The sequence below is a fragment of the Pristiophorus japonicus genome, unplaced genomic scaffold (genome assembly GCF_044704955.1).
Source record: "Pristiophorus japonicus isolate sPriJap1 unplaced genomic scaffold, sPriJap1.hap1 HAP1_SCAFFOLD_452, whole genome shotgun sequence".
Classification (NCBI taxonomy): domain Eukaryota; kingdom Metazoa; phylum Chordata; class Chondrichthyes; family Pristiophoridae; genus Pristiophorus; species Pristiophorus japonicus.
Window position 1 is genome coordinate 369,876 of NW_027254355.1, and position 141,424 is coordinate 511,299.

Consider the following 141,424-nt stretch of genomic DNA (forward strand, 5'->3'; position numbering starts at 1 on the left):
GAGAGTGTAGAGGGGGCTTCACTCTGTACATAACCCGTGCTGTACCTGCCAATGGAGTGTTGGGTGTGACTGTGTAGTTGGAGATTTACTCTGTACCTAACCCTGCGTTGTACCTGCCTCGGGAGTTTTTGATGGGACAGTGTAGAGGAGCTTTTCTTTGTATCTAACCCATGCTCTACCTGTCCTGGGAGTGTTTGATGGGACAATGTGGAGTGAGATTATCTCTGTATCTAACCCATGCTCTACCTGCTTTGGGAGTCTTGATGGGACAATGGATAGGGAGCATTATTCTGTATCTAACCCCGTGCTGTACCTGCCCTGGGAGTATTAGATGTGACAGTATAGAGGTAGCTTTACTCTTTATCTAACCCGGTGCTTTTTCTGCCCTGGGAGTATTGGTGGGATCGTGTAGAGGGAGCTTTACTCTGTATCTCACCAGTGCTGTACCTGCCCTGGAAATGTTTGATGTGACAGTATAGAGGGAGCTTTATTCTGCATCTAACCCCGTGCTGTACATGCCCTGGGACTGTTTGATGGACAGTGTAGAGCGAGGTTTACTCTGTATCTAACCCCGTGCTTTTCCTGACCTGGGAGTGTTTAGTGGAACCGTGTAGAATGAGCTTTATTCTGTATCTAACCCCGTGCTGTACCTGCCCTGGGAGTATTTGATGGACAGTGTAGAGGGAGTTTTACTCTGTATCTAACTTCGTGCTTTTCCTGCCCTGTGAGTGTTTGGTGGCATCGTGTAAAGGGAGCTTTATTCTCTATCAATCCCGGGCTGTACCTGCCCTGGAAGTGTTGAATGCGACCGTGTAGAGGCAGCTTTACTCTCTATCTAACCCATGCTGTACCTGCCCTTGGAGTGTTTGATAGAATACTGAAGAGGAAGATTTACTCTGTATCTAACCCGTGCTGTACCAGCCCTGGTAGTGTTTGATGGGACAGAATAGAGGGAGCTTTACTCTGTATCTAACCCATGCTGTACCTGCCTTGGGAGTTTTGATGGGACAATGTAGAGGGAGCGTTATTCTGTATCTAACCCGTGTTGTACCTGCCCTGGGAGTGTTTGATGGACAGTGTAGAGGGAGCTTTACTCTGTATCTCACTGCCTGTACCTGCCCTGGGCGTATTGGATGGACAGTGTAGAGGGAGCTTTACTCTGTATCTAACCCTGTGCTTTTCCTGCCCAGTGAGTGTTTGGTGGAATCGTGTAGAGGGAGCTTTACTCTCTATCAATCCCGTGCTGTACCTGACCTGGAAGTGTTGGATGGGACCGTGTCGAGAATGCTTTACTCTCTATCTAACCCCGTGCTGTACCTGCCGTGGGAGTGTTTGATTGAACACTGAAGAGGAAGATTTACTCTGTATCTAACCCGTGCTGTACAAGCCCTGGGATTGTTTGATGGGACAGTGTAGAGAGACCTTTACTCTGTACCTAAACCTATGCTGTTCCTGCCTTGTGTGTGTTTGATGGGACAGTGTAGAGTGAGCTTTACTCTGTATCTAACCCCGTGTTATACCTGCCCTGGGAGTGTTTGATGGAACACTATGGAGTACATTATCTCTGTATCTAACTCGTGCTTTACTTGCCTTGGCAGTGTTTGATGGGACATTGTAGAGGAGCTTTACTCTGTATATAACCCGTGCTGTAGCTGCCCTGGGAGTGTTTGATAGGACAGTGAAGAGAGAGATTTAATCTCTATCTAACCGTTGCTGTACCTGACCTGGGAGTGTTTGCTGGAACTGTGAAGGGTGAGTTTTACTCTGTATCTAACATTGTGCTTTACCTGCCCCGGGAGTGATTGATGGGACAGTATAGAGGGAGCTTTTCTCTGTATCTAACCCGTGCTCTACCTGCCCTGCGAGTGCTTGATGGGACTGTGTAGTGGGAGCTTTATTCTTTATCAACCCTGTGCTATGCCTGCTGTGTGAGTATTTGATGGGACAGTGTAGGGGGAGTTTTACTTTGTATCTAACCCTGTGCTGTACCTGCCCTGGGAGTTTTTGATGGGGCTTTCAAAAGGCGTTTGACAAGGCCGCACACAAGAGATTGGTGTGCAAAATTAAAGCACATGGTATTGGGGGAATGTATTGACGTGGGTAGAGAACTAGTTGGCAGACAGGAAGCAGAAAGTCTGAATAAGCAGGTATTTTTCGGAATGGCAGGCAGTGACCAATGGGTTCCGCAGGGTTCAGTGCTGGCACCCCAGCTATTTCCAATATACACCAATGATTTAGATGAAGGGATTGAAGGTAATACCTCCAAGTTTGGAGATGACACTAAGCTGGATGGCGGTGTGAGCTGTGAGGAGGATGCTAAGAGACTGCAGGGTGACTTCGACAGGTTAGGTGAGCGGGCAAATCCATGGCAGATGCAGTATAATGTAGATAAATGTGAGGTTATCCACTTTGGTTGCAAAAACAGGAACTCAGAATATTATCTGCACGGTGGCGGATTAGGAAAAGGGGTGGTGCAACGAGACCTGGGTGTCATGGTACATCAGTCATAGAAAGTTGGCATGCAGGTACAGCAGACACTGAAGAATGGAAATGGCATGTTGGCCTTCATAGCTAGAGGATTTGAGTATAGGAGCAGGGAGGTCTTACTGCAGTTGTACAGAGCCTTGGTGAGGCCACACCTGGAATATTGTGTTCAGTTTTGGTTCCCTAATCTGAGGAAGGGCGTTCTTGCTATTGAGGGAGTACAGCGGAAAGTTCACCAGATTGATTCCTGGGATGGCAAGACTGACATACGAGGAGAGACTGGATCAACTAGGCTTGTATTCACTGGAGAATGGATCGAAGAATGAGAGGGGATTTCATAGAAACATTTACAATTCCGCCTGGATTGGACAGGTTAGAAGCAGGAAGAATGTTCCCGTTGCTGGGGAGTTCCAGAACCAGGGTCACAGTCTAAGAATAAGGGGTAAGCCGATTAGGACAGAGATGAGGAGAAACTTCTTCACTCAGAGAGAGGTTAACCTGTGGAATTCTTTAACGCAGAAAATTGTTGAGGCCAGTTGGTAGATATATTCAAAAGGGATTTAGATATGTTCCTTACGGCCAAAGGGATCAAGGAGTATGGAGAGAAAGCAGGAAAGGGGTACTGGTGTTGAATGATCAACCATGATCTTATTGAATGGAGGTGCAAGCTCGAAGGTCTGATGGCCTGCTCCTGCGCCTAATTTCTATGTTTCTATGTTTCTATGGGAGTGTTTGACGGGAGAGTGTAGAGGAAGCTTTATATGTAGAAGTCAGAATACGGGAAATGGTGCAGGATATAATTAAAATTATATATATATATATGTTTAATGGTGTAACAAAGTATTACAGAGAAAATATCAGTGTGTTCTGTTACAGGGGTGTGTTGGATGTTATGAAATGGGACGAAAGGCCCACTTTCACATTATGAGTTTTATATTGTATTGTAAGTTGGATGGGGGTGGGGGGGTGGTTGTGGTGAATATTCGACTGGAAGAGGTTCCTTCCGCCCAACAAAGGTTGAGAACCGCTGCAACCACCCCGCATGGTCCTGTAGGGGGAGCTGTACACTGTCTCCACCGCCTCAGTCAATGACAGCCAGCCCTCTGTCTGATGGGCAGCCGACTCAGCCAATGGTCAGCGCCCCCACGTGGGCTTGGAATCCGTCCACTTGCGGGAGAGTGCTGGACAGCTCGGCCAACCAATCACAGATCCTGTCTCCGAGCACACGCTTCCGGACGCTGCGCCCCCTCCCGCTCACGCACTGATGGACAATCGGGCCGACCAATCAGCACAGGCCCCGCCACCTTCATTCCCAGAACCTGCATCATTGCGTCATTCCGCTCTCGACCTGCAGCGTCCGCGCCAGCTGGAATCGCCCTTAAGGTGGATCCGCGCTCCCCCTGCAAATTATGGTTCTGCACCAATAATTCACCCCAGGTTGTCGGGCAGGAGGAGGTTACGGTGATAGGGAGGGTTGTAGGGGCTGGAGGAAGTTACAGAGATAGGGAGGATTGTAGTGGCTGGAGGAGGTTACAGAGATAGGGTGGGTTGTAGGGCTGGAGGAGGTTACAGAAATAGGAAGGGGTGTAGTGGCTGGAGGAGGTTACAGAGATAGGGTGGGTTGTAGGGCTGAAGGAGGTTACAGCGATAGGGAGGGGTGTAGTGGCTGGAGGAGGTTATAGAGATAGAGAGGGTTTCAGGGCTGGAGGAGGTTTCAGAGATAGGGAGGAGTGTAGGGTTGGAGGAGGTTACAGCGATAGGGAGGGTTGTAGGGGCTGGAAGATGTTACAGAGATAGGGAGGGTTGTAGGCCTGGAAGGGGTTACAGAGATAACGAGTTTGCAGAGATTAGGAGGTTACAGAGATGAGGAGGAGTGTAGGGCTGGAGGTGGTTACAGAGATAGGGAGGGTTGTAGGGCTGGAGGAGGTTACAGAGTTATGGAGGGTTGTAGGCCTGGAGGAGGTTACAGAGCTAGGGAGGGTTGTTGGACTGGAGGGGGCTACAGAAATAGGGAATGGTGTAGGGGCTGGAGAATGTTACAGACATAGGGAGGGTGTAGGGGCTGTAGCAGGTTACAGAGATCGGGAGGCTGTAGGGATGGAGAAGGTTACAGAGATAGAGAGGGGAGACACCACGGAGAGATTTGAAAACCAGGATGGTGAATTTTAAAATGGACGGGTTGCCAGACCAGGAGCCAGTGTAGGTCAGCGAGCACAGAGGGTGATGGGTGCGTGGGACTTGGTGCGAGTTAGAATACGGGCAGCAGAATTTTGGATGAGCTCAGGTTTGTGGATGGTGGGAGACGGGAAGCCGGGATTTACAGATTTGGAGTAGGCAAGTCTGGAGCCAGTATGAAAGAATCTGTTAATTTTGAACTGTCGCGAGTTCTGATGAAGGGTCATCGACCTGAAACGTTAACGTTGTTTCTTTCCCCATAAGCTGCCTGACCCGCTGAGATTTCCAGCAATTTCTGTCTTTATTTGAGAAGCTGGAGTTATTCTGCTTAGAGCAGAGAAGGTTAAGAAGGGATTTGATCGAGGTGTTCATAATCTTGAATGGATTTGACAGTGTGAATAAGGAGCAAGTGTTTCCAGTGACAGAAGTGCTAGTAACCAGAGGACACAGATTTAATGTGATTGGGAAAATCACCAGAGACTACACGCGGAAGCTCCTATTTTACACTGCGAGTTTTTGTGATCTGGCATATGGTCATCATCATAGGCGATTCCTCGAAACGAGGATGACATGCTTCTCGGCCAAAAAAAAGGAAGAGTTCATAGGTGTTTCGAAAGAAGAACTCGAACTACATCCTGAGGGGTGGAAGATGCCTGTGCATGGATCTTTTTAACGTGTGGTGCCCGTTGCACGAGCCACCACACGGGCTTGACAGAGCTCGGCCTTGCTCCAGTGGCAAGGATTACCGACGACAACTGTAGATCTGCTCTGCTGTACGGCTCCAGTGCGCACACATATCGCAGTGTGGGCTGGCCCGTGCTATCCCTGGGCCCCTGGCCTCGAATTCACACCTCCCCTGGGCCCCGATCACATCCAATCCAGAGTCATTCACAGCTCTTGGACAGCGTGGAGGCAGGCCACCACCTGGTACAGCGCAAGCCGGTGCAGGAGGGAAACGGCAGCGAAGAGTGACATCATCAAGGTGCAGGTCGGTGATTGGAGCGTGGGCAGATACAGCAGGAGCGGCGAGTAATGTGGTCGGAGGATGCTGGAATCAGATTCAATAGTAACATTCAAAGAGGACTTGAAGTTAAATCAATAAATTACAGGGGATAGAGCTGGTACAGAGAAGATGGGCCGAATGGGTTTCTTCAGTGCTGGTTCATTCTATGAGACTGTAATCACTGATACCATAGAAAATGAAAAAATTAATGGTGCAGAAGAGCAAAGGGATCTAGGTATGCAAGTGAACACAAAATGTGATGCCACAGCTCAGCAAAGCATTTAAAATGCTAACACTGAAATGGGGTTTAATTCTAAAGCTATGGAATTCAAAGGTAGTGAAGTTAGCAAATGTTGTGATGTGGTGTTCCACAGGGATCGGTCCTGGGACCTTTTGTGTTCACCATTTACATAAATAATTTGAAACCGGGAATCAGAAGTGCAATTTCAATATTTATGGCTCCACCACAATTTAATTTATAGATAATTCAGGGGAGGACTGCGAAAAAATATGTGCAAATGTTAATAAACTCGTAGAATGGGCGAACAATTGGCAACTAAACTCAATAGAGAGAAGTGTGAGAGAAGCGTTTATAATAGGAAGATTAAAGCGGTCTCATGCTCCTTGGAAAATACGTGCAGAAATGATGTTGAGGGACAGAGTGATGTGGAGGTACAGATACACCAATCACTAGCAGCAGCAACGATACGGCTATTAAAACCAAAGAAAGCACTCAGTTCATTCCAAGAGGGTTGAAGTGTAACGCAGAGAAGTTTTGTAAAACTTGTATAGAAACTTGGTTAGACCACACATGGTATATTGCGAACATCTGTGGTTTCCTCTCATAAAAAGCGTAGAGAGACACTGGAGACTGTGCACAAAGAATTTACTGGAATGATACCAGTGCTGAGAGGTTACAGTTATGGGCAAAAATTGAACAGCCTGCAACACTTTCCTTTAGAAAAGTGAAGACTGAGGGGGTGACCTGACAGTGGTTTTTAAGATGACGAACGTACCTGATAAGGAAGACGTAGAAAAGATGTTTCAGCTTGCGGGAGGGACTGACTGAGTGGCCACAGATTTAAGATAGTCATCAATAAATCCAATAAGGAATGGAGGAGAAAGGTCTTTATCATTGAGTGGTTAAAATGTGGATCACGCTAGCCCACATAGTAATTCAGGCGAATGGAATAGATGCATTTTAAATGACGGGAGATAAGCACATGAGGGAGAAATGAATAGGAGGATATTTTGACCGAGTTAGATGAAGGAGTGTGGGATGAGTCTCCTGTGCAGCATGAACACGGACATGGAGACAGTGAGCTGAGTGAGCTGTCTCCATGCTGTAACTACTTTGTAAATTATGTGGAACTTATATAGGACTCCGGTCAGCTCACACTGAGAGAACTGAGCATAGCTATGGTCTCCACACTATACAAAGCACATGGAAGCACCTGAGAAATGGCAAAACCATTCACAACAACAATTTGCATTTATATAGCGCCTTTATCATAGCAACATGTCCCAAGGTGCTTCACAGGAGCGCACAAATGACACCGGGCACCACACAAAGAGATATTAGGAAAGATGACCAAAAGCTTCGCCAAATAGGTAAGTTTTATTCAGCATCTGGCAGGAGGAAAGTGTTTGAGACAAACAGAGAGGTTTCAGGAGGTGATTCCAGGGCCGAGGCAGATTAGAGCAAAGCCGCCAATGGTGGAGTGGTTGAAGTCGGCGATGTGCAAAATTCCTAGATTTGTAGGAGCTCAGAAATCTTGGGGGGTTCATAGAGCTTGAGGAGATTACAGAGATAGGGAGGGGCGAGACAATGGAGGGATTTAAAAACAAAGATTAGAAGTTTAAAATCGAAGCGTTGCCAGAACGGGAACCAATATAGGTCAGCGAGCACAGGGTGAAGGGTTAATGGGATTTGGTGCGAGTTAGGACACGGGGCAGCAGAGTTTTGGATGAGCTCAAGTTTATGGAGGCTGGGAGATGGGAAGCCAGACAGTACAGAGTTGGAGTAGACAAGTCTAGAGCCAGCAAAAGTCTGGATGAAGGTTTGAGCAGCAGATGAGCTGAGTCTGGGTGTAGACGGGAGATATGAGGGAGGTGGAAATAGGCCGTCCTGGTGAAAGAGTGGATATGTGGTCAGAAAATTAATCTCGCGTTCAGATAGGAAACCAAGGTTGCAAACAGTGTGCTTCAGCCTTAAGCAGGTGCTCGGGAGAGGATGGTGTCGATATTTAGGCAACGGAGTTTGTGGCCGGGCCCAATGGCTTCAGTCTGGTAAATATATACTTGAATGGCACTAGAACGGAGAGATTTCAGTTATCGGGAAAGATTTAACAGGTTAGGCATTTTTGCTTTGCAAGTGGGAAGGCCTAGCGGAGACCTGAGAGAGTTTATTAAAGTTATGAATCGATTGGACTGGTTACATAAGAACATAAGAAAAGGAGCAGGATTTGCCTGTTTGACCCCTCGAGCCTGCACCGCCATTCAATAAGATCATGGCGGATCTGACCATGGGCTCAGCTCCACTACCCTGCCTGTTCTCCATAACCCTTCACTCCCTTATCGTTCAAAGATTGTCTATCTCCACCTTAAATATATTCACCGACCCAGCATCCACAGCTCTCTGGGGTAGAGAATTCCAAAGATGTACATCCCTCTGAGAGAAGAAATTGCTCCTCTTCTCAGTTCGAAATGGACGACACCTTATTTTGAAACTATGCCCCCAGTTCTAGATTCCCCCACGAGGGAAAACATTTTCTCTGCATCCACCTTCTCGAGCCGTTCAGTATTTTATATGTTTCAATAAGATCACCTCCCATTCTTTTAAACTCCAATGAGAATATGACCAAACTGCTCAATCCTTCGTCATAAGACAACCCCTTCATCTCAGGAATCAACCGCTTGGACCTTCTCTGAACAGCCTTCAATGCAAGTATGTCCCTCCTTAAATAAGGAGACCAAAACTGTATGCAGTACTCCAGGTGTGGTCTCACCAATACCCTGTACAGTTGCAGCAGGACTTATTTGCTTTTATACTCTATCCACCTTGCAATAAAGTCCAAGATTCCATTTGCCTTCTGATTATTTGCTGTACCTGCATTCTAACTTTCTGTGTTTCATGCACAAGGACCAGCAGGTCCTTCTGTACCTTTTTCCCTGTTGAAGTGGATAACCTCACAATTTCCCACATTATACTCGATCTGCTAAATATTTGCCCACTCACTTAGTCTGTATCCCTTTGCAAATTCTTTGTGTCCTCCACACAAATTGCTTTCCCACTCATCTTTGTATCATCAGCAAACTTGGCTACATTACACTCGGTCCCTTCATCCTAGTCATTAATATAGATTTATAGATTGTAAACAGTTGAGGCCCCAGCACCGATTGCTGCGGCACCCCACTAGTCACGAGTGCCAACCATAAAATTATCAATTTATCCCGACTCTGTTTTCTATTAGTTAACCAATCATCTATCCAGCTAATATATTACCCCCAACCCTGTGAGCATTTATCTTGTGTAGTAACCTTTCATGTGGCGCCTTATCGAATGCCTTATAGAAATCCAAATACATTACATCCACTGGTTCTCCCTTATCCATCCTGCTCGTTGCATCCTCAAATAACTCCAGAAAATTTGTCAAACATGATTTCCCTTTCAAAAATCCATGCTGACTCTGCTTGATTGAATCATGCTTTTCCAAATGTTCCGCTACTGCTTCCTTAATAATCGAATCCAGCATTTTCCCAATCACAGATTTTAGGCTAACTGGTCTATAGTTTACTGATTTTTTTCTGCCTCCTTTTTTCAATAGGGGTGTTACATTTGCGATTTTACAATCTGCTGGGACAGTTTCGGAATCGACGGAATTTCGGTAGAATACGATAAATGTTGAACTCGCTGCCAGAGGAAGTGGTTGAGGTAAATATGTCAGCTGCTTTCAAATGGAATCTAGCCGGGTAAATGAGAAGGAAGGGGAATGGAAAGATATATCGAAAAGATGAGATGAGGTAGGTGGAATGGGAGGAGGCTCCCATGGAGTATAAGCACGAGCATTGACTATTTGGGCCGAATAGCCTGTTTTTCTGCTGTATATTCTAGGAAGTGGCCCTAGAAATAATGGATGCATTGGTGTTAATTTTCCAACTTTCTATAGACTCTAGATCAGTTCCAATGGATTGGAGGGTACCTAATGTAACTCCACATTTTAAAAAAGGAGAGCGCAAACAGGGAATTATACACTGGTTAGCCTGACATCGGTAGTGGGGAAAATGTTGGAATCAATTATTAATAGCAGCCCGTTTGGAAAGCAGTAACAGGATCGGTCGAAGACAGCATGGATTTATGAAAGGGAAATCATGCTTGACAAATCTTGTCGAATTTTTTGAGGATGTAACTAGCAGATTGGACTAGGGAGGACCAGTGGATGTGGTGTATTTGGACTTTCAAAAGGCTTTTGACAAGGTTTCACACAAGAGATTAGTGTGCAAAATTCAAGCACATGGTATTGGGGGTAATGTATTGACGTGGATAGAGAACTGCTTGGCAGACAGGAAGCAAAGAGTAGGCATAAATGGGTCCTTTTCAGAATGGCAGGTAGTGACTAGTGGGTTACCGCAATGTTCAGTGCTGGAACCCCAGCTATTTACAATATACATCAATGATTTAGACGAAGGAATTGAATATAATATATCGAAGCTTGCAGATGACATTAAGCTGGGTGGCGGTGTGAGCTGTGAGGAGGACGCTAAGAGGCTGCAGGGTGAGAGGGGGTCTCTTGGAACATCTAAAATTCTGACGGGATTGAACACGTTAAATGCAGGAAGACTGTTCCCGATATTGGGGTAGTCCAGAAGCAGGGGTTACAGTCTAAAGATAAGGGGTAAGCCATTTAGGACCGAGATGAGGAGAAACTTCCTCACTCAGAGAATTTTGAACCTGTGGAATTCTCTACCGCAGAAAGTTGTTGACGCCAATTCGTTGGATATATTCAAAGGAGAGTTAGATGGCCCTTATGGCTAAAGGGATCGGGAATACGGAGAGAAGGCAGGAGTGGGGTAATGAAGTTGCATGACCAGCCATGATCATATTGAATGGTGGTGCAGGCGCGAAGGGCCGAATGGCCTGCTCTTTCAACTATTTTTTGTTTCTATTGTTCGAATGGAATCCTCTACCTGCCTACCTATTGATGAGGCTCTCGCTCTGGAAGCTGCAATGAATTGCTGCACTAACTGGCTGAGGTGACCCTTTGCAGACAGAATGCAACAAACTAGTAGTCCTGTCCATGAAGACAATGTGGGAACTGTCAATCAGAAATAGTGCCGTGTCCTAAACAGTGCTTAGCCCGCCGCTGGGTGTATTATCAGATCACCAGCCATTTGTGGAATAATTCAGGGGATGGGAGCTTGGGGCTGAATGTTACATTACTGGGCTGGAAACTCTGGGATCCGCCTCTGGGCTCAGCTCAGATGTTCTGATTATTAATGAATTGGATTATTGAAGTGACCGGATATTTCACCGCACCCTTCACGTGCTCTCTGAACTTGGACTGAGTCACCCCATAAATAAATGTGTTTGTGCAGCAACTTAAACTCCGCAGCAAAACTCCGACTTCTCCAAAGATAAAGGAAGAATCATTGTAATAATCGGGATTTCTTCCTGTAATGCTATAATATAAGAAATCTATAACATATATCAGCCACAGTAGTATGAAGCTGCCGGATATGGCGAAGAGTAAAATCACAGACTTCCTCCTGCTCTCCATCTCTGGGTCACTGCCGGTCTCTGCCTTGCTCACACCCCTCAGTCCCTGACGGACCCGACTGGATAATAAAATGTGCCTGACTGTCAGAGCGTTGAGCAACAATATTAAAGCGAATGGGAGCAATGGGGTTAAAACTGTATCCAACAAGTCAAATCCCACCCATCCGGGCTCAGTAAAATAGGCTGGAATTGTGTCACAGAACCACGGCACGTTGTCGATTACCTCTCCAGGTACATGTGTAAAGTAGAAAGGAACGTTTTTTAAACAGAGCAGCATGCAGGTTGTTCCCAGAACCACAGCCGCAGTTTTCCCGGTGCAATATTTAGTTTTCAGCTTCCGGCAACAAATGACCACAAATCGATCGAAGGTGAAAGTGACGGTGAACCAGACAGAACAGTCTGCGGCTGCACGAGACAGGACCAAGATCACCGCGCACACAGGGGTGATGTCCAGGAAAGTTCCCGGGAAATAATACCAACTGATCCGCCACAGTATGACCTCAGTGATGACGACCAATAGATCCGCCGTTGCCATGGCCACCAGGTAACGAGTGGTGCATGTGGACAGCCCGCACTTTTCCCGGGACAGGATCACAATCGCCACTAAATTCACTGTAATAAAGAGAAGGGAAAAGAGACGGGATATTACTGACCAAACATTCTCTGTGTCCGAGCCCAGAAAGGGCTGGATTTTAACACTCAAAAATGGGTTGTTTGGGTTTGGCTCAGACGTAAACATTTAAAGAAGTCTCAACCTTAACCCCAACCCACCTCCATTTCACCTCCATCCGTGTTTTCTCCCTTTTATCAATCTTTGGTCATCCTCTGTTGGTCCCAGTATAAACCTCTTCTTTTAATTTACTAGGTACGAACTGGTTCGACACACTGTAATCAGTTACAGAAGTGGATCAATCAATAACCTCAGCCCAATAGTCATGCTGAGTATTAACAAGATAACACAATTCAGCACTCATGACCCGCACATTGTCAGCACGGTGCTGGGGAAGGTGTTTCTTCAGCAACAAAACAACATAATTGTTTAGAGTAACTATACTTAGAGAAAGAATAATCCCTGATGCCGAGAATTGTAATACTGTAACTGTGCTGTCCTGCTCTTTAAATGTCAGTAAATAGTTAACATGTTTCTGATGGTGCAGCTCAATATGAAACAGAGCTCTATCAATGCATTTCATTTGATACTCGCTTAGCCAAACACCTTATACCAACAGTAAAAATATTCCCTATAGCCATCGATTAAGGATCAACATAGGAGCATACATAAAACACAGAGGCAGCTGCAGGGAGTGGATACATCAGTCACGTAAAATTATTAATTCAAAATAGAACCAGCTTGTTCCACGTCCGGTTAGTGACCAACACTCAGTGCATCCTACAGTGACACACACTCCCAGTAATACATGGTCACTGGGGTACGGTGTTCCACACCGGTTACGTACCAACACTCAGTACATCCTACAGTGACAGACACTCACAGTAATACATGGTCAATGGGGTACGGTGTTCCACACCGGTTAGAGACCGACAATCAGTACATCCTACAGAAAAACACACTCCCAGTAATACATGCGATCACTGGCATACGGTGTTCCACACCGGTTAGTGACCCACATTCGCTACATCCAACAGTGACAGACATTCCCAGTAATACATGGTCACTGGGGTATGGTGTTCTACACCAGTTTATGATCCACACTCAGTACATCCTACAGTGACACACACTCCCAGTAATACATGGTCACTGGGGTATGGTGTTCCACACCGGTAAGTGACAACACACTCAGTACATCCTATAGTGACACACACTCCCAGTAATACATGGTCACTGGGGTACGGTGTTCCATTCTGGTCAGTGACCCACACTCAGTATATCCTATAGTGACACACACTCCCAGTAATACATGGTCACTGGGATATGGTGTTCCACAATGGTTACGGACCAACACTCAGTACATCCTACAATGACATACACTCACAGTAAAAAATGGTCACTGGGGTACAGTGTTCCACACCGGTTAGTGACCTACACTCAGTACATCCTACAGAAAAACACACTCCCAGTAATACATGTGATCACTGGCATACGGTGTTCCACACCGGTTAGTGACCCACATTCAGTACATCCAACAGTGACAGACGCTCCCAGTAATACATGGTCACTGGGGTACGGTGATCCACACAGGTAACTGACCCACACTCAGCACATCCTATAGTGACAGACACTCCCAGTAATACATGGTCACTGAGGTACGATGCTCCACACCGGTAAGTGACAACACACTCAGTGCATCTTATAGTGACAGACATTCCCAGTAATACATGGTCACTGGGGTATGGTGTTCCACACTGGTTGCTGACCCACACTCAGTACATTCTACAGTGCCACACACTCCCAGCAATGAAAGGTCACTGGGGTATGGTGTTCCACACCGGTAAGTGACAACACACTCAGTGCATCCTATAGTGACACACACTCCCAGTAATACATGGTCACTGGGGTATGGTGTTCCATACAGGTCAATGACCCACACTCAGTACAGCCTATAGTGACACACACTCCCAGTAATACATGGTCACTGGGGTACGGTGTTCCATACAATTAGTGACCCACATTCAGTATATCCTACAGTGACACACGCTCCCAGTAATACATGGTCACTGGGGTACGATGTTCCATACAATTAGTGACCCATACACAGTACATCGAACAGTGACAGATACTCCCAGTATTACTTGGTCACTGGGGTACGGTGTTCCACACGGTTAGTGACCCAAACTCAGCACATCCTACAGTGACACACACTCCCAGTAATACATGGCCATTGGGGTACGTATACCACACCAGTTAGTGACCCACACTCAGCACATCCGACAGTGAAACACACTCCCAGTAATACCTGGTCACTGGGGTAGGTGTTCCACACCGGTAAGTGACAACACACTCAGTACATCCTATAGTGACACACACTCCCAGTAATACATGGTCACTGGGGTACGGTGCTCCACAACGGTTATGGACCAACACTCAGTGCATCCTACAATAACAGACACTCACAGTAATACATGGTCACTGGGGTACAGTGTTCCACACCGGTTCGTGACCTACACTCAGTACATCCTACAGAAACACACACTCCCAGTAATACATGTGATCACTGGCATACGGTGTTCCACACCGGTTAGTGACCCACATTCAGTACATCCAACAGTGACAAATACTCCCATTAATACATGGTCACTGGGGTATGGTGTTCCACACCGGTTGCTGACCCACACTCAGTACATTCTACAGTGCCACACACTCCCAGTAATACAAGGTCACTGGGGTACGGTGTTCCACACCGGTAAGTGACAACACACTCAGTACATCTTATAGTGACACACACTCCCAGTAATACATGGTCACTGGGGTATGGTGTTCCATACAGGTCAATGACCCACACTCAGTACAGCCTATAGTGACACACATTCCCAGTAATACATGGTCACTGGGGTACGGTGTTCCATACAATTAGTGACCCACATTCAGTATATCCTACAGTGACACACGCTCCCAGTAATACATGGTCACTGGGGTACGATGTTCCATACAATTAGTGACCCATACAGAGTACATCGAACAGTGACAGATACTCCCAGTATTACTTGGTCACTGGGGTACGGTGTTCCACACGGTTAGTGACCCAAACTCAGTACATCCTACAGTGACACACACTCCCAGTAATACATGGCCATTGGGGTACGTATACCACACCAGTTAGTGACCCACACTCAGCACATCCGACAGTGAAACACACTCCCAGTAATACCTGGTCACTGGGGTAGGTGTTCCACACCGGTAAGTGACAACACACTCAGTACATCCTACAGTGACACACACTCCCAGTAACACATGGTCACTGGGGTACGGTGTTCCATACAATTAATGACACTCACTCAGTACTTCCTACAGTGATAGACTCTCCCTGTAACACATGGTCACTGGGGTATGGTGTTCTGCACAATTAGTGAACCACACTCAGTACATCCTGCAGTGGCAGACACTCCCAGTAATAAATGGTCATTGTTGTATGGTGTTCCACACGGTAAGTGACCTATACTCAGTACATCCTATAGTGACACACACTCCCAGTAATTCATATTCACTGGGGTACGGTGCTCCATACAGGTTAGTGCCCCACACTAAGTACATCCTATAGTGAAATACATTCCCAGTAATACATGGTCACTGGGGTACGGTGTTCCACACCGGTTAAGGGCCAACACTCAGTACATCCTACAGTGACATACACTCCCAGTAATACATGGTCACTGGGGTACGGTGTTCCATACAATTAGTGACCCACACGCAGTACATCGAACAGTAACAGAAACTCTCAGTCTTACTTGGTCACTGGGGTACGGTGTTCCACACCAGTTAGTGACCCACACTCCGTACATCTACAGTGACTCACAATCCCAATAATACATGGTCACTGTGGTATGGTGTTCCACATTGGTTCCCGACCCACATTCAATGCATCCTACAAAGACAGACACTCCCAGTAATACATGGCCACTGGAGTACGGTGATACATACCGGTTAGTGACCCACACTCAGTACATCCTACAGTAATACAAAATCCAGTAATACATGATCTCTGGGGTATGGTGTTCCACACCGATCAGTGTCCCATAATCAGTTCATCATACAGCGACACACACTCCCAGTAATACATGGTCACTGGGGTACGGTGTTCCATACAATTAGTGATCGACACTCAGTACATCCCAAAGTGAAAGACACTCCCAGTAATACATGGTCACTGGGGTACGGTGTTCCATACAATTAGTGATCCACGCTCAGTACATCCCACAGTGAAAGACACTCCCCGTAATACATGTGATCACAGGGGTACGGTGTTCCACACCGGTTCGTGACCCACACTCAATACTAGCTACAGTGACACACAATCCCAGTAATACATGGTCACTTGGATACGGTGTTCCGCATCGGATAGTGACCCACATTCGGTACATCCTACAGTGACAGACACGCCCAGTAATACATGGTCACTGGGGGACGGTGTTCCATATAGGTTAGTGACCCACACTCAGTACATCTTACAGTGACACTCACTCCCAGTAATACATGGTCACTTGGGCACAGTGCTCCACACCGGTTAGTGACCCACACTCAGTACATCCTACAGTGAAAGATATTTCCAGTAATACATGCTCACTGGGGTATGATGTTCCATATAATTATTGACCCACACTCAGTATATCCCACAGTGACACACACTCCCAGTAATACATGGTCACTGGAGTACGGTGTTCCACAGCGGTAAATAACCCACACTCGTACATCCTACAGTGACACACACTCGCAGTAATATAGAAACATAGAAACATAGAAAATAGGTGCAGGAGTAGGCCATTCGGCCATTCTAGCCTGCACCGCCATTCAATGAGTTCATGGCTGAACATGCAAATTCAATACCCCATTCCTGCTTTCTCGCCATACCCCTTGATCCCCCGAGTAGTAAGGACATCATCTAACTCCCTTTTGAATATATTTAGTGAATTGGCCTCAACTACTTTCTGTGGTAGAGAATACCACAGGTTCACCACTCTCTGGGTAAAGAAGTTTCTCCTCATCTCGGTCCTAAATGGCTTACCCCTTATCCTTAGACTGTGACCCCTGGTTCTGGACTTCCCCAACATTGGGAACATTCTTCCTGCATCCAACCTGTCGAAACCCGTCAGAATTTTAAACGTTTCTATGAGGTCCCCTCTCATTCTTCTGAACTCCAGTGAATACAAGCCCAGTTGATCCAGTCTTTCTTGATAGGTCAGTCCCACCATCCCGGAAATCAGTCTGGTGAACCTTCGCTGCACTCCCTCAATAGCAAGAATGTCCTTCTTCAAGTTAGGAGACCAAAACTGTACACAATACTCCAAGTGTGGCCTCACCAAGGCCCTGTACAACTGTAGCAACACCTCCCTGCCCCTGTACTCAAATCCCCTCGCTATGAAGGTCAACATACCATTTGCTTTCTTAACCACCTGCTGTACCTGCATGCCAACCTTCAATGACTGATGTACCGTGACACCCAGGTCTCGTTGCACCTCTCCTTTTCCTAATCTGTCACCATTCAGATAATAGTCTGTCTCTCTGTTTTTACCACCAAAGTGGATAACCTCACATTTATCCACATTATACTTCATCTGCCATGCATTTGCCCACTCACCTAACCTATCCAAGTCACTCTGCAGCCTCATAGCATCGTCCTCGCAGCTCACACTGCCACCCAACTTAGTGTCATCCGCAAATTTGGAGATACTACATTTAATCCCCTCGTCTAAATCATTAATGTACAGTGTAAACAGCTGAGGCCCCAGCACAGAACCTTGCGGTACCCCACTAGTCACTGCCTGCCATTCTGAAAAGTACCCATTTACTCCTACTCTTTGCTTCCTGTCTGACAACAGTTCTCAATCCATGGTCACTGGGGTATGGTGTTCCATACCGGTTAGTGATCCACACTCAGTTCATCCTACAGTGACACACATTCCTAGTAATACATGGTTATTGTGGTATGGTGTTACACATTCCCAGTAATACATGGATACTGTGGTACGGTGTTCCTCACTGGTTACTGACCCACACTCAGTACATCCTACAGTGACACACTCCCAGTAATAGATGGCCGTTGGGGTACGTATACCACACCTGTTAGTGACTCACACTCAGTACATCCTACAGTGAAACACTATCCCAGTAATACATGGTCACTGGGGTACGGTGTTCCACACTGGTTAGTGGCCCACACTCCGTATGTCCTACAGTGACACACACTACCAGTAATACATGGTCACTGGGGTACGGTGCGCCACACCGGTTCGTGACCCACACCCAGTACTCTCCCACTAATACTATCTATCGAGAGTTGCCAGCACTAATGTATGATTCAACGATGTTCCACTAAATGCAATTAATTGATAACTCAGCGAGCTTGTGAGGTACAAACAGAGGTTTATTTTCAGTTGAGGCAATTGAATAAAACTGCAGTGCTAATTCAGGAAATTTGATTACACGTAAAGACCCCACTGATAGGATGTCTGTATAACAGCAGTCAGCAGATCGGTCACAGAGTATAATCGGAGACCAGCTTACAAACAGATTTATACAACTTCAATGGCAATAGTCACTTACCAGGAACACCAATGGCAGCAAGGACCACATAGTAAATTCTTTTGACATTGTAAAATGTTTGATCCATTTTCTCGAAGCGATCTTCCCCTTCGTGCTGGTGGCAATCTCCTTGAATGAATCTCTGAGGCGATACATTCCCAGGGCCTTTAATTTATACCCTGCCGGATGTCCACGGGGATATTGAGTTTGCAACATCGTTGAAAATAGGTTTGTTTTTAAATTTGCACAAACAGGTTACGTCACCCGAATTATGTCCCTGTTGTGATGGGACATATTTGACGCTGAGATTGAATTGGAAAACACCAAAGACTGGACAATTCCGATGACATTAATTAACTCATGAAAGTTTGAAGCTGTATTCTTCCTTCAAACAGCATCTCCTGATCTCATATTATTTTGGTAAAGTCCTTCAAGCTGCTGTCTCCATTCAGTAATGAAATACCAAATGTTAGAGAGCTCTCTCAGGACTGCTCTGCTACCTCAGTGATGGGGCAGCCCTGTTCATCTCTGTCCATTCAGTTATCAATTAAATTGCGGAATTTGTTTCCATGGATCCTCAAACAAATACAGCTCCTCAAACTAACACAACACATCAAATGAATACAGTATCTGAAAATCTTTGAGCACCTCAAGTTAATAGACTCCCTCAAACTAATATAACCCCTCAATCGACAGCACCACCAGACATCAAGCTAACCTTTCAAAAATACTTCGGCACCACCAGATAATGCAGATGGACAAACTCATACAACCGCTCCAAATAATACACCACTTTAAACTAATGGTCAGTCCCCATCCCCTTCTCTAGTCCAATGTGCTGTAAACCTGAGCTGCCACAAACTCACAGTCGACGGGATGGGGAGGTCGCTCATCAGGTAATAAGAAGTCATTGGACAGAATATTTCAACATAAGTCAGTATTTAATGTTATGCTCGTTGATGCTGACACAGCACAAACATGTACCAACCTGATATTGATACATTTCACGTTTCACTTTACCACATCGCGAACTAATGCAATACATGAAAATGATGCAACCCCTCAAATCGATACACCAGTCAAATCTATACAACTCCTACAACTAATGTAGTTACTGAAATTAATACAGTCCTTCGAAATAATAAAGCATCGCAAACAAATACAAAAGCTCACAGTATTAAAACATAATAACATAAGAAATAGGAACAGGAGTAGAACATACGGCCCCTCGAGCCTGTTCCACCATTCAATACGATCATGGCTGAAAAGATCATGGACTCAGTTCCACTTCCCCGCCGCTCCCCATAACCCCGTCTCACCTTTTCGTTCAAGAAACTTTCTATTTCTGTCTTAAATTTATTCAATGTCCCAGCTTCCACACTTCCCTAAGGCAGCACATTCCACAGACTTACAACCCTCTGAGAGAAGAAATATCTCCTCATCTCTGTTTTAAATGGGCGGCTCCTTATTCTAAGATCATGCCCTCCAGATCTAGTCTCCCCCATAAGTGGAAACATCCTCTCTGCATCGACCTTGTCAAGTTCCCTCATAATCTTATACGTTTCGATAAGATCACCTCTCATTCTTCTGAATTCCGATGTGTAGAGGCCCAACCTACTCAAACTTTCCTCATAAGTCAACCCCCTTATTCCTGGAATCAACCTAGTGTACCTTCTCTGAACTGCCTCCAAAGCAAGTATATCCTTTTGTAAATATGGAAACCAAAACTGCACGCAATATTCCAGGTATGGCCTCACCAATGTCATGGATAGCTGTAGCAAGACTTCCCTGCTGTTACACTCTATCCCCTTTGCAAGAAAGGCCAAAATACCATTCGCCTTCCTGATCACTTGCTATTCCTGCAGACCATTCTTTTGTGTTTCATGCACAATTACCACCAGGTCCCGCTGTACTGCGGCACTTTCCAATCTTTCTCCATTTAAATAATAACTTGCTCTTTGATTTTTTTCTGCCAAAGTGCATGACCTCACACTTTCCAACATTATACTCCATCTGCCAAATTTTTGCTCACTCACTCATCCTGTCTATGTCCTTTTGCAGATTTTTCCTGTCCTCCTCACACATTGCTTTTCCTCCCAACTTTGCATCCTCAGCAAACTTGGCTACGTTTGACTCAGTCCCTTCTTCCAAGTTGTTAATATAGATTGTAAATAGTTGGGGTACAGTCACTGATCCCTGTGGCACCCCACTAGTTACTGGGTTACCTAGATATAGTTCCTCAAACTAATACAGCCCCTTAAACTAATACAGCCCCTCAAACTAATACAGCTTCTCAAATTAATACAGACCCTCAAACTAATACAGCCCCTCAAACTAATACAGCCCCTCAAACAAATACAGCCCCTCAAACAAGTACAGCTTCTCAAACTAATACAGCCCCTCAAACTAATACAGCTTCTCAAACTAATACAGATCCTCAAACTAATACAGACCCTCAAACTAATACAGCCCCTCAAACTAATACAGCCCCTCAAACAAATACAGCCCCTCAAACAAATACAGCTTCTCAAACTAATACAGCCCCTCAAACTAATACAGCTTCTCAAACTAATACAGATCCTCAAACTAATACAGACCCTCAAAATAATACAGTCGATGAAACTAACACAGACACTCAAACTAATACAGCCTCTCAAATAAAGCTTTTCAAACTAATACAGCCCCTCAAACTAATACAGACCTCAAACTAATACAGCCCATTAAACTAATACGGGCCCTCAAACTGATATGGGCCCTCAAACTAATACAAGACATTAAATTAATATAGTCCCTCAAATTAATAAAATACCTCAAACTAATATATCCCGTCAAACTAATCGAGCCCCTGAAGCTAATACAGCCCCTCAAAATAATACAGTCCCTCACACTAATCATAGATTCATAGAATCATAGAAGTTTACAGCATGGAAGGAGGCCATTTCAGCCCATCGAGGCCATGCCAGCCAACAAGAGGCTATCTAACCTAATCTCACTTTTCAGCTCTAGGTCCATAACCCTGCAAGTTACGGCACTTCAGGTGAACATCCAAGTACTTTTTAAATGCGGTGAGGATTTCTGCCTCTACCACTCTTTCAGGCAGTGAGGTCCAGACCAACACAACCCTCTGCGTGAAGACATTTACCCTCAAGTACCCCCTAAACGTTCTACGAATTACTTTAAATTTATGCCCCCTGGTTGTTGATCGCTTTGCTAATGGAAATAGGCCCTTTCTAACCATTATATCTAGGCCACATATTATTTTATACACCTCAATGAGGTCTCCCCTCAGCTTCCTCTGTTCCAATGAAAACAAATCCTGCTATCCAATCTGTCCTCATAACTTAGATTCTCCACTCCCGGCAACATCCTCTTAAACCTCCTCTGTACCCTCTCCAGTGCAATCAGGTCCTTCCGGTAATGTGATGACCAGAGCTACATGCATTACTCCAGCTGTGGCCTAACCAGTATTGGAGACACCCCACCCCAGCCTCGGCTAATAAAGCAAGTATTCCGTATGCCTTCTTAACCAAATTATCTACCTAATACTGACCCCCAAAATAATACAGCCACTCAAATTAATGCAGCTCCTCAAACTAATGCAACACATCAAACTGATACACCCTAAAACTAATACGGCCCCACAAACTAATACATCACATGCAACTAATGCAGCCCCTCAACCTTGGTTTGGGAGATAGAATCGGTCATGTGGACGATCAGCAATGTTGTCTCTCCGGCCAACATCCCCAGCATTGAAGCACTGACCACACTCGATCAGCTCCGATGGACGGGGGTCTGCATGCCTGACATGAAGCAAGCGCTCTACTCGTAACTCCTACACTGCAAGCGAGCCCCAGGTGGGCAGAGAAAACGCATCAAGGACACCCTAAAAGTATCCTTGAAAAACATGCAACATCAACAGTGACTCTTGGAATTCCCTGGCCCAAAACTGCTCAAAGTGGAGGAGAAGCATCCGAGACGCAGAGCACATCGAGTCACTTCGCTGGGAGCACGCGAAAGCCAAGCACAAACAACGGAAGGAGCGTACGGCAACACAAGCACCCCACACACCCGTCCCTCCAACCATGTCTGCCCCACCTGCGACAGAGTCTGTTGGTCCCGGATTGGACTCATCAGCCACCTTAGAATTCATGTCGAAGCAATTCATCCTCGACTCCGAGGGACTGCGTAAGAAGAAGAAGATTGCTCAGAACTCCGAGTTGGAACCTGGGTAGACATGAGGCATGTGTGCGCATTGTCAACGTGATATGCATATATAAAAATTAATTGATTCTCATGCAATGGGCGAAAGCTTGCATTCATTGTCACGCCCCCTGGATGTTGACCCCCCTCTGCTAAGAGAAACAGATCCTTCCTACCCATTCTATCTAGGACCAACATAGACACATAGAAAATAGGTGCAGGAGTAGGCCATTCTAACCTTCGAACCAGCACCACCACTCAATAAGATCATGGCTGATCATTCACCTCAGTACCCCTTTCCTTCTTTCTCTCCATACCCCTTGATCCCTTTAGCTGCAAGGGGCCATATCTTACTCCCTCTTGAATATATCCAATGAATTGGCATCAACAACTCTCTGCGGTAGAGAAGTTCACAGGTTAACAACTCTCTGAGTGAAGACGTTTCTCCTCATCTCAGTTCTAAATGGCTTACCCCTTATCCTTAGACTGTGTCCTCTGGTCCTGGACTTCCACAACATTGGGAACATTCTTCCTGCATCTAACCTGTCCAGTCCCGTCAGAATTGGATATGTTTCTGTGAGATCCCCTCTCATCCTTCTAAGCTCCAGTGAATACAGGCCCAGTCGGCCCAGTCTCTCCTCATATGTCAGTGCTGGCATCCCAGGAATCAGTCTGGTGAACCTTCGCTGCACTCCCTCAATAGCAAGAACGTCCTTCCTCAGATTATGAGTCCAAAACTGAACGCAATATTCCAGTTGAGGCCTTACCAAGGCCCTGTACATCAGCACTAAGACCTCCCTGCTCCTATACTTAAATCCCCTAGCTATGAAGGCCAACATACCATTTGCCTTCTTCACCACTTGCTGTACCTGCATGGAAACTTTCAATGACTGATGTACCATGACACCCAGGCATCGTTGCACTTCCCTTTTTCCTAATCTGTCACCATTCAGATAATATTCTGCCTTCGTGCTTTTGCCCCCAAAGTGGATAACCTCACATTTATCCACATTATACTGCATCTGCCATGCATTTGCCCACTCACCTAACCTGTCCAAGTCAAACTGTAGCCTCTTAGCATCCTCCTCACTGCTCACACCGCCACACAGCTTAGTGTCATCTACAAACATAATTTTACACAGTTCAATCAGCTCGCTCCTCAGCCTCCTCTGTTCCAAAGAAAACAAACCAAGCATATTTAATTTTTCCTCGTTGCTGAAAATCTCTAGTCCAGGCAACATCCTCGTAAATCTCCTCTGTACCCTCTCCAGTGCAATCACACCTTTCTTTTAAAGTGGTGACTCCAGCTGTGATCTAACTAGTGTTTTATACTTTTCAAGCATAACCTCCCTGCTCCAATATTATATGACTCAGCTAATAAAGGCAAGTATTCCGTATGCATCCTTAACCACCTTATCCAACCGGTCTGCTACCTTCAGAGATCTGTGGACCTGCACTCCAAGGTCCCACTGTTCCTCTACACTTCTCAATGTCCTATCATTTAACGTGTATTCCCTTGCCATGTTAGCCCTCCCCAAATGCATTACCTCACACTTATCCGGATTAAATTCTATTAGCTACGAATCTGCCCACCAGACCAGTCCATTGATAACTTCCTGCAGTCTACAGCTTTCTTCTTCATTATCAACCACATGGCCAATTTATGTATCACTTGCAAACTGCTTACTTATTTCCCCATATATTCCAGTCTATAGCATGGATATAGACCACAAAATGCAAGGGATCTACTAGGGAGCCCTGTGGAACCCCACTGGTAACAGCCTTCTAGTCACAAAAACACCAATCAACCATTAGCCTTTGCTTCCTGCCTCTGATACAATTTTGGATACAACTTGCCACATTGCCCTGGATCCCATGGGTTTTCACTTGCAGGAGCAGTCTGCCATGTGGGACCTTATCAAAAGCCTTGCTAAAAACGACATACTCTACATCAAATGTACTACCCTCATCGATCATTCTTGTTGCCTCCTCAAAAAAATCAATTAAGTTATTCAGACACGCCCTTCCCTGAACAAATCCATATTGACCTTCCTTGATTAATACATGTCTTTCTAAATTAAATTTATCCTGTTCCTTAGAATATTTTCCAATAATTTTACCACCCCCGAGGTTGAGTTAATTGGCCTGTAGTTACTCAGTCTATCTCTATCTTCCTTTTTAAACAAAGGTACAAATGTAGCAGTCTTCCAGTCCTCCGGCATCACACCTGTAGCCAGAGAGGTTTGCAAAATGATGGCCAAAGCCTCTGCTATTTGATCTCATGTTTCTCATAACAGCATGGGATACATTTCATAAAATGCTGGACGTCTCAGCGGATTTGTGGAGAGAAAGACAGTTAACGTTTCAGGTCGAAGACCCTTCGTAGGAACTGGAAATAGTTCGAAATGCACTAGATTTTTAAGGAAGTGTTGCGGCCCTGAAAGAGGAGCCGCGGGGAGGAAAGAACAAAAGGGAAGGTCTGTGATAGGCTGGAGGGCAGGAGAGACTAGAGAGACAAAAGGGATGGTGGGCAGAATTGGAGATGGTAATGGCTGGAGTTAGGAAACAAAAGATGAGTCTAGATAGTGTGTGAATAGCAGAATCATCACCAGCTGCCATGGGAAAGATTTAAAAAAAGATAAAGGGAGCAGTTGGTAAAAACGAAGGCTTGAAAGGGATAAAATATGGGCAGAGGTTATGGTCTGAAATTGTCGAACTCGTTGTTAACTCGAGTAGGCTGTAAAGTGCCTGAACGAACGATGAGGTGCTGTTCCTCGAGCTTGAATTGAGCTTCATTGGAACATTGGAGAAGACCGAGGTCAGAGTGGGAGTGGATTGTGAGTTGGTGTGGGGGGAGATTAACCCGGGGGTCTGGGATTGTGAGTTAGTGTGTTGGGAGATTAACCCGGGGGTCTGGGACTGAGTTGGTGTGGGGGGAGATTAACCCGGGGGACTGGGATTGTGAGTTGGTGTGTGGGGAGATTAACCCGGTGTCTGGGACTGTGAGTTGGTATGTGGGGAGATTAACCCGAGGGTCTGGGACTGTGAGTTGGTGTGTGGGGAGATTAACCCGTGGTCTGGGACTGTGAGTTGGTGTGTGGGGAGATTAACCCGAGGGTCTGGGACTGTGAGTTGGTGTGTGGGGAGATTAACCCGAGGGTCTGGGACTGTGAGTTGGTGTGTGGGGAGATTAACCCGGGTTCTGGGACTGTGATTTGGTGTGTGGGGAGATTAACCCGTGGTCTGGGACAGTGAGTTGGTGTGTGGGGAGACTAACCCGGGGTCTGGGACTGTGAGTTGGTGTGTGGGGAGATTAACCCGGGGTCTGGAACTGTGATTTGGTGTGTGGGGAGATTAACCCGTGGTCTGGGACAGTGAGTTGGTGTGTGGGGAGACTAACCCGGGGTCTGGGACTGTGTGTTGGTGTGTGGGGAGATTAACCCGGGGGTCTGGGACTGTGAGTTGGTGTGTGGGGAGACTAACCCGGGGTCTGGGACTGTGAGTTGGTGTGTGGGGAGATTAACCCGGGGTCTGGGATTGTGAGTTGGTGTGTGGGGAGACTAACCTGGGGGTCTGGGACTGTGAGTTGGTGTGTTGGAAGATTAACCCGTGGTCTAGAACTGTGAGATGGTGTGTTGGGTGATGAACCCGGGGGTCTGGGACTGTGAGTTGAATTGTTGGGAGATGAACCCGCGGGTCTGGGACTGTGAGTTGGTGTGTGGGGAGATTAACCCCGGGGTCTGGGACTGTGAGTTGGTGTGTGGGGAGACTAACCTGGGGGTCTGGGACTGTGAGTTGGTGTGTGGGGGGATTAACCCGTGGTTTGGGACTGTGAGTTGGTGTGTGGGGAGACTAACCCGGGGTCTGGGACTGTGAGTTGGTGTGTGGGAGATTAACCCGGGGTCTGTGACTGTGAGTTGGTGTGTGGGAGATTAACCCAGGGGTCTGGGACTGTGAGTTGGTGTGTGGGAGATTAACCCAGGGGTCTGGGACTGTGAGTTGGTGTGTGGGAGATTAACCCGGGGTCTGGGACTGTGAGTTGGTGTGTGGGAGATTAACCCGGGGTCTGGGACTGTGAGTTGGTGTGAGGGAGATTAACCCAGGGGTCTGGGACTGTGAGTTGGTGTGTGGGAGATTAACCCGGGGTCTGGGACTGTGAGTTGGTGTGTGGGGAGATTAACCCCGGGGTCTGGGACTGTGAGTTGGTGTGTTGGAAGATTAACCCGTGGTCTGGAACTGTGAGTTGGTGTGTTGGGTGATGAACCCGGGGGTCTGGGACTGTGAGTTGAATTGTTGGGAGATGAACCCGCGGGTCTGGGACTGTGAGTTGGTGTGTGGGGAGATTAACCCCGGGGTCTGGGACTGTGAGTTGGTGTGTGGGGAGACTAACCTGGGGGTCTGGGACTGTGAGTTGATGTGTGGGGAGATTAACCCCGGGGTCTCGGACTGTGAGTTGGTGTGTGGGGAGATTAACCCCGGGGTCTGGGACTGTGAGTTGGTGTGTGGGGGGATTAACCCGTGGTTTGGGACTGTGAGTTGGTGTGTGGGGAGACTAACCCGGGGTCTGGGACTGTGAGTTGGTGTGTGGGAGATTAACCCGGGGTCTGTGACTGTGAGTTGGTGTGTGGGAGATTAACCCAGGGGTCTGGGACTGTGAGTTGGTGTGTGGGAGATTAACCCAGGGGTCTGGGACTGTGAGTTGGTGTGTGGGAGATTAACCCGGGGTCTGGGACTGTGAGTTGGTGTGTGGGAGATTAACCCGGGGTCTGGGACTGTGAGTTGGTGTGAGGGAGATTAACCCAGGGGTCTGGGACTGTGAGTTGGTGTGTGGGAGATTAACCCGGGGTCTGGGACTGTGAGTTGGTGTGTGGGGAGACTAACCCGGGGTCTGGGACTGTGAGTTGGTGTGTTGGGAGATTAACCCGGGGGTCTGGGACTGTGATTTGGTGTGTGGGGAGATTAACCCGGGGGTCTGGGACTGTGAGTTGGTGCGTGGGGAGATTAACTCCTGTGAAGTACCTTGGGACGCTTCACTACATTAAAGGTGCTTTATAAATACAAGTTGTTGTTGCTATTGGGACAGGTGGCCAAAACGTTTGGTAGATTTTGTGCAGCGTCCTAAAGGAGGAAAGAGAGGCGGTGAAGTTTAGGCAGGGGAATCCAGAGCTCAGGGCTCCAGGCGGCTGAATTCACGGCCGCCAATGGTGGAGCAAAGGATTTGGGGGCAGTTCCTCAGTTGCTATGAGTGGTTCCAGTATTTTCTGATTTCAATTCCGCTTTTAGGCTCTGTTAACATGTTTCCGCATGCCTCCATTTTCTTCGAGTGGTTCCAGACCAACGCTGATCAAGGGGCGAACTATGGTCCCGCTCTCATCAGAACATAAGATTGTAAAAATTTGAGGCCCCAGCACCGATCCCTGTGGCACTCTACTAGTTACAGTTTACCAATCGGTAAACGAACCATTTATCCCGACTCGTTGTTTTCTGTTAATTAGCCAATTCTCCATCCATGCTAATATATTACCAACAACCGCACGAACTTTTATCTTGTGCAGGTATGTGGCACCTTATCGAATGCTTCTTGGAAATCCAAATACACCACATCCACTGGTCCCCCCTTTATCTACCCTACACATTATTTCCACAAAGAACTCCAGCAAATTTGTTAAACATGATTTCCCTTTCATAAAACCATGTTGACTATGCTTGACTGCATTATTATTTTCCAAATGTCCCGCTACTGCTTCCTTAATGATGGACTCCAGCATTTTCCCAATGACAGATGTTAGGCTTACTGGTCTATAGTTTACTGCTTTCTGTCTCAACAATGCACGCATGTTATCAGTGCGCACCCTGTGGTGAGGAAGGCCCACCCTGCCAACTCTCGATCACAGGAGCAGGAGGAGGCCATTCAGCCCCTCGAGCCCGTTCCGCCATTCAGTGAGATCGTGGCTGATCTGTGACCTAACTCCATATACCCTCATTTGCCCACTATCCCTTAGGACCCGACTGTGTCCAAATGTAATAGGAAATAGATGCAGGATTAGGCAATTTCGACCCTCGAGACTGCTCCGTCATTCAATAATATCAAGGCCGATCTGATCATGGACTCATCTACACTTGCCTGCCCGCTCCCCGTAACTCTTGACTCCCTTATCGTTCAAAAATCTATCTCCACTTAAATTTCTGCAATGACCCAGCCTCCACAGCTCTCTGGGGTACAAATTTCCACAGATTCACGACCCTCTGAGAGAAGAAATTACTCCTCATCTCAGTTTTAAATGGGCGACCCTTATAGTAAAACTATACCCCCTAGATCTAGATTCCCCCACGAGGGGAAACATTCTCTCTGCATCTACCCTGTCAAATCCCCTCAGAATCTTATCAATTTTGATAAGATCACCTCTCATTCTTCGAAATTGCCAGAGTTGGACTGGGATTGAGGGACAGGACTGAAGGTGAGCAATTCCCTGCATTTGAACTACTTAGTGGCACTCTGTGTGTTAAAGGTTACTAATTTACACTGTGTCTTGTGCCAACTGCTCACAGATTTTAATATTAAGGATTGTTTTTCCTGCAGGATTTTCTATTGAGCTTTGCCTGGCCCACTGATTGTGTCAGACAGAGCCGGGAACCGTGACCTCACAGCACCGCCGGATGGGCGGCCGCAGGGTCCTAATGTCCGCCGAGATGAGTAACTCCATCTGGTAAAGAGGAACATCTGGAAAAATAGCACACACCTCATTCTATATATGTGGGTTGTGTGGGTGTGCAAAGTACATCATTCTTAATGTTTGCAAGTGTATTCTTCAAAAATAAATGATTATCTTCACCAGTTATTTTTCACCATTTTATATCTTTTTATTCAGAATGTAATTGCCGATAGTTTAATATCATTAACATTTATTGATAACCCATTGTCTTGTTTATAAAGTGATGTCACACTGACCATTCCGTTACCATGGTGACCATGTCTGTCCACAGTATTCAATGGGAAAGGGGATTCAATCACACTGAGGATAATGAGCAGCCCCCTACCTGTCTCTGAGCTTTATTGTCCCATGATCGCCTCACCATCACACAGAAGCTCCTAATATACACCTGGAGTATGTGATGATTGGTGTAAGTGATGGTAAAAATAAAACTACCTGTACCTGGCATGAGGTTAATAAATCTGTAATTCTCTGACCGAATAGTTCCCTCATTTGAAAATAATGAAACACTTGTTACTCTCTAGAGAATGGTGCACTATTTCTGTTGCCACAATCTTCTTTCTTTTGACTGTGACCTTCACTGTTTCCTCCTCAACATCTTCTGATATCTGTGGGAATGTTCTAGTGCAGTAATAACTGAAGCCGGGACGAGGAGGAAACAAGTCTTTGTGATAATAATAGAAACAATATTTGGCGCAATAACTGAAAGATGTCATAGTACACCAAGTGTGATCTAACCAAGGTTCATAGAAACATGAAAACATAGAAAATAGGTGCAGAGGTAGGCCATTCGGCCCTTCGAGCCTGAACCACCATTCAATAAGATCATGGCTGATCATTCATCTCAGTACCTCTTTCCTGCTTTCTCTCCATACCCTTCATCCCCTTAGCCGTCAGGGCCATATCTAATTCCTTCTTGAATATATCTAAAGAACTGGTATCAATAACTCTCTGCGGTAGAGAGTTCCACAGGTTAACTACTTTCGGAGTGAAGTTTCTCCTCATCTCGGTCCAAAATGGCTTACCCCTTATCGTAAGACTGTGAACCCTAGTTCTGGACTTCCCAACATTCTTCCTGCATCTAATTTATCCTGTCCCGTCAGAATTTTATATATTTCTATAAGATCCCCTCTCATCCTTCTAAACTGCAGTGTATAAAGGCCCAGTTGATCCAGTCTCTTCTCATATGACAGTCCTGCCATCCTGGGAATCAGTCTGGTAAACCTTTGCTGCACTCCCTCAAGAGCAAGAACGTCCTTCCTCAGATTAGGAGAACAAAAATGAATACAATATTCCAGGTGAGGCGTCACCAAGGCCCTGGACAATTGCATTAAGACCTCCCTACTCCCATACTCAAATGCTTTCGCAATGAAGGCCAACATGCCATTTGCCTTCTTCACCGCCTGCTGTACCTGCATGCCAACTTTCAATGATTGATGTACCATGACACCCAGGTCTCATTGCACCTCCTCTTTTCCTAATCTGCCGCCATTGATAATATTCTACCTTCATGTTTTTGGCACCACAGTGGATAACCTCACATTTATCCACGTTATACTGCATCTGCCATGCATTTGCCCACTCACCTAACCTGTCCAAGTCACTCTGCAGCCTCTTAGCATCCTCCTCCCAGCTCACACCGCCACCCAGCTTAGTGTCATCTGCAAATTTGGAGATATTATACTCACTTCCTTCATCTAAATCATTCGACACAGGTTTAGCATAACTTTCCTACTTTTCAATTGTATTTTTTTCTATGTATGAGAAGTAAATGTAAATTTAGATGCTTCATCAACCACCGCCCCTCTCCCCCCAATCTATTAATCACAAGCAGCAATCACCACGATGCTCCCATGACTGTGCCAATAGCTTAACGTTACTTCCAGGTGTTGTCCAAGAGCAGCCACCCTCTTGCTCAAGTAAAATGTTTTGCCTTTTCACAGCAATGCAAATAAAATCAAAAAGAAGTAATATGACAGGAAATCATTCGCAATGAAGCCTCAAGGTGTCAAACTCCCTTCTTTCAGGAGACCATTAATCACGCCCTGAAGTAAGGATTGATCTTAATAAATGCGACTGTAACCATTTGCAACAGAGATGAGGAGAAATTTATTCTCTCAGAGGGTTGTAAATCTGTGGAATTCGCTGCCTCAGTGAGCTGTGGAAGCTGGGACATTGAATAAATTTAAGACAGAAATAGACAGTTTCTTAAACAAGGGGATAAGGGGTTATGGGGAGCGGGTGGGGAAGTGGAGCTGAGTCCATGATCAGATCAGTCATGATCTTATTGAATGGCGGAGCAGGCTCGAGGGTCCGTTCATAAATCCATGCTGACTCTGCCTGACCGAATTTTGCTTTTCCAAATGTCCTGCTACTGCTTCTTTAATAATAAACTCCAACATTTTCCCAACCACAGATGTTAGGCTAACTGATCTATAGTTTCCTGCTTTTTGTCTGCCTCCTTTTTAAAATAGGGGCGTTACATTTGCAGTTTTCCAATCTGCTGGGACTTCCCCAGGGAATGTTGGTAAATTACTACTTACAAAGTAAGGTGGCAGATGGAGTACAATGTAGTGAAATGTGAAGTTATTTACTTTGGTCGGAAGAATAGAAACAAATATTTTTTAAATGGTGAGAATTTTTTTAATGCTGGTGTTCATTGAGATTTAGGTGTCCTTGTTAAAGAAACACAGAAAGCGAGCATGCAGATACAGCAAAAATAAGGAATGCTATTCACATGTTGTCCTTTATTGCAAGGGGCTGGAGTAATAGAGTAAGGTAATCTTGCTACAATTGTACAGGGCCTTGGTGAGACCACACCTGGAGTACTGTGCACAGTTTTGGTCTCCTTATCTAAGAGGCGGTACAACGGAGGTTCACTGGATTGATTCCTGGGATGAGAGGGCTGTCTTATGATGAAAGATTGTGTAGATTTGGTCTATTCTCTCTGGAGTTCAGAAGAATGAGAGATTATCTCATTGAAACAGAAAAAATCCTGAAGGGGATTGACAGGGTGATGCCGAGAGGTTGTCTCCTCTGGCTGGGGAGTCTAGAACCAAGGATCACAGTCTCAGGATACGGGGTCGGCCATTTAAAACTGAAATGAGGAGGAATTTCTTCACACAGAAGGTTGTGAATCGTTGGACTTTTCTGCCTCAGATGGCTGTGGATGCTGAGTCTCTGAATATATCCAAGGCCGAGATAGATTGATTTTTGGAGTTATAGAAACATAGAAACATAGAAAATAGGTGCAGGAGTAGGCCATTCGGCCCTTCGAGCCTGCACCGCAAATCAATGAGTTCATGGCTGAACATGCAACTTCAGTACCCCATTCCTGCTTTCTCGCCATACCCCTTGATCCCCCTAGCAGTAAGGACTACATCTAACTCCTTTTTGAATATATTTAGTGAATTGGCCTCAACAACTTTCTGTGGTAGAGAATTCCACAGCTTCACCACTCTCTGGGTGAAGAAGTTTCTCCTCATCTCGGTCCTAAATGGCATACCCTTATTCTTAGACTGTGACCCCTGGTTCTGGACTTCCCCAACATTGGGAGCATTCTTCCTGCATCTAACCTGTCTAACCCCGTCAGAATTTTAAACATTTCTATGAGGTCCCCTCTCATTCTTCTGAACTCCAGTGAACATAAGCCAAGTTGATCCAGTCTTTCATGATTTGTCAGTCCCGCCATCCCGGGAATCAGTCTGGTGAACCTTCGCTGCACTCTCTCAATAGCAAGAACGTCCTTCCTCAAGTTAGGAGACCAAAACTGTACACAATATTCCAGGTGTGGCCTCACCAAAGCCCTGTACAACTGTAGTAACACCTCCCTGCCCCTGTACTCAAATCCCCTCGCTATGAAGGCCAACATGCCATTTTCTTTCTTAACTGCCTGCTGCACCTGCATGCCAACCTTCAATGACTGATGTACCATGACACCCAGGTCTGGTTCCACCTCCCCTTTTCCTAATCTGTCAACATTCAGATAATAGTCTGTCTCTCTGTTTTTAACATCAAAGTGGATAACCTCACATTTATCCACATTATACTTCATCTGCCATGCATTTGCCCACTCACCTAACCTATCCAAGTCACTCTGCAACCTCATAGCATCCTCCTCGCAGCTCACACTGCCACCCAACTTAGTGTCATCCGCAAATTTGGAGATACTACATTTAATCCCCTCGTCTAAATCATTAACATACAATGTAAACAACTGGGGCCCCAGCACACAACTTTGCGGTACCCCACTAGTCACAGCCTGCCATTCTGAAAAGTGCCCATTTACTCCTACTCTTTGCTTCCTGGCGGCCAACCAGTTCTCAATCCACGTCAGCGCACTACTCCCAATCCCATGTACTTTAACTAATCTCTTCTGTGGGACCTTGTCGAAAGCCTTCTGGAAGTCCAAATACACCACATCAACTGGTTCTCCTCGTCCACTCTACTGGAAACATCCTCAAAAAATTCCAGAAGATTTGTCAAGCATGATTTCCCTTTCACAAATCCATGCTGACTTGGACCTACCATGTCCCCTCTTTCCAAATACGCTGCTATGACATCCTTAATCATTGATTCAATCATTTTACCCACTACCGATGTCAGGCTGACTGATCTATAATTCCCTGTTTTCTCTCTCCCTCCTTTTTTAAAAAGTGGGGTTACATTGGCTACCCTCCACTCCATAGGAGCTGATCCAGAGTCTATGGAATGTTGGAAAATGACTGTCAATGCATCCGCTATTTCCAACGCCACCTCCTTAAGTACTCTGGGATGCAGACCATCAGGCCCTGGGGATTTATCAGCCTTCAATCCCTTCAATTTCCCCAACACAATTTCCCGACTAATAAGAATTTCCCTCAGTTCCTCCTTCTCACTAGACCCTCTGATCCCTTTTATATCGGAAGATTGTTTGTGTCCTCCTTAGTGAATACCGAACCAAAGTACTTGTTCAATTGGTCTGCCATTTATTTGTCCCCCGTTATGACTTCCCCTGATTCTGACTGCAGGGGACCTACGTTTGTCTTTATTAATCTTTTTCTCTTTACATATCTATAGAAGCTTTTGCAGTCCGTTTTAATGTTCCCTGCAAGTTTCCTCTCCTACTCAATTTTCCCTGCCATAATCAAACGCTTTGTCCTCCTCTGCTGAGTTCTTAATTTCTCCCAGTCCCCTGGTTCGCTGCTATTTCTGGCTAATTTGTATGCCATCTCCTCGGCTTTAATATTATTCCTGATTTCCCTTGATACCCACGGTTGAGCCACCTTCCCTTTTTATTGTTATGCCAGACAGGAATGTACAATTGTTGTAGTTCATCCATGCGGTCTCTAAATGTCTGCCATTCCCCATTCACTGTCAACCCCTTAAGTATCATTCGCCAATCTATCCTAGCCAATTCATGCCTCATACCTTCAAAGTTACCCTTCTTTAAGTTCTGGACCATGGTCTCTGAATTAACTGTTTCATTCTCCATCCTAATGTAGAATTCCACCATATTATGGTCACTCTTCCCCAAGGGGCCTCGCACAACGAGATTGCTAATTAATCCTCTCTCATTACACAACACCCAGTCTAAGATGGCCTCCCCCCTCGACATATTGATCTAGAAAACCATCCCTTATGCACTCCAGGAAATCCTCCTCCATCGTATTGCTTCCAGTTTGGTTAGCCCAATCTATATGCATATTAAAGTCACCCATGATAACTGCTGCACCTTTATTGCATGCACCCCTAATTTCCTGTTTGATGCCCTCCCAAATATCACAACTACTGTTTTGGGGTCTGTGCACAACTTCCACTCACGTTTTTTGCCCTTTGGTGTTCTGCAGCTCTACCCATATAGATTCCACATCATCCAAGCTAATGTCCTTCCTAACTATTGCATTAATCTCCTCTTTAACCAGCAATGCTACCCCACCTCCTTTTCCTTTTATTCTATCCTTCCTGAATACCCTTGGATGTTGAGTTCCCAGTCCTGATCATCCTGGAGGCACGTCTCTGTAATCCCAATCACATAATATCTGTTAACATCTATTTGCACATTTAATTCATCCACTTTATTACGGATACTCCTTGCGATAAGACACAAAGCCTTCAGGCTTGTTTTTTTAACACCCTTTGTCCTTTTAGAATTATGATGTAGCGTGGCCCTTTTTGTTTCTTGCCTTTATTTACTCGGCCTTCCACTATTGCTTTTTACCTTTCTACCATCTGTTTCTGACTCCATATTACTTCGCCCTGTCTCGCTGCATAGGTTCCCATCCCCCTGCCATATTAGTTTAAACACTCCCGAACTGCATTAGCAAATGTTACCCCCTGGACATCAGTTCCAGTCCTGCCCAAGTGCAAACCGTCCCATTTGTACAGATCCCACTTCCCCCAGAACTGGTTCCAATGTCCCAGGAATTTGAATCCCTCCCGCTTGCACCACTGCTGAAGCCACGTATTTATTCTAACTATCCTGCTCCCTCTACTCTGATTAGCATGTGGCACTCGTAGCAATCCAGAGATTACTACCTTTGAGGTCCTACTTTTTGATTTAACTCCTAGCTTCCTAAATTCAGCTTGTAGGACCTCTTCCCACTTTTTAGCTATATCGTCGGTACCTACATGTACCACGACAACTGGCTGTTCACCCTCCCTCTCCAAAATGCTCTGCAGCCGCTCCGAGACATCCTTGACCCTTGCACCAGGGAGGCTACATACCATCCTGGAGTCTCGGTTGCGGCTGCAGAAACTCCTATCTATTCCCCTTACAATAGAGTGACCTATCACTATAGCTCTCCCATTCTTTTTCTCGCCCTTCTCACTGTCGAGGTTCACACATGGAGATTGGGCACATGGGTCACAGATTGAAGAGAAACTGGTGAGTGCAGAACTGAACCCAGCCAGAGTCAGCACCTTCAGGGGAGGGGAACCAGTGAGTGTGGAACTGAACCCAGACAGAGTCAGCAACTTAAGGGGAGGGGAACCAGTGAGTGTGGAACTGAACCCTGCCAGAGCCAGCACCTTCAGGGGAGGAGAGGGAGGGGAACCAGTGAGTGTGGAACTGAACCCAGACAGAGTGAGCACCAATAAGGGAGGCAGAGGGAGGGGAACTAGTGAGTGCAGAACTGAACCCAGTAGGAGTCACCGACTTCAGGGGAGGAAGAAAACAGGGAGAAGGAAGAAATGATGGGGATGATGCGATGGGTTTGGGTTTCAGCTCCAGGAGAAGGGAGAGTGTGTGGGATGGAAATTTACAGCTTTGGGGGAACAAGAGAGGAAAGAATGTTTCATAGAAACTAGAATTGTCTGTTCTGAATTTCTATCCTGTACTTACACTGATGAGTTTTATAAACTCCTTTTACAAGGTGATAGAAGGGGAGGATTTGCAGACGAGGAACTCGAACCAAAATCGCGTCAAGATCTGACAGTCACTCGATACATCAGGACCTGAATAACATCGGCCTTTGATAGGAGAAGGAGAAATGTTGTCTGTGGAAAAAGATTTCAAACATCAGTGTGACTGGAAAGGCATCGAGACACAAACACATGAGTGAGTGTTCCAGTGAACTGCCTGTGGAAAGAGCTTTAACCAGTTACACAGCCTGAATAAACATTGCACCATTCACAGCACGGATAAACTGTAAATGTGTTCTGTGTGTGGGCGAGGCGTCAACTGATCGTCCAAACATGGAGAGTCACAAGGACACCCACACCATGGAGAAACCGTGGGAATGTGGGGACTGTGGGAAGGGATTCAGATCACCGTCTGAGCTGGAAATTCATCGACGCAGTCACACTGGGGAGAGGCCGTTCACCTGCTCAGAGTGTGGGAAGGGATTCACTCATTCATCCAGCCTTGTAGCTCACCAGCTTGTTCACACTGCAGAGAGACCTTTTAAATGTTCTGACTGTGGGAAATTCTTTAAAAGTCCCGGGAACCTGGGGCACCATAAACTTGTTCACACTGATAAGTGAGCTTTTAAATGTTCTGACTGTGAGAAGAGCTTTAAAACCAAAATGGATCTGCAGAGACACCAGCGAGTTCAAACTGGGGAGAGGCCATTCACCTGCTCTGAGTGTGGGAAGGGATTCACTCGGTCATCCGACTTGCTGATACACCAGCGAGTTCACACTGGGGAGAAGCCATTCACCTGCTCTGTGTGTGGGAAGGGATTCACTCAGTCTTCCAGCCTCACTGCCCACATCCTTGTTCACACCAATAAGAGGCCTTTTAAATGTTCTGACTGTGAGAAGAGCTTTAAAAGCAGAAAAAGTCTGATGATGCACCAACGCACTCACACTGGGGAGAGGCCGTTCACCTGCTCCAAGTGTGGGAAGGGATTCACTACGTCATGCCATCTCACGACACACCTACTTGTTCACACTAATAAGAGGCCTTTTAAATGTTCTGACTGTGAGAAGAACTTTAAAAGCAGAAATAGTCTGATGATGCATCAACGCACTCACACTGGGGAGAGTCCGTTCACCTGCTCTGAGTGTGGGAAGGGATTCACTATGTCATCCGACCTGCTGAAACACCAACGAGTTCACACTGGGGAGAGGCCGTTCACCTGCTCTGAGTGTGGGAAGGGATTCACTACGTCATCCGACCTGCTGAGACACCAGCGCGTTCACAAGTGACTGCAGGATTGGATTCTGCTGTGAATCACGTCGGGACTCGGTGTTCATTCTGACAGTTGGGCTGTGTTTCCCCTGTAACTGGGCTGGAGTTTAATTTTCTGGATATCTGACAAATAAATCAGCTTTGGTTCCAACACACAGTGTGTCGATTCCTTGATTTCTCCAATATAAGAGGAGACTAAGTGTTGTCCTGTTACCAACTGTTCCTTTTTTGGAACTTTTCTCCTTCATTTAACAAAGACCTGTCCTTATGCAGCACCTCACATGACCTCAGGATGTCTCAAAGTGCTTTACAGCCAATGAAGTACAACAACATCAAAGTGCACTTGAAGTGCATTCACTGATGCCGTATAGGAAATGCAGCAGATGATTTGCACACAGCAAGCTGGCATGAACAGCAATGGCCAGATAATCTGTTTGAATGATATTGGTTGAGAGCTGATGGGGCCTCGGTTGAACGACTCATCTGAAAGATGGCAACACTGACAGTGCAGCATTCCTGTGCTGTACCTGCGCTGGGATTGTTTGATGGATCAGTGTAGAAGGAGCATTACTCTGTATCTAACCTGTGCTGTACCTGCCCTGGGAATGTTTGATGGGACAGTGTAGAAGGAGCTTTACTCTGTATCTAACCCCGTGCTGTACCTGGCCTGGGAGTGTTTGATGGGACAGTGTAGAGGGAGCTTTACTCTGTATCTAACCCTTCCTGTACCTGACTACAGTCTGCTTTAGGCAGACACTAGGTGCTCAGAATAGCCCATGCCCGAGCACTGACATCCATCACCTCGATGAGAACATCATTTAACCCAAAGAAAAGAGAAACCCATCAGTTCCTTCACCGGACACAGATCCGGAGAGACAGTAAGTGTCCCGAACATTGTTGTACAGAGTGCTTGATAGTTCACCCCTGGGTCTGCGCCTTTTGTTGATGATTTGAATTTGATACCCTCGAGTAAGGAAATGGCCCGAGAATCAGTGGATGCATTGGTGGTCATTTTCTAACATTCTATCGACTCTGAATCAGTTCCTATGGATTGGAGGGCAGCTAATGTAACCCCACTTTTTAAAAAAGGAGGGAGAGAGAAAACAGGGAAATATAGATTGGTTAACCTGACATCAGTCGTGGGGAACATGCTGGAATCAATTATTAAAGATGAAATAACAGCGCATTTGGAAAGCAGTGACAGGTCGGTCCAGGTCAGGATGGATTTATGAAAGGGAAATCATGCTTGACAAATCTTCTAGAATTTTTTGAGGATGTAACTAGTGAAATGGACAAGGGAGAACAAGTGGATGGTGGTGTATTTGGACTTTCAAAATGCTTTTGACAAGGTCTCACACAAGAGATTGGTGTGCAAAATTAAAACACATGGTATTGGCAGTAATGTATTGATGTGGATAGAGAACTGGTTGGTAGACAGGAAGCGAAGAGTAGGAATGAATGGGTCCTTTTCAGAATCGCAGGCAGTGACAAGTGGGGTACCGCAAAGTTCAGTGCTGGGACCACTGCTATTTACAAGATACATTAATGATTTAGGCGAAGGAATTGAATGTAATCTCTCCAGGTTTGCCGATGACACTAAGATGGGTGGCAGTGTGAGCTGTGAAGAGGATGCTAAGAGGCTGCAGGTTGACTTGGACAGGTTAGGTGAGTGGGCAAATGCATGGCAGATGCAGTATAATGCCGATAAATGTGAGATTATCCACTTTGGTGGCAAAAACAGGAAGGCAGAATATTATCTGAATGGTGTCATTAGGAAAAGGGGAGGTGCAACGAGACCTGGGTGTCATGGTACATCAGTCATTGAAAGTTGGCATGCAGGTGCAGCAGGTGGTGAAGAAGGAAAATGGCATGTTGGCCTTCATAGCGAGAGGATTTGAGTATAGGAACAGGGAGGTCTTACTACACCTTGTATATTGTGTACAGTTTTGGTCTCCTAATCTGAGGAAGGACATCCTTGCTATTGAGGGAGTGCAGTGAAGGTTCACCAGACTGATTCCCTGGATGGCAAGAATGACACATGAAGAAAGACTGGATTGGCTAGACTTATATTCACTGGAATTGAGAAGACTGAGAGGGGATCTCATAGAAACATATAAAATTCTGATGGGATTGGACAGGTTAGATGTAGGGAGAATGTTCCCGATGTTGGGGAAGTTTAGAACCAGGGGTCACAGTCTAAGGATAAGGGGTAAGCCATTTAGTATCGAAATGAGGAGAAACTTCTTCACTCAGAGAATTGTGAACCTGTGGAATTCTCTACCACAGAGAGTTGTTGAGGCCAGTTTGTTAGATACATTCAAAAGGGAGTTGGATATGGCCCTTACGGCTATAGGGATCAAGGGGTATGGAGAGAAAGCAGGAATGGGGTACTAAAGCTGCATGATCAGCCATGATCATATTAAATGATGGTGAAGACTCGAAGGGCCGAATGGCCTACTCCTGCACCTATTTTACATGTTACTGACTCACTGACTGGTGGAAATAGTTTTTCCTCATTTACCTGATCAACTTTGAACTCCTCCCTCAGATCTCCAATTCCCCTTTGTTCTAATGAAAAGAGCCCCAGTTTCTCCAATCTCCCCTGATAATTAAAGCCTCTCTTCCCTGGTATCATCTCAGTCAATCTCTCTGCACCCTCTCCATGGCCTCGGCCTCCTTCCTAGTGTAAGATCCCCAAAACCTGACACAATATTCGAACTGCAGCCTAACCAATGATTTGTGCAAGCTTACATGACCTGCCCTTTTGTACTCCACACCCCTATTTATAAAACCTAGGATCCCATGTGCTGTTTAACCACTTTATCAATTTGTCCTTCTACTTTTAACGATTTGTATATCTGAAAACCTTGTAGGTTTTAGAGATATTAACATAACATGGCTGAAACACATTGACATAAACTGGCTGATATAATGTGCATTATGGGAAAGAGAAGTTTAGTCTGAGTTAGAAACTCAAACGATCGATTCACTGCAGGCAGGTCACCATGGCAACACTGATAAGACATTCCATTCACTGAACCCACTGTTGGAACCTGTAATCAGATCAGGGGAAAGAACAGGGTTTGTCTGTTAGTAACCACAATATAAGCTTAAACCAGAGTGAGTAACACAATAGGTTAGATTATAATGTGTGATGTTTATACCTATAATTGTGAAACTATAAACACAACAAACAGCAGGCAGCGGAGTTTATGGATAATGAGAAAATTACTTAAGAAAAGTAACTGCTGGCAACCAGGGAAAGTGTCCTTGTAAATCACAGATTAGAGAAGTTCCAGCTGTCTTTTCCTCACTTCCTGTGCAAACCCAGCAGAGAAAATAAAGAGTCCGTTGTCAGAGGTGGATCAGTGCAGGGTATAAAAGTGAGGGGAAACTGGTGTAAGGGGGCAGTCGGGACAGGAGACACCGGTGAAGGCAAATGGCATGTTGGCCTTCATAGCTAGGGGATTTGAGTATAGGAGCAGGGAAGTCTTACTGCAATTGTACAGGGCATTGGTGAGGCCTCACCTAGAATATTGTGTTCAGTTTTGGTCTCCTAATCTGAGGAAGGACGTTCTTGCTATTGAGGGAGTGCAGCGAAGGTTCACCAGACTGATTCCAGGGATGGCTGGACTGACATATGAGGAGAGACTGGATCAACTGGGCCTTTATACACTGGAGTTTAGAAGGATGAGAGGGGATCTCATAGAAACGTATAAGATTCTGACGGGATGGGGCAGGTTAGATGCGGGAAGAATGTTTCCGATGTTGGGGAAGTCCAGAACCAGTCCTCAGATAAGGGGTAGGCCATTTAGGACTGAGATGAGAAACTTCTTCACCCAGAGACTTGTTAACCTGTAGAATTCTCTCCCGCAGAGAGTTGTTCATGCCAGTTTAGTGGATGTATTCAAGAGGGAGTTAAATATGGCCCTTACGGCTTAAGGGATCAAGGGGTATGGAGAGAAAGCCGGAAAGGGGTACTGAGGTGAATGATCAGCCATGATCATATTGAATGGTGGTGCAGGCTCGAAGAGCCGAATGGCCTACTCCTGCACCTATTTTCTATGTTTCTATGTTTCTAGATCAAGCTCAGGGCGCCCGAGGTTCCATCCAGCGGGCTGACCTGGTGTCAGTTACTGTGGACACGCGGGATTCAATTACCCATGCCAGCTGGATATTCATTGATGCATTCACATCGTGGAGCCCAATGGCTATGAATCCCCTGCCTCCCAATCTGAACCCCTGCCCCCCCCTCCCTCCTCAATGCCTGCTGCCGACCAAGCCTTGGTCCACCTACTATCAAGGGCGCTACCCAGCGCCGAGCCTGTGACCAACATCTCACCATAGGCAATTAGGCCCATACAGCAGTGCCTGGTCTCCAGTTACAATGGACCCCCTTGCCACTGGACCAAGACCTTGTTCAGCTTAGCCCGTGTGGCAGCCGGTGTGCAACGACCACCCCACGTTAAAATAAATCACACACCAGGCATCTTCCATCCTCTTGACATGAGATTCAGGACCTGGAACTTCAGGTCCCTCATGGACAACCCCAACAGCGACAGACCGGAACGCTGCAGCGCCACAGTTGCCCGAGAACTTAGACGCTTTGATATCGAAATCACCGCCCTAAGCGAGACCCAGTGGGCAGGGGAAGGCCAGCTCAAGGAACAATGTGGAGGTTACACCTTCTTCTGGAAAGGCAAACCAGAGGCAGAACACCACCTCCACGGAGTCGGCTTCATTATCAAAAACGAGCTGGTCAACTGCCTCAAAGACTCCCCCTGCGGGGCGAACGAACGCCTCAGAAAGCTTTGACTCACCCTATCCCGGATCCAGTGCACCACAGTCAACAGTGCATATGCCCCAACATTCAATGTAATGGATGAGACCAAAGAGGGTTTTTATTCCAACCTCAAAACATCCCTGACCTGCGTCCCTGTGGGCGACAAACTGATCCTCCTTGTCAACTTCAACGCCAGGTTCAGCAAGGACACAGCCCTCTGGGGAGGCATGATTGACAGAGAGGGGTTAGGGAAAGACAACTCCAGCGGTACCCTACTCCTGATAAAATGTCGAGAACACGAACTCCTCATCAACAACACCTTGTTCCGACAGAGGGACAAATACAAGGCATCGTGGCAACATCCTCGCTCCAAATACTGGCACCTGCTCGACTATATCATCGTCCAAGCCCGTGATCGCAAGGATGTGCACATCACCCGGGCCATGACAGGAGTTGACGACTGCTGGACGGACCACTGCCTAATCCGATCCATCATTGACATCAACGTAGCACCAAAACGAAGGGCGCAGCAGAAGCAGTGTCGCAAAAAAAGTCACTGCCGGGGCACTTAAGGACCCAACTAAGAGAACCCTTTACAGTCAGCACCTCACAGCTAACCTGGCGTGCCTTGAGGACCCCAAGACGCAGAATTCCCACAGTGCTATTACCTGAATGGTGACAGGTTAGGAAAAGGGGAGGTGCACCGAGACCTGGGTGTCTTGGTACATCAGTTATTGAAGGTTGGCATGCAGGTACAGCAGGCGGTTAAGAAAGCAAATGGCATGTTGGCCTTCATAGCGAGAGGATTTGAGTACAGGGGCAGGGAGGTGTTACTACAGTTGTACAGGGCCTTGGTGAGGCCACACCTGGAGTATTGTGTACAGTTTTGGTCTCCTAACTTGAGGAAGGACATTCTTGCTATTGAGGGAGTGCAGCGAAAGTTCACCAGACTGATTCCTGGGATGGCGGGACTGACATATCAAGAAAGATTGGATCAACTGGGCTTGTATTAACTGGACTTCAGAAGAATGAGAGGGGATCTCAGAGAAACATTTAAAATTCTGACGGGTTTAGACAGATTAGATGCAGGAAGAATGTTCCCAATGTTGGGGAAGTCCAGGTCCAGGGGTCACAGTCTAAGGATAAGGGGCATGCCAATTAGGACCGAGATGAGGAGAAACTTCTTCACCCAGAGAGTGGTGAACCTGTGGATTTCCCTGCCGCAGAGAGCCCCTTCCTCACTCTCTCCCCTTCCCCAATCTCTCCCCTTCCACCAACTCTCTCCCCTTCCCCTCTCTCTCCCCTTCACCACTCTCTCCCCTTCTCCTCTCTCTCCCTTTCCCCACTCTCTTCCCTTCCCCTCTCTCTCCCCTTCCCCACTCTCTCCCCTACCCGTCTCTCTCCCCTTCCGCTCTCTCTCCCCTTCCCCACTCTCTCCCCTTCCCCACTCTCTCCCTTTCCCCACTCTCTCCCCTTCCCCACTCTCACCCCTTCCCATCTCTCTCCCCTTCCCCACTCTCTGCCGTTTCCCTCCCTCTCTCTCCTCTACCCATTTCCTCCGCTCTCTCTCCCCTTCCCCTCTCAGCCCTCCCTCTCCATCTCAATCCTTCCCACTCTCTCCCCTTAACATCTCTTTCCCCTTCCTTCCTCACTCTCCGCTGCCCCTGCTAGTCTCCTCTTCCCCCTCTCTCTCACTCGTTCCCCATTCTCTCCCTTTCCCCTTCTCTCTCACTCCTTCCCCTTCCGCTCTTTCCCGTCCCCCTCTCTCCCACTCCTTTCCCTCTCTTTTCCCCTTCCACTCTCTCTCTCTCTCCATCCCCTCCCTCTCTTTCCCCACCTCCTTCTCTTCCTCGCTGTCTCCACTTCGCTCTCTCACTCCTTCCCTCTCTCTCCCCTTCTCCTCCCTCTCTCTCCCCTTCCCCTCTCTCTCCCCTTCCCCCTCTCTCTCACTCCTTCCACTCTCTCTTTTCCATTCCCCTCTCTTTCCTGCTCCTTCCCCTGCCGTTCCCAGAGCAGGTGGCCCCATAGCTTAGGGGTTAAAGCACTGGTCCTGTAAACCAGCGGTCGCGAGTTTAAATCTCACTGGAACCAAATCAAAATTAGCTGAGTATTTAAATTCACCGTTAATTAACTAGGGCTTTAATTATAAATATTAAACAGCTCTGAGACCGACCCTGGAATTACAGCGCCCCTCTCCTCTTCTTGTCCTGGTTTACTCTCTCTCCCACATTAAAAATCTCTCTTTCCCTTCCCCATCATGACCCATTCTGCATCTTTTTCCCACTTTCCCCGTCTCTCACTCATTCCCCTTTCTTATCCTCTCTCCTTCCCCTCCCTGTTCTCACCCCCCTCTCTCTCCTTCCCCTCCCTCTCTTTCCCCTTCCCCTCTCTCTCTTTCCCTTTCCTAGCTCTGCACTTCCCTCTCACTCTCCCTCTTTCCCCTCTCTCTCCTCTCTCCCCTTCCCTCTCTACTTTCATTCTCTCCCCACTCCTTCCCCTTCTCTCCCCTTCCCCTCTCTCCCTTTCCCCCTCGAGAGACACACAGAGAGAAAGTGAGAGTGTGTGAGAGAGACACAGAGAGAGTGAGAAAGTGTTGTGTATGCAATAACTCAACAGACAGATTACTGTAAACTCCGAACAGGTACAAACCTGGCTCTACTTTATTAGGGCCCAAAGTGATTACATTACAAGATGGCTGGCCTTCTATACCTGGGCCGCACACACGTGTGCACAGCCCAATGACCTCCGACAGTGGCCCCACCTGGTGGCTAGTAACCCCAAGCACACATACATGACAGAAATCGAGAGACAGGGAGACTGAGAGATTGGGACAGAGTGTGACTGAGTTGCCTTGGGATGTTTTACTACGTGAAAGACCCGATATATAGATGTTGAGAGGCGAATATTGAAGAGACGGAGGCAGGAGTCTGGGGTATGAGACACAATCTGAGCGTTTCACTGACCCCTCCTTAATCTTCAAACACATAGCACTAACTGAGGAATGACCCACAGCCCAGTGCAGGTGGCACCATAGCCCAGGGGTTAGAGCACTGGTCTAATAAAACAGGGGTCGTGGGTTCAAATCTCACAGGGGCCTACTCAAAATTAGCTCAGTATTTAAATTCACCATCAATTAACAAGGGGTTTAATTATAAATACTAACAACTCTGAGACTGACCCTCAAATAACAGGCCCCTGTCTTGCTTACACTCTCTCTCTGCTTTCCAGGTCACGACCTGTTTTACATTTTGTTTTCCTGCAATCTCACTTTCTCCATCTCTCACTCCTTCCCCTTTCTTTCCCCTTTCCCTCTCTCTCCCCTTCCGCTCCCTCCCCTCCCTCCACTCTCTCACTCTGGCCTTTCTTTTCAGATTCTCCCCTGCTCCCTCCCTCTCCCCTTCCTTTCTCTCTCCCCTGCCTCCTCCCTCACTCGACTTCCCATCTCTCTCCCCTCCCCCTCTCGCTCTCTCCCATTCCGCTCTCTCCCACTCCCCTCTGGCTGATTCCTTCCCCCTCTCTCTCCCATTCCCTCTCACACTCATTCCCCTCTCTCTCTCCTTTTACAACTTCCAAGCACAAATCTCTCTCACAGAGCCGGCACAGACACGATGGGCCGAATGGCCCTCCTTGTGTGCTGTAAGATTCTGTCAATGTTCAGGGATGGATCACCGAAAATGATTATTCGGGCCCCAGCTCCTTGTTAACAATAGTAAGATGCAAATAGGAATTGCTGTTACAGGTGCCTCCGTAGCTCAGGGGTTCGAACACTGGTCTTGTAAACCAGGGGTCGTGGGTTCAACTCTTACTGGGACCTACTCAATTTTGGCTTCTGTTACTGAATTGACCGTCAATCGGCGACAGGCCGACACCATCAACAGGAACCGCTCACTCTGCACTTTACAATCTGCCCACAGCACTTTCACTTCCCACCCCCAGTCTGTATCCCACCTTTTCCACATCCAGTCTCAGAGACACCGATATATCATCGACTCATCGAAACTTACAGCAGGGAAGGAGACCATTTCGGCCCATCGTGTCCGCACCAGCCGACCAAGAGCTATCTGCCGGGCGGGTCACATTGTCCGCATGTCCCAGACACGAGACTCCCAAAGCAAGCACTCTACTCGGAGCTCCTTCACGGCAAGCGAGCCAAAGGTGGGCAGAGGGAATGTTACAAGGGACACCCTCAAAGCCACCCTGATAAAGTGCAACATCCCCACCGACACCTGGGAGTCCCTGACCAAAGACCAGTCCGCCCTAAGTGGAGGAAGTGCATCCGGGAGGGCGCTGAGCACCTCGAGTCTCGTCGCCTAGAGCGTGCAGAGACCAAGCGCAGGCAGCGGAAGGAGCGTGCGGCAAACCAGTCCCACTCTCCCATTCCCTCAACGTCTATCTGTCCCACCTATGACAGGGACTGTGGTTCCCGTATTGGACTTGCTTCCACTCATTTTTGGAGTGGAAGCAAGTCTTCCTCGATTCCAAGGGATTGCCGATGATGATGATATGATCCCAGCCTGATCCCACTTTCCAGCTCTCGGTGCATAGCCCTGTAGCTTACGGCACTTCAAGTGCACATCCAAGTACCTTTTAAATGTGGTGAGGGTTTCTGCCTCTACCACCCTTTCAGGCAGTGAGTTCCAGACCCCCACCATTCTCTGGGTGAAGGAATGGAGGTCTCCCCTCAGCCTCCTCTGTTCCAAAGAAACCAACCCCAGCCTATCCAATCTTTCCTCATTGCTAAAATTCTCCAGTCCCGGCAACATCCTGGTAAATCTCCTCTGCACCCTCTCCAGTGCAATCACATCCTTCCTGTGATATCTTGGCATTTCCCAGTTTCTGCCTTCGCTGGTTTTAGTCTCAAGATGCGGCAATGGACACAAGATGATCCAGTTGGGATTTTCGACAAATAATGAATCCCATGGCCACATCTGTTTGACCCTCGGAGGGCACTCTGTAAATTCAGCAAATTTATTAAATGCATACCTTACCACCCCTGTGGTTACGTTCGAACTGTATACAACACTGGTTAAGCCACAGCTGGAGTACTGCGTGCAGTTCTGGTCACCACATTACAGGAAGGATGTGATTGCACTGGAGAGGGTGCAGAGATTTACCAGGATGTTGCCTGGACTGGAAAATTTTAGCTATGAGGAAAGATTGGATAGGCTGGGGTTGTTTTCCTGGGAACAGAGGAGGCTGAGGGGAGATTTAATTGAGGTGTATAAAATTATGGGGGGCCTGGTTAGAGTGGATAGGAAGGACCTATTTCCCTTAACAGAGGGGTCAATAACCAGGGGGCATAGATTTAAAGTCGTTGCGGGGAGGTTTAGAGGGGATTTGAGGGGAAATGTCTTCACCCAGAGGATGGTGGGGATCTGGAACTCACTGCCTGAAAGGGTGGTAGAGGCAGAAACCCTCACCACATTTGAAAAGTACTTGGATGTGCACTTGAAGTGCCGTAACCTACAGGGCTACGGACCCAGAGCTGGAAAGCAGGATTAGGCTGGGTAGATCTTGGTCAGCCGGTGCGGACACGATGGGCCGAAATGGCCTCCTTCCGTGCTGTAAATGTTTATGATTCTATGATTCTCTCTCTCACTCCTTCCCACATTCTACCCGTCGTAAACTAGAGGTGATCCAAAACTCGACTGTCCCTGTGTCCTAACTCGTACTGAGTCCCACTCACCCATCACCCTCTGTGCTCGCTGCCCTATGTCCTAACTCGCACCGAGTCCCGCTCACCCATCACCCCCTGTGCTCGCTGACCGCGTGTCCTAACTCGCACCGAGTCCCGCTCACCCATCACCCCCTGTGCTCGCTGTCCTGTGTCCTAACTCGCACCGAGTTCCGCTCACCCATCACCCACTATGCTCGCTGCCCCCGTGTCCTAACTCGCACCGAGTCCCGCTCACCCATCACCCCCTGTGCTCACTGTCCTGTGTCTTAACTCGCACCAAGTCCCGCTCACCCATCACCCACTGTGCTCGCTGCCCCGTGTCCGAACTCGCACCGAGTCCCGCTCACCCATCACCCACTGTGTTCACTGCCCTACATTGACTCCCGGTAAAGCAACCCCTCGATTTCAAAATTCTCATCCTTGTTTACAAATATCTCCATGGCCCCTCACAACTCCCTGTCTCCGTAATCTCATCCAGCCCCACAACCCTCCGTATCTGTGTAACTTCCTCCAGCCCGACACCCCTCACTATCTCTGTAACCTCCTCCAGCCCCACAACCCCCCGAGATGTCTGCGCTCCTCTAATTCTGCCCTCTTGATCATCCCTGATTATAATCGCTCCACCATCGGTGGTCGCGCCTTCTGTTGCCTGGGCCCCAAGCTCTGGAACTTCCTCCCTAAACCTCTCCGCCTTTCTACCTCTCTTTCCTCCTTCAAGACATTCCTTAAAACCGACCACTTCACCTGCACGAATTTCTACTTTTGTGGCTCGGTGTCAAATTTTTATCCCATAATCATCCTGTGGAGCACCTTGGGACGTCTCACTACGTTAAAGGCGCTATATAAATACACATTATTGTTGGTGTTCCCTCTGTCTCTCCTCTTCCCGTCTCTCTCTCACTCCTTCCCCTCACTCTCCCTTTCCCTCTCTCTCACTCCTTCCCCTCACTCTCCCCTTCCCTCTCTCTCACTCCTTCCCCTCACTCTCCCGTTCCCTCTCTCTCACTCCTTCCCCTCACTCTCCCCTTCCCTCTCTCTCACTCTTTCCCCTCACTCTCCCCTTCCCTCTCTCTCACTCCTCCCCCTCACTCTCCCCTTCCCTCTCTCTTCCTCTAATAGACCCTCAACTAGTGGACTATCGATGTAATGACAACTACTGACACACTCCTCTCTCTCTCTCTTTCTCTCTCTCTCTCTCTCCCGTTCTCCCTCTCACTCTCTCATTCCCTCTCCCTGTCCCTTTCCTCCGCTTTCTCCCCTTCCCCACTCTCCGCTCCTCTCTCTCCACTCACTCCTCAATCTCTCTCCTCCCTCTCTCTCTCTCACTCCTTTCCCTTCTGACTTTCCCCTTGCCCCTCTCTGACCCCTTCCGGCTCGAGAGACAGTGAGCCCAAAGTGATTACATTACAAGATGGCTGGCCTTCTATACCTGGGCCGCACACATGTGTGCACAGCCCAATGACCTCCGACAGTGGCCCCACCTGGTGGCTAGTAACCCCATGCACACATACATGACAGAAATCGAGAGACAGGGAGACTGAGAGATTGGGACAGAGTGTGACTGAGTTGCCTTGGGATGTTTTACTACGTGAAGGACCCGATATATCGATGTTGAGAGGCGAATATTGAAGAGACTGAGGCAGGAGTCTGGGGGATGAGACACAATCTGAGCGTTTCACTGACCCCTCCTCATTCTTCAAACGCACAGCACTAACTGGGGAATGACCCCAAACCCAAAGACAGTGGCTCCATAGCTCAGGGGTTCGAGCACTGGTCTTGTAAACCAGGGGTCGTGAGCTCAAACCTTACTGGGGTCTATTCTAAAGTAGCTCAGTATTTCAGTTCACTGTTAATTAATAAGGGCTTTAATTATAAATATTAAACAGCTCCGATACCGACCATGGAACTGCATGTTCTCGTCTCGGTTACACTGTCTCTCCATCTGCCTTTGCCATTTTACATCTTTTTACCCCTCTCTCCATTTTCCGCTATCTCACTCTGATATATTCACAGAGCACAAGCACACACAGCTTCCAACATGGCAGGCAGCTCTCTCGAAAGCCTCCGGAAATCTGCCTGGTTCTGTTTATTATTAACTATGCAGTTGCAGTACACAATACGTCCACATCCACAGAGTGGAGCTATAAACATTACAAGCTTACAGACATTACACTTCTCCCTCCTTAATGAAGAAGTTATTATAACAAACATCATACATAACTTTCATGTTTATACATAACACAGGATATAAACTTATTCTTTTTTCCATATTTACAAATTTAACTTTACCACTTTTTGTCTGTTTCGAAGAGGATTCCTTCGCTCTTGAACAGAACCTTCCAAACACGGTGTCGATTTCACACTCATTCGAGGCTCATCCTGAGGAACGTTTTCCTCACGGAATTTCCTTGATTTTCATTTGAACTCACTCTAACTTCAGGCTCTTTGTTTTCATGACTCGGACTCAAGACTTTCATTCTGATTCTCTCCTGGATTTGTTTCCAGTACATTGGATTTAGGATTTGCCACTGGCGTATCAAAACTATCTGATGAGTCAGAAATAATTGAATCATTCCCACCTTCAACTCCTTCCATGTCTGTAGGTAAAATATGATCAACATGAACAAACCCAAACTGTCCATTATCAAACATCTTTACCAAATATATGCGCGGACCACATATCTTCACCACTCTTCCTGGTAACCACTTTAAACATTTATGGTGATGGTTCTTCATTCTCACCTTCTGGTTTAATTTCACACTTCTCTCTTTTACTCTACCTCTATCATGATTCTCTTTCTGTCTTAATTGTGTCTCTTCTACGGACTGTGCCAAATTTGGCTTTAACGACGAGAATCTGGTTCATGGCTGTCGTTGGAGAAACAACTCTGTTGGTGTTCGACCAGTAGTTGTATGAGGAGTATTTCGATATGTCATCAAAAAATTAGCCAATTTGTGATCCAATGACAACTGTCGTTTCCTTGGACTTGGATCTAACATTTGTTTTATGAGGGCACGTTTTACAATTTATACAGTGCGCTCTGCTGCACCATTCGAAGCAGAATGGTATGGTGGAACCTTGGTATGTTTCACACCATTTTTGCTCGTGAATTGTGCAAATTTTTCTGAACGAAATTGTGGTCCATTATCCAAAACAATCTCTTCCGGGAGGCCAGATGAAGAAAATAATTTTCGTAAAATGGCCAATGTTTTACTTGTTGTTATTTTCCACATTGAAAACACCTCAACCCACTTCGAATGGCTATCAATCACAATGAATAACTGTTGTCCTTCTAACTCAGCAAAATCAATATGTAGCCTTTGTCACACCCTGGGAGTGGATGCGTTTCAAATTGCATCCAATTTTTCCATGGCTGGATGTAAGCCATCTTTGTCTACTCTGTACCCTAAGTACTCCACTGAGTTTTTAAATAACTCACACTTACGAGCAGTCACTCGTACTCTGTGCTTCTCTCGCCGTTTGAGGACTTCATTCAATATGTTATTATGAATTTGCCTATTTGATGCTGAAATTAGTATGTCATCCAAATAACATACTACCCATTCAATACCTTGCAAAATCTGGTTCATTACCCTTGGGATATGGCAGGGGCGGAAGACACTCCAAACGGTAGCCTATTAAATTGATATCGGCCTAGATAAGTATTTATAGTCAAACATTGACTTGGACTCCTCGTCTAGTTCAAGCTGTAAGTGGGCATTCATAAGATCCAGTTTTGGGAAGATCTGACCACCTGTCAATGTTGTGAACAAATCTTCTATATTCAGCAATGTATTGGGGACATTACCCTCTCGAACCTGATTTACGGTTACTTTATAATCATCACACAATCTTACCTTACCATCGGACTTAGGTATAACAACAATGGGTGTAGCCCAATTACATCGATCTATCTTACAAATAATGTTTTCAGTCTCTAGTCTTTTGAGTTCTTGTTCAACTTTCTCCTTGAGTGCATATGGTACTGAACGTGGCTTGTAGTAAACCGATCTAGCGTCCTTCTGTATCCTGACACTCGCCTTGAAGCCTTGGATCGGACTGCCCGTTTCGCAGAACACCTTCGGATACTGCTTGATTACCTCATCCTTTGATGAAAATCTCGCTTCCACACAGAAAATCTTTCTCCAATCCAGTTTCAGTGAGCTCAACCAATTTCTTCCTAGTAAGACAGACTTGTCTCCTTTCACTACTATTAGAGGCAAGTTCTGAAATTGATCTTTATATTTCACCGGTACGGTGATACGACCTACCACAGGAATTTTCTCTCCCGAAAAGCCTCGCAGCTCTATCTTGGATGTCTCCAGTTGGAAATCACGCAATTTGTCGAGGTACAGTGACTCCGGTACTACACTCACGGATGCACCCGTGTCAATTTCCATTGGGATCTTGAATCCAGCAATATCTATGCTTATCTGATGCTTCCCGAATCACTGTCCGTTAACCTCGTGTCCTGATGATGTGTAACTCTAACATCTCCTCGTCCCGTTGTTGTTCTTCCATGCTATGTAGTCTCTTGGGATTTCTACTCATAGCTTTGAACGCTGGGCTCATAGCTTTAAAAACTGGTTTAACCTTCAGTCGGCATGCCTTTGCAAGGTGCCCAGTCTTTCTGCAGAAGAAACACTCTGCCTTCACGTCTGGACAACTTTGAGCAATGTGTTGTCCCAGGCACCTATAGCACGACTTCGACACTCTGTTAGAATTTGCAGTTTCTGAGACTTTGGGCCACCACCGTCTTTTACCTTGAATCTGCAGGTGATTTATCTCGGACGACCGTCATTATTATTTAATTCTCGGGAATATTGTTCGGCCATGCCCATCGACCTCGCTGTCTGACAAACAATCTCAAAAGTCAAGTCATCCGTCATCAATAATTCCTTCTGCTCGCATCATTTTTCACCCCACAAACAAAACAATCCCGTAATGCTCGGTTTTGAAAGTTTCCAAAATTACAGTGTATCGATAGCTTTTTTAATGCTACGATGGAATCACTGATATCTTCATCAGCCTTTTGATTCCGAATCCCGAAACGATAGCTTTCAGCAATTTCTAACGGTTTGGGGTTATAGTACTGCTCCAGCTTCGTTAAAATTTCTTTAAGCGTTGTGTCCTTTGGCTCGTCAGGCACAAGCAGATTTACAAGGGTTTTGTATAATGCCGGACCTGCCTCCGATAAGAAGATCGCTTTCTTACGTTCCAACACAGCCCGGTTCTGGACTGCATTGTCTGGAACTTCGATTATGTTATTTGCAGTGAAATACATTTGTAGCTGACCCATATATGCTTTAAAACGTTCCCGGTCATGTCTATATTCTCCCAAATGTCCAATTACACCTGCCATTTTAATCACTAGCTGTTCACACAGTGTGCTGTATTTTACCTCGGATTTTGTAGCTTTTTCCAAAGACAGAAACTTCCAAAGTCTCTCTGTCGGCTGGCTGAATCCTTCACCAACAAAATTTAAGTTTTAAATCATCCGAAAAATTCCATCTCGCCGACAAATGTGATATATTCACAGAACACAAGCACACGCAGCTTCCTAACATGGCAGGCAGCTCTGTCGGAAGTCTCCGGAAATCTGCCTGGTTCTGTTTATTATTAACTCTGCAGTTGCAGTACACAATACGTCCATATCCACAGTGTGGAGCTACAAACATTACAAGCTTGCAGACATTACACTCACTTTTCCTGACTCTCACTCATTCCCCTCTCCCCCTTCCCCCTCCCTCCCCTCACACTCACACGTTCCTCTCTCTACTTTCATTCTGTCCCTAATCCTTTCCCCTCTCACTCCTTCCTCCTCTATCTTCCATCTTTCTCCCCTTCCCCATTCTTTTCCCCTTCCCCTCTCACTCACCCGTTCCCGTTCTCCCTTGTCCCCTCTCTTTTGCTCTCTCTTCTCTCATCCCTTCCCCTCTTGCTCTCCTTCCACTCCCCCTCTCCCCTTCTCCATCTCTCACTGCTTCCCCACTCTCTCCCCTACCCAGTCTCTCCCCCCTCTCTTCCCTTCCACCTCTCTCTCACTCCTTCCCCTTTCTCTCCCCTTACGCTCTCTCCCCTGCCCCTCTCTCCCACTCCTTCCCCTCCCTCTCTTCCTTGCTGTCTTCCCTCCACCCTCTCTCCCCTCCCCCCCCCCTCTCTCTCTCTCTCTCTCTCTCCTTCCCACTCTCTTCCTCGCCTCCCCTGTCTTCGCTTTTTTGGCTCCCTCTCACCTCCCTTTATCTCCTTCCCGCGCTCTCGCTCTCCCATTTCCCATCAGACTCTCCCCCTCCCCCTCTGGCCCATTCCCCCCTCTCTCTCTTTCTCCCTCCCTCCCCACTCCCCACTCTCTCCTTCCTCCTCTCTCTCCCCTTCCCCTCTCTGCCCTCCCCCTCTCTCTCATTCCTTACCCCTCTCTCCCCTTGACATCTCTTTCCCCTTCCTCTCTCCCTCTCATCTGCTCCTCCCAGTCTCCCCTTCCCTCCTCTCTCTCATTCCTTCCCCACTCTCTCCCCTTCCCTCCTCTCTCCCACTCCTTCTGCTCTCTTTGCCCCCTTCCACACTCTCTCTCTCGCCATCCCTTCTCTCTCTTTTCCCATCTCCCTCTCTTCCTCGCTGTCTCCCCTTCCCCTCTCTCCTTCCCCCTCTCTCTCCCCTTCCCCCCTCACTCTCACTCCTTTCACTCTCTCTTTTCCCTTCCCCTCTCTTTCCTACTCCTTCCCATCATCTCCCTCTCTTTCCCCTCCCCGACTCTCTCTCCCCTTCCCCCTCTCTCTCCCCTTCCCCCCTCACTCTCACTCCTTTCACTCTCTCTTTTCCCTTCCCCTCTCTTTCCTACTCCTTCCCATCATCTCCCTCTCTTTCCCCCTCTCTCTCCCCTTCCCCCCTCACTCTCACTCCTTCCACTCTCTCTTTTCCCTTCCCCTCTCTTTCCTACTCCTTCCCCTGTCGTGCCTAAAGCAGGTGGCTCCATAGCTCCGGGGTTAGAGCACTAGTCTTGTAAACCAGCGGTCATTAGTTCAAATCTCACTGCAGCCTGATATATTATTTAAATACCCGTCTCTCATCCCTCCCACTCTCTTCTCCCTTTTCCCTCCCTCCTGTCTCTCTCTTTTCCCTTTCCTTTCAAGTTCTCCCTCTCTCTCCCCTTCCTCTCTCTGCCTTGCCCCTCTCTCTCTCATTCCTTCCTGTCTCCTTCTCCTTCCCTCTCTCTCCCCTCACTGTCTATCCTGCCCATCATCTCCCTCTCTTTCCCCTCCCAGACTCTCTCTCCCCTTCCCCCTCTCTCTCACTTCTTCCCACATTCTACCCGATGTAAACTAGAGGTGATCCAAAACTCGGCTGCCCCCATGTTCTAACTCGCACCGAGTCCCACTCACCCATCACCCGCTGTGCTCACTGCCCCGTGTCCTAACTCGCACTGAGTCCCACTCACCCATCACCCCCTGTGCTCGCTGCCCCGTGTCCTAACTCGCACCCAGTCCTGCTCACCCATCACCCCCTGTGCTCACTGTCCCGTGTCCTAACTCGCACCGAGTCCCACTCACCCATCACCCCCTGTGCTCGCTGCCCCGTGTCCGAACTCGCATCGAGTCCCGCTCACCCATCACCCCCTCTGCTCGCTGACCTGCATTGGCTCCCGGTTAAGCAACGCCTCGATTTCAAAATTGTCATCCTTGTTTACAAATCCCCCCATGGCCCCTCACTACTCCCTATCTCTGTAACCTCCTCCAGCCCCACAACACTCCCTATCTCTGTGACCTCCTCCAGCCCTACACCCCTCCCTTTCTCTGTTACCTCCCCCAGCTCCAACATCTCTCCGTATCTCTGTAACCTCCTCCAGCCTGCCACCCCTCCCTATTTCTGTAACCTCCTCCAGCCCCTACACCCCTCCCTATCTCTGTAACCTCCTCCAGCCCCTACACCTCTCCCTATCTCTGTAACCACCTCAAGCCCCACAACCCCCTGAGATGTCTGTGCTACTCAAATTCTGCCCTCTGACCATCCCTGATTATAATCGCTCCACCATCGGTGGCCGTGCCTTATGTTGCCTGGGCCCCAAGCTCTGGAACTCCCTCCCTAAACCGCTCCGCCTCTCTACCTCTCTTTCCTCCTTCAAGACGCTCCTTAAAACCGACCTCTTCACCTGCAGTAATTTCTACTTTTGTGGCTCGGTGTCAAATTTTTATCCCATAATCCTCCTGTGGAGCACCTTGGGACGTTTCGCTACGTTAAAGGCACTATATAAATATACATTATTGTTGATGTTCCCTCTGTCTCTCCTCTTCCCCGTCTCTCTCTCACTCCTTCCCCTCACTCACCCCTTCCCTCTCTCTCACTCCTTCCCCTCACTCTCCGCTTCCCTCTCTCTCACTCCTTCCCCTCACTCTCCCCTTCCCTCTCTCTCAACTCCTTTCCCCTCACTCTCCCCTTCCTTCTCTCTCACTCTTTCTCCTCACTCTCCGCTTCCCTCTCTCTAACTCCTTCCCCTCACTCTCCCCTTCCCTCGCTCTCACTCCTTCCCCTCACTCTCCCCGTCTCTCTCTCACTCCTTCCCCTCACTCTCTCCTTCCCTCGCTCTCACTCATTCCACTCTCTCTTTTCTCTTTCCCTCTCTTTCCTTCTCCTTACCCTAATTTTCCCAGAGTAGGTGGCTCCATAGCTCAGGGGTTAGAGCACTAGTATGTCAACCAGCGATCGTGAGTTCAAATCTCACTAGGGCCTAATCAAAATTCGCTCAGTATTTGAATTCACCGTCAATTAACAAGCAGTTTAATTATGAATATTAAACAGTTCTGTGACCAACCCTGGAATAACAGCGTCCCTTCACACTCTCTCCCGTTCTACATCTTTTTCCCCGTCTCTCACTCATTCCCCTCTCCCCTTCCTCTTTCCTTCGCCCTCTCTATCCTTCCCTGTCTCTCTCCGTACCCCTCACAATCCTCTACCCGTCTCCCTCTCTCTCCTCTTCCCCACTCTCACCCCTTCCCCTTCCTCTCACTCACCCGTTCCCTCTCTCGCCTCTACCCATTTCCTCCTCTCTCTCTCTCCCCCCTTCCTTCACGCTCCCTTTCCCCCTCTCTCGCTTCCCTTCACTCTCTCTCCCTTTCCTCGCTATCTCTCCCCTTCACCCCCTCTCTCTCATTCCCCTCCCTCTCTCTCCCCTTCCCCCTCACACTCCCCTTCTCCTCTCTCTCTCCTTCCCCTTCTCCTCTCTCTCTCTCCTTCCCATTCTCTCCCCTTCCCCTCTCTCTCCTTCCCTCACTCTCTTTCCCCTTTTCTCTCCCTCCTGTCTCCCTCCTTTCCCTTTCCTTGCAGGTTCTCCCTCTCTCTCCTCTTCCCCTCTCTGCCCTCCAGATCTCTCTCATTCCTTTCCCCTCTCTCCCAATAACATCTCTTTACCCTTCCTCCCTCCCTCTCCCCTGCCCCTCCCAGTCTCCCCTTCCCCCCGCTCTCTCACTCCTTCCCCACTCTCTGCCCTTCCCCTCCCTCTCTTTCCCCTTCCCTTCTCTCTCCCTCCTTCCACTCTCGCTTTTCCCTTCCCCTCTCTTTCCTGCTCCTTCTCCGGTCTTTCCTGAAGCAGGTGGCTCCATAGCTCAGGGGTTAGAGCACTGGTCGTGCGAACCACAGGTCGTGAGTTCAAATCTCATTGGGGCTTAATTTTAGTATTTAGATACTTGTCTCTCATTCCTCCCACTCTCTTCTACCTTGAAAGGATGCAAAATTCAGAAGAACCCCCTCACAGTGTTTGGGCTCATTCGAAAGGATATTTAATTTGGGACGATCGATCTGGAAAGTTTGCAACCCTAAAGTGCTTATGGAAGAATCTACGAACTTTAATAGAATTTTGGACTTTTTAAAGACAAATTCAAGGCTGTGGGCGGGCCTAAAGAACGAACAGGAGACAACTTGATTATTGAGGCTGTCTGCATGTTGGGACTAACGTAACTTGTCTGGCGAAATGGGTATTCGAGAATCCTTCTCCACAAGAGATATTAGCATTGCAACAAATAACCCAGAGATAGCCAACCATCAACCTGAATCTGGAAAACCATTTCAGCATACACATCACAAAGAGGCCCAATCCAGCCTGTACACGAAAAACTAAGTACAGAAGGACATTGCGATTACCAAACTAATATTTCCATCAGGAAACAGTTTATCGAACATCAACCCACCCAAATAATATTAACTTTTAACGAGTCCGCCAATATATTACAAAGAAGAGTCAAGCCCGCCAAATTCAAACAAAGAATCCTGGACTGATTTGGCGCGAAGATTATAACCACTCAAACCTTATATCTGGCCCCTGTTTTAACAGAGGTTATGACATACTTTGCCATACAACCGAGACCACACTTGTGTCATCAAGAAGGGAGAGAAACCAACACGACCGTTGTAAACTAACATCTCCAGCCTCGAAGTCATGAAGTACTGAAGGAAGAACATCACCATCGCGGCAACAACTGACCACAGCCAACGTGGTATCAATGAAAAACTACCGCGATCGAACAAACTTCAAATAAACTCCAACTGGAAGAAACCGAAGAATCGAAAGTTTCCACTCAAAAATCTAAGCCCTGACTACCAACAGGTGAAATCATTACCTAAAGAGACTTTGAACCTATTTCTCATGAAGAAAACCGAGTACTTACCCCATAGATCCAAAACGTGCTTTACCGCATCAGTGGACTCAACCCAACTGAAAATTGCGCAGCTAGAAGTCTTCTCCAACGTTCGGGTTACGGCAAGCAGAACCTAGACAATTCAAGGAACCCGAAACCGTGAACTACCGCTAACTGGCCAGAAAGGATTGGTAAGCATAGTCCCTGCCTGCCCTGGCGTCTAACCTAGCTAGGATTAGGTATGGGGAGGTGGGAGGTGTAATTTTAATGTACACCCCCCTTGAATGTGTAATGTATTGTTCTTTATTCGAGTGATTATAAGTTTTGACATTGTATTTTCTTGTCTTTAATAAAATCAAAGTTCTTTTGTACCAAACCAGTGACCTTTGCACTTTGTCACATTCCCCAAATAAACCAGAGTCTCGAACCCAAGGGAGTGGGGGCGATTCGAACCGCTCAAGTAGTTCAGAGGTGAACCTGACCCCCGGGATCACCACCACACCCTTACACTCCCGTCTCTCTCTTTTCCTTTCCTTTCAGGTTCTCCCCCTCTCTGCCCTCCCCCTCTCTCTCTCACTCCTTCCCCCTCTCTCCCCTTAACATCTCTCTACCCTGCCCCTCTCTCTTCCTCCCTGTCTCCCCATCCCCTTCCCCTCTCTCTCTCACTCCTTCCCCTTTCTCTCCCCTTCCGCTCTCTCCCCCGCCTCTCTCCCACTCCTTCCCCTCTCTCTCTCCCTCCTTCCACACTCTCTCTCTCTCCATCCCCTCCCTCCCTTTCCCCATCTCCCTCTCTTCCTCACTGTCTCCCCTTCCCCTCCCTCTCACTCCCCTTCCCCTCTCTCTTTCCCCTTACCCCTCTCTCTCACTCCTTCCCCCTCTCTTTCCCGTTCCTTCTCCTCTCTTTCTCCCCTCCCCCACTCTCGCTCTCCCCTTCCCCTCATTCCCCCTTTCCCCTTCCCCTTCCCCGCATTCCCCCCTTTCCCCTCTCCCTTTCCCCCTCTATTTTCATTCTCTCACTCTTTCCTCTCTCTCTCTTTCCTCCTCTGCCTTCTCTCTCTCCCCTTCCCCCTCGAGAAACACACAGAGAGAAATTTAGAGTGTGTGAGAGAGACAGAGTGAGAGTGAGAAAGGCAGACAGGGAGACTGAGAGAAACAGAGATTGAGACAGCTCATGGTCTACAGGGCAGTAGTGATACCCGCCCTCCTGTATGGCTCAGAAATACCACCAACGATGTCTCCGCAAGATCCTGCAATTCCCCTGGGAGGACAGACGCACCAACGTTAGCGTCCTCGACCAGGCCAACATCCCCAGCATCGAAGCACTGATCACACTCGACCAGCTCCGCTGGGCGGGCCACATTGTCCACATGCCCCAGACAGGAGACTCCTAAATCTCTCTCTCCCTTCCCCATCACGACCCGTTCTACATCTTTTTACCCCTCTCTCCCTTTCCCACTATCTCGCTTTCCACGTCTCTCACTCATTCCCCTCTCCCCCTCCCTCCCTCCCATCCCCCCTCTCCCCGTCCCCTCTCTCTCTACTTCCCCTCTCTCTCTCCTTCCCCACTCTCTCCCCTTCCCTTCTCTCTCCCCTTCCCCCTCTCGCTCAACTTTCTCTCTCCCCTTCGCCCTCTGCCTTTTAACTCTTCCTTTCGCCCTCCCTCTCCATTCCCCCACTCTTTCCTCCCATCCCTCCCCTCTCTCTCTCTCTTTTCCCTTTCTTTTCAGATTCTCCTTCTCCCTCCCTCTCCCCTTCCACTTCTCTCCCACTCCTTCCACACTCTCTTTCCCCTTCCCCTCATTCCTGTTCCTTCCCCTGTCTGCATCAGAGCAGGTGGCTCCATAGCTCAGGGGTTAGAGCGATGATCTAATAAACCAGGAGTCGTGAGATCAAGTCTCACTGGGGCCTATTCAAAGTTAGTTCAGTATTTAAATTCACTGTCAATTAACAAGGGCTTTAAATATTAAACAGCTCTGAGACCGACCCGAGAGCAACAGGCTCTATCCCATTCAAATCTCTCACATTGTGACCCATTCAGCAGCTCGTTCTCCTATTCCCTCTCTACTTTCATTCTTACCCCACTCCTTCTCCCCTTCCCCCTTTGACCTTTCTCTCTTGCCCCTTCCTTTCAGATTCTCACCTTCTCCCTCTCTCCCCTCCCCCTCTCTTTCTCTCCCAGTGGGATTAGGCTGGGTAGCTTTTGGTCGGCCGGCGCGGACACGATGGGCCGAACGGACTCTTCCCGTGCTGTAAATGTTTATGATTCTCTGATTCTCTCTCTCTCACTCTTTCCCACATTCTACTCACGTAAACTAGAGGTGAACCAAAACTCGGCTGCCTCCGTGTCCTAACTCGCACCAAGTCCTGCTCACCCATCACCCCCTGTGCTCACTGCCCCGTGTCCTAACTCGCACCCAGTCCCGCTCACCCATCACCGCCTGTGCTCGCTGACCTACATTGGCTCCCGGTTAAGCAACGCCTCGATTTCAAAATTCTCATCCTTGTTTACAAATCCCTCCATGGCCCTCACCCCTCCCTATCTCTGTAACTTCCTCCAGCACTAGACCCCTCCCTATCTCTGTAACCTCCTCCAGCCTCAACACGCCGCTCTATCTCTGTAACCTCCTCCAGCCCCTACACCCCTCCCTATCTCTGTAACCTTCTCCAGCCCCTACACCCCTCCCTATCTCTGTAACCTCCTCCAGTCCCTACACCCCTCCTTATCTCTGTAACAATCTCCAGCACCTACACCCCTCCCTATCTCTGTAATCTTCCCCCAGTCCCTATACCCCTCCCTATCTCTGTAACATCCTCCAGCCCCTACACCCCTCCCTATCTCTGTAACCTCCTCCAGCCCCTACACCCCTCCCTATCTCTGTAACCTCCTCCAGCCCCTACACCCCTCCCTATCTTTGTAATCTCCTCCAGCCCCACAACCCCCTGAGATGTCTGCACTCCTCTAATTCTGCCCTCTGCCCATCCCTGATTATAATCGCTCCACCATCGGTGGCCGTGCCTTCTGTTGCCTGGGCCCCAAGCTCTGGAACACCCTCCCTAAACCTGTCCGCCTCTCTACCTCTCTTTCCTCCTTCAAGACATTCCTTAAAACCGACCTCTTGTCACCTGCCCTAATTTCTACTTTTGTGGCTCGGTGTCAAATTTTTATCGCGTAATCCTCCTGTGGAGCACCTTGGGACGTTTCACTACGTTAAATGCGCTATATAAATATACATTATTGTTGATGTTCCCTCTGTCTCTCCTCTTCCCCGTCTCCCTCTCACTACTTCCCCTCACTCACCCCTTCCCTCTCTCTCACTCCTTCCCCTCACTCTCCCCTTCCCCTCACTCTCCCCTTCCCTCTCTCTCACTCCTTCCCCTCACTCTCGACTTCCCTCTCTCTCACTCCTTCCCCTCACTCTCCCCTTCCCTCTCTCTCACTCCTTCCCCTCACTCTCCCCTTCCCTCTCTCTCACTCCTTCCCCTCACTCTCCCCTTCCCTCTCTCTCACTCCTTCCCCTCACTCTGCCCTTCCCTCTCTCTCACTGCTTCCCTTCACTCTCCCCTTTCCTCTCTCTCACTCCTTCCCCTCACTCTCCCCTTCCCTCTCTCTCACTCCTTCCCCTCACTCTCCCCTTCCCTCTCTCTCACTCCTTCCCCTCACTCTCCCCTTCCCTCTCTCTCACTCCTTCCCCTCACTCTCCCCTTCCCTCTCTCTCACTCCTTCCCCTCACTCTCTCCTTCCCTCTCTCTCACTCCTTCCCCTCACTCTCCCCTTCCCTCTCTCACTCCTTCCCGTCACTCTCCCCTCCCCCTCTCTCACTCCTCCCACTCTCTCTTTTCCCTTTCCCTCTCTTTCCTGCTCCTTCCCCAGTCTTTCCAAGAGTAGCTGGCTCCGTAGCTCAGGGGTTAGAGCACTGGTCTAGTAAACCAGGAGTTTCCTGGGTTCCAATCTGAGTGCGACTTACTCAAAATTAGCTCAGTATTTAAATTCACTGTTAATTAACAAGGGCTTTAATTATAAATATTGAACAGCTCAGAGACCGACCCTGAAACAACAAGTTCACTCTCTCCTTCCTTCGCATTGTAACCCATTCAACATCTTTTTCCCAGTCTCTCACTCATTCCCCTCTCTCACCCTCTCCCCTCCCCCTCTATCCCCTACCCACTCTCTGTGTCTCTTCTCCCTTTCTTTTCAGATTCTCCGATAAAAACATACGAACATAAGAAATAGGAGCAGGAGTAGGACATATGGCCCCTCGAGCCTGCTCCGCCATTTAATACGATCATGGCTGATCCGATCATGGACTCAGCTCCACTTCCCTGCCCGCCCCTTTATCCCCTTATCGTTTAAGAAACTGTCTATTTCTGTCTTAAATTTATTCAATGTCCCAGCTTCCACAGCTCTCTGAGGCAGCGAATTCCACAGATTTGCAACCCTCTGAGAGAAGAAATTTCTCCTCATCTCAGTTTTAAATGGGCGGCCCCTTATTCTAAGACCATGCCCCCTAGTTCGAGTCTCTTGCCATCAGTGGAAACATCCTCTCTTTCATCCACCCTGTCAAGCCCCCTCATAATCTTATACGTTTCGATAAGATCACCTCTCATTCTTCTGAATTCCAATGAGTAGAGGCCCAACCTCCTCAACCTTTCCTCATAAGTCAACCCCCTCATCCCCGGAATCAACCGAGTGAACCTTCTCTGAACTGCCTCCAAAGCAAGTATATCCTTTCGTAAATATGGAGACCAAAACTGCACGCAGTATTCCAGGTGTGGCCTCACCAATACCCTGTGTAACTGTAGCAAGGCTTCCCTGCTTTTATACTCCATCCCCTGTGCAATAAAGGCCAATATACCATTGGCCTTCCTGATCAGTTGTTATACCTGCATACTAACCTTTTGTGTTTCATGCACAAGTACCCCCAGGTCCCGCTGTAATGCGCTACTTTGCAATCGTTCTCCATTTAAATAATAACTTGCTCTTTGATTTTTTGCTGCCAAAGTGCATAACCTCACACTTTCCAACATTTTACTCCATCTGCCAAATTTTTGCCCACTCACTTAGCCTGTCTATGTCCTTTTGCAGATTTTTTGTGTCCTGCTCACACATTGCTTTTCCTCCCATCTTTATATCGTCAGCAAACTTGGCTACGTTACACTCAGTCCCTTCTTCCAAGTTGTTAATATAGATTATAAATAGTTGGGGTCCCAGCACTGATCCCTGCGGCACCCCACCAGTTACTGGTTGGTAACCAGAGAATGAACCTGTTGTGTTCTTAACACAGATGAGACTGCACACAGGGAGGTTAAAGTAACAGTGACCTCAGTCTTTATTAAGACACTCCAGAGTGAGGAACTGGACATAGGGGCCGGCTTATATACAGTGCTCCTAAGGGATGCTGGGATCCCTTGGGACTTCAGGGGATGCGCTCCCTGGTGAAGGAAGATGGGAGTGCATGCTTTACAGATACACAACAGAACCATCTATTCTTCTCTCTCCCCTTCCCTCTCTCAGTCCTTCTACTCTCTCTCTCACCCCCTTAACTCTCTCTCTTCGTCCCCGCTCTTTCCCCTCCACCTCTCTCTCTCCCCTTCCCCTCCCACATTACCAATCCCCTCGCTCACTCCCCTTCCCCTCTCTCTCTCTCCCCTTTCCTCTCTACTGTCATTCTCCCCCCACTCCTTCCCCTCTCTCTCCTTCCTCATTTATCTTGCCGCTCTCTCCCCTCCCCCTCTCTCCCCCCTCTCTCCCCTTCCCCCTCTGCTTTTTCACTCTCCCTCTCCCCTTCCACTCTCTTCTCCCCCCCTCCCTCCACTCTCTCTCTTTACCATTCTTTTCAGATTCTCCCATTCTCCCTCTCTCTCCCCTCCCTTTCTCTCTCCCCTGCCTCCTCCCTCTCTCGTCTTCCTATCTCTTTCCCCTTCCCCCTCTCCCCTCCCCCTCTCCTTTTTTCCCATTCCTCTCTCTCTCACTCCGCCTCCCTCTCTCTCCCCTTCCTCTCTTTCCCCTTCCCCATCTCGCTCACTCCTTCCACTCTCTTTCCTGTTCCTTCCCCTGTAACCCCTCAAACAGGAGGCTCCATAGCTCAGGGGTTAGAGCACTGGTTTTGTAAACCAGGGGTCGTGAGTTCAAATCTCACTAGAGCCTCCTCAAAGTTATCTCAATATTTAAATTCACCCTCAATTAACAAGGGTATTGAACAGCTTTGAGACTGATCCTGGAGCAACAATCTCCTTTTGTCTCCAGTAATATCGCTCTCCCTTCCCGTTCTGCATCTTTTTCCCGCTATCGAGCTTTCCCCGTCCCTCACAGACACCCCTCCCCCTCTCTCCCCCACGCTTTCACTCTCTCTCTCTCCGTCCCCTCTCTTTCCCCTCGCCCCTTTTTCTCTCCCCCTTTCCACTTCACGTCTCTTTCCAACTTCTCCACGATCGCATTCCCCTTCCCGCCTCTCTCTAACCCTTCCCTTTTCTCGCTCTCCACTTCCCCTCCCTCCCCTTCTCTCTCACTTTCATTCACCGTGCACTCCTTCCCTCTCTCTCCTTCCTCCTCTATCTTCCCTCTCTCTCCCCTCCCCCTCATTCCTCTACCCACTCTCTCCATCTTCTCTCCCCTTCCCGTTCTGCCTTTTCACTCTCCCTTTCCCTCTCCCCTCCCCTCTCTCTCCTCCCCTACCTCCTCTGTCTCTCCCTTTTCCATTTCTTTTCAGATTCTCCCCTTCTCCCTCTCTTTCCCGTTCCCATCTCTCCTCTCCCCATCTCTCTCCTCTCCCCCTCTCTCTTTCCCCTGCCCTTTTTTCTCTTCCTCCGTGTCTCCCCTTCCCCCTCTCTCTCAGTCCTTCCCCTCTCTCTCTCTCTCCTTCCACTCTCTCTCCTCTCCCCCTCTCTCTCTCCCCTTCCCTTCTCTCTCTTCCTCTATGTCTCCCCTTCCCCTTCTCTCTCAGTCCTTCCTCTCTCTCTCACTCCTTCCATTCTCTCTCCACTTCCCCTCTCTCTCTCACTCCTTCCCCCTCTCTCTCCCTTCCCCTCCATCTCATTCCTTCCACTATTTCTCTCACTCCTTCCCCCTCTTTTTCCCCTTTCCCCCTCTTTCCCCTGCCACAGCCCTCCCTTGCCCCCTCTCTCTCCCCTTCCCGCTCTCTTCCTCCCTGTCTCCCTGTCTCCCTTCCCTCTTTGTCCCCTTTCCTCTCTCATTCCTCCCCTCTCTTCCCCTCCCCCTCTCACTCCTTCCACTCTCTCCCTCCCTTCCACATTCTCTCTCCCCTTTCCCCCTCTGTCTCCTCTCGCCTCTCTCCCTCCCTTCCACACTCTCTCTCTCTCTCTCTCCCCTTCCCTCTCTCTCCTTCTGCTCCCTCTCTTTCCCCTTCCCTTCCTCTCTCACTCCTTCCACACTCTCTCTCCCCTTTCCCCCTCTCACTCCTTTCCCTCCCACTCTTTCCCCTTCCCCCTCTCTCTCACTCATTCCCCTCTCTGTCTCCTCTTCCCCCTCTCTCTCACTCCTTCCCCCTCTCTCTCACTCCTTCCCTCTCTGTCTCCCCTCCCTTCCCTCTCTCTCTCACTCCTTCCACTCTCTCTTTTCCCTTCCCCTCTCTTTCCTACTCCTTCCCCTGTATTTCCCAGAGCAGGTGGCTCCATAGCTCAGGGGTTAGAGCACTGGTCTAGTCAACCAGGGGTCGTGAGTTCAAATCTCACTGGGGCCTAATCAAGATCCACTAATTTATTAAATTCGCTGTCAATTAACAAGGGCTTTAATTATAAATATTAACCAGCTTTGAGACCGACCCTGAAACAACAGGCTGCCCTTGTCTCTCTTACACTCTCTCTCCCCTTCCAAATCTTTCTCTGCCCTCCCCATCACTGTTATGTTCAGAATAAATCCACAGGACTGTATCGTAAGCTGAAACTATTGTGACCTTGGTCTCTTTATTGAGAGTCCAGAGTGGGGAAGCAGCATGGTAGATCACCTTATGTACCTGCATGTCCCAGGGAGCACAAGTGATCCTTAGGCCTCCCACAGGTGTGCCCCCTAGTGGCAAGTCTTACATATTGGTGAGGTTTACGTGCATACAAAACATCACTCCCCGCCCCCCCAGCCCACCGCCCCCCCCCAAAGGCTTATGTACAAGTTATTTGCAAGTTGAGGCGATATGACGCCCTGTGTCCCCGGGTCGATCACCTGATTTGAATTCCTGGCATGGGTGAGTTGGTCAGAATTTTGCTGCCCGGCCGAGTGGCTGGTGTGATGGGGCTGACGTGGCCAGGTCCTTTCACAATGGTGACCTGCTTATCGATAGTTTGCAGTCTGGTCTGGTCCAAACGCTTTCTGCGTTTGCCCAGTACATGGATTCACAACCAAACACTCCATTTTCATCACAAACACACACTCCATTCCCCTCTTTGGCTAACACAGTGCTCTCGGCCCATCTGGGGGCCCTGAATATTGTCTACATCACTTGTTCTGATGTCGCGTGGAGGGGGCCGTACGATCGTGGTGCATTCTCTGCTGATAGCATACGGAAGGCTTGGTCCTGAGCGATTCTGTCTGGTGACTGCGTAGCAACCCGGGACAGCCGGGGTCTGTAGGGAGTCTACCGTGACACGTGTGGTGCTCGGCTTTGTGATTTGGGCTGCCCACTGCGGACTATTGTCGCTGACCCTAAGGCCTGGCGAGCCCAGGATGGCCGATATGGCCCTGAGACTTTCAGTGGTAGCGGGAGGCCGTGTGGTCCCCGTGGATCCTGGGCCATAGTACGAAGGTTCCCGCACCACCGACTGTGTGTAGCCTCCATGCCTTTCTTTGCAACACGTTGCAGAGTTTTCCCCACAGGGGACAATCTGATGGGATGAGCATTACGTCTTTGCGACGGATAAGCTGCAACACTCCCGCCTGGCGGTTTGCCGTAAGCAGGCGGTAATGTGGGATCCTGGCTGGTCCAGGGCCTAAACCGAGGGGGCCCTTACGGTTGACCCATCGCTTTCTCGCACTTCCGTAACAACGAGCAGGTCTGTGGGCTGCGCCTTTTCCACCCCGGTTGGTGGGCAAGGTTGGCCAACTGAGGGCATCAGCGCCGTTCTTAGTGCCTGGCCTGTGGCGGATCATGTTACAGTGCACAGACAGTGTTAGCCATATTCCAAACAAAGCCTTGATAATGGTGCCTCTGCTCTCCCAAAACTGTGGGATGGGCAGCTTGTCTGACTCGGGCACATATTGGGACGCTCGTTGGTGCGTCTCTTTTGCCCTGTGAACGCAGGCTACTGCCTTGGGTAACTTATAGGATACATGTACAACCGGTTAGGGCTCGCCCGCTATTTTGGCTTGCTGTACAACACGCCTGACCTCGTGTGGTAACACATCACTTGCTACGAGCATTTTGTTAGATACATCTACAACTGGTTGGGGTTCGCCCGCTACTTTGGCTTGGTGTACAACACTCCCGGCCTCGTTTGATAACACATCACTTGCTACAAACACTTTGTTAGATACATATACAACTGGTTGGGGTTCACCCGCTATTTTGGCTTGCTGTACAACACTCCCGACCTCGTGTGCTAACACATCACTTGCTACAAGCACTTTGTCAGATACATATACAACTGGTTGGGGTTCACCCGCTACTTTGGCTTGGTGTACAACACTCCCGACCTCGTGTGATAACACATTACTTCCTATAAGTACTTTGTCAGATACATATACGACCGGTTGTTGTTTGCCCTCTAATTTGGCTTGTTTTAACGTACCCCCGATCTCATATGATAGTATATCATTGGCCGCGAAAGAACGCTCACATGGGTTCCACAGTGCAAACAACTTATTGGAACATAGTGGGTTCCTGGCCTTCTCAGCGCCCCCCCCCCCTTTACCTTTGCCCCAAACCCAGTCGCCTTCCTTGCTGGCCAACACATGCCTCTGTTTCGTTGCGGCCACATCCCGTGGTCTGGACGCTCTCTCGACTGCCGCCATCTTCCTCCCCAGGGATTTAACCTCTGGCGTCGGGAAGACACATTCGGATGGTTTCGGCCGGAGCCCCGCTCTGCTTGGTCGACCTGGAGCCTCTTTCATTGCCGCGAAGAGGTCGTCGGCTTCGGGTGGTGGGTACCCCCGTCTGTAACTGCTGCTCAGTTGATCTTCGCCTCCTCGTGGTCGCGATGAGCAGCCTGTGCCTTGGGGGTCTGCAAATGGATCTGCACTTCGACGCCTGGTTCAGCTGAAGGTGGGGGCTTGCTCAGCCTTTGAGCAAGGGAAGATGTTGCTCGCCAGAGAAGGTACACAGAGGTCTTCCCAGTTCCATCGAATCTTCCCCATCCACCTTCTACCAAGCAGCATTGGCCCATCACCTGAAACAATCCACAGTGGTAAATCGTGCACCGCTCCCTCATGGGATACCCTTATGCCCGCACTACCAATAACTGGTATCAGTTCCTTGGTGTAGGTGTCCAGCTTTGACTGAATCGGGATCAGTTTGGGTCGTTGTGCTCTGTCGCCCCCCACAGCCTCTCGAATGCCTTCTGGCTCATTATTGATTGACTCGCCCCCGTGTCTAGTTCCATGGAGACTGGAGTGCCGTTAGGTTCAACTTTTAACATTATCGGAGGTCTTTTGGTGGTGAAGGTGTGTACCCCATGTACTTCCTCTTCAGCCTCAGGTTGAGTTGCCTCTCCTGCTCGTTCAGCGTGACCCTCGCTGGATCGATCGTCCTCTCCTGATTCTGCCACGTGGTGAGTCACAGATCGTTTACACATTCGCTGGAGGTGCCCCATTTTTCCACAGCCCTTGCACACACAGGGCTTGAATCGACATTGATGAGCTCGATGGCTGCCCCAGCAGCGCCAACATGGTGCTAATGGATACGCATACACGCCCCACGGTGGACTCTGAGTCACTCTAGGCCTAGGTCTGGCCTCTGCGGTCATGTGGGCCCTGTCCTGTGTCGTTCTGCCTGCTGCAAACATTATTTTATGCACAGTACTTGCCGGTGAGCTTCGATTCTGTGAGAGTATCTGTTTCGTGTTATCGCTCGTGGATATGAAGGCTTGGGCTATCGTGATGGCCTTGCTCAGATAGAAACATAGAAACATAGAAAATAGGTGCAGGAGTAGGCCATTCGGCTCTTCGAGCCTGCACCACCATTCAATAAGATCATGGCTGATCATTTCCTCAGTACCCCTTTCCCGCTTTCTCTCCATACCCCTTCATCCCTTTAGCCGTAAGGGCCATATCTAACTCCTTCTTGAATATATCCAATGAACTGGCATCAACAACTCTCTGCGGCAGGGAATTCCACAGGTTCACAACTCTCTGAGTAAAGAAGTTTCTCCTCCTCTCAGTCCTAAATGGCCTACCCCTTATCCTTAGACTGTGTCCCCTGGTTCTGGACTTCCCCAACATCGGGAACATTCTTCCCGTCCCGTCAGAACCTTATACGTTTCTATGAGATCCCCTCTCATCCTTCTAAACTCCAGTGTATAATGGTCCAGTTTATCCAGTCTCTCCTCATATATCAGTCCAGCCATCCCGGGAATCAGTCTGGTGAACCTTCGCTGCACTCCCTCAATAGCAAGAACGTCCTTCCTCAGATTAGGAGACCAAAACTAAACACAATATTCCAGATGAGGCCTCACCAAGGCCCTGTACAACTGCAGTAAGGACCTTCCTGCTCCTATACTCAAATCCCCTCGCTATGTCGGCCAACATACCATTTGCCTTCTTCACCGCCTGCTGTACCTGCATGCCAACTTTCAATGACTGATGAACCATGATACCCAGGTCTCATTGCACCTCCCCTTTTACTAATCTGTCACCATTCAGATAATATTCTGCCTTCGTGTTTTTGCCCCCAAAGTGGATAACCTCACATTTATCCACATTATACTGCATCTGCCATGCATTTGCCAACTCACCTAACCTGTCCAAGTCACCCTGCAGCCTCTTAGCGTCCTCCTCACAGCTCACACCGCCACTCAGTTTAGTGTCATCTGCAAACTTGGAGATATTACATTCAATTCCTTCATTTCAATCATTGATGTATATTGTAAATAGCTGGGGTCCCAGCACTGAGCCCTGCGGCACTCCACTAGTCACTGCCTCCCATTCCGAAAAAGGCCCGTTTATCCCGGGATTCGGCAGACAGCAGCTTGCGAAGGATGACCTCGTGGCCGATTCCAAGCACAAAACCGTTCGGCAACATTTCCCGCAAAGATCCTGCAAAAATCGTACTGCCTCGCAAGGAATCTTCTGGCCCTGGGAGCGACGGTGCGTGTAAAAGTGATACCTGGCCTTTAAGATGCTCTCCTTCGGCTTGAGGCATTCCCACACCAGCGCACACAGCTCTGTTTCAGTCTTCTCCTCTGGTTTGACCGGTGCCAGCAGATTTTTGATCAGGCCGTATATCGGAGACCCACATACGGTGAGGAGAATCGCCCTGGGCTTGATCGCCCTCTCTCAGCCTCGTCCTGATCGATGGCGACGAAGTACCAGTCGAGACGCTCAACGAAGGCTTCCCACTCATCACCCTCAACAAATCCCTCAACAAAACCAACGGCAACCATTACCGTGTGAACGTTCGTGATCCGTTACTCGTCGCCAGTATGTGATGTTCAGAATAAATCCACAGGACTGTATTGCAAGCTCAAACTGTTGTGACCTTGTGCTCTTTATTCAGATTCCAGAGTGGGGAAGCACCATGGTGAGTCACCTTATATACTTGCTTGTCCCAGGGTGCACAGGTCTCCCACAGGTGTGCCCCCTAGTGGCAAGTCTTACATATTGGTGAAGTTTACATGCATACACAACAATCACGACCCGTTCCACATCTTTTTATTCCTCTCTCACTTTCCCGCTATCTCGCTTTCCCCGTCTCTCACTCATTCCCCTCTCCCCCTTTCCCCTCCCTCGCCTCACCCTCTTCCCGTCCTACTCTCTCCCCTTCTGACTCTGCCTTTCCACTCTCCCTCTCCCTCCTCCTTCTCCACTCCCTTTCCTCCCCTCCCTCCTCTCTCTCTCTCTCCTTTCCCTTTCCTTTCAGATTCTCCCCTTCTCCCTCTCTCCACTTCCCCTTTCTCTCTCCCATGCCTCACTCTCTCACTCCTTCCCCTCTCTCTCTCACTCCTTCCCCGTCACTCCTCTTAACATCTATTTCACCTTCCCCCCCTCTCTCTCCCCTTCCCACTCTTTCCCCTCCCCTCTCTCGCTCTCGCCTTCCTTCCTCTCTCTCTCCCCTTCCCCTCTCGCTCACTCCTTCCCCTCTCCCTTTTCATTTTCTCCCCTCCTCTCTCTCCCCTCCCTCTCCTTCTCCCTCCCCTCCCCAGTCTCCACGACCCTCCATCCTCCCTTTCATTGCCTCGCTCTCGCTCTCCCCTTTCCCATCAGACTCTCCCCCTCCCCATCTCTCCCATCTCCCCCCTCTCCCATTCTCCCTCTCTCTCCTCTTCCCCCGCTCTACCCTCCCCCCTCGAGGGACACAGTGAGAAGGTGAGAGACAGAAAGAAAGAGACAGAGACAGAGAGACAGAGGGAAAGAGAGACAGAGCCAGAGTGTGAGTGAGTTGCCTTGGGATGTTTTACTACGTGAAAGACCTGATGTATCGATGTTGAGAAGCGAATATTGATGAGATGGAGGCAGGAGTCTGAGGGATGAGACACAATCTGAGCGTTTCACTGACCCACCTCATTCTTCAAACACACAGCACTAATTGGGGAATGACTCAAAGCCCAGGGCAGGTGGCTCCATAGCTCAGGGGTAAGAGCACTGGCCTAGTAAACCAGGAGTCGTGTGCTCAAATCTCCCTTGGGCCTACTCAAAATTAGCTTAGTATTTAAATTCACTGTCAATTAACAAGGTCCTTGATCATAAATATTAAACAGCTCTGAGGTTGACCCTGGAACAACAGGCTCCCCTCACGCCTTTCCCTGTCTCTCTGCTTTCCAGATCACGACCCGTTTTACATAATTTTGTACTCCTCTCTCACTTTCCCGCGATCTCACTTTCTCCATCTCTCTCTCCCCTTCCCCTCTTTCTCCATTCCCCTCTCTCTCCTTCCGCTCCCTCCCCTCACTCCTCTCTCTACCTCTTTTGCCTTTCTTTTCAGATTTTCCCTGCTCCCTCTCTCTCCCCTTCCTTTCTCTCTCCCCTGCCTCCTCCCTCTCTCGACTTCCCATCTCTCTCCCCTTTCCCTCTCTCTCCCCTTCCCCTCTCCTCCCTCCTCTCTCTCACTCTTTTGCCTTTCTTTTCAGATTCTCCCCTGCTCCCTCCCTCTCCCTTCCTTTCTCTCTCCCCTGCCTCCTCCCTCTCTCGACTTCCCATCTCTCTCCCCTTCCCCACTCGCTCTCTCCCATTCCGCTCTCTCCCATTCCCCTCTGGCTGATTCCTTCCCCCTCGCTCTCCCATTCCCTCTCAGACTCATTCCCCTCTCTCCCGTCTTTTACAACTTCCAAGCACTAATCTCTCTCACAGAGCCGGCACAGACACGATGGGCTGAATAGCCCTCCTTGTGTGCTGTAAGATTCTGTCAATGTTCAGGAATGGATCACCGACAATGATTATTCTGGCCCCAGCTCCTTGTTAACAATAGTAAGATGCAAACAGGAGTCGGTGTTAAAGGTGGCTCCATAGCTCAGGGGTTAGAGCAGTGGTCTTGTAAACCAGGGGTCGTGGGTTCAAATTTCACTGGAGCCTACTCAATTTTGGCTTCTGTTTCTGAATTGACCGTCAATCGGCGACAGGCCGACACCATCAACAGGAACCACTCACTCCGCACTTTACAATCTGCCCACAGTACTTTCACTTCCCACTCCCAGTCTGTATCCCTCCTTTTCCACATCCAGTCTCAGAGACACCGATATATCATCGACTCATATAAACTTACAGCAGGGATGGAGACCATTTTGGCCCATCGTGTCCGCGCCGGCCGACCAAGAGCTATCTGCTGGGCGGGCCACATAGTCCGCATACCCAGACACGAGACTCCCAAAGCAAGCGCTCTACTCGGAACTCCTTCACGGCAAACGAGCCAAAGGTGGGCAGAGGAAACGTTACAAGGGACACCTTCAAAGCCTCCCTGATAAAGTGCAACATCCCCACCAACACCTGGGAGTCCCTGGCCAAAGACCAGTCCGCCCTAAGTGGAGGAAGTGCATGCGGGAGGGCGCTGAGCACCTCGAGTCTCGTCGCCGAGAGCGTGCAGAGACCAAGCGCAGGCAGCGGAAGGAGCATGCGGCAAACCAGCCCCAGCCTCCCCTTCCCTCAACGACTATCTGTCCCACCTGTGACAGGGACTGTGGTTCCTGTATTGGACTGTTCAGTCACCTAAGGACTCATGTTTAGAATGGAAGCAAGTCTTCCTCGATTCCGAGGGACTGCCTATGATGATGATATGATCCCAGCCTAATCCCACTTTCCAGCTCTCGGTCCGTAGCCCTGTAGCTTATGGCACTTCAAGTGCACATCCAAGTACCTTTTAAATGTGGTGAGGGTTTCTGCCTCTACCACCCTTTCAGGCAGGGAGTTCCAGACCCCCACCCACCTCTGGGTGAAGGAATTGAGGTCTTCCCTCAGCCTCCTCTGCTCCAAAGAAAACAACCCCAGCCTATCCAATCTTTCCTCATCGCTAAAATTCTCCAGTCCCGCCAACGTCCTGGTAAATCTCCTCTGCACCCTCTCCAGTGCAACCACATCCTTCCTGTGATATCCTGACATTTCCAAGTTCCTGCCTTCGCTGGTTTTAGGCTCAAGATGAGGCAATGGGCACAAGATGATCCAGTTGGGATTTTCCACAAATAATGAATCCCACGGCCACATCTGTTTGACCCTCGGAGGGCACTCTGTAAATTCACCAAATTTATTAAATGCATACCTTACCCCCGCCCTGTGGTTACGCTCGAACTGTATATAACACTGGTTAGGCCACAGCTGGAGTACTGCGTGCAGTTCTGGTCACCACATTACAGGAAGGATGTGATTGCACTGGAGAGGGTGCAGAGGAGATTTACCAGTATGTTGCCAGGACTGGAAAACTTTAGCTATTAGGAAAGATTGGATAGGCTGGGGTTGTTTTCCTTCAAACAGAGGAGGCTGAGGGGAGATTTAATTGAGGTGTATAAAATTATGAGGGGCCTGGTTTGAGTGGATAGGAAGGACCTATTTCCCTTAGCAGAGGGGTCAATAACCAGGGGGCATAGATTTAAAGTCATTGGGGGGAGGTTTAGAGGGGATTTGAGCGGAAATGTCTTCACCCAGAGGATGGGGTGGATCTGGAACTCACTGCCTGAAAGGGTGGTAGAGGCAGAAACCCTCACCACATTTGAAAAGTACTTGGATGTGCCCTTGAAGTGCCGTAACCTACAGGGCTACCGACCCAGAGCTGGAAAGTGGGATTAGGCTGGGTAGATCTTGGTCGGCCAGCACGGAAACGATGGGCCGAAATGGCCTCCTTCCGTGCTGTAAATGTTTATGATTCTATGATTCTCTCTCTCACTCCTTCCCACATTCTACCCGACGTAAACTAGAGGTGATCCAAAACACGGCTGCCCCCTGTCCTAACTCGCACCGAGTCCCACTCACCCATCACCCCCTGTGCTCACTGCCCCGTGTCCGAACTCTCACCGAGTTCTGCTCACCCATCACCTCCTGTGCTCACTGCCCCGTGTCCTAACTCGCACCCAGTCCCACTCACCCATCACCCCCTGTGCTCGCTGCCCCCGTATCTTAACTCGCACCCAGTCCCGCTCCCCCATCACCCCCTGTGCTCGCTGACCTACATTGGCTCCCGGTTAAGCACCACATCGATTTCAAAATTCTCATCCTTGTTATGAAATCCCTCCATGGCACATGGCCCTCCCTATCTCTGTAATCTCTTCCAGCCCCAACACCCCTCCCTATCTCTGTAACCTCCTCCAGCCCCTACACCCCTCCCTATCTCTGTAATCTCCTCCAGCCCCTCCACGCCTCCCTATCTCTGTAACCTCCTCCAGCTCCTACACCCCTCCCTATCTCTGTAATCTCCTCCAGCCCCTCCACGCCTCCCTATCTCTGTAATCACCTCCAGCCCCACAACCCCCCGAGATGTCTGCACTCCTCTAATTCTGCCCTCTGACCATCCCTGATTATAATCGCTCCATCATCGGCGGCCGTGCCTCCTGTTGCCTGGGCCCCAAGCTCTGGAACTCCCTCCCTAAACCTCTCCGCCCCGCTACCTCTCTTTTCTCCTTCAAGACATTCCTTAAAACCGACCTCTTGTCACCTGCCCGAAAATCTCCTTTTATGGCTCGGTGTCAAATTTTTATTGCATAAACCTCCTGTGGAGCACCTTGGGACGTTTCACTACGTTAAAGGCGCTATATAAATATACATTATTGTTGTTGGGAGGGGGCTGGGACCCATGGCTAGATTACCTGAGGCAGCGTCCTCTCTCTCATTCCTTCCCCTCACTCTCCCCTTCCCTCTCTCTAGCCGTCTCCCTCACTCTCTCCTTCCCTCTCTCACTCCTTCCCCTATCTCTCCCCTTCCCTCACTCTCTTTTCGAGCTCACTTTCCCTCTCTCTCGCTCCCCTTCACCCTCTCTCTCCCGTTCCTCTCTTCTCCCTCTCCCCTTCCCTCGCTATCTCTCCCCTTCAACCCCCTCTCTCCCGTTCCCCTCCCTCTCTCTCCCATTTTCCCTCTCTCTCACCCGTTCCCTCTCTCTTTTCTCCCCATTTTCTCCTCTTTCTCCCCTTCCCCCTCACGCTCCCCTTCCCCCTCACACTCCCCTTCTCCTCTCTCTCTCTCCTTCCCCGTCTCTCCCCTTCCCCTCTCTCTCCCCTTCCCTCACTCACTTCCCCCTTTTCCTTCCCTCCTGTCTCCCTCCTTTCCCTTTCCTTTCAGGTTCTCCCCCTCTCTCTCCCATTCCCCTCTCTGCCTTCAGATCTCTCTCATTCCTTCCCCCTCTCTCCCCTTAACATCTCTTTACCCTTCCTCCCTCCCTCTCCCCTGCCCTTCCCAGTCTCCCCTCCCCCCTCTCTCTCACTCCTTCCCCACTCTCTCCCCTTCCACCATCTCCTCCGCCCCGTCTTCCCATCCCCTTCCCCTCCCACTCTTTCCCCTCTCACTCTCTCCCACTCCATCCGCTCTCTTTCCCCCTTCCACACTCTCTCTCTCTCTCTCATCCCCTCCCTCTCTTTCCCCACCTCCCTCTCGACCTCGCTGTCTCCCCTTCCATCTCTCTCACTCCTTCCCCACTCTCTCTCTTTCCCCTCCCTCTCTTTCGCCTTCCCCGTCTCTCTCTCACTCCTACCCCTCACTCTCCCCTTCCCCGTCTCTCTCTCACTCCTTCCCCTCACTCTCCCCTTCCCCGTCTCACACTCACTCCTTCCCCTCACTCTCCCCTTCCCTCTCTCTCACTCCTTCCCCTCACTCTCCCCTTCCCTCTCTCTCACTCCTTCCCCTCACTCGCCCCTTCCCTCTCTCTCACTCCTTCCCCTCACTCTCCCCTTCCCTCTCTCTCACTCCTTCCCCTCACTCTCCACTTCCCTCTCTCTCACTCCTTCCCCTCACTCTCCCCTTCCCTCTCTCTCACTCCTTCCCCTCACTCTCCTCTTCACTCTCTCTCACTCCGTCCCCTCACTCGCCCCTTCCCTCTCTCTCACTCCTTCCCCTCACTCTCCCCTTCACTCTCTCTCACTCCTTCCCCTCTTCCCCTCACTCTCCCCTTCCCTCTCTATCACTCCTTCCCCTCACTCTCCCCTTCCCTCTCTCTCACTCCTTCCCCTCACTCTCCCCTTCCCTCTCTCTCACTCCTTCCCATCATTCACCCCTTCCATCTCTCTCACTCCTTCCCCTCACTCTCCCCTTCCCTCTCTCTCACTCCTTCCCGTCACTCACCCCTTCCCTCTCTCTCACTCCTTCCCCTCACTCTCCCCTTCCCTCTCTCTTCCTCTAATAGAGCCCCACCTAGTGGACTATCGATGTAATAACAACTACTGACACGCTCGTCTCTCTCTCCTTCTCTCTCTCTCTCTCTCTCCCCTTCCCACTCCCACTCTCTCCTTCCCTCTCCCTGTCCCTTTCCCCCGCTTTGTCCACTCCCCACTCTCCGCTCCTCTCTCTCCACTCACTCCTCAGTCTCTCTCCTCCCTCTCTCGCTCTCTCCTTTCCCTTCTGACTTTCCCCTTCCCCCGCTCAAACCCCTTCCGGCTCGAGAGACAGTGAGCGACAGAGAGAAAGTGATAGGGAGACAGAGAGAGAGAGAAAGAGAGAGAGAGACAGAGGGAGAGAGAAAGAGAGAGAGAGAGACAGAGAGAGAGCGACAGAGAGAGAGACCGAGAGACATAGAGAGAGACAGAGGGAGAGAGAGAGAGAGAGAGAGAGAGAGACAGAGAGATTGAGGCAGAGTGTGACTGAGTTGCCTTGGGATGTTTTACTACGTGAAAGACCCGATATATCGATGTTGAGAGGCGAATATTGAAGAGACTGAGGCAGGAGTCTCAGGGATGAGACACAATCTGAGCGTTTCACTGACCCCCCCCCCCCCTCATTCTTCAAACACACAGCACTAACTGGGGAATGACCCACCGCCCGAAGCAGGTGGATCCATAGCTCAGGGGTTAGAGCACTGGTCTAGTAAACTAGGGGTCGTGGGATTCAAATCTCACTGGTGCCTACTCAAAATTAGCTCAGTATTTAAATTCATCGTCAATTAACAACAGGTTTAATTATAAATATTAAACAACACTGAGACTGACCATCGAACAACAGCCTCCAAATCTTTCTCTGCCCTCCCCATCTACACAAACTGTTCTACATTTTTATATTGCTTTCCCCATATCTCACTCATTCTTTTCTCACTCCTTCCCCTCTCTCTCCTTCCTCCTCTATCTTCCCTCTCTCTCCCCTTCCCCTCCCTCTTCCTCCCTGCCTCACCTTCCCTCTCTCACTCCATCCACTCTCTCTCCCCTTCCCCCACTCCATTCCCTTCCCCACTCTCTTCCCTACCTCTCTCTCTCCCCCCCTTCCACACTCTCTCTCTCCATCACCTCCCTCTCTTTCCCCACCTCCCTCTCTCCCCTTCCCTCTCTCTCACTCCTTCCCCTCCTCTCTTTCCCCTTCCCTCTCTCTCTCTCACTCCTTCCCCTCGCTCTTTTCCCTGTCCCTCTCTTTCCTGCTCCTTCCCCTGTCTTTCCCAAAGTAGGTGACTCCATAGCTCAGGGGTTAGAGCGCTGGTCTTGTAAACCAGCAGTCGTGAGTTAAAATCTCACTGGGTCTTTATTTAGTATTTAGATAGCCGTCTCTCATTCTTCCCCCTTTTCACTCCTGAAAGGATGCAAAATTCACAAGAACCTCCTTACAGTGTTTAGGCTCATCCCCTTCTCCACTCTCCCACTCTATCCCCTTCCACACTCTCTCTCCCCTTCCCCACTTTGTCCCGTTCACCTCTCTCTCCCGTTCCCCTCTCTCTCACTCCTTCCCCACTCTCTCCCCACTCCCCTTCCCCACTCTCACCCTTTCCCTCTCTCTCCACTACCCATTTCCTCCGCTCTCTCCCCTTCCCCTCTCAGCCCTCCCTCTCCATCTCATTCCTGCCCCTTTCTTCCTCTCTCTCCCCTGCCCCTGATGTCTCCTCTTCCCCCTCTCTCTCACTCCTTCCCCACTCGCTCTCATCCCTTCCCCCTCTCTCTCACTCCTTCCACTCTCTCTTTTCCCTTCCCCTCTCTTTCCTGCTCCTTCCCGTATCTTTCCCAAAACAGGTGGCTCCATAGCTCAGCGGTTAGAGCACTGGTCTAACAAACCAGGGATCGTGAGTTCAGAATTCCCAGGGGCCGACTCAAAATTCACTGTCAATTAGGAAAAGCTTCGATTATAAATATTAACAAGGGATTTAATTATAAATATTAAACAGCTCCAGGACCGACCCTGAAACAGCAGGCTTTTGTCTCTCTTGCACTTTCTATCCATCCAAATCTCTCTCTGCATTTTCCCATTTGACATCTTTTCACCCCGCTCTCCCTTTCCCGCTATCTCGCTCTCCCCGTCTCTCACTCATGCCCCCCTCGCCACACCCTCTCTCCCCTCACTTTCAATCTTTTCCTGTCTCTCTCTCTCTTCCCTTCCCTCTCTCACTCCTTCCCCTCACTCTATCCATCCCCTCCCCGCCCTTCCATCCCCTTTCCCCTGTCTCTCACTTCTTCCTACATTCTACGCGACGTAAACTAGAGGTGATCTAAAATTCGGCTGCCCCCGTGTCCTAACTCGCATCGAGTCCCGCTCACCCATCACCCGCTGTGCTCGCTGACCCCGGTGTCCTAACTCGCACCGAGTCCCGCTCACCCATCACCCCTTGTGCTCGCTGCCCCGTGTCCTAACTCGCACCCAGTCCCGCTCACCCATCACCCCCTGTACTCGCTGACCTACATTGGCTCCCGGTTAAGCACCACCTCGATTTCAAAATTCTCATCCTTGTTATGAAATCCCTCCATGGCCCATGGCCCTCCCTATCTCTGTAATCTCTTCCAGCCCCAACACCCCTCCCTATCTCTGTAACCTCCTCCAGCCCCTAAACCCCTCCCTATCTCTGTAACTTCCTCCAGCCCCTACACCCCTCCCTATCTCTGTAACCACCTCCAGCCCCACAACCCCCCGAGATGTCTGCACTCCTCTAATTCTGCCCTCTGACCATCCCTGATTATAATCGCTCCATCATCGGTGGCCGTGCCTTCTGTTGCCTGGGCCCCAAGCTCTGGAACTCCCTCCCTAAACCTCTCCGCCTCTCTACCTCTCTTTCCTCCTTCAAGACCGACCTCTTGTCACCTGCCCGAATATCTCCTTTTATGGCTCGGTGTCAAATTTTTATCGCATAATCCTCCTGTGGAGCACCTTGGGACGTTTCACTACGTTAAAGGCGCTATATAAATATACATTATTGTTGTTGGGAGGGGGCTGGGACCCATGGCTGGATTACCTGAGGCAGCGTCCTCTCTCTCATTCCTTCCCCTCACTCTCCCCTTCCCTCTCTCTAGCCGCCTCCCTCACTCTCTCCTTCCCTCTCTCACTCCTTCCCCTATCTCTCCCCTTCCCTCACTCTCTTTTCGAGCTCACATTCCCCCTCTCTCGCTCCCCTTCACCCTCTCTCTCCCTTTCCTCCCTTCTCCCTCTCCACTTCCCTCGCTATCTCTCCCCTTCACCCCCTCTCTCCCGTTCCCCTCCCTCTCATTCCCCTTTCCCCTCTCTCTCATCCGTTCCCTCTCTCTTTTCTCCCCATTTTCTCCTCTCTCTCCCCTTCCCCCTCACGCTCCCCTTCCCCCTCACACTCCCCTTCTCCTCTCTCTCTCTCCTTCCCCGTCTCTCCCCTTCCCCTCTCTCTCCCCTTCCCTCACTCACTTCCCCATTTTCCTTCCCTCCTGTCTCCCTCCTTTCCCTTTCCTTTCAGGTTCTCCCCCTCTCTCTCCCATTCCCCTCTCTGCCTTCAGATCTCTCTCATTCCTTCCCCCTCTCTGCCCTTAACATCTCTTTACCCTTCCTCCCTCCCTCTCCCCTGCCCTTCCCAGTCTCCCCTCCCCCCTCTCTCTCACTCCTTCCCCACTCTCTCCCCTTCCACCATCTCCTCCGCCCCGTCTTCCCATCCCCTTCCCCTCCCACTCTTTCCCCTCTCACTCTCTCCCACTCCATCCGCTCTCTTTCCCCCTTCCACACTCTCTCTCTCTCTCTCATCCCCTCCCTCTCTTTCCCCACCTCCCTCTCGACCTCGCTGTCTCCCCTTCCATCTCTCTCACTCCTTCCCCACTCTCTCTCTTTCCCCTCCCTCTCTTTCGCCTTCCCCGTCTCTCTCTCGCTCCTACCCCTCACTCTCCCCTTCCCCGTCTCTCTCTCACTCCTTCCCCTCACTCTCCCCTTCCCCGTCTCACACTCACTCCTTCCCCTCACTCTCCCCTTCCCTCTCTCTCACTCCTTCCCCTCACTCTCCCCTTCCCTCTCTCTCACTCCTTCCCCTCACTCGCCCCTTCCCTCTCTCTCACTCCTTCCCCTCACTCTCCCCTTCCCTCTCTCTCACTCCTTCCCCTCACTCTCCACTTCCCTCTCTCTCACTCCTTCCCCTCACTCTCCCCTTCCCTCTCTCTCACTCCTTCCCCTCACTCTCCTCTTCACTCTCTCTCACTCCGTCCCCTCACTCGCCCCTTCCCTCTCTCTCACTCCTTCCCCTCACTCTCCCCTTCACTCTCTCTCACTCCTTCCCCTCACTCTCCCCTTCCCTCTCTATCACTCCTTCCCCTCACTCTCCCCTTCCCTCTCTCTCACTCCTTCCCCTCACTCTCCCCTTCCCTCTCTCTCACTCCTTCCCATCATTCACCCCTTCCATCTCTCTCACTCCTTCCCCTCACTCTCCCCTTCCCTCTCTCTCACTCCTTCCCGTCACTCACCCCTTCCCTCTCTCTCACTCCTTCCCCTCACTCTCCCCTTCCCTCTCTCTTCCTCTAATAGAGCCCCACCTAGTGGACTATCGATGTAATAACAACTACTGACACGCTCGTCTCTCTCTCCTTCTCTCTCTCTCTCTCTCTCCCCTTCCCACTCCCACTCTCTCCTTCCCTCTCCCTGTCCCTTTCCCCCGCTTTGTCCACTCCCCACTCTCCGCTCCTCTCTCTCCACTCACTCCTCAGTCTCTCTCCTCCCTCTCTCGCTCTCTCCTTTCCCTTCTGACTTTCCCCTTCCCCCGCTCAAACCCCTTCCGGCTCGAGAGACAGTGAGCGACAGAGAGAAAGTGATAGGGAGACAGAGAGAGAGAGAAAGAGAGAGAGAGACAGAGGGAGAGAGAAAGAGAGAGAGAGAGACAGAGAGAGAGCGACAGAGAGAGAGACCGAGAGACATAGAGAGAGACAGAGGGAGAGAGAGAGAGAGAGAGAGAGAGAGAGACAGAGAGATTGAGGCAGAGTGTGACTGAGTTGCCTTGGGATGTTTTACTACGTGAAAGACCCGATATATCGATGTTGAGAGGCGAATATTGAAGAGACTGAGGCAGGAGTCTCAGGGATGAGACACAATCTGAGCGTTTCACTGACCCCCACCCCCCCTCATTCTTCAAACACACAGCACTAACTGGGGAATGACCCACCGCCCGAAGCAGGTGGATCCATAGCTCAGGGGTTAGAGCACTGGTCTAGTAAACTAGGGGTCGTGGGATTCAAATCTCACTGGTGCCTACTCAAAATTAGCTCAGTATTTAAATTCATCGTCAATTAACAACAGGTTTAATTATAAATATTAAACAACACTGAGACTGACCATTGAACAACAGCCTCCAAATCTTTCTCTGCCCTCCCCATCTACACAAACTGTTCTACATTTTTATATTGCTTTCCCCATATCTCACTCATTCTTTTCTCACTCCTTCCCCTCTCTCTCCTTCCTCCTCTATCTTCCCTCTCTCTCCCCTTCCCCTCCCTCTTCCTCCCTGCCTCACCTTCCCTCTCTCACTCCATCCACTCTCTCTCCCCTTCCCCCACTCCATTCCCTTCCCCACTCTCTTCCCTTCCTCTCTCTCTCCCCCCCTTCCACACTCTCTCTCTCCATCACCTCCCTCTCTTTCCCCACCTCCCTCTCTCCCCTTCCCTCTCTCTCACTCCTTCCCCTCCTCTCTTTCCCCTTCCCTCTCTCTCTCTCACTCCTTCCCCTCGCTCTTTTCCCTGTCCCTCTCTTTCCTGCTCCTTCCCCTGTCTTTCCCAAAGTAGGTGACTCCATAGCTCAGGGGTTAGAGCGCTGGTCTTGTAAACCAGCAGTCGTGAGTTAAAATCTCACTGGGTCTTTATTTAGTATTTAGATAGCCGTCTCTCATTCTTCCCCCTTTTCACTCCTGAAAGGATGCAAAATTCACAAGAATCTCCTTACAGTGTTTAGGCTCATCCCCTTCTCCACTCTCCCACTCTATCCCCTTCCACACTCTCTCTCCCCTTCCCCACTTTGTCCCGTTCACCTCTCTCTCCCGTTCCCCTCTCTCTCACTCCTTCCCCACTCTCTCCCCACTCCCCTTCCCCACTCTCACCCTTTCCCTCTCTCTCCACTACCCATTTCCTCCGCTCTCTCCCCTTCCCCTCTCAGCCCTCCCTCTCCATCTCATTCCTGCCCCTTTCTTCCTCTCTCTCCCCTGCCCCTGATGTCTCCTCTTCCCCCTCTCTCTCACTCCTTCCCCACTCGCTCTCATCCCTTCCCCCTCTCTCTCACTCCTTCCACTCTCTCTTTTCCCTTCCCCTCTCTTTCCTGCTCCTTCCCGTATCTTTCCCAAAACAGCTGGCTCCATAGCTCAGCGGTTAGAGCACTGGTCTAACAAACCAGGGATCGTGAGTTCAGAATTCCCAGGGGCCGACTCAAAATTCACTGTCAATTAGGAAAAGCTTCGATTATAAATATTAACAAGGGATTTAATTATAAATATTAAACAGCTCCAGGACCGACCCTGAAACAGCAGGCTTTTGTCTCTCTTGCACTTTCTATCCATCCAAATCTCTCTCTGCATTTTCCCATTTGACATCTTTTCACCCCGCTCTCCCTTTCCCGCTATCTCGCTCTCCCCGTCTCTCACTCATGCCCCCCTCGCCACACCCTCTCTCCCCTCACTTTCAATCTTTTCCTGTCTCTCTCTCTCTTCCCTTCCCTCTCTCACTCCTTCCCCTCACTCTATCCATCCCCTCCCCGCCCTTCCATCCCCTTTCCCCTGTCTCTCACTTCTTCCTACATTCTACGCGACGTAAACTAGAGGTGATCTAAAATTCGGCTGCCCCCGTGTCCTAACTCGCATCGAGTCCCGCTCACCCATCACCCGCTGTGCTCGCTGACCCCGGTGTCCTAACTCGCACCGAGTCCCGCTCACCCATCACCCCTTGTGCTCGCTGCCCCGTGTCCTAACTCGCACCCAGTCCCGCTCACCCATCACCCCCTGTACTCGCTGACCTACATTGGCTCCCGGTTAAGCACCACCTCGATTTCAAAATTCTCATCCTTGTTATGAAATCCCTCCATGGCCCATGGCCCTCCCTATCTCTGTAATCTCTTCCAGCCCCAACACCCCTCCCTATCTCTGTAACCTCCTCCAGCCCCTAAACCCCTCCCTATCTCTGTAACTTCCTCCAGCCCCTACACCCCTCCCTATCTCTGTAACCACCTCCAGCCCCACAACCCCCCGAGATGTCTGCACTCCTCTAATTCTGCCCTCTGACCATCCCTGATTATAATCGCTCCATCATCGGTGGCCGTGCCTTCTGTTGCCTGGGCCCCAAGCTCTGGAACTCCCTCCCTAAACCTCTCCGCCTCTCTACCTCTCTTTCCTCCTTCAAGACCGACCTCTTGTCACCTGCCCGAATATCTCCTTTTATGGCTCGGTGTCAAATTTTTATCGCATAATCCTCCTGTGGAGAACCTTGGGACGTTTCACTACGTTAAAGGCGCTATATAAATATACATTATTGTTGTTGGGAGGGGGCTGGGACCCATGGCTGGATTACCTGAGGCAGCGTCCTCTCTCTCATTCCTTCCCCTCACTCTCCCCTTCCCTCTCTCTAGCCGCCTCCCTCACTCTCTCCTTCCCTCTCTCACTCCTTCCCCTATCTCTCCCCTTCCCTCACTCTCTTTTCGAGCTCACATTCCCCCTCTCTCGCTCCCCTTCACCCTCTCTCTCCCTTTCCTCCCTTCTCCCTCTCCACTTCCCTCGCTATCTCTCCCCTTCACCCCCTCTCTCCCGTTCCCCTCCCTCTCATTCCCCTTTCCCCTCTCTCTCATCCGTTCCCTCTCTCTTTTCTCCCCATTTTCTCCTCTCTCTCCCCTTCCCCCTCACACTCCCCTTCCCCCTCACACTCCCCTTCTCCTCTCTCTCTCTCCTTCCCCGTCTCTCCCATTCCCCTCTCTCTCCCCTTCCCTCGCTCACTTCCCCCTTTTCCTTCCCTCCTGTCTCCCTCCTTTCACTTTCCTTTCAGGTTCTCCCCCTCTCTCTCCCCTTCCCCTCTCTGCCCTCAGATCTCTCTCATTCCTTCCCCCTCTCTCCCCTTAACATCTCTTTACCCTTCCTCCTTCACTCTCCCCTGTCCTTCCCAGTCTCCCCTTCCCCCTCTCTCTCACTCCTTCCCCACTCTCTCCCCTTCCACTCTCTCCTCCGCCCCGTCTTCTCATCCCCTTCCCCTCCCACTCTTTCCCCTCTCACTCTCTCCCACTCCTTCCACTCTCTTTCCCCCCTTCCACATTCTCTGTCTCTCTCATCCCCTCCCTCTCTTTCCCCACCTCCCTCTCTTCCTCGCTGTCTCCCCTTCCATCTCTCTCACTCCTTCCCCACTCTGTCTCTTTCCCCTCCCTCTCTTTCGCCTTCCCCGTCTCTCTCTCACTCCTACCCCTCACTCTCCCCTTCCCCGTTTCTCTATCACTCCTTCCCCTCACTCTCCCCTTCCCCGTCTCACACTCACTCCTTCCCCTCACTCTCCCCTTCCCTCTCTCACTCCTTCCCCTCACGCTCCCCTTCCCTCTCTCTCACTCCTTCCCCTCACTCGCCCCTTCCCTCTCTCTCACTCCTTCCCCTCACTCTCCCCTTCCCTCTCTCTCACTCCTTCCCCTCACTCTCCCCTTCCCTCTCTCTCACTCCTTCCCCTCACTCTCCCCTTCCCTCTCTCTCACTTCTTCCCCTCACTCTCCCCTTCCCTCTCTCTCACTCCTTCCCCTCACTCTCCCCTTCCCTCTCTCTCACTCCTTCCCCTCACTCTCCCCTTCCCTCTCTCTCACTCCTTCCCCACACTCTCCCCTTCACTCTCTCTCACAACTTCCCCTCACTCTCCCCTTCCCTCTCTCTCACTCCTTCCCCTCACTCTCCCCTTCCCTCTCTCTCTCACTCCTTCCCCTCACTCTCCCCTTCCCTCTCTCTCATTCCTTCCTCTCACTCTCCCCTTCCCTCTCTCTCACTCCTTCCGCTCACTCTCCCCTTCCATCTCTCTCACTCCTTCCCCTCACTCTCCCCTTCCCTCTCTGTCACTCCTTCCCCTCACTCTCCCCTTCCCTCTCTCTCACTCCTTCCCCTCACTCTCCCCTTCCCTCTCTCTCACTCCTTCCCCTCACTCTCCCCATCCCTCTCTCTCACTCCTTCCCGTCACTCATCCCTTCCCTCTCTCTCACTCCTTGCCCTCACTCTCCCCATCCCTCTCTCTCACTCATTCCCGTCACTCACCCCTTCCCTCTCCCTCACTCTCCCCTTCCCTCTCTCTTCCTCTAATAGACCGCCACCTAGTGGACTATCGATGTAATAACAACTACTGACACGCTCCTCGATCTCTCCTTCTCTCTCTCTCTCTCTCCCCTTCCCACTCTCAATCTCTCCTTCTCTCTCCATGACCCTTTCCCCCGCTTTCTCCACTCCCCACACTCCGCTCCTCTCTCTCCACTCACTCCTCAGTCTCTCTCCTCGCTCTCTGCTTTCCCTTCTGACTTTCCCCTTCCCCCTCTCTAACCCCTTCCGGCTCGAGAGACAGTGAGCGACAGAGAGAAAGTGATAGAGAGACAGAGAGAGAGAGAAAGAGCGAGAGAGACAGAGAGAGAGACCGAGAGACATCGAGAGTGACAGAGGGAGAGAGAGAGAGAGAGACAGAGAGATTGAAGCAGAGTGTGACTGAGTTGCCTTGGGATGTTTTACTACGTGAAAGACCCGATATATTGAGAGGCGAATATTGAAGAGACAGAGGCAGGAGTGTGGGGGATGAGACACAATTTGAGCGTTTCACTGACCCCTCCTCATTCTTCAAACACACAGCACTAACTGGGGAATGACCCAGAGCTCAGTGCAGGTGGTTCCATAGCTCAGGGGTTAGAGCACTTGTCTTGTAAACAACGGGTCATTGGTTCAAATCTCATTGGTCCTTGCTCAAGATTAGTTCACTCTTTAAATTTACTGTCAGTTAACAAACGGTTTAATTATAAATAATAAACTAGTTCCTGGAACAACAGCCTGTCGTCTCTCTCTTCCCCATCACGACCCATTCTACATCTTTTTCTCGCTTTCACCGTCTCTCACTCATTCCCCTCTTTTCCTTTCCTATCCCTCCCCTCACCCTCTCCCCTTCTCCTATCTACTCTCATTCTTTTCTCACTCCTTCCCCTCTCTCTCCTTCCTCCTCTATCTTCCCGCTCTCTCCCCTTCCCCTCCCTCTTCCCCTCTCACTCCCCCCTTTCCGCTCTGCACCTCGCTCCTCTCTCTCACTCCTTCCCCTCCTACTCCCCTTCTCCTCCCTTTCTCCCCATTCCCCTCTCTCTTCCTCCCTGCCTAATCTTCCCACTCTTACTTCTTCCCCTCACTCTCCCCTTCCCTCTCTCTCACTCCTTCCCCTCACTCTCCCCTTCCCTCTCTCTCACTCCTTCCCCTCACTCTCCCCTTCCCTCTCTCTCACTCCTTCCCCTCACTCTCCCCTTCCCTCTCTCTCACTCCTTCCCCTTACTCTCCCCTTCCCTCTCTCTCACTCCTTCCCGTCACTCACCCCTTCCCTCTCTCTCACTCCTTCCCCTCACTCTCCCCTTCCCTCTCTCTTCCTCTAATAGAGCCCCACCTAGTGGACTATCGATGTAATAACAACTACTGACACTCTCCTCTCTCTCTCCTTCTCTCTCTCTCTCTCCCCTTCCCCCTCTCACTCTCTCCTTCCCTCTCCCTGTCCCTTTCCCCCGCTTTCTCCACTCCCCACTCGCCGCTCCTCTCTCTCCACTCACTCCTCAGTCTCTCTCCTCCCTCTCTCGCTCTCTTCTTTCCCTTCTGACTTTCCCCTTCCCCCTCTCTAACCCCTTCCTGCTCGAGAGACAGTGAGCGACAGAGAGAAAGTGATAGAGAGACAGAGGGAGAGAGAAAGAGAGAGAGAGACAGAGAGAGAGCGACAGAGAGAGAGACCGAGAGACATAGAGAGAGACAGAGGGAGAGAGAGAGAGAGAGAGACAGAGAGATTGAGGCAGAGTGTGACTGAGTTGCCTTGGGATGTTTTACTACGTGAAAGACCCGATATATCGATGTTGAGCGGCGAATATTGAAGAGACAGAGGCAGGAGTCTCAGGGATGAGACACAATCTGAGCGTTTCACTGAACCCCCCTCATTCTTCACACACACAGCACTAACGGGGGAATGACCCACAGCCGAGGGCAGATGGCTCCCTAGCTCAGGGGTTAGAGCACTGGTCTAGTAAACCAGGGGTCGTGGGTTCAAATCTCACTGGTGCCTGCTCAAAATTAGCTCAGTATTTCAATTCATCATCAATTAACAACGGGCTTAGTTATAAATATTAAACAGCACTGAGACTGACCATCGAACAACAGCCTCCAAATCTTTCTCTGCCCTCCCTATCGACACAGGCTGTTTTATATTGCTTTCCCCATCTCTCACTCATTCTTTTCTCACTCCTTCTCTCTCTCTCCTTCCTCCTCTATCTTCCCTTCCCCTCCCTCTTCCTCCCTGCCTCACCTTCCCTCTCTCACTCCATCCACTCTCTCTCCCCTTCCCCCACTCCCTTCCCTTCCCCACTCTGTTCCCTTCCTCTCTCTCTCCCCCCCTTCCACACTCTCTCTCTCTCCATCCCCTCCCTCTCTTTCCCCACCTCCCGCTCTCCCCTCTCTCTCACTCCTTCCCCTCCCTCTCTTTCCCCTTCCCTCTCTCTCTCTCTCCTTCCCCTCGCTCTTTTCCCTGTCCCTCTCTTTCCTGCTCCTTCCCCTGTCTTCCCCACAACAGGTGGCTCCATAGCTCAGGGGTTAGAGCGCTGGTCTTGTAAACTAGCGGTCATGAGTTCAAATCTCGCTGGGGCCTTGTTTAGTATTTAGATACCTGTCTCTCATTCTTCCCCTTTTCACTCCTGAAAGGATGCAAAATTCACAAGAACCCCCAGTGTTTGGGCTCATTCGAAAGGAAATTTAATTTGGGACTATCGACATTAAAGTTTTGAACCCTAAAGTGCTTATTGAAGAAACTACAAACTTTAATAGAAATTTGGACTTTTAAAAGACAAATTCAAGGCTGTGGGCGGGCCTAAAGTACTAACAGGAGACAACTTGATAATTGAGGCTGTCTGGGTGTTGGGACTAACGTAACTTGTCCAGCGAAATGGGTATTCGAGAATCCTTCTCCACAAGAGACATTAACATTACAACAAATAACCCAGAGATAGCCAACCATCAACCTGAATCTGGAAAACCATTTCATCATATGCATCACAAAGAGGCCCAATCCAGCCTGTATACAAAAAACTAAGCACAAACGGACAGTGCGATTACCAAACTAATATTTCCATCAGCAAGCAGTTTATCGAACATCAACCCACCCAAAACATTAACTTTTAATGATCCCACCAAAATATTACAAAGAGTCAAGCTTGCCAAATACAAACAAAGAATCCTGGACTGATTTGGTGCGAAGATTAGAACCAATCAAATCGTATAACTGTCCCCTGTTTTAACAGAGGGTGTGACATACTTTGCCATACAACCGAGACCACGCTTGTGTCATCAAGAAGGGAGAGAAACCAACGCGACCGTTGTAAACTAACTTCTCCAGCCTCGAAGTCCTGAAGTCCTGAAGGAAGAACATCACCATCGCGGCAACAACTGACCACAACCAACATGGTACTAACGAAAAACTACCGCGATCGACTAAACTCCAAATAAACTCCTACTGGAAGAAACCGAAGAATCGAAAGTTTCCACTCTACAATCTAAGCCCTGACTACCAACAGGTGAACACATGACCTAAAGAGACTTTGAACCTATTTCTAACGAAGAAAACCGGGTACTTACCACATAGATCCAAAACGTGCTTTATCGCATCAGTGGACTCAACCCAACTGAAGATTACGCAGCAAGAAATGTACTCCGATGTTCGGGGTACAGCAAGCAGAACCTACACAATTCAAGGAACCCCGAAACCGCGAACTACCGCGATCTGACCAGAAAGGATTGGTAAGCATAGTCCCTTCCTGCCCTGGAGTCTAACCTAGCTAGGATTCGGTATTGGGAGGTGGGAGGTGTAATTTTACTGTACACCCCCTTTGAATGTGTAATGTATTGTTCTTTATCAGAGTGATTATAAGTTTTGACATTGTATTTTCTTGTCTTTAATAAAATCAAAGTTCTTTTGCACCAAACCAGTGACCTTTGCACTTTGTCACATTCCCCAAATAAATCCAGAGTCGAGAACCCAAGGGAGTGGGCGTGATTCGAACCGCTCAAGTAGGTCAGAGGTGAACCTGACCCCCAGGACCACCACCACACCCTTACACTCCCGTCTCTCTCTTTTCCCTTTCCTTTCAGGTTCTCCCCCTCTCTGCCCTCCCCCTCTCTCTCTCACTCCTTCCCCCTCTCTCCCCTTAACATCTCTCTCCCCTTCCTCCCTCTCTCTCCCCTGACCCTCTCTCTTCCTCCCTGTCTCCCCAACCCCTTCCCCTCCCACTCTCTCCTCTCCCTCTCTCTCTCCCACTCCTTCCCCACTCTCTTCCCTTCCCCTCTCTCGCCCTTTCCACACTCTCCCTCTCTCCATCCCCTCCCTCACTTGCCCCACCTCCCTCTCTGCCCCACTCTCTCCCTTTCCCCTCCCTCTCTCTCACCTTCCCCCTCTCTCTCACTCCTTCCACTCTCTCTTTTCCCTTCCACTCTCTTTCCTGCTCCTTCCCCTGTCTTTCCCAACGCAGATGGCTCCATAGCTCAGGGGTTAAAGCACCGGTCTTGTTAAACCAGGAGTTCAAATCTCACTGGAGCCTACTCAAAATTAGTGTGAGTATTTAAATTCACCATCAATTAACAGCGGCTTTAATGATAAATATTAAACATCTCTGAGACCGACCCTGGAACAACAGGCATGTCGTCTCTCTTATACGCTCTCTCTCTCCCTTCCCCATCACGACCTGTTCTACATCTTTTTCCTCCTCTCTCCCTTTCCAACTATCTCGCTTTCCCCGTCTCTGACTCATTCCCCTCTCCCCCGGTGCCTCACCCTCTCTCACCCCTTCCCCTCTCTTGCTCTCCCCTTCCCTCTCTACTTTCATTCGCTCCCCACTCCTTCCCCTCTCGCTCCTTCCTCGTCTATGTTACTTCTCTCCCCAACCCCTCTGTGCGCTAACCACTCCTTGCCCCTCTCTCCTTGCCTCTCTCACTCCATCCACTCTCTCCCTCCCTTCCACACACTCTCTCCCCTTCCTCCCTCTTTCCTCTCCCCCTCTGTCTCTCCCCTTCCCCTCTCTCTTCCTCCCTGTCTCCCCTTCCCCCTCTCTCTCACTCCTTCCCCTCTCTCTCCCCTTCCCCCTCTCTCTCACACCTTCCACTCTCTCTTTTCCCTTCCACTCTCTTTCCTGCTCCTTCGCCTGTCTTTCCCAGGGCAGGTGGCTCCATAGCTCAGAGGTCAGAGCAGTGGCCTTGTAAACCAGGAGTCGTGGGTTCAAATCTCGCTGGAACCTACTCAAAATTAGTGTCAGTATTTAAATTCACCGTCAATTAACAGGGGCTTTAATTATAAATATTAAACAACTCTGAAACCGACCCTGGAACAACAGGCTTCTCGTTTCTCTGACACGCTCTCCACTTCCAAATCTCTCTCTCCCTTCCCCATCACGACCTGTTCTGCATCTTTTTCCTCCTCTCTCCCTTTCCAACTATCTCGCTTTCCCCGTCTCTCACTCCTTCCCATCTCTCTCCCCTTCCCCCTCCCTCTCACTCATTCAACTCTCTCTTTTCCCTTCCTGTCTCTTTCCTGCTCCTTCCTCTATCTTTCACAGAGCAGGTAGCTCCATAGCTCAGGGGTTAGAGCACTGGTCTTGTCAACCAGGGATCGTGAGATCAAATCTCCCTGGGGCTTTGTCAAAATTAGTTCAGTATTTAAATACACTATCAATTAACAAGGGGTTTAATTATGAATATTAAACAGCTCCGAGACCGAACCTTGAACAGAAGATTCTGCTTTCCCCATCACTACACATTCTTACTCTTTCCCGCTCTCTCGCTTTCCCCGTTTCTCTTTATCACTCATTCCCCTCTCCCCTTCCCCTCTCTCTCTCCCCTTTCCCACTCTCTCCCTCACTCCCCACTCTCTCCACTTCCCCTCTCTCTCCCCTTCCCCACTCTCTCCCGTTCCCCTCTCTCTCCCCTTCCCCTCCCTCTCCCCTTCCCCACTCTCTCCCCTTTCCCACTATCTCCCATTCCCAACTCTCCTCTTCCCCACTCTCTCCCCTTCACCTCTCTCTCTCCCCTTCCCCACTCACTCCCCTTCCCCACTCTCTCCCCTTCACCTCTCTTGCTCTCCCCTTCCATCTCTACTTTCATTCGGTCCCCACTCCTTCCCCTCTCTCTCCTTCCTCGTCTATGTTACTTCTCTCCCCAACCCCTCTGTCCGCTAACCACTGCTTCCCCCTCTCTCCTTGCCTCTCTCACTCCATCCACTCTCTCCCTCCCTTCCACACACTCTCTCCCCTTCCTCCCTCTTTCCTCTCCCCCTCTGTCTCTCCCCTTCCCCTCTCTCTTCCCGCCTGTCTCCCCTTCCCCCTCTCTCTCACTCCTTCCCTTCTCTCTCCCCTTCCCCCTCTCTCTCACTCATTCAACTCTCTCTTTTCCCTTCCCGTCTCTTTCCTGCTCCTTCCCTTGTCTTTACTAGAGCAGGTGGCTCCATAGCCCAGGGGTCAGAGCACTGGTCTAGTTAAACCAGGGATCGTGAGTTGAAGTCTCCCTTGTCAAAATTAGCTCGGTATTTATATACACTGTCAATTAACGAGGAGTTTAATTATAAATATTAAACAGCTCCGAGACCAAACCTGCAACAAAAGACTCTCCTGTTCTCCTTTTGCCCCCTGACCCGTCCTTTACCCTTCTCTCTCTCTCCCGACCTTCCCCATCACTACACATTCTGCCTCTTTTTACTCTTCCCCTCCCTCTCCCCTTCCCCACTCTCTCCCCTTGCCCACTCTCTCCCGTTCCCCTCTCTCTCACTCCTCCCCCACTCTCTCCCCTTCCCCACTCTCTCCCGTTCCCCTCTCTCTCCCCTTCCCCTCTCTCTCCCGTTCCCCGCTCTCTCACTCCTTCCCCACTCTCTCCCCTTCCCCACTCTCTCCCGTTCCCCTCTCTCTCCCCTTCCCCACTCTCTCCCGTTCCCCGCTCTCTCACTCCTTCCCCACTCACTCTCCTTCCCCGCTCTCTCCCCTTCCCCACTCTCTCCCGTTCCCCTCTCTCTACCCTTCACCTCTCTCTCCTCTACCCATTTCATCCGCTCTCTCTCCTCTTCCCCTCTCAGCCCTCCCTCTCTCTCTCATTCCTTCCCCATCTCTCCCCTTAACTTCTCTTGCCCCTTCCTTCCTCTCTCTCCCCTGCCCCTGCAGGTCTCCTCTTCCCCCTCTCTCTCACTTCTTCCCCACTCTCTCTCTCCCCTTCCCCCTCTCTCTCTCACTCCTTCCACTCTCTCTTTTCCCTTCCCCTCTCTTTCCTGCTCCTTCCAGTGTCTTTCCCAAAACAGGTGGCTCCATAGCTCAGGGGTTAGAGCACTAGTCTTGCAAACCAAGGGTCGTGAGTTCAGAGCTCGCAGGGATTGACTCAAAATTCACTGTCAATTAGGAAAAGCTTCGATTATAAATATTAACAAGGGTTTTAATTATAAATATTAAACACCTCCAGGACCGACCCTGCAACAACAGGCTTTTGTCTCTCTTACACTTTCTATCCATCCAAATCTCTCTCTGCCTTTTCCCATTTGACATCTTTTTACCCCGCTCTCCCATTCCCGCTATCTCGCTCTCCCCGTCTTTCACTCATTCCCCCCTCGCCACACCCTCTCTACCCTCACTTTCAATCTTTTCCTGTCTCTCTCTCTCTCCCCTTCCCTCTCTCACTCCTTCCACTCACTCTCTCCATCTCCTCCCCGCCCCTCCCATCCCCTTTCCCCTGTCTCTCACTTCTTCCTACATTCTACCCTACGTAAACTAGAGGTGATCTAAAACTCGGCTGCCCCCGTGTCCTAACTCGCACCGAGTCGCGCTCACCCATCACCCCCTGTGCTCACTGCCCCGTGTCCTAACTCGCACCGAGTCCCGCTCACCCATCACCCGCTGTGCTCGCCGACCAACATTGGCTCCCGGTTAACCAACGCCTCGATTTCAAAATTCTCATCCTTGTTTACAAATCCCTCCTTGGCCCTCGCCCCTCCCTAGCTCTGTAACTTCCTCCAGCCCCTACACCCCTCCCTATCTCTGTAACTTTCTCCAGCACTACACCCATCCCTATCTCAGTAACCTCCTCCAGCCCCAACACACCTCCCTATCTCTGTAACCTCCTCCAGCCCGTACACCCCTCCCTATCTCTGTAACCACATCCAGCCCCTGTACCCCTCCCTATCTCTGTACCCTCCTCCTGCCATTACACCCCTCCCTATCTCTGTAACCTCCCCCAGCCCCAACACCCCTCCCTATCTCTGTAACCTCCTCCAGCCCCTACACTCCTCCCTATCTTTGTAATCTCCTCCAGCCCCAACACCCCTCCCTATCTCTGTAACCTTCTCCAGCCCCTACACCCCTCCCTATCTCTGTAATCTCCCTTAGCCCCACAACCCCCCGAGATGTCTGCGCTCCTCTAATTCTGCCCTCCTGAGCATCCCTGATTATAATCGCTCCACCATCGGCCCCAAGGTCTGGAACTCCCTCCCTAAACCTGTCCGCCTCTCTACCTCTCTTTCCCCTCTCACTCCCCTTCCCCCCTCTCTCTCCCCTTCCCCCACTCTCTCACTCCTTCCACTCTCTCTTTTCCCTTCCCCTCTCTTTCCTACTCCTTCCCCTGTTTTTCACAGAGTAGGTGGCTCCATAGCTCAGGGGTTAGAGCACTGGTCTTGTCAACCAGCGGTCGTGAGTTCGAATCTCATTGGAGCCAAATCAAAATTAGCTGAGTATTTAAATTCACTGTCAATTAACAAGGGCTTTAATTATGAATATTAAACAGCTCTGAGATTGACCCTGGACTGACAGCTCCCCTCTCCTTTTCTCGTCCTGGTTTACTCTCTCTCCCATATTAAAAATATCTCTTTCCCTTCCCCATCATGACTCATGAGTGAGTTTTTCTCACTGATTCTCCTTTCTTATCCTCTCTCCTTCCCGCCTCTCCCTCCTTCCCCTCCCCGTTCTCACCACCCCTCTCCCTCCTTCCCCTCCCTCTCTTTCCCCTTCCCCTCTCTCTCTTTCCCTTTCCTCGCTCTCCCCTTCCCCCTCCTCGCTCTCCCCTTCCCCTCTCACTCTCCCTTTCCCCTCTCACTCTCCCTCTTTCCCCTCTCTCTCCCTCTTTCCCCTCTCTCTCCTCTCTCCCCTTCCCTCTCGACTTTCATTCTCTCCCCAATCCTTCCCCCTCTCTCCCCTTCCCTCTCTACTTTAATTCTCTCCCCACTCCTTCCCCTTCTCTCCCCTTCCCCTTTCTCTTCTTCCCGCTCGAGAGACACACAGAGAGAAAGTGAGAGTGTGTGAGAGAGACAGAGAGAGTGAGAAAGTGTTGTTTGTGCAATAACTCAACAGACGGAATACTGTAAACTCCGAACAGGTACAAACCTGGCTCTACTTTATTAGGGCCCAAAGTGATTACATTACAAGATGGCTGGACTTTTATACCTGGGCTGCACACACGTGTGCACAGCCCAATGACCTCCAACAGTGGCCCCACCTGGTGGCTAGTAACCCCAAGCACACATACATGACAGAAAGAGAGAGACAGGGAGACTGAGAGATTGGGACAGAGTGTGACTGAGTTGCCTTGGGATGTTTTACTACGTGAAAGACCCGATATATCGATGTTGAGAGGCGAAGATTGAAGAGACGGAGGCAGGAGTCTGGGGGATGAGACACAATCTGAGCGTTTCACTGACCCCTCCTTATTCTTCAAACACACAGCACTAACTGGGGAATGACCCAAAGCTCAGCACAGGTGGCTCCATAGCTCAGGGGTTGGAGCACTGGTCTAGTAAACCAGGGGTCGTGAGTTTAAATCTCACTGGGGCCTGCTCAAAATTAGCTCAGTATTTAAATTCACCGTCAATTAACAAGGGCTTTAATTATAAATATTAAACAGCTCAGAGACCGACGCTGAAACAACAGGCTCCCTGCGTACCCTTCCCCTTCTCTTACACTCTCTCCTCCCTTCCCATTGTAACCCATTCAACATCTTTTTCCCAGTCTCTCACTCATTCCCCTCTCTCACCCTCTCCCCTCCCCCTCTCTCCCCTACCCACTCTCTGTGTCTCTTCTCCCTTTCTTTTCAGATTCTCCGATAAAAATATACGAACATAAGAAATAGGAGCAGGAGTAGGCCATATGGCCCCTCGAGCCTGCTCCGCCATTTATTACGATCATGGCTCAGGTCCACTTCCCCGCCCGCCCCCTTATCCCCTTATCGTTTAAGAAACTGTCTATTTCTGTCTTAAATTTATTCAATGTCCCAGCTTCCACAGCTCTCTGAGGCAGTGAATTCCACAGATTTACAACCCTCTGAGAGAAGAAATTTCTCCTCATCTCAGTTTTGAATGGGCGGCCCCTTATTCTAAGATCATGCCCCCAAGTTCTATTCTCCCCCATCAGTGGAAACAACTTCTCTGCATCCACCTTGTCAAGCCCCCTCATAATCCTATACGTTTCGATAAGAACACCTCTCATTCTTCTGAATTCCAATGAGTAGAGGCCCAACCTACTCAAACTTTCCTCAAAGTCAACCCCCTCATCCCCGGAATCAACCGAGTGAACCTTCTCTGAACTGCCTCCAAAGCAAGTATATCCTTTCGTAAATACGGAGACCAAAACTGCACGCAGTATTCCAGGTGTGGCCTCACCAATACCCTGTATAACTGAAGCAAGACTTCCCTGCTTTTATACTCCATCCCCTTTGCAATAAAGGTCAAGATTCCATTGGCCTTCCTGATCACTTGCTGTACCTGCATACTATCCTTTTGCATTTCATGCACAATACCCCAAGGTCCCGCTGTACTGCAGCACTTTGCAATCGTTCTCCATTTAAACAAAAACTTGCTCTTTGATTTTTTTTCTGCCAAAGTGCATGACCTCACACTTTCCAACATTAAACTCCATCTGCCAAATATTTGCCCACTCACTTAGCCTGTCAATGTCTTTTTGCAGATTTTTTGTGTCCTCCTCACACATTGGTTTTCCTCCCATCTTTGTATCGTCAGCAAACTTGGCTACGTTACACTCAGTCCCTTCTTCCAAGTCGTTAATCTCGATTGTAAATAGTTGGTGTCCCAGCACTGATCCCTACAGCACCCCACTAGTTACTGGTTGGTAACCAGAGAATGAACCTCTTGTGTTCCTAACACAGATGAGACTGCACACAGGGAGGTTAAAGTAACAGTGGCCTCAGTCTTTATTAAGACACTCCAGAGTGAAGAACAGGCCTTAGGGGCCGGCTTATATACAGTGCTCCCAAGGGATGCTGGGATCCATTGGGACTTCAGGGGATGAACTCCCTGGTGGTGGATGATGGGAGTGCATGCTTTACAGATACACAACAGAACCATCTATTCTTCTCTCTCCCTTTCCCTCTCTCAGTCCTTCCCCTCTCTCTCCCATCCCCCTTAACCCTCTCTTCGTCCCCACTCTTTCCCTCTCCCCCTCTCTCTCTCCCCTTCCCCTCCCACATTACCATTCCCCTCGCTCACTCCCCTTCCCCTCTCTCTCTCTCTCTCCCCTTTCCTCTCGACTGTCATTCTCCCCCCACTCCTTCCCCTCTCTCTCCTTCCTCCTCTAGCTTGCCTCTCTCTCCCCTCTCCCTCTCTCCTCCCTATCTCCCCTTCCCCCTCTGCTTTTTCACTCTCCCCATCACTCTCCCTCTCCCCTTCCACTCTCTTCCCTCCCCTCCCTCCACTCTCTCTCTTTACCCTTTCTTTTCAGATTCTCCCCTTCTCCCTCTCTCTCTCCTTCCTTTCTCTCTCCCCTGCCTCCTCCCTCTCTCGTCTTCCCATCTCTCACCTCTTCCCGTCTATCCACTCCCTCTCTCCTTCTCTGACACTCTCCTCTCTCTCACTATGTCTCCCTCTCTCTCCCATCCCTCTCTTTCCCCTTCCCCCTCTCTCTCACTCCTTCCACTCTCGCTTTTCCCTTCCCCTCTCTTTCCTGTTCCTTCCCCTGTAACTGCAAAAGCAGGTGGCTCCATAGCTCAGGGGTTAGAGCACTGGTCTTATAAACCAGCGGTCATGTGTTCAAATCTCACTGGGGCCTACTCAAAGTTAAATCAATATTTAAATTCGCCCTCAATTAACAACGGTATTGAACAGCTTTGAGACTGACCCTGGAGCAACAATCTCCTTCTGTCTCCAGTAATATCACTCTCCCTTCCCATTCTGCATCTTTTTCCCGCTATCGAGCTTTCCCCATCCCTCACAGGCTCCCCTCTCCCCCTCTCCCCCACCCTTTCACCATCTCTCTCTCTTTCCCCTCTCCCCTTCCCCGCTCTCTTTCCCCTTCACGTCTATTTCCACTCCTCCACTCTCGCATTCCCCTTCCCACCTCCCTCTAACCCTTCCCTTTTCTCGCTCTCCACTTCCCCTCTCTCCCCTTCTCTCTCACCGTGCACTCCTTCCCTCTCTCTCCTTCCTCCCCTATCTTCCCTCTCCCTCCCCTCCCCCTCATTCCCCTTCCCCCTCTGCCTTTTCACTCTCCCTTTCCCTCTCCCCTCCCCTCTCTCTCCTCCCCTACCTCCTCTGTCTCTCCCTTTTCCGTTTCTTTTCAGATTCTCCCCTTCTCCCTCTCTTTCCTGTTCCGATCTCTCCTCTCCCCCTCTCTCTCCTCTGCCCCTCACTCTCTCTCCCCTTCCCTTCTCTTTCGTCCTCCATTTTTCCCCTTCCTCCTCGCTCTCAGTCCTTCCCCTCTCTCTCACTCCTTCCACTCTCTCTCCGCTTCCCCTCTCTCTCTGACTCCTTCCCCCTCTCTCTCCCTTCCCCCTCCCACTCATTCCTTCCCCTCTCTCTCTGACTCCTTCCCCCTCTCTCTCCCTTCCCCCACCCTCTCATTCCTTCCACTCTCTCTCTCACTCCTTCCCTCTCTTTTTCCCTTTTCTTCCTCTTTCCCCTGCCACAGCCCTCCCTTCCCCCCTCTCTACCTCCCTGTCTCCCTTCCCTCTCTGTCACCTTCCCTCTCTCACTCCTCCCCTCTCTTCCCCTCCCCCTCTCACTCCTTCCACTCTCTCCCTCCCTTCCACACTCTCTCTCCCCTTTCCCCCTTTCTCCTCTCGCCTCTCTCCCTCCCTTCCACACACTCTCTCTCTCTCTCTCTCTCCCCTTCCCCTCTCTCTCTCCTTCTGCTCCCTCTCTTTCCCCTTCCCTTCCTCTCTCACTCCTTCCACACTCTCTTTCCCCTTTCCCCCTCTCACTCCTTTCCCTCCCTCTCTTTCCCCTTCCCCCTCTCTCTCACTCCTTCCCCTCTCTGTCTCCCCTTCCCCCTCTCTCTCACTCCTTCCCCTCTCTGTCTCCTCTTCCCCCTCTCTCTCACTCCTTCCTGCTCTCTCTCACTCCTTCTCTCGCTGTCTCCCCTTCCCCCCCTCTCTCTTTCCTTCCACGCTCTCTTTTCCCTTCCCCTCTCTTTCCTGCTCCTTCCCCTGTCTTTCCCAGAGCAGGTCTCATGAGTTAGAGCAATGGTCTAGTAAATCAGCGGTCGTGAGTTCAAATCTCACTGGGCCTACTCAACATCAGCTAATTTATTAAATTCACCGTCTATTAACAAGGGCTTTAATTATAAATATTAACCAGCTCTGAGACCGACCCTGGATCAACAGGCTTCCCTTGTCTCTCTTACACTCTCTCTCCCCTTCCAAATCTTTCTCTGCCCTCCCCATCACTGTTATGTTCAGAATAAATCCACAGGACTGTATCGTAAGCTGAAACTATTGTGACCTTGGTCTTTTTATTGAGACCCCAGAGTGGGAAAGCAGCATGGTAGATCACCTTATGTACCTGCTTGCCCCAGGGTGCACAAGTGACCCTTAGGCCTCCCACAGGTGTGCCCCCTAGTGGCAAGTCTTACATATTGGTGAGGTTTACGTGCATATATAACATCACTCCGCCCCCCAGCCCCATCCAAAGGCTTATGTACAAGTTATTTGCAAGTTGAGGTGATATGACGCCCTGTGTCCCTGGGTCGATCACCTGATTTGAATTCTTGGCATGGGTGAGTTGGTCGGAACGTTGCTTCCTGGCCGAGTGGCTGGTGTGATGGGACTGACGTGGCCAGTTCTTTTCACAATGGTGGCCTGCTTATCGATAGTTTTCAGTCTGGTCTGGTCCAAACGCTTTCTGCGTTTGCCCAGTATATGGTATCACAACCAAACACTCCATTTTCATCACACACACACACACTCCATTCCCCTCTTTGGCTAACACAGTGCTCTCGGCCCATCTGGGGTCCCTGATTATTGTCGACGTCACTTACTCTGATGTGGCGTGGAGGGGGGCGTACGATCGTGGTGCATTCTCTGCTGAAAGCATACAGAAGGCTCGGTCCTGAGCGATTCTGCCTGGTGACTGCGTAGCAACCCGGGACAGCCAGGGTCTGCAGGGAGTCTACCGTGACATGTGTGGTGCTCGGCTTTGTGGTTTGGGCTGCCCGCTGCGGACTATTGTCGCTGACCCTAAGGTCTGGCGAGCCCAGGATGGCCGATACGGCCCTGAGACTTTCAGTGGTAGCGGGAGGCCGTGTGGTCCCCGTGGATCCTGGGCCATAGTACAGAGGTTCCCGCACCACCGACTGTGTGTAGCCTCCCTGCCTTTCTTTGCAACGTTGCAGGGTTTGCCCCACAGGGGGGGCAATCTGATGGGATGAGCATTACGTCTTTGCGATGGATAAGCTGCATCACCCCCATCTGGCGGTTCGCCGTGAGCAGGCGGTAAAGTGGGACCCTGGTTGGTCCAGGTCCTAAACTGAGGGGGCCGTTACGGTTGACTCATCGCTTTCTCGCACTTCCGTAACAACGAGCAGGTCTGTGGGCTGCGCCATTTCCACCCCGGTTGGTGGGCAAGGTTGGCCAACTGAGGGCATCAGCGCCGTTCTCAGTGCCTAGCCCGTGGCGGATCATGTTACAGAGCACAGACAGTGTAAGACATATTCGAAACAAAGCCTTAATAATGGTGCCTCTGCTCTCCCAAAACTGTGGGATGTGCAGCTTGTCTGACTCGGGCACATATTGGGATCCACGTTGGTGCGTCTCTTTTGCCCTGTGAATGCAGGCTACTGCCTTGGGTAACTTATAGGATACATGTACAACCGGTTGGGGCTTGCCCGCTATTTTGGCTTGGTGTACAACACTCCGGAACTTGTGTGGTAACACATCACTTGCTACGAACACTTTGTTAGAGACATATACAACTGGTTGGGATTCGCCCGCTACTTTGGCTTGCTGTACAACACTCCCGACCTCGTGTGGTAACACATCACTTGCTACAAGCACTTTGTCAGATACATATACAACTGGTTGGGGCTCACCCGCTACTTTGGCTTGCTGTACAACACTCCCGACCTCGTGTGATAACACATCACTTTCTACAAACACTTTGTCAGATACATATACAACTGGTTGGTGTTTGCCCTCTACTTTGGCTTGTTTTAACATACCCCCGACCCCATATGATAGTACATCATTGGCCGCGAAAGAATGCTCACATGGGTTCCACAGTGCAAACAACTTATTGGAACGTAGTGGGTTCCTGGCCTTCTCAGCGGCCCTCCACTTTATCTTTGCCCCAAACCCAGTCGCCTTCCTTGCTGGGCAACACATGCCTCTGTTCCGTTGCGGCCACATCCCGCCGTCTGAACGCTCTCTCGACCCGTGGTCTGGACGCTTCGCTCGACTGCCACCATCTTCCTCCCCAGGGATTTCACATCTGGCGTCGGGAAGACACATTCGGTTTCGGCCGGTGCCCCGCTCCGCTTGGTTGACCTGGAGCCTTTTCCGTCGCCGCGAAGAGGTCATCGGCTTCGGGTGGTGGGTACCCCCGTCTGTAACCGCTGCTCGGTTGATCTTCGCCTCCTCGTGGTCGCGACGAGCGGCCTGTGCCTCGGGGTTCTGCAAATGGATCTGCACTTCGACGCCTGGTTCAGCTGAAGGTGGGGGCTTGCTCAGCCTTTGAGCAAGGGGAGAGGTTGTTCGCCAGAGAAGGTACATGGAGGTCTTCCCAGTTCCATCGAATCTTCCCCATCCACCTTCTACCAAGCAGCATTGGCCCATCACCTGAAACAATCCACAGTGGTAAATCGTGCACTGCTCCCTCATGGGATACCCTTATGCCCGCACTACCAATAACTGGTATTAGTTCCTTGGTGTAGGTGCGCAGCTTTGCCTGAATCGGGATCAGCTTGGGTCGTTGTGCTCTGTCGCCCCCCACAGCCTCTCGAATGCCTTTTGGCTCATTATTGATTGAATCGCCCCCGTGTCTAGTTCCATGGAGACTGGAGTGCCGTTAAGTTCAACTTTTAACATTATCGGAGGGCTTTTGATGGTGAAGGTGTGTATCCCATCTACTTCCCCTTCAGCCTCAGGTTGAGTTGCCTCTCCTGCTCGTTCAGCGTGACCCTCTGCCACGTGGTGAGTCACAGATCGTTTGCACATTCGCTGGATGTGCCCCATTGTTCCACAGCCCTTACACACACAGGGCTTGAATCGACATTGATGAGCTCGATGGCTGCCCCAGCAGCGCCAACATGGTGCTAATGGATACGCATTCATGCCCCACGGCGGACTCTGAGTCACTCTCGGCCTAGGTCTGGCCTCTGCGGTCATGTGGGCCCTGTCCTGTGCCGTTCTGCCTGCTGAATACATTATTTTATGCACAGTACTTGCCGGTGAGCTTCGATTCTGTGAGGGTATCTGTTTCGTGTTATCGCTCGTGGATATGAAGGCTTGGGCTATCGCGATGGCCTTGCTCAGATAGAAACGTAGAAACATAGAAAATAGGTGCAGGAGTAGGCCATTCGACTCTTCGAACCTGCACCACCATTCAATAAGATCATGGCTGATCATTCACCTCAGTACCCCTTTCCTGCTTTCTCTCCATACCCCTTGATCCCTTTAGCCGTAAGGGCCGTAGCTAACTCCCTCTTGAATATATCCAATGAATTGGCCTCAACAACTCTCTGTGGTAGAGAATTCCACAGGTTAACAACTCTCTGAGTGAAGAAGTTTCTCCTCATCTCAGTCCTAAATGGCCGACCCCTTATCCTTAGACTGTGACCCCAGGTTCTGGACTTCCCCAACATCGGGAACATTCTTCCTGCATCTAACCTGTCCCATCCCGTCAGAATCTTATACGTTTCTATGAGATCCCCTCTCATCCTTCTAAACTCCAGTGTATAATTGTCCAGTTTATCCAGTCTCTCCTCATATATCAGTCCAGCCATCCAGGGAATCAGTCTGGTGAACCTTCGCTGCATTCCCTCAATAGCAAGAACGTCCTTCCTCAGATTAGGAGATCAAAACTGAACACAATATTCCAGATGAGGCCTCACCAAGACCCTGTACAATTGCAGTAAGACCTCCCTGCTCCTATACTCAAATCCCCTCGCTATGAAGGCCAACATGCTATTTGCCTTCTTCACCGCCCGCTGTACCTGCATGCCAACTTTCAATGACTGATGTACCATGACACCCAGGTCTCATTGCACCTCCCCTATTCCTAATCTGTCACCATTCAGATAATGTTCTGTCTTCGTGTTTTTGCCCCCAAAGTGGATAACCTCACATTTATCCACAATATACTGCATCTGCCATGCATTTGCCCACTCACCTAACCTGTCCAAGTCACCCTGCAGCCTTTTAGCGTCCTCCTCACAGCTCACACTGCCACCCAGTTTAGTGTCATCTGCAGACTTGGAGATATTACACTCAATTCCTGCATCCAAATCATTGATGTATATTGTAAATAGCTGGGGTCCCAGCACTGAGCCCTGCGGCACTCCACTAGTCATTGCCTCCCATTCCGAAAAGGACCCGTTTATCCCTGGATTCGGCAGACAGCAGCTTGCGAAGGATGACCTCGTGGCCGATTCCAAGCACGAAACCGTTCATCAACATTTGCCGCAAAGATCCATCAAAAATCGTACTGCCTCGCAAGGAATCTTCTGGCCCTGGGAGCGACGGTGCTTGTAAAAGTGATACCTGGCCTTTAAGATGCTCTCCTTCGGCTTAAGGCGTTCCCACACCAGCGCACACAGCTCTGTGTAAGTCTTCTCCTCTGGTTTGACCAGTGCCAGCAGATTTTTGATCAGGCCGTATATCGGAGACCCACATACGGTGAGGAGAATCGCCCTGGGCTTGATCGCTCTCTCTTAGCCTCGTCCTGTTCGTTGGCGACGAAGTACCGGTCGAGACGCTCAACGAAGGCTTCCCAAATCATCACGCTCAACAAATCCCTCAACAATACCAACGGCAGCCATTACTGCATAAAGGTTCGTGATCCGTTACTCGTCACCAGTATGTGATGTTCAGAATAAATCCACAGGACTGTATTGAAAGCTCAAACTGTTGTGACCTTGTGCTCTTTATTCAGACTCCAGAGTGGGGAAGTAGCATGGTGAGTCACCTTATATACCTGCTTGTCCCAGGGTGCACAGGTGACCATTGGGTCTCCCACAGGTGTGCCCCCTAGTGGCAAGTCTTACATATTGGTGACGTTTACATGCATACACAACAATCATGACCCGTTCCACATCTTTTTATTCCTCACTCACTTTCCCGCTATTTCACTTTCTCCGTCTCTCACTCATTCCCCTCTTCCCCCTTTCCCCTCTCTCGCCTCACCCTCTTCCCGTCCCACTCTCTCCCCTTCCGACTCTGCCTTTCCACTCTCCCTCTCCCTCCTCCTTCTCCGCTCCCTTTCTTCCCCTCCCTCCTCTCTCTATCTCTTTTCCCTTTCCTTTCAGATTCTCCCCTTCTCCCTCTCTCCCCGTCCCCTTTCTCTCTCCCCTGCCTCCTCCCTCTTTCGACTTCCCATCTCTCTCCCCTCCCCCTCTCGCTCTGGGGAATGACGCATAGCCCGGGGCAGGTGGCTCCATAGCTCAGGGGTTAGAGCACTGGTCTGGTAAAACAGGGGTCATGGGTTCAAATCTCAGTGGGGCCTACTCAAAATTAGCTCAGTACTTAAATTCACTGTCAATTAACAAGGGCTTTAATTATAAAGATTAAATAGCTCTGAGATTGACCCTGAAACAACAAGTTCCCCTCACGCCTTTCCTTGTCTCTCTGCTTTCCAGATCACGACTCGTTCTACATTTTTTTTTAGCTCCTCTCTCACTTTCCCGCGATCTCACTTTCTCCATCTATCTCTCCCCTTCCCCTCTCTCTCCTTCCGCTCCCTCCCCTCACTCCTCTCTCTCCCTCTTTTGCCTTTCCTTTCAGATTCTCCCCTGCTCCCTCTCTCTCCCCTTCCTTTCTCTCTCCCCTGCCTCCTCCCTCTCTCGACTTCCCATCTCTCTCCCCTTTCCCTCTCTCTCCCCTTCCCCTCTCCTCCCTCCTCTCTCTCACTCTTTTGCCTTTCTTTTCAGATTCTCCCCTGCTCCCTCCCTCTCCCCTTCCTTTCTCTCTCCCCTGCCTCCTCCCTCTCTCGACTTCCCATTTCTCTCCCTTCCCCCGCTCGCTCTCTCCCATTCCGCTCTCTCCCATTCCCCTCTGGCTGACTCCTTCCCCCTTTCTCTCCCATTCCCTCTCCCACTCATTCCCCTCTCTCCCTCCTTTTACAACTTCCAAGCACTAATCTCTCTCACAGTGCCGGCACAGACACGATTGGCTGAATGGCCCTCCTTGTGTGCTGTAAGATTCTGTCAATGTTCAGAGATGAATCACCAACAATGATTATTCGGGCCCCACCTCCATGTTAACAATAGTAAGATGCAAAAAGGAGCAAGTGTCACAAGTGGCTCCATATCTCAGGGGTTAGAGCACTGGTCTTGTAAACCAGGGGTTGTGGGTTCAAATCTCATTGGGGTCAACTCAATCTTGGCTTCTGTTACTGAATTGACTGTCAATCGGCGACAGGCCGACACCATCAACAGGAACCGCTCACTCCGCACTTTACAATCTGCCCACATCACTTTCACTTCCCACCCCCAGTCTGTATCCCACCTTTTCCACATCCAGTCTCAGAGACACAAATATATCATCGACTCATAGAAACTGACAGATGGGAAGGAAACCATTTCGGCCCATCGTGTCTGTTGCCGGCCGACCAAGACCTATCTGCTGGGCAGGCCACATAGTCTGCATGCACCAGACACGAGACTCCCAAAGCAAGCGCTCGACTCGGAACTCCTTCACGGCAAGCAAGCCAAAGGTGGGCAGAGGGAATGTTACAGGAACACCCTCAAAGCCTCCCTGATAAAGTACAACATCCCCAACGACACCTGGGAGTCCCTGGCCAAAGACCAGTCTGCCCTAAGTGGAGGAGGAAGTGCATCTGAGAGGGCGCTGAGCTCGTCGCCAAGCGCAGGCAGTGGAAGGATCGTGTGGCAAACCAGCCCCACCCTCCCCTTCCCTCAACGACTATCTGTCCCACCTGTGACAGGGACTGTGGTTCCTGTATTGGACTGTTCAGTCACCTCAGGACTCATGTTGAGAGTGGAAGCAAGTCTTCCTCGATTCCGAGGGACTGCCTATGATGATGATCTAATCCCACTTTCCAGCTCTCGGTGCGTAGCCCTGTAGCTTACGGCAGTTCAAGTGCCCATCCAAATACTTTTTAAATGTGGTGAGGGTTGCTGCCTCTACCACCCTTTCAGGCAGTGAGTTCCAGACCCCCACCATCCTCTGGGTGAAGGAATGGAGGTCTCCCCTCAGCCTCCTCTGTTCCAAAGAAAACAACCCCAGCCCATCCAATCTTTCCTCGTCACTAAAATTCTCCAGTCCAGCCAACATCCTGGTAAATCTCTGCACCCTCTCCAGTGCAATCACATCCTTCCTGTGATATCCTGACATTTCCCAGTTCCTGCCTTCGCTGGTTCTAGTCTCAAGATGCGGCAATGGACACAAGATGATCCAGTTGGGATTTTCCACAAATAATGAATCCCACGGCCACATCTGTTTGACCCTCGGAGGGCATTCTGTAAATTCATCAAATTTATTAAATGCATACCTTACCCCCGCCCTGTGGTTACGCTCGAACTGTATACAACACTGGTTAGGCCACAGCTGGAGTACTGCGTGCAGTTCTGGTCACCACATTACAGGAAGGATGTGATTGCACTGGAGAGGATGCAGAGGAGATTTACCAGGATGTTGCCAGGACTGGAAAATTTTAGCTATGAGGAAAGATTGGATAGGCTGGGGTTGTTTTCCTGGGAACAGAGGAGGCTGAGGGGAGATTTAATTGAGGTGTATAAAATTATGAGAGGCCTGGATACAGTGGATAGGAAGGACCTATTTCCCCTTAGCAGAGGGGTCAACAACCGGTGGGCATAGATTTAAAGTAATTGGGGGGAGGTTTAGAGGGGATTTGAGGGGAAATGTCTTCACCCAGAAGGTGGGGGGGGGGGGGGGTCTGGAACTCACTGCCTGAAAGGGTGGTAGAGGCAGAAACCCTCACCACATTTAAAAACTACTTGGATGTGCACTTGAAGTTCCGTAACCTACAGGGCTACGGACTGAGAGCTGGAAAGTGGGATGAGGCTGGGTAACTCTTGGTCGGCCGGCGCGGACACGATGGGCCGAAATGGCCTCCTTCCGTGCTGTAAATGTTTATGATTCTCTGATTCTCTCTCTCACTCCTTCCCACATTCTGCCCGACATAAACTAGAGGTGATCCAAAACTCGGCTGCCCCATGTCCTAACTCGCACCGAGTCCCACTCACCCATCACCCCCTGTGCTCACTGCCCCGTGTCCTAACTCGCACCGAGTCCCACTCACCCATCACCCCCTGTGCTCACTGCCCCATGTCCTAACTCGCACCGAGTCCCGCTCACCTATCACCCACTGTGCTCGCTGTCCCATTTCCTAACTCGCACCGAGTCCCGCTCACCCATCACCCCCTGTGCTCACTGCCCCGTGTCCTAACTCGCACCAAGTCCTGCTCACCCATCACCCTCTATGCTCACTGCCCCGTGTCCTAACTCGCACCGAGTCCCGCTCACCTATCACCCACTGTGCTTGCTGTCCCGTGTCCTAACTCGCAACGAGTCCCGCTCATCCATCACCCCCTGTGCTCGCTGACCCGTGTCCTAACTCGCACCGAGTCCTGCTCACCCCTCACCCCCTGTGCTCGCCGACCGACATTGAATCCTGGTTAAGCAACGACTCGATTTCAAAATTCTCATCCTTGTTTTCAAATCCCTCCATGGACCCTCGCCCCTCCCCATCTCCGTAACCTCTTCCAGCCCCTACACCCCTCCCTATCTCTGTAATCTTCTCCAGCCTCTACACCCCCTCCCTATCTCCGTAACCTACTCCAGCCCCTACACCCCTCCCTATCTCTGTAACCTCCTCCAGCCACGACACCCCACCCTATCTCTGTAACCTCCTCCAGCCCTTACACCCCTCACTATCTCTGTAACCTCTTCCAGCCACTACAACCCTCCCTATCTCTGTAACCCCCTCCAGCCCCTACACTGCTCACTATCTCTGTAACCTCATCCAGCCCCTACACCCCTCCCTATCTTTGTAACCTCTTTCTGCACCTATAGCCCTCCCTATCTCTGTAACCTTCTCCAGCCCTACATCCCTCCCTATCTCTGTAACCTCCCCAAGCCACTACATCCCTCCCTATCTCTGTAACCTCCCCAAGCCCCTACACCCCTCCCTATCTCTGTAACCTCCTCCAGCCGCTACACCCCCCCTATCTCTGTAATCTCTTCCAGCCCCACAACCCCCTGAGATGTCTGCACTCCTCTAATTCTGCCCTCTGACCATTCCTGATTATAATCGCTCCACCATCGCTGGCCGGGCTTTCTGTTGCCTGGGCCCCAAGCTCTGGAACTCCCTCCCTAAACCTCTCCGCCTCTCTACCTCTCTTTCCTCCTTCAAGACACTCCTTAAAACCGCCCCCCCACCTGCACTAATTTTTATCGCATAATCCTCCTGTGGAGCACCTTGGGACGTTTCACTACGTTAAAGGCGCTGTATAAATATACATTATTGTTGTTGTTCCCTCTGTCTCTCCTCTTCCCCGTCTCTCTCTCACTCCTTCCCCTCACTCTCCCCTTCCCTCTCTCTCACTCATTCGCCTCACTCTCCCCTTCCATCTCTCTCTCACTCCTTCCCGTCACTCTCCCCTTCCCTCTCTCTCACTCCTTCCCCTCACTCTCCCCTTCCCTCTCTCTCACTCCTTCCCCTCACTCTCCCCTTCCCTCTCTCGTCCTCTAATAGAGCCCCACCTAGTGGACTATCGATGTAATAACAACTACTGATACGCTCCTCTCTCTCTCCTTCCCTCTCTCTCTCTCTCTCCCCTTCCCCCTCTCACTCACTCCTTCCCTCTCCCTGTCCCTTTCCCCCGCTTTCTCCCCTCCCCATTCTCCGCTCCTCTCTCTCCACTCACTCCACAATCTCTCTCCTCCCTCTCTCTCTCTCTCCTTTCCCTTCTGACTTTCTCCTTGCCCCTCTCTAACTCCTTCCGGCTCGAGAGACAGTGAGCGACAGAGAGAAAGTGATAGAGAGACAGAGGGAGTGAGACAGAGAGACAGAGAGACAGAGAGATTGGGCCAGAGTGTGACTGAGTTGCCTTGGGATGTTTTATCACGTGAAAGACACGATATATCGATGTTGAGAGGCGAATATTGAAGAGGTGGAGGCAGGAGTCTGGGGGACGAGACACAATCTGAGCGTTTCACTGACCCCTCCGCATTCTTCAAACACACAGCACTAACTGGGGAATGACCCACAGCCTCGGGCAGGTGGCTCCATAGCTCAGGGATTAGAGCACTGGTCTAGTAAACCAAGATCGTGGGTTCAAATCTCACTGGGGTCCATTCTAAATTAGCTCAGTATTTAAAGTCACTGTCAATTAACAAGGGCTTTAATAATAAATATTAAACTGCACTGAGACCAACCCTGAAACAACAAGTTATTTTCTCGTCTCAGTTGCACCATCTCTCCATCTGCCTTTGTCTTTTTACCCCTCTCTTCCTTTTCCGCTATCTCACTGTGATATATTTACAGAGCACAAGCACACACAGCTTCCAACATGGCAGGCAGCACTCTCGGAAGCCTCCGGAAATCTGCCTGGTTCTGTTTATTAGTAACTATGCAGTTGCAGTACGCAATACGTCCACATCCACAGTGTGGCGCTACAAACATTACAAGATTACAGACATTACACTTCTCCCTCCTTAATGAAGAAGTAATTATAACAAACATCATACATAACTTTCATGTTTATACATAACACAGGATATAAACTTATTATTTTTCCCATATTTACAAATTTAACTTTACCACTTGTTTTCCATTTCGAAGAGGATCCCTTCGCTCTCGAACAGGACCTTCCAAACATGGTGTCGATTTCACACTCATTCGAGGCACATCCTGAGGAACGTTTTCCTCCACGGAATTTCCTTGATTTTCATTTGAACTCACTCTAACGTCAGGCTCTTTGTTTTCCTGACTCGGACTCAGACTTTCATTCTGATTCTCTCCTGGATTTGTTTCCAGTCCATTGGATTTAGGATTTGCTACTGGTGTATCAAAACTATCTGATGAGTCAGAAATAATTGAATCATTCCCACCTTCAACTCCTTCAATGTCTGTAGGTAAAATATGATCAATATGGACAAACCTAACCTGTCCATTATCAAACATCTTTACCAAATATGTGCGAGGACCACATATCTTCACCACTCTTCCTGGTAATCACTTTAACCATTTATGGTGATGGTTCTTCACTCTCACCTTCTGGTTTAATTTCACATTTCTCTCTTTTACTCGACCTCTATCATGATTCTCTTTCTGTTTTAATTGTGTCTCTTCGACGGACTGTGCCAAATTTGGCTTTAACAACGAGAATCTGGTTCATGGCTGTCATTGGAGAAACAACTCTGCTGGTGTTCTACCAGTAGTTGTGTGAGGAGTATTTCGATATGTAATCAAAAAATTTGCCAATTTGTGATCCAATGACAATTGTCGTTTCCTTGGATTTGGATCTAACATTTGTTTTATGAAGGCACGTTTTACAATTTTTACAGTGCGCTCTGCTGCACCATTCGAAGCAGGGTGGTGTGGTGGAACCTTGGTATGTTTCACACCATTTTTGCTCGTGAATTGTGCAAATTCTTCTGAACGAAATTGTGGTCCATTATCTGAAACAATTTCTTCAGCGAAGCCAAATGAAGAAAATAATTTTCGTAAAATGTCCACTGTTTTACTTGTTGTTATTTTCCACATTGGAAACACCTCAACCCACTTCGAATGGCTATCAATCACAATGAACAATTGTTGTCCTTCTAACTCAGCAAAATCAATATGTAGCCTTTGCCACACCTTGGGAGTGGGTGCATTTCAAATTGCATTCAATTTTTCCATGGTTGGATGTAAGCCATCTTTGTCTACTCTGTACCCTAAGTACTCAACTGAGTTTTTAAATAACTCACACTTACGAGCAGACACTCGCACTCTGTGCTTCTCTAGCTGTTTGAGGACTTCATTCAATGTTTTAGTAATGAGTCTAGTAAGAAGGAGGAACTGAGGGAAATCCTTATTAGTCGGGAAATTGTGTTGGGGAAATTTATGGGATTGAAGGCCGATAAATCCGCAGGGCCTGATGGACTGCATCCCAGAGTACTTAAGGAGGTGGCCTTGGAAATAGCGAATGCATTGACAGTCATTTGCCAACATTCCATAGACTCTGGATCAGTTCCTATGGAGTGGAGTGTAGTCAATGTAACCCCACTTTTAAAAAAAAGGAGGGAGAGAGAAAACAGGGAATTATAGACCGGTCAGCCTGACATCGGTAGTGGGTAAAATGATGGAATCAATTATTAAGGATTTCATAGCAGCGCATTTGGAAAGAGGTGACATGATAGGTCCAAGTCAGCATGGATTTGTGAAATGGAAAGCATGCTTGACAAATCTTCTGGAATTTTTTGAGGATGTTACCAGTAGAGTGGACAAGGGAGAACCAGTTGATGTGGTGTATTTGGACTTTCAGAAGGCTTTCGACAAGGTCCCACACAAGAGATTAATGTGCAATGTTAAAGCACATGGGATTGGGGTAGTGTGCTGACGTGGATTGAGAACTGGTTGGCAGACAGGAAGCAAAGAGTAGGAGTAAATGGGTACTTTTCAGAATGGCAGGCAGTGACTAGTGGGGTACTGCAAGGTTCTGTGCTGGGGCCCCAGCTGTTTACATTGTACATTAATGATTTAGACGAGAGAATTAAATGTAGTATCTCCAAATTTGCGGATGACACTAAGTTGGGTGGCAGTATGAACTGCGAGGAGGATGCTATGAGGCTGTAGAGTGACTTGGATAGGTTAGGTGAGTGGGCAAATGCATGGCAGATGAAGAATAATGTGGAGAAATGTGAGGTTATTGAGGTCAATTCACTAAATATATTCAAAAAGGAGTTAGATGTAGTCAAGGGGTACGGCGAGAAAGCAGGAATGGGGTACTGAAGTTGCATGTTCAGTCATGAACTCATTGAATGGCGGTGCAGGCTCGAAGGGCCGAATGGCCGGCTCCTGCACCTATTTTCTATGTTTCTATGTTTCTGTATTATTATGAATTTGCCTATTTGATGCTGAAATTAGTATGTCATCCAAATAACATACTACCCCTTCAATACCTTACAAAACCTGGTTCATTACCCCTTGGAATATGACAGGGGCGGAAGACACTCCAAACGGTAACCTATTAAATTGATATGGGCCGAGATGAGTATTTATAGTCAAACATGACTTGGACTCCTCATCTAGTTCAAGCTGTAAGTAGGCATTCGTCAGATCCAGTTTTGAGAAGATCTGACCACCTGTCAGTGTTGTGAACAAATCTTCTATATTCGGCAAAGTATTGGGGACATTACCCTCTAGAACCTGGTTTACGGTTACCTTATAATCACCACACAATCTTACCTTACCATCAGACTTAGGTACAACAACAATGGTGTAGCCCAATATACATCAATCTATCTTACAAATAATGTTCTCAGTCTCTAGCCTTTTGAGTTCTTGCTCAACTTTCTCCTTGAGTGCATATGGTACGGAACGTGGCTTGTAATTAAACTGATCTAGCGTCCTTCTGTACCCTGACACTCGCCTTGAAGCCTTGGATCGGACTGCCAATTTCACAGAACACCTTCGGATACTGCTTGATAACCTCATCCGTTGATGAAAATCTTGCTTCCACACAGAAAATCTCACTCCAATCCGGCTTCAGTGAGCTCAACCAATTTCTTCCGAGTAAAGCAGGCTTGTCTCCTTTCACTACTATTAGAGGCAAGTTCTGAAATTGATCTTTATATTTCACTGGTACGGTGATACGACCTACCACAGGAATTTTCTCTCCCGAGTAGCCTCGCAGCTCTATCTTGGATTTCTCCAGTTGGAAATTGTCGAGGTACAGTGACTCCGGTACTACACTCACGGATGCACCCGTGTCAATTTCCATTGGTATCTTGAATCCCGTAACATCTATGTGGCTTTTGATGCTTCCCGAATCGCTGTCCGTTAACCTCGTGCTCCTGATGACATGTAACTCTAACATCTCCTTGTCCTGTTGTTGTTCTTCCATGCTATGTAGTCTCTTGGGAGTTCTATCATAGCTTTGAACGCTGGACTCATAGCTTTAAAAACTGGTTTGCCCTTCAGTCGGCATGCCTTTGCAAGATGCCCAGTCTTTTTGCAGAAGAAACACTCTGCCTTCACGTATGGACAACTTTGAGTAATGTGTTGTCCCAGGCACCTATAGCACGACTTCGACACTCTGTTAGAATTTGCAGTTTCTGAGACTTTGGGCCCCAACTGTCTTTTACCTTGATCGTGCAGGTGATTTACCTCGGTTGACTGACGACCGTAATTATTATTTAATTCTCGGGAATATTGTTCGGCCATGCCCATCGACTTCGCTGTCTGACAAGCAATCTCAAAAGTCAAGTCATCTGTCGTCAATAACTTCCTTCTGATCGCATCATTTTTCACCCCACAAACAAAACGATCCCATAATGCGCGGTTTTGAAAGTTTCCAAAATTACAGTGCATCGATAGCTTTTTTAATGCTACGATGTAATCACTGATATTTTAATCAGCCTTTTGATTCCGAATCCCGAAATGATAGCTTTCAGCAATTTCTAACGGTTTGGGGTTATAGTGCTGCTCCAGTTTCGTTAAAATCTCTTTAAGCGTTGTGTCCTTTGGCTCGTCAGCCACAAGCAGATTTACAAGGTTTTTGTATAATGTCGGACCTGCCTCTGATAAGAAGATCGCTTTCTTATGTTCCAACACAGCCCGGTTCTGGACTGCATTGTCTGGAACTTCGATTATGTTATTTGCAGTGAAATACATTTGTAGTTGATCCACATACACTTTAAAACGTTCCCGGTCGTGTCTATATTCTCCTAAATGTCCGATTACACCAGCCATTTTAATCTCTAGCTGTTCACACCGTGTGCTGTATTTTACCTCGGATTATTGCAGCTTTTTCGAAAGACAGAACCTTCCAAAGTCACTCTGTCGGCTGGCTGAATCCTTCACCAACAAAATTTAAGCTTCAAATCATCCGAAAAATCCCATCTCGCTGCCAAATGTGATATATTCACACGCAGCTTCCTGACATGGCAGGCAGCTCTGTCGGAAGTCTCCGGAAATCTGCCTGGTTCTGTTTATTATTAACTCTGCAGTTGCAGTACACAATACGTCCACATCCACAGTGTGGAGCTACAAACATTACACGCTTACAGACATTACACTCACTTTTCCCGTCTCTCACTCATTCCCTTCCCCCTCCCTCTCCTCACACTTTTCCCTTCTTCTCTCTATTTTCATTCACTCCCCACTCCTCCCCTCTCTCTCCTTCCTCCTCTATCTTCCCTCTTTCTCCCCTTCCCCTTTCTTTACCCCTTCCCCTCTCACTCCCCCCTTCCCGCTCTCCTGCTCCCCCTCTCTTTTCCTCTCTCCTCTCTCTCACCCCTTCCCCTCTTGCTCACCTTCCCCTCCCTCTCTCTCCCTCCCTGTCTCCCTTTCCCCGTCTCTCACTCCTTCCCCACTTTCTCCCCTACCCAGTATCTCCCCCCTCTCTACCCTTCCACCACTCTCTTACTCCTTCCCCACTCTCTCCCCTACCCAGCCTCTCCCCACTCTCTCCCCTTCCCCCACTCTCTTACTCATTCCCCTTTCGCTCTCCCCCCTCCCACTCCTTTCCCTCCCACACTCTCTCTGTGTCCATCCCTTCCCTCTCTTTCCCCACCTCCCTCTCTTCCTCGCTGCCTCCCCTCCACCCTCTCTCCCCTTCCCCATCCCTCTCTCCCCCTTCCCCCTCTCCATCCCCCCTCTCTCTCTCATCCCTTCCCCCCTCTCACCTACCCCCTCTCTCTTCCCTTCCCCCTCTCTCTCACTCTCTCTCCCCTTCCCACACTCTCTCTCCCCTCTCCTGTCTCCACTTTTTTGGCCCCCTCCCACCTCCCTTTCTCTCCTTCCCTCGCTCTCGCTCTCCCCTTTCCCATCAGACTCTCCCCCTCCCCCTCTGGCCCATTCCCCCCTCTCTCCCTTTCTCCCTCCCTCCCTACTCTCTCCCCTCCCCACTCTCTCCTTCCCCCTCTCTCTCACTCATTCGCCACTCTCTCCCCCTCCCTCCCTCTCTTTCCCATCTCAACCTCTCTCTCCCCTTCCCCTCTCTCTTCCTCCCTGTCCCCAGGGGTTGTGAGTTCAAATCTCACTGGGGCCTACTCAAAATTAGCTCAGCATTTAAATTCACCGTCAATTAACAGGGGCTTTAATTATAAATATTAAACAGCTCTGAGACTGACCCTGGAACAACAGGCTCCCCTCATACCCTTCCCCCTCTCCTCTTCTCGTCTCTTTTACACTCTCTCTCCCCTTCCAAATCTCTCTCTCCCTTCCCCATCACGACCCGTTCTACATCTTTTTACCTCTCTCTCCCTTTCCCACTATCTCGCTTTCCCCGTCTCTCACTCAATCCCTTCTCCCCCTTCCCCCTCCCACCCCTCACCCTCTCTCCTTCCCCCTTTCTCCTTCCCCTCTCTACTTTCATTCTTTCCTCACTCCTTCCCTCTCTCTCCCCTTCCCCTCTCTCTCTCCCCTTCCCCTCTCTTTTCCCCTTCCCCTCTCGCTCCCCCTTCCTGCTCTCCCCCTCCTCCTCTCTTTTCCTCTCTCCTCTCTCTCACTCCTTCCTCTCCCTCTCTCTCACAAAGCCCTCTCTCTTCCTCCGTATCACCTTCCCTCGCTCACTCCATCTGCACTCTCTCCCCTTCCTCCTCTCTCTCACTCCCTCCACTCTCTCTTTTCCCTTCCCCTATCTTTCCTGCTTCTTCCCCTGTCTTTACCCGAAGAGGTGGCTCCATAGCTCAGGGGTTAGAGCACTGGTCTAGTAAACCAGGGGTCGTGAGTTCAAATCTCACTGGGGCCTAATTTATTATTTAAATATCCGTCTCTCATTCCTCTCACTCTCTTCGCCCTTTTCCCTCCCTCCTGTCTCTTTCTTTTCCCTTTCCTTTCAGGTTCTCTCCCTCTCTCTCCCCTCTCCCTCTCTCTCCCCTCCCCCTCTCTCTCTCACTCCTTCCCCCTCTCTCCCCTTAGCATCTCTTTCCGCTTCCTCCCTCTCTCTCCCATTCCCCCTCTCTCTCACTCCTTCCCCTTTCTCTCCCCTTCCGCTCTCTCCCATTACCCTCTTTCCCACTTCAACCCCTCTCTCTCCACCCCCTTCCACACTCTCTCTCTTCATCCCCTCCCTCTCTTTCCCTCTCTTCCTCGCTGTCTCCCCGTCCCTCTATCCCCACTCTCTCCCGTGCCGCTCTCCCTCTCCCCTTCCCTTGCTATCTCTCCTCTTCCCTCTCTCTCCCCTTCCCCCTCTCTCTCACTCCTTTCACTCTCTCTTTTCCCTTCCCCTCTCTTTCCTGCTCCTTCCCGGTCTTTCCCAGAGTTGGTGGCTTCATAGCTCAAGGGTTAGAGCTCTGGTGTTACAAACCAGGAGTTGTGAGTTCAGATCTCACTGGGGCCTACTCAACATTAGCTCAGTATTTAATTCACTGTCAATTAACAAGGGCTTTAATTATAATTATTAAACAACTCCGAGGCTGACCCTGGAACAACTGGCTCTCTTCTCGTCTCTCGAGCACTCTCTCCCTCCCTTCCACACACTCTGTCCCCTTCCTGTTCTACATCTTTTTACCCCTATCTCGCTTTCCCCGTCTTTCACTCATTCCCCTCGCCCTCCTTCCCCATCCCTCGCCTCACCCTCTCTCCTTCCCCTCTCGCTCCCCTTCCCTCTCTACTTTCATTCGCTCCCCACTCCTTCCCCTCACTCTCCTTCCTCGTCGATCTTCCTTCTCTCCCCAACCCTTCTGTCCACTAACCACTCCTTCACCCTCTCTCCCCTTCCCTCTCTCACTCGATCCCCTCTCTCCCTCTCTTCCACACACTCTCTCCCCTTACCCCCTCTTTCCTTTCCCCCTCTGTCTCTCCCTTCCCCTCTCTCTTCCTCTCTGTCTCCCCTTCCCGCTCTCTCTCACTCCTTCCCCTCTCTCTTTCCCCTTCACCCTCTCTCCCTCCTTCCACTCTCTCTTTTCCCTTCCCCTCTCTTTCCTGCTCCTTCTCCTGTCGTTCCCAATACAGGTGGCTCCATAGCTCAGGGGTTAGAGCACTGGTCTAGTAAACCAGCAGTCGTGAGTTCAAGTCTCACGGGGGCCTACTCAAAATTAGCTCAGTGTTGAAATTCACTGTCAATTAACAAGGGCTTTAATTATAAATATTAAACAGCTCCGAGACCAACCCTGCAACAACAGGCTCCCCTCACACCCAGCTGTGCAGTGTATTGGTGAGGCCGCACCTGGAGTACTGCGTGTAGTTTTGGTCACCTTCCTTAAGGAAGGATATACTAGCTTTGGACGGGGTACAGAGACGATTCACTTGGTTGACTCCGGAGATGAGGGGGTTACCTTAAGATTGAGTAGTCTGGGTCTTTACTTGTTGGAGTTCAGAAGGATGAGGTGTGATCTCATAGAAACATTTGAAATAATGAAATGGAGAGACAGGATAGAGGCAGAGAGGTTGTTTCCACTGGTCGGGGAGACTAGAACTCGGGGGCACAGCCTCAAATTACGGGGGAGCCAATTTAAAATCGAGTTGAGAAGGAATTTCTTCTCCCAGAGTGTTGTGGATCTGTGGAATTCTCTGCCCAAGGAAGCAGCTCATTCAATGCATTCAAGTCACAAATAGATAGATTTTTAACCAATTAAGGGTTACGGGGAGCGGGCGGGGAAGTGGAGCTGAGACAACGGCCAGATCAGCCATGATCTTATTGAATGGCGGATCAGGCTCGAGGGGCGAGATGGCCTGCTCCTGTTCCTAATTCTTATGTTCTTATGTTCCCCCTCTCCTTTTCTCGGCTCTCTTGCACTCTCTCTCCCCTTCCAAATCTCACTCTCCCTTCCCCATCACGTCCCGTTCTACAGCTTTTTACCCCTCTCTTCCTTTCCCACTCTCTCGCTTTCCCCATCTGTCACTCATTCCCTTCTCTCTCCTTCCCCCTCCCTTGCCTCACCCTCTCTCTCCCCTTCCCTTCTCTCTCTCACTCCTTCCCCCTCTCTCCCCTTAGCATCTCTTTCCGCTTCCTCCCTCTCTCTCCCATTCCCCCTCTCTCTCACTCCTTCCCCTTTCTCTCCCCTTCCGCTCTCTCCCATTACCCTCTTTCCCACTTCAACCCCTCTCTCTCCACCCCCTTCCACACTCTCTCTCTTCATCTCCTCCCTCTCTTTCCCTCTCTTCCTCGCTGTCTCCCCTTTCCTCTCTCTCACTCTATCCCCACTCTCTCCCGTGCCCCTCTCCCTCTCCCCTTCCCTTGCTATCTCTCCCCTTCTCTCTCTCTCCCCTTCCCCCTCTCTCTCACTCCTTTCACTCTCTCTTTTCCCTTCCCCTCTCTTTCCTGCTCCTTCCCGGTCTTTCCCAGAGTTGGTGGCTTCATAGCTCAAGGGTTAGAGCTCTGGTGTTACAAATCAGGAGTTGTGAGTTCAGATCTCACTGGGGCCGACTTAAAATTAGCTCAGTATTAAATTCACTGTCAATTAACAAGGGCTTTAATTATAAATATTAAACAGCTCCGAGACTGACCCTGGAACAACTGGCTCTCTTCTCGTCTCTCGAGCACTCTCTCCCTCCCTTCCACACACTCTGTTCTACATCTTTTTACCCCTATCTCGCTTTCCCCGTCTTTCACTCATTCCCTTCTCTCTCCTTCCCCCTCCCTTGCCTCACCCTCTCTCTCCCCTTGCCCTCTCTTGCTCTCCCCTTCCCTCTCTACTTTCATTCGCTCCCCACTACTTCCCCTCTCTATCCTTCCTCCTCTATCTTACTTCTCTCCCCAACCCCTCTGTCTGCTAACCACTCGTTCCCCCTCTCTCCCCTTCCCTCTCTCACTCCATCCACTATCTCCCTCCCTTCCACACACTCTCTCCCCTTACCCCCTCTCTTCCTCCCTGTCTCCCCTTCCCCCTCTCTCTCACTTCTTCCAGTCTGTCTTTTCCCTTCCCCTCTCTTTCCTGCTCCTTCCCCTGTCTTTTCCAGAGCAGGTGGCTCCATAGTTCAGTGGTTAGAGCACTGGTCTAGTAAACCAGTGGTCGTGGGTTCAAATCTCAATGGGATTAGCTCAGTATTTAAATTCACGGTCAATTAACAAAGACTTTAATTATAAATATTAAACCAAGCCTGGAACAACAGGCTTTCCTGTTCTTGTCTCTCGCTCTCCTATCGCCTCCTTTTCCCTTCTCTCTCTCTCCCTACATTCCCCATCACTACACATTCTGCCTCTTTTTACTCGTTCCCGCTCTCTCGCTTTCCCCGCTACTTTTCTCACTCATTCCCCTCTCTCTTCCCTTCCCCACTCTCTCACCTACCCCACTCTCTTCCCTTCCTCACTCTCTCCCCTTCCCCTCTCTCTCCCCTTCCCCACTCTCTCTCCCCTTCCCCACTCTCTCCCCTTCCCCTCTCTCTCCCCTTCCCCACTCTCTGCCCTTCCCCTCTCTCTCCCCTTCCCCTCTCTCTCCCCTTCCCCACTCTCTCCCCTTCCCCTCTCTCTCCCCTTCCCCTCTCTCTCCCCTTCCCCTCTCTCTCCCCTTCCCCTCTCTCTCCCCTTCCCCAAACTCTCCCGTTCCCCTCCCACTCTTTCCCCTTCCCCCTCTCGCACACATCTTCCTCTCTCTCACCTGTTCCCTCTCTCTCCTCTACCCATTTTCTCCTCTCTCCCTCGCTCCTTCGCCCTCTCTCTCTCCTTCCCCCTCTCTCCTTCCCCTATCTCACCCCTTCCCCCTGTCTCTCTCCCCTTCCACCTTCTCTCCCCTTCACACTTCACTCTCTCCCCTTTCCCCTCTCTCTCTTATTCCCCTCCCTCTCCCCTTCCCTCTCTGTCTCTCCACTTCCCCCCTCTCTCCCCTTCCACTGTCGCTCAAGCCTTCTCCTCTCCTTTTTAATTTTCTGCCCCACTCTCTCCTTCCCTTCCCCTGTCTCCACTCTTCTCACCCCCTCCCACCTCCCTTTCTTCCTTCCCTCGCTCTCGCTCTCCCCTTTCCCATCAGACTCTTCCCTCCCCCTCTTGCCCATTCCCCCCTCTCTCCCCTTCTCCCTCTATACCCACTCTCTCCCCCTCTCTCCTCTACCCCCTCTCTCTCCCCTTCCCCTCCCTCTCTCCTCTTCCCCCTCTCTCACTCCTTCCACTCTCTCTTTTCCCTACCCCTCTCTTTCCTGCTCCTTCCCCTGTGTAAAGTCCTGTCCCCTCAGTACAGACTCACACGAGGCACATACTGAAGTCAAGGTCACTCAGGACCTGCATCTTTATTACACAGCTCTCGAATGTCACACTTGCCTGAGACCTGTCCTTATATACCAGTCTGGGACAGGTATCCAGTATCTCCTGCAAGTGCACCCCTGGTGGTAAGGTAAGCTTGTGGTTACAGGTCATCTCTGGTTAAAGTCATGTATAGCATGGTAAGATACAGTTATGTACAGTAGTGTGAGATACATGACATCACCCTCCCCCAAGGTCTTATTGTCTTTATAGATTCAGTCTCTCAGGTGGTCTACGCTCTCGCGTGGAGTGTCTTAGTTGTGGTTCAGTTGTTTGCCTTGGTGCCTGTTGTTCTATCGGTGTGATTGCTGGTATCTCGCCTGGGCTGTCTGTCTGTTGGGATTGCCCTTTCCTCAGGTTGTTCCCTCTGCCTGTCCATCAGGTGTGATGTGAGTTCCACATTGTAGTCTGCCTCTGGTTCTGCAGTGTTGTTGGTAAATCTACTTTTGACTTGGTCTACTTGCCTCCGGCAGGTTTGGCCATTGTCCATTTGTACTACCAGTAGCCTGTTTCCTTCCTTACCTGTTACTGTCCCTGCAAGCCATTTGGGACCCCTGCCATAGTTTAGCACAAACACTTTGTCCCCTATCTCATTCCATCTCCCCCTCGAATTTCTGTCATGGTACTCAGTCAGCTTACGGCGCTTTGCCTCAACGATTTCGTGCATGTCTGGAGGATTAATGAGAGCCTTGTTTTTACAGTCCTTTTCATCAACAGTTGCGCGGGGGGGGGGGATCTCAGTCAATGAGTGTGGACGAGATCTGTATGCCAACAGCAGTCGCAACAGGCGACCCTTCAGCGTGGGACCTTCGATTTTAAGCATGCCTTGTTTAATGATTTGCACTGCTCTCTCCGCCTGGCCGTTGGAGGCTGGCTTGAACGGTGCCGTCTTGACATGATTATGCCGTGGTCAATTGTAAAGTCTTGGAATTCTACGCTGGTGAAGCACGGACCATTTTCACTGACCAATATGTCAGGAATTCCGTGCGTTGCAAACATGATTGCGAGGCTCTCCACAGTGGTGGAGGTTGTGCTCGAGTTTAAAATGGTGCATTCGATCCACTTTGAAAATGCATCTACAACTACGAGGAACATTTTGCCCATGAATGGGCCCACAAAATCTACGTGCACCCGCGACCACGCTTTAGTAGGCCAGGGGTTCAGTGGAGCCTCCCTGGGGGCATTGCTGAGTTGGGCACAAATGGTGTACCTTCGGACGCAGAGCTCCAAGTCCGCGTCAATACCAGGCCACCAGACGTGGGATCTGGCTATGGCCTTCAAGAGAATGATCCCCGGGTGCTCGCTGTGGAGCTCCCAGACAAATGCCTCTCCGCCTCGCAGAGGCATGACTACTAGGCTGCCCCACATCAGGCAGTCTGCTTGTAGTGATAGCTCATGCATGCGCCTGTGAAAGGGTTTTAATTCCTCGGGGCAGACATCGTGAGCCTCTGCCCAGTCACCAGTTAGGACACATCTTTTTACTAAGGACAACGTGGGGTCGCTGGCTGTCCAGGCTCTGATTTGGCGAGCCGTCATGGGCGAACCTGTGGACTCAAAGGCATTGATTGCCATGACTATCTCACAGTCCTGTTCATCAGACCTTTCCGTGGTCGCCAGGGGTAGCCTGCTGTGCGCGTCGGCACAGTTGTCTGTGCCTGGTCTGTGCCTTATGGTATAGTCGTAGGACGCCAGCATGAGTGCCCACCATTGAATTCGCGCCGAGGCTTTGGCGTTTATTGCCTTGCTCTCGGATAGGAGGGACGTGAGGGGCTTGTGGTCGGTTTCTAATGCGAACTTGGCCCCGAAAAGATATTGGTGCATCTTTTTGACACCATACACACACGCGAGCGCCTCTTTCTCCACCATTCCGTACCCGCGCTCCGCCCGCAAAAGTGACCTGGAGGCATAAGCTCTGGGTTGTAATTTACCCGCACTATTGACATGTTGCATCGCATGTGATAACTAGCTTTTTACCTGGATCAAAGAAAGCCAAAACACTGTTGGAACACAGAAGGTTGCGTGCCTTATTGAAGGCGCGTTCTTGGGCGTCCCCCCAAAACCAATCGCACCCCTTCCTGAGCAACACGTGGAGAGGTTCCAGCAGTGTGCTTAAGTTCTGCATAAAGTTACCAAAGTAATTGAGTAGCCCAAGAAAGGCGTGCAGTTCTGAGACATTCCGGGGCCTGGGTGCCAGGCGAATTGCTTCTGTTTTGGACTCTGTTGGGCGGATTCCATCAACGGCAATCCTTCTGCCCAAAAATTCAACCTCGGGCGCAAGAAACAGACACTTGGATTTCTTGACTCGTAGGCCTACCCGATCCAATCGACTTAGTACTTCCTCCAAATTATGGAGATGGGAGTCGGTGTCCCTGCCCGTGATAACTATGTCGTCTTGAAATACAACCGTCCCCGGGATGGACTTGAGCAGACTCTCCATGTTGCGCTGGAATATGGCAGCTGCCGACCTGATGCCGAATGGGCATCGATTGTACATGAAAAGGCCTCGATGTGTGTTGATGGTGGTGAGTAGCTTGGACACCTCGATCAATTCTTGCATCATATACGCAGATGTGAGGTCTAATTTTGAGAAAAGTTTACCTCCAGCTAATGTGGCAAATAAGTCCTCTACTCTGGGCAGCGGGTATTGGTCCTGTAGGGAGACTCTGTTTATGTTAGATTTGTCGACCCCACAGATTAGTACGGATCCATCAGGCTTCATGACGGGGACGATGGGACTTGCCCAGTCGCTAAATTCCACAGGTGATATAATGCCTTCCCGCAGAAACCTGTCTAGTTCGTGTTCAATCTTTTCCCTCATCACATAGGGCACAGCTCTGGCCTTGTGATGGACCGGTCTAGCATTCTGTCTGCTGTAGATTTTGACTTTAGTCCCTTTGAAGGTGCCCACACCTGACTGAAAGAGGTGTTCAAATCGACTTAGAACTGTTGAGTAGGAGGTCCGTTCCTCTGACGACATGGCGTGAATATCACCCCATTTCCAGTTTAGTTTTGCCAGCCAGCTTCTCCCCAGCAGTGCTGGGAGATCTCCGGGGACAATTCACAGGGGAAGTCGGTTCACTGTCCCTTTGTGTGTGACTGAGAGCATGGCGCTGCCCGAGGACTGGTACGATTTCTTTGGTATAGGTCCTTAGTTTGGTGTCGGCCCTTGTGAGTTTTGGTCTGTCTCTTTTGTGCGGCCACAGCTGTTCAAATTGTTGAGCGCTCATGAGAGATTGACTCACTCCCGTAACCAGCTCCATGTTAACGGGTATCCCGTTGAGTAGGACCCTCATCATTATTGGAGGCGTCTTGTTGTAGGATCAGTGGCTATTGATCGTGTTGACCCGCTGTACCTCGGCATCCCGGGTACTGTCCCCACCGTCTTCTGGTCCGCTTTCCGACCCTTCAGATTCGTATACCAGCCAAGCTGCCGTTTTTCTGCACATGCGGGCCGGATGTTCTGTATAGTTGCAGTTTCTGCAAACAGCATGCTGAAATTGACACCCCCTTGATGAGTGCCTTCCCCCACATCTCCAGCACAGACCGCTTCCATTGTTTCCAAAGGATGAGCTGCGTCTGGCTGATCTCTCTTGAGCTTCTCTCAGTCTGTAGTTGATTGCTCGCATTGTGGGTTGATGAGGTGTGAAGGCCGTTCATGTGGTCCTTGATGGCTTCTGGCGCCACTGCCTGCTGCTGAGGGCCTGCTCTCCTGCCTTTATCTGTGTGTGGGGGTACCGGCTTGTTTCACGCTGTGAACCCCTTGTTCCGATGTTTCGTTAGTTGTCGTACCTGCAGTGTAGATCAACCTCGTTTCTTCTTCTCCTGCCAAGTATGTCTGTGCAACCAGTGCTGCTGCCTCTAAGGTCAAGTTCTTGGTCTCTATGAGCTTTCGGAATATGCCTGCGTGGCCTATTCCTTCAATAGAAAAGTCTCTCAGTACTTCTCTCCTTAGTTCATCGGAGAAATCACATAAGCTAGCCAACCTCCGAAGTTCCGCCACGAAGTTGGGTATGCTCTGGCCTACACAGCATCTGTAGTTGTAGAACCTGTGTCTGGCCATGTGTGGGCTGCTCGCTGGCTTCAGGTGGTCTCTTACCAGTGTGCTCAACTCTTCAAACGACTTGCTTGCTGGTTTCTCGGGTGCCAGCAGGTCCTTCATTAAAGCGTATGTTTTCGAGCCACAGCTGGTCAAGAGATGGGCTCTTCTCTTGTCTGCCGTATCATCGTCGAACCAGTCTTTGCTTACAAAGCTTTGCTGGGAGTCTTTCTATAACGTCCTCCCAATTGTCTCCCGCATTGTATTTCTCATCTGAGCCGTTGGTCGCCATTCTGTGGATTCTGTAATCCCGTAACTCGTCGCCACTGTAAAGTCCTGTCCCCGCAGTACAGATTCACACGAGGCACATACTGAAGTCAAGGTCACTCAGGACCTGCACCTTTATTACACAGCTCTCGAATGCCACACTTGCCTGAGACCTGTCCTTATATACCTGTCTGGGACAAGTATCCAGTGTCTCCTGCAAGTGCACCCCTGGTGGTAAGGTAAGCTTGTGGTTACAGGTCATTTCTGGTTACAGTCATGTATAGCATGGTAAGCTACAGTTATGTACAGTAGTGTGAGATACATAACAACCCTGTTGGTGTCTCCATAGTTCAGGAGTTAGAACATTGGTCTTGCAAACCAAAGGTTGTGAGTTCAAATCTCACGGGTGTCTAGTTTATTATTTAAATACCCGTCTTTCATTCCTCCCTCCTGTCTCTCTTTTCCCTTTCCTTTCAGGTTCTCACACCGTCTCTCCCTTTCCCCTCTCTGCCCTCGCTCTCTCTCTCTCTCTCTCCTTCCCCTTCCGCTCTCTCCCCTCCCCCTCTATCCCACGCCTTCCACACTCTCTCTCTCCATCCCCTTCCTCTCCTTCTCCACCTCCTTCTTTTCCTCGCTGTCTCCCCTTCCCTCTCTATCACTCCTTCCACCCTCTCTTTTCCCTTCCCCTCTCTTTCCTGCTCTTTCCCCTGTACTTCCCAGAATAGGTGGCTCCATAGCTCCGGGATTAGAGCACTGGTCTTGTAAACCAGGGGTCGTGGTTTCAAAGCTCACTGGGGCCAAATCAAAATTAGCTCAGTGTTTAAATTAACGAGGGCTTTAATTATAAATATTAAACAGCTCCAAGACCGACCATAGAACAGGCTCTCCTCACACCCTTCCCTCTCTCGTGCACTCTCTCTCTCCTTGACCCATTTGACATATTTTTCCCCGTCTCTCACTCATTTCCCTCTCCCCCCTTCCCCCTTCCTCCTCCCTTGCCTCACCCTCTCTCCTTTCATTCTTTCCTCACTCTTTCCCTCTCTCTCCCCTTCCCCCACTCTCTCCCCTTCCCCCTCTCTTTTCTCACTCCCATCTTCCCACTCTCCCGCTTTCCCTCTCTTTTCCTCTCTCCTCTCTCTCACTCCTTCCCCTCTTGCTCCCCTTCCCCTCCCTCTCTCACCCATACCCCTCTCTCTTCCTCCCTGACTCACCTTCCCTCTCTCCCTCCTTCCACTCTCCCTGTCTCGCTTCCCCTCTCTTTCCTGCTCATTCCCCTGTCATCTTTACAGCAGGTGGCTCCATAGCTCAGGGTTTAGAGCACTGGTCTTGTAAACCAGCGGTCGTGAGTTCAAATATCACTGGCGCCTACTCAAAATTAGTTTAGTATTTCAATATGCATCTGCTTTTTCACTTTTCCCTTTCCTTTCAGACTCTCCCCTTCCCCTCTATTTCCCTCTCCTTGCCCTCCCTCCCCACACCCCTCCACTCTCTCTCTCCCCATCATAAAAGGTTTATAAAACAACATCACTTTGTTAACAGTACTTGTAGCAGCACTTGTGTGCTGAGAGATTTGCTTCGTATTGTCACTGGTGGCAATAAACGCCTGGGCTATCGCTATGGACTCACTCAAGGTTGGGGTCTCTCCAATCAAACGTTTGCGAAGTACAGTTTCGTGGTCAATGCCAAGTGCAAAGAAGTCCTTGAGCATGTGCTCCAAATGTCCTTCAAAATTTGCAATGTCCTGCAAGGCCCCTTAGCTCGGTGACACAGCTTGTCACTTCCTGGCCTTCAGACCTCTTGTACGTGTAGAACCGATACCTCGCCATCAGAACGCTTTCCTTCGGGTTCCCATGCTCCCGGACCAGTGTGCACAACTCATTGTACGATTTCTCTGTGGGTTTCGCTGGAGCAAGCAGGTTTTTCATGAAGCCATACGTTGGTGCCCTGCAAACGGTGAGGAGAATCGCCCTTCATTTGGCAGCGTTCGTTTCTCCTTCCATCTCGTTGGCCACGAAGTATTGGTCGAGTCACTCCACAAAGGTTTCCCAATCATCTCCCTCCGAAAATTTCTCCAGGATGCCCACTGTTCTCTGCATCGTTGGGTTCGTCATCTGTATCTCGTCGCCAGTTGTCGTGTATGAATAAAGAGTCTGACCAGATACTGCGGGCTCAAAGCAGAGTGTGACCATAGTCTTTTATTACAGGTCTCCAGAGTGCCTCTCCAGCCTGTTAGGCATCCTTAAGTACAGGTGCTCCCAAGGGATTGTGGGATCCTTTGGGACTCCAGGGAATGTGCCCTCTGGTGGTTACACAAGGTATTTATAGGTTTACATATAAATGACCCATTCTACATCTTTTTACCCCTCTCTCCCTTTCCCACCATCTTGCTTTCCCCGTCTCTCACTCATTCCCCTCTCTCACTCCCGTCTCCCTCGCCTCACCCTCTCACCTTACCCCCTCTCCCTCTCTCCCCTACCCACTCTCTCCACCCTCTCTCCCCTTCTCTCTCACCCCTCCCCCTTTCTCTCCCCATCCCCCTGTCTCTCTTTCCCCTCCCTCTCTCTCGTCTTCCCCCTCTCTCTCACTCCTTCCACTCTCTCCTTTCCCTTCCCCTCTCTTTCCTGCTCCTTCCCCTGATTTTCTAAAAGCAGGTGGCTCCATAGCTCAGGGATTAGAGCGCTGGTCTCGTAAACCAGCGGGTCGTGAGATCCAATCTTACTGGGGCCTACTCAAAATTAACTCAGTATTTAAGTTCGCTGTCAATTAGCGAAGGATTTAATTTTAAATATTAAACAGCTCTGAGACCAACCCGGGAACAAAAGTCTGTGCTGTTCCTCTTTCCTGCTCTCTAGCTTTCCCCGCTACTTTTCTCACTCTCCCCTTCCCCCTCTCCATCCCCTTCCACTGTCGCTCATGCATTCTCCTCTCCCTTTTCATTTTCTCCCAACTCTCTCCCTCCCCTCCCCTGTCTCCACTCTTCTCGGCCCCCTCCCTCCTCCCTTTGTCTCCTTACCTCGCTCTCGCTCTCCCCTTTCCCCTCAGACTCTCCCCCTCCCCCTTTGGCCCATTCCCCCCTCTCTCACTTTCTCCCTGCCCCCCCTCGATCCCCTTCCCCCCTCTCTCCCCTTCCTGCTCTTAAACACGCGTTACCCTCTCTCTCACTCCTACCCCTCTCTACCATTCGCCACTCTCTCACTCCTTCGCCGCTCTCTCACTCCTTCGCCGCTCTCTCACTGTCCCCCTTCCTCCCTCTCTTTTCCCTCTCCGCCTCTCGCTCTCCCCCTGCCCTCTCTCTTCCTTCCTGTCCCCAGGGATTGTGAGTTCAAATCTCACTGGGGCCTACTCAAAATTAGTTCAGTATTTAAATTCACTGTCAATTAACAAGGGCTTTAATTATAAATATTAAACAGCTCCGAGACCGACCCTGGAACAACAGGCTCCCCTCACACCCTTTCCACTCTCCTCTTCTCGTCTCTCTCACACTCTCTCTCCCCTTCCAAATCTCTCTCTCCCTTCCCCATCATGACCCGTTCGACATCTTTTTACCCCTCTCTTCCTTTCCCACTATTTCGCTTTCCTTGTCTCTCACTCATTCCCCTCTCCCCCCTTCCCCATCCCTCACCTCACCCTCTCTCCTTGCCCCTCTCTCCTTCCCTTCTCTACTTTCATTCTTTCCTCACTCCTTCCCTCTCTCTGCCCCGCCCCCTCTCTTTTCCTCTCTCCTCACTCTTACTCCTTCTGCTCTTGCTCCCCTTTCCGTCCCTCTCTCTCCCATACCCGTCTCTCTTCCTCCTGTCTCACCTTCCCTCTCTCACTCCATCCGCTCTCTCCCCTTCCCCCTCTCTCACTCGTCCACTCTCTCTTTTCCCTTCCCCCTCTCTTTCCTGTTCTATCCCCTGTCTTGCCCAGAACAGGTGGCTCCATAGCTCAGGGGTTAGAGCACTGATCTTGTAATCCAGTGTCTGTGGGTTCAAATTTCACTCGTGCCAATTTAGTATTTAAATACCTGTGTGTTATTCCTCCCACCCTTTCCCCTTTTCTTTCAGGTTCTCCCCCTCTATGCCCTCCCCCTCTCTCTCTCTCACTCCTTCCCCCTCTCTCCCCTTAACATCTCTTTCCCCTTCCTTCCTTTCTCTCCTCCTCCCCTCCTCTCTCTCACTCTCTATTCCCTCCCTCCACTCTCTCTCCTTTCCCTTTCCTTTCAGATTCTTCCCTTCACCCTCTCTCTCCCCTTCCCCTCTCTTTCCGTTCCCCATCTCTCTCCCCTTCCACCCTCTATTTCCCCCTTCCCTCTTTCCTACTCCTTCCCTTCTCTCTCTCCCTCCTACATTCTACATTCTCCCCACGTCCCTATCTCCCCTTCCCCTCCCTGTCTCCCCTTCCCCCTCTCTCACTCCTTTCCCTCTCTTCCCTTCCCCTTCACTTCTCTCCCCTCCCCTTGTCTCACTCCCCTTCTGCTCCCTCCTCTTCTTCATTCTTTCTCACTCCTTCCCCCTTTCTTCCCTTAACCTCTCTTTGCCCGTCCCTCTCTCTCACCCCGTCCCCCTATCTTTCTCCTAATCTATCCTTCCCTCTCTCTCTCACTCCTTCACCACTCTCTCCCGTTCCTCCACATCTCTCTCCCCTTCCCCTCTCTCTCACACCTTCCACCCTCACTCTCCCCTTCCCCTCTCTCTGCCTCCCTGTCTCCCTTCCCCTCACTTTCCTGCTCCTTCCCCTGTTTTCCTTACAGCAGGTAGCTCCATAGCTCATGCGTTAAAGCACTGGTCTTGTAAACCAGACGTCGTGAGTTCAAATCTCACTGGGGCCTACTCAAAGTTAGTTTAGTATTTAAATATGCATCTCTCTCTTCTGCCCATGCCTTTTCACTTTCGCTCTCCCTCCTTACTTTCCCTTTCCTTTCAGACTCTCTCTTTCTCTCTCCCATTCCCTTCTTTTTCCCTTTCCTTGCCCCCCTCCCCACACCCCTCCACTCTCTCTCTCCCCTTCATAAAAGATTTATAAAGCAACATCACTTTGTTCACAGTACTTGTAGCAGCACTTGTGTGCTGAGAGATTTGCTTAGTATTGTCACTGATGGCAATAAACGCCTGGGCTATCGCTATGGCCTTACTCAAGATTGGGGTCTCCACAGTCAAAAGTTTGCGAAGTATAGTTTCGTGGCCAATGCCAAGTATAAAGAAGTCTTTGAGCATGTGCTCCAAATGTCCTTCAAAATTTGCAATGTCCTGCAAGGCCCCTTAGCTTGGTGACATAGCTTGCCACTTCCTGGCCTTCAGACCTCTTGTACTTGTAGAACCGATACCTCGCCATCAGAACGCTTTCCTTCGGTTCCGATGCTCCCGGACCAGTGTGCACAACTCATCGTACGATTTCTCTGTGGGTTTCGCTGGAGCAAGCAGGTTTTTCATGAGGCCATACGTTGGTGCCCTGCAAACGGTGAGGAGAATCGCCCTTCGTTTGGCAGCGTTCGTTTCTCCTTCTATTTCGTTGGCCACGAAGTATTGGTCGAGTCGCTCCACGATGGTTTCCCAATCATCTCCCTCCAAATATTTCTCCAGGATGCCCACTGTTCTCTGCATCGTTGTGTTTGTCATCTGTATCTCGTCACCCATTGTTATGTATGAATAAAGAGTCTGACCAGATATTGCGGGCTCAAAGCAAAATATGACCTTAGTCTTTTATTGCAGGTCTCCAGACTGCCTCTCCAGCCTGTGAGGCCTCCTTAAGTACAGGTGCTCCGAAGGGATTGTGGGAGCCCTTGGAACTCCAGGGAATGAGCCCTCTGGTGGTTACACAAGGTATTTACAGGTTTACATATATAACACCAATCATGAACCGTTCTATATCATTTTATCTCTCTCTCCCTTTCCCACCATCTTGCTTTCCCCGTCTCTCACTCATTCCCCTCTCTCACTCTCTTCCGTCTCCCTCGCCTCACCCTCTCACCTTCCCCCCTCTCCCTCTCTCCCCTACCCACTCTCTCCACCCTCTCTCCCCTTCTCTCTCTCCCCTTCCTCTTTATCTCCCCATCCCCCTGTCTCTCTTTCCCCTTCCTCTCTCTCTCTCTCTTCTTCCACCTCTCTTTCCCCTTCCCCCTCTCTCTCACTCCTTCCACTCTCTCTTTTCCCTTCCCCTCTCTTTCCTGCTCCTTCCCGGATCTTCGCCAGCAAAAGTGGCTCCATAGCTTAGGGATTAGAGCCCTGGATTCGTAAACTAGGTGTTGTGAGTTCAAATTGCACTGGGGCCGATTCAAAAATTGTTTAAATTCATTTTCAATTGACAAGGGCTTTAATTGTAAATATTAAACAACTCTGAGACTGACCCAAGATCAAAAGGCTTCCCTGTTCTTGTCTCTCGCCCCTATCGTCCCCTGACCCACCCTTTCCCTCTCTCCCTACTTTCCCCATCACTACACACTCTGCCTCTTTTTACTCGTTCCCGCTCTCTCATTTTCCCCGCTACTTTTCTCACTCATTCCCCTCTCTCCCCTTCCCCACTCTTTCCCCGTCCCCACTCTCTCCCCTTCCCCTCTCTCTCCCCTTCCCCACTCTCTCCCCTTCCCCACTCTCTCCCCTTCTCCTCTCTCTCCCCTTCCCCATTCTCTCCCCTTCCCCATTCTGTCCCCTTCCGCACTCTCTCCCCTTCCCCACTCTCTCCCCTTCCCCACTCTCTCCCCTTCCCCTCTCTCTCCCCTTCCCCACTCTCTCCCCTTCCCCACTCTCTCCCCTTCCCTCTCTCCCCTCTCTCCCCTTCTACATCTTTTTACCCCTCTCTCCCTTTCCCACTATCTCCCTTTCCCACTATCTCCCTTTCCCCATCTCTCACTCATTCCCCTCTTCCTCTTTCCCCTCCCTCGCCTCACCCTCTCTCCTTCCCCTTTCTCCTTCCCCTCTCTACTTTCATTCTTTCCTCACTCCTTCCCTCTCTCTCCCCCTCCCCTCTCTTTTCTCCTTCCCCTCTCACTCCCGTCTTCCTGCTCTGCCCCTCCCCCTCTCTTTTCCTCTCTCCTCACTCTTACTCTTTCCCCTCTTGCTCCCTTTCCCCTCCCTCTCTCTCCCATACCCCTTTCTCTTCCTCCCTGTCTCACCTTCCCTCTCTCACTCCATCCGCTCACTCTCCCCTTCCCCTCTCTCTTACACTCCTTCCACTCTCTCTTTTTCCTTCCCCTCTCTTTCCTGCTCCTTCCCCTATTTGTTTCTAAACAGGCGGCTCCATAGCTGAGAGGTTAGAGCAATGGTCTCGTAAACCAAGGGTCGTGAGTTCAAATTTCACTGGGGCCTACTCAAATTTAGCTCAGTATGTCAATTAACAAGGGCTTTAATTATAAATATCAAACAGCTCCGTGAGTGACCCTGGATCAACAGGCTCTCGTCTCGATTGCACTTTCTCTCAATCAAAATCTCTCTCCGCCTTCCACATTCTACATCTTTTTACCCCTCTCTCCCTTTCCCGCTATCGCTTTCCTCATCACTCACTCATTCCCCTCTCTCCCCCTCCCTCCTCTCACCCTCTTCCCTTCCCCTCTCCACTATCATACTTTATTCACTCCTTCCCCTCTCTCTCCTTCCTCCTCTATCTTGCCCCTCACTCCACTTCTCTTTTCCTCTCTCCTCTCTCTCACTCCTTCCCCTCCTCCGCCCCTTCTCCTCCCACTCTCTCTTTCCCTCCCCCTCCTTCCCTTTCTCTCCCCTTAAGCTCTCTCCCCTCCCTCTCTCTCCCACTCTCTCTCCCTCCCTTCCACACTCTCTCTCCATCCCCTCCCTCTCTTTCCCCACATCCTTCTCTTCCTCGCTGTCTTCCCTTCCGTCTCTCTCACTCCATCCCCACACTCTCTAACCTTCCCCTCTCTCCCCTTGTCCCCTCTCTCTCACTCCTTCTACTCTCTCACCTCTTCCCCTCCCTTCTCTCTCTCTCCTTCCACTCTCTCACCCCTTCCCCTCTCTCTCTCACTCCTTCCACTCTCTCTTTTCCCTTCCTCTCTCTTTCCTGCTCCGTCCCCTGTCTTTCCGAGCGTAGGTGGCTCCATAGCTCAAGGGTTAGAGCACTGGTCTTTTAAACCCGTGGGCATGGGTTCAAATCTTACTGGGGCCGACTCAAAATTAGCTCAGTATTTAAATTTGCTGTTAATTAACAAAGGATTTAATTATAAATATGAAACAGCTCTCAGACCGACTCTGGAACAACAGGCTCATCTCTCTTACACTCTATCTCCCTTCGCCATCACGACCCGTTCTAAATCTTTTTCCCACTATCTTGCTTTCCCCGTCTCTCCCTAATTCCCCTCTCCCCCTTCCCCCTCCCTCATCACACCCTCTTTCTCATTCCCCCTCTCTCCCCTTACTCGCTATCCTTCCCCCTCTCTCTTCCTTCCCCTCACACTCCACTTCCCTTCTCTCTACCCGGCTCCTTCTCTCTCCCCTTCCCTCTATCACTCTCCCCGTCTTCCCCTCATTCCCCTCTCCCCGCCTTCTCGCTCCCTCCCCTCTCTCTTCCCTTCCCCACTCTCTCCCCTTCCCCTGCCTCTTGTTCCCCTTTCCCCCTCTCGCTCACTCCTTCCACTCTCTCTCTTTCCCCTTTTCCCTTTTCCCTCCCTCCTGTCTTTCTCTTTTCCCTTTCCTTTAAGGTTTTCCCCCTCTCTCTCCCCTCCCCCTCTCACTCCTTCCCCCTCTAACCTCTCTCTCCCCTTCCCCTCTCTCTTTCTCCCAGTCTCCCCTTCCTCCCTTCTCTCCCACTCCTTCCCTTCTCTCTCCCCACCCTTCCACACACTCTATCTCTCTCCATCCCCTCCCTCTCTTTCCCCACCTCACTCTTTTCCTCGCTGTCTCCCCTTCCCTCTCTCTCATTCTATCCCCTTCCCCTCTCTGCCCTCCCCCTCTCTCTCTCACTCCTTCCCCCTCTCTCCTCTTAACCTCTCTCTCCCCTTTCCCTTTCTCCCAGTCTCCCCTTCCTTTCTTCTCTCTCACTCATTCCCCACTCTCTCCCACTCTCTCCCCACCCTTCCACATTCTCTCTCTCTCCATCCCCTCCCTCTCTTTCCCCGCCTCCCTCTCTTCCTCGCTGTCTCCCCTTCCCCTCTCTCTCACTCCTTTCACTCTCTCTTCTCCCTTCCCCTCCCTTTCCTGCTCCTTCCCCTATCTTTCTCAAAGCAGTTGGCTCCATAGCTCAGGGGATAGAGCACTGGTCTAGTAAACCAGGGGTTGTGGGATCAAATTCCACTGCGGCCTACTCAAAATTCACTGTCAATTAACAAGGGCTTTAATTATAAATATTAAACAGCTCTGAGACTGACCCTTTAGCAACTCTCCGCTCTCCTCTTCTCATCTCTGTTATACTTTCTCTCCATCGAAATATCTCTCTCCCTTTCCCACGATCTCACTCTCCTTCCTTGTCTATCTTATTCTCTTCCCAACCCCTCTGTCTGCTAACCACTCCTTCCACCTCTCTCACTCCATTCACTCCCTTCCACACACTCTCCCCTTCCCCTGCATCTCTCTCTTTCCCCTATTCCCTTGTCCCTCCCTCTTGTCTTTCTCTTTTCCCTTTCCTTTCAGGTTTTCCCCCTCTCGCTCCCTCCCCCTCTCTCTCTCCCCTCCCCCTCTCTCTCACTCCTTCCCCCTCTAACCTCACTCTCCTCTTCCCCTCTCTCTTCCTCCCTGTCTCCCCCTCCCCCTCTCGCTCCCCTCCCCCTCTCTCTCACCCCTTCCCCTCTCTCTCTCACTCCTTCCACTCTCTCTTTTCCCTTCCTCTCTCTTTCCTGCTCCGTCCCCTGTCGTTCTGAGAGTAGGTGGCTCCATAGCTCAGGGGTTAGAGCACTGGTCTTTTAAACCCGTGGGCATGGGTTCAAATCTTACTGGGGCCGACTCAAAATTAGCTCAGTATTTAAATTTGCTGTTAATTAACAAAGGATTTAATTATTAGCATGAAACAGATCTCAGACCGACTCTGGAACAACAGGCTCATCTCTCTTGCACTCTATCTCCCTTCCCCATCACGACCCGTTCTAAATCTGTTTCCCGCTATCTCGCTTTCCCTGTCTCTCCTGTTCTTGCCTTTCGCCCCCTGACCCAGCCATCCTGCTTTCCCCATCACTGCACATTCTGCCACTTTTTACTCTTTCCCGCTCTCTCGCTTTCCCTGTTTCTCTTTATCACTCATTCCCCTCATCCCTTCCCCACTCTCTCCCCTTCCCCATTCTCTTCCCTTCCCCTCTCTCTCCCGTTCCCCTCCCTCTCTCTCCCCTTCCCCCCTTTCTCCCCTTCCCCCTCCCTCTCTCCCCTTTCCTCTCTCTCTCCTTCCACCTCTCTCTCCCCTTCCCCCTCACTCTCTCCCCTTCCCCCACTCTCTCCCTTCCCCCTCCCTCTCTCCCCTTCCCCCTCTCTCTCCCATTCCCCCACTATCTCCCCTTCCCCCTCTCTCTCCCCTTCCACTGTCACTCACTCCTTCCCCTCTCCCTTTTCATTTTCTCCCCCACTCTCTCCTTCCCCTCCGCTGTCTCCACTCTTCTCACCCCCCTCCCACCTCCCTTTCTCTCCTTCCCTCGCTCTCACTCTCCCCTTTCCCATCAGACTCTCCCCCTCCCCCTCTGGCCCATTCCCACCTCTCTCCCTTTCTGCTCCCCCCTCTCTCCCTTCTCCCTCTCTCCCATTCACCGCTCTCTCACTCCTTCGTCGCTCTCTCACTCCTTCGCCATTCTCTCCCCATCCCCTCCCTCTCTTTCCCCTCTCTGCCTCTCTCTCTCCCCTTCCCCTCTCTCTTCTTCCCTGTCTCCAGGGGTCGTGGGTTCAAATCTCACTGGGGCCTGCTCAAAATTAGCTCAGTATTTAAACTCACCGTCAATTAACAAGGGCTTTAATTATAAATATTAAACAGCTCCGAGACCGACCCTGGAACAACAGGCTCCCCTCACACCCTTCCCCCTCTTATCTTCTCGTCTCTCTTACACTCTCTCTCGCCTTCCAAATCTCTCTCTCCCTTCCCCATCACGCCCCATTCTACATCTTTTTACCCCCCTCTCACTTTCCCACTATCTCGCTTTCCCGTCTATCACTCATTCCCCTCTCCCCCCTTTCCCCCTCCCTCACCACACCCTCTTTCTAATTCCCCCTCTCTCCCCTCATTCTCTATTCTTCCCCCTCTCTCTCCCTTCCCCTCACACTCCCCTTCCCCTCTCTCGACTCGGCTCCCTCTCTCTACCCTTCCCTCTCTCACTCTCCCCGTCTGTCACTCATTCCCCTCTCCCTGCCTTCCCCCTCCCTCCCCTCACGCTCTCCCCTTCCCCCTCTCTCTCCCCTTCCCCACTCTCTCCCTTCCCCCTCTCTCTCCCCTTCCTCCCTTCTCTCCCACTCCTTCCCTTCTCTCTCCCCACCATTCCACACACTCTCTCTCTCTGCATCCCCTCCCTCTCTTTCCCCAGCTCCCTCTCTTCCTCGCTGTCTCCCTTCCCCTCTCTCTCTCTCTTCCCTTCCCCCTCTCTCTCACTCCTTCCACTCTCTCTTTTCCCTTCCCCTATCTTTCCTGCTCATTCCACTGTCTTTCCCAAAACAGGTGGCTCCATACCTCAGGGGTTAGTGCACTGGTCCTCTAAACCAGGGGTCGTGGGTTCAAATCTCAGTGAGACTTACACAAAATTAGCTCAGTATTTAAATTCACCGTCATTGAACAAGGGATTTAGTTATAAATATTAGACAGCTCCGAGACCGACCCTGGAACAAAAGGTTTCCCTGTTCTTGTCCCTTTCCCTCTCTCCCTGCTTTCCCCATCATTACATATTCTGCCTCTTTTTACTCGTTCCCGCTCTCTCGTTTTCCTCGCTACATTTCTCACTCATTCCCCTCTCTCTTCCCTTCCCCTCTCTTTCCTTCCCCACTCTCTCCCCTTCCTCACTCTCTCCCCTCTCTCCCCTTCTCTCCTCTTCCCCACTCTCTCTCCCCTTCCCCACTCTCTCCCCTTCCCCTCTCTCTCTCCCCTTCTCCTCTCTCTCCTCTCCCCCCTTCCCCACTCTCTCCCCCCTTCCCCACTCACCCACTCTCTCCCCTTACCCACTCTCTCACCTTCCCCACTCTCTCCTCTTCCCCACTCTCTCTCCCCTTCCCCACTCTCTCCCCTTCCCCACTCTCTCCCCTTACCCACTCTCTCACCTTCCCCACTCTCTCACCTTCCCCACTCTCTCACCTTTCCCTCCTCTCTCTCACACTCTCTCACTCTCTCTTCCCTCCCTCCTCTTTCTCTCCTTTCCCTTTCCTTTCAGATTCTCCCCTTCCCCACTCTCTCCCCTTACCCACTCTCTCACCTTCCCCACTCTCTCACCTTCCCCACTCTCTCACCTTTCCCTCCTCTCTCTCACTCTCTCTTCCCTCCCTCCTCTCTCTCTCCTTTCCCTTTCCTTTCAGATTCTTCCCTTCTCCCTCTCTCTACCCTTCCCCTCTCTTTCCGTACCCCATCTCTCTCCCATTCCCCTTCCTCTCTCCTACTCCTTCCCTTCTCTTCCCTTCCCCTTCACTTCTCTCCCCTCCCCCTGTCCTCTCTCTTCTTCTTCACTCTTTCTCACTCCTTCCCCCTCTCTTCCCTTCACCTCTCTTTCCCCGTCCCTCTCTCTCCCCTGCCCCTCTCTCTTTCTCCCAATCTACCCTTCCCTCTCTCTCTCACTCCTTCACCACTCTTTCCCATTCCTCCATCTCTCTCTCCCCTTCTCCTCTCTCTCACTCCTTCCACTCTCGCTCTCCCCTTCCCCTCTCTCTGCCTCCCTGTCGCCCCTTCCCCTCTCTTTCCTGCACCTTCCCCTGGCTTCACTAAAGCAGGTGACTCCATAGCTCAGGGGTTACAGAACTGGGGTCGTGAATTCTAATCTCACTGGTGCCTACCCAAAATTAGTTTGGTATTTAAATATGCATCTCTCATTTCTGGCATTCTCTTCTGCCTTCTCACTTTTCCCTTTCCTTTCAGACTGCCCCCTTCTCTCTCTCGCTCATTCTCTCTTTCCTTGCCTCCCTCCTCCTCCTCCTCCACTCTCCCTCTCCCTCTCCCCCAATCATAAAAGGTTAATAAAACAACATCACCTTGTTCGCAGCACTTGTGTGCTGAGAGATTTGCTTCGTATTGTCACTGGTGGCAATAAACGCCTGGGCTATCGCTATGGCCTTACTCAAGGTTGGGGTCTCTGCAGTCAAAAGTTTGCGAAGTACAGTTTCGTGGCCAATGCCAAGTACAAATAAGTCCTTGAGCATGTGCTCAAAATTTGCAATGTCCTGCAAGGCCCCTTAGCTCAGCGACATAGGTTGTCACTTCCTGGCCTTCAGACCTCTTGTACGTGTAGAACCGATACCTCACCATCAGAACGCTTTTCTTCGGGTTATGATGCTCCCGGACCAGTGTGCACAACTCATCGTACGATTTCTCTGTGGATTTCGCTGGAGCAAGCAGGTTTTTCATGAGGCCATACGTTGGTGCCCTGCAAACGGTGAGGAGAATCGCCCTTCGTTTGGCAGTGTTCATTTCTCCTTCCATCTCGTTGGCCACGAAGTATTGGTCAAGTCGCTCCACGAAGGTTTCCCAATCATCTCCCGCCGAAAATTTATCCAGGATGCCCACTGTTCTCTGCATCGTTGGGTATGTCATCTGTATCTCGTCGCCAGTTGTTATGTATGAATAAAGAGTCTGACCAGATACTGCGGGCTCAAAGCAAAGTGTGACCTTAGTCTTTTATTACAGGTCTCCAGAGTGCCTCTCCAGCCTGTGAGGCCTCCTTAAGTACAGGTGCTCCCAAGGGACTGTTGGATCCCTTGGGACTCCAGGGGATGAGCCCTCTGGTGGTTACACAAAGTATTTACAGGTTTACATATATAACACCCATCATGACCCGTTCTATATCTTTTTACCCCTCTCTCCCTTTCCCACCATCTTGCTTTCACCGTCTCTCACTCATTCCCCTCTCTCACTCTCTCCCGTCTCCCTCGCCTCACCCTTTCACCTTCCCCCTCTCCCTCTCTCTCCTACTCACTCTCTCCACCCTCTCTCCCCTTCTCTCTTTCCCCTCCCCCTTTCTCTCCCCATCCCCCTGTCTCTTTTTTCCCCTTCCCTCTCTCTCTCCTTCCCCCTCTCTCTCCCCTTCCCTCTCTCTCTCACTCCCTCAACTCTCTCTTTTCCCTTCCCCTCTCTTTCCTACTCCTTTCCATGTCAGCTACTGCAAATGTGGCTTAGTAGTTCTGAGTTAGAGCACTAGACTTATAAACCATTGGTTGTGAGCTCCAATCTTACTGGGGCCTACTCAAAATTAGCTCAGTATTTAAATTCACCGTCAATTAACAAGGGCTTCAATTATAAATATTTAACAGTTCCAAGACTGACCATGCAACAACAGGCTCGTCTCTCTTGCACTCTCTCTCCCCTTCCAAAGCCCTCTCTGCCTTCCCCATCACGACCCGTTCTACATCTTTTTACCCCGTCTTTCACTCATTCCCCCTCTGCTCCCTTTCCACTCGATCGCCTCACCCTCTCTCCTTCCCCCTCACTCCCATTCCCCTCTCTCTCCCCTTCCCTCTCTTGCTCTCCCCTTCCCTCTCTACTTTTATTCGCTCCCCACTCCTTCCCCTCTCCCTCCTTCCTCGTCTATCTTACTTCTCTCCCCAACCCCTCTGTCCGCTAACCACTCCTTCCCCCCTCTCTCCCCTTGCCTCTCTCACTCCATCCACTCTCTCCCTCCCTTCCCACACACTCTCTCCCCTTCCCCCCTCTTCCTCGCCCCGTCCTGTCTCTCCCCTTCCTCTCTCTCTTCCTCCCCGGTCTCCTTTTCCCCTCTCTCTCACTCCTTCCCCACTCTCTCCCCTTCCCCTCTCTCTCTCCCCTTCACCCGCTCTCCTCCCCTTCCACTCTCTCTTCCTCCCTCTCTCCCCCTCCCCCTCTCTCTCACTCCTTCCTCACTCTCTCCCCTTCCCCCTCTCTCTCTCC

The 141,424-nt window shown here is 50.0% G+C and overlaps 2 protein-coding genes and 15 non-coding genes across 17 annotated transcripts; 16 read left to right on the forward strand and 1 right to left on the reverse strand.

The window, feature by feature from the left end:
• Positions 1-11,139: 11,139 nt before the first annotated feature.
• On the reverse strand, positions 11,140-18,721 carry LOC139252300 (probable G-protein coupled receptor 139). Its single transcript, XM_070873334.1, has 2 exons — positions 18,655-18,721; positions 11,140-12,050 (listed from the first exon to the last, which is right to left on the reverse strand). The coding sequence occupies exons 1-2, from the start codon at positions 18,719-18,721 to the stop codon at positions 11,140-11,142; spliced, it is 978 nt and encodes a 325-aa protein (XP_070729435.1).
• Positions 18,722-22,784: 4,063 nt separating this feature from the next.
• LOC139252301 (gastrula zinc finger protein XlCGF57.1-like) lies at positions 22,785-38,177 on the forward strand. The gene is made up of 3 exons (XM_070873335.1): positions 22,785-22,864; positions 37,295-37,493; positions 37,575-38,177. The coding sequence occupies exons 1-3, from the start codon at positions 22,785-22,787 to the stop codon at positions 38,175-38,177; spliced, it is 882 nt and encodes a 293-aa protein (XP_070729436.1).
• Positions 38,178-61,081: 22,904 nt separating this feature from the next.
• Positions 61,082-61,154, forward strand: trnai-aau (transfer RNA isoleucine (anticodon AAU)). The gene has a single exon. It is a non-coding gene; the product is annotated as a tRNA-Ile (tRNA).
• A 4,164-nt stretch (positions 61,155-65,318) lies between these two features.
• Positions 65,319-65,391, forward strand: trnat-ugu (transfer RNA threonine (anticodon UGU)). Its single transcript has one exon. It is a non-coding gene; the product is annotated as a tRNA-Thr (tRNA).
• A 1,479-nt stretch (positions 65,392-66,870) lies between these two features.
• On the forward strand, positions 66,871-66,943 carry trnat-agu (transfer RNA threonine (anticodon AGU)). Its single transcript has one exon. It is a non-coding gene; the product is annotated as a tRNA-Thr (tRNA).
• A 6,898-nt stretch (positions 66,944-73,841) lies between these two features.
• trnat-ugu (transfer RNA threonine (anticodon UGU)) lies at positions 73,842-73,914 on the forward strand. Its single transcript has one exon. It is a non-coding gene; the product is annotated as a tRNA-Thr (tRNA).
• A 15,439-nt stretch (positions 73,915-89,353) lies between these two features.
• trnat-agu (transfer RNA threonine (anticodon AGU)) lies at positions 89,354-89,426 on the forward strand. Its single transcript has one exon. It is a non-coding gene; the product is annotated as a tRNA-Thr (tRNA).
• A 506-nt stretch (positions 89,427-89,932) lies between these two features.
• On the forward strand, positions 89,933-90,005 carry trnat-ugu (transfer RNA threonine (anticodon UGU)). The gene has a single exon. It is a non-coding gene; the product is annotated as a tRNA-Thr (tRNA).
• A 6,007-nt stretch (positions 90,006-96,012) lies between these two features.
• trnat-ugu (transfer RNA threonine (anticodon UGU)) lies at positions 96,013-96,085 on the forward strand. Its single transcript has one exon. It is a non-coding gene; the product is annotated as a tRNA-Thr (tRNA).
• A 1,040-nt stretch (positions 96,086-97,125) lies between these two features.
• On the forward strand, positions 97,126-97,198 carry trnat-agu (transfer RNA threonine (anticodon AGU)). The gene has a single exon. It is a non-coding gene; the product is annotated as a tRNA-Thr (tRNA).
• Positions 97,199-99,350: 2,152 nt separating this feature from the next.
• trnai-uau (transfer RNA isoleucine (anticodon UAU)) lies at positions 99,351-99,423 on the forward strand. Its single transcript has one exon. It is a non-coding gene; the product is annotated as a tRNA-Ile (tRNA).
• Positions 99,424-106,234: 6,811 nt separating this feature from the next.
• On the forward strand, positions 106,235-106,307 carry trnat-ggu (transfer RNA threonine (anticodon GGU)). The gene has a single exon. It is a non-coding gene; the product is annotated as a tRNA-Thr (tRNA).
• A 794-nt stretch (positions 106,308-107,101) lies between these two features.
• Positions 107,102-107,174, forward strand: trnat-ugu (transfer RNA threonine (anticodon UGU)). Its single transcript has one exon. It is a non-coding gene; the product is annotated as a tRNA-Thr (tRNA).
• Positions 107,175-117,674: 10,500 nt separating this feature from the next.
• trnat-agu (transfer RNA threonine (anticodon AGU)) lies at positions 117,675-117,747 on the forward strand. Its single transcript has one exon. It is a non-coding gene; the product is annotated as a tRNA-Thr (tRNA).
• A 1,207-nt stretch (positions 117,748-118,954) lies between these two features.
• On the forward strand, positions 118,955-119,027 carry trnat-agu (transfer RNA threonine (anticodon AGU)). Its single transcript has one exon. It is a non-coding gene; the product is annotated as a tRNA-Thr (tRNA).
• A 15,472-nt stretch (positions 119,028-134,499) lies between these two features.
• trnak-uuu (transfer RNA lysine (anticodon UUU)) lies at positions 134,500-134,572 on the forward strand. The gene has a single exon. It is a non-coding gene; the product is annotated as a tRNA-Lys (tRNA).
• Positions 134,573-136,267: 1,695 nt separating this feature from the next.
• On the forward strand, positions 136,268-136,340 carry trnak-uuu (transfer RNA lysine (anticodon UUU)). The gene has a single exon. It is a non-coding gene; the product is annotated as a tRNA-Lys (tRNA).
• The last annotated feature ends 5,084 nt before the right edge of the window (positions 136,341-141,424 follow it).

What these genes read in the sequence shown, in the direction of transcription:
- LOC139252300 (XM_070873334.1), bottom strand. Translation starts at nt 18,721, where the DNA reads ATGGATCAAACATTTTACAATGTCAAAAGAATTTACTATGTGGTCCTT. An exon ending in TGCTGCCATTGGTGTTCCTG is followed by an intron (nt 12,051 to 18,654) that starts GTAAGTGACTAT and finishes TCTTTATTACAG; the next exon opens with TGAATTTAGTGGCGATTGTG.
- LOC139252301 (XM_070873335.1), top strand. Translation starts at nt 22,785, where the DNA reads ATGTCGAAGCAATTCATCCTCGACTCCGAGGGACTGCGTAAGAAGAAG. An exon ending in AACTCCGAGTTGGAACCTGG is followed by an intron (nt 22,865 to 37,294) that starts GTAGACATGAGG and finishes GAAGGGATTCAG; the next exon opens with ATCACCGTCTGAGCTGGAAA. An exon ending in ACCTGGGGCACCATAAACTT is followed by an intron (nt 37,494 to 37,574) that starts GTTCACACTGAT and finishes CAGAGACACCAG; the next exon opens with CGAGTTCAAACTGGGGAGAG.